At 40.0% G+C, this 144,179-nt stretch overlaps 4 protein-coding genes and 1 pseudogene across 5 annotated transcripts; 3 read left to right on the plus strand and 2 right to left on the minus strand.

Moving 5' to 3' along the window:
* Nucleotides 1–951: 951 nt before the first annotated feature.
* Nucleotides 952–18,154, plus strand: rcn3 (reticulocalbin 3, EF-hand calcium binding domain). Of its 2 annotated transcripts, none has more exons than XM_031730480.2 (8): nucleotides 952–1,038; nucleotides 1,862–2,085; nucleotides 3,215–3,408; nucleotides 4,121–4,293; nucleotides 5,472–5,532; nucleotides 5,620–5,711; nucleotides 6,060–6,167; nucleotides 17,909–18,154. In XM_031730480.2, exons 2-8 carry the CDS (start codon nucleotides 1,868–1,870, stop codon nucleotides 18,014–18,016), a joined length of 954 nt encoding a protein of 317 aa, XP_031586340.1. In that variant the 5' UTR covers nucleotides 952–1,038; nucleotides 1,862–1,867; the 3' UTR covers nucleotides 18,017–18,154. The 2 variants fall into 2 exon arrangements, with proteins under 2 accessions (XP_031586340.1, XP_031586338.1); XM_031730478.2 differs by lacking the exon at nucleotides 17,909–18,154 and adding an exon at nucleotides 8,648–8,943.
* A 127-nt stretch (nucleotides 18,155–18,281) lies between these two features.
* LOC116312952 (nitric oxide synthase interacting protein) lies at nucleotides 18,282–23,734 on the minus strand. Its single transcript, XM_031730481.2, has 10 exons — nucleotides 23,622–23,734; nucleotides 23,294–23,380; nucleotides 23,065–23,170; nucleotides 21,801–21,882; nucleotides 20,916–21,051; nucleotides 20,567–20,718; nucleotides 19,966–20,082; nucleotides 19,526–19,596; nucleotides 18,763–18,871; nucleotides 18,282–18,593 (listed from the first exon to the last, which is right to left on the minus strand). The coding sequence occupies exons 2-10, from the start codon at nucleotides 23,361–23,363 to the stop codon at nucleotides 18,522–18,524; spliced, it is 915 nt and encodes a 304-aa protein (XP_031586341.1). The 5' UTR covers nucleotides 23,364–23,380; nucleotides 23,622–23,734; the 3' UTR covers nucleotides 18,282–18,521.
* Nucleotides 23,735–37,879: 14,145 nt separating this feature from the next.
* On the plus strand, nucleotides 37,880–48,340 carry bcl2l12 (BCL2 like 12). The gene is made up of 8 exons (XM_031730484.2): nucleotides 37,880–38,016; nucleotides 40,861–41,032; nucleotides 41,370–41,568; nucleotides 41,865–42,087; nucleotides 43,218–43,322; nucleotides 45,894–45,970; nucleotides 46,165–46,428; nucleotides 46,550–48,340. The coding sequence occupies exons 2-8, from the start codon at nucleotides 40,863–40,865 to the stop codon at nucleotides 46,589–46,591; spliced, it is 1,080 nt and encodes a 359-aa protein (XP_031586344.1). The 5' UTR covers nucleotides 37,880–38,016; nucleotides 40,861–40,862; the 3' UTR covers nucleotides 46,592–48,340.
* Nucleotides 48,341–49,040: 700 nt separating this feature from the next.
* Nucleotides 49,041–105,764, minus strand: tspan4b (tetraspanin 4b). The gene is made up of 8 exons (XM_031730561.2): nucleotides 105,430–105,764; nucleotides 101,990–102,059; nucleotides 101,630–101,821; nucleotides 101,421–101,495; nucleotides 54,741–54,836; nucleotides 52,704–52,817; nucleotides 50,810–50,893; nucleotides 49,041–50,323 (listed from the first exon to the last, which is right to left on the minus strand). The coding sequence occupies exons 1-8, from the start codon at nucleotides 105,435–105,437 to the stop codon at nucleotides 50,255–50,257; spliced, it is 708 nt and encodes a 235-aa protein (XP_031586421.1). The 5' UTR covers nucleotides 105,438–105,764; the 3' UTR covers nucleotides 49,041–50,254.
* On the plus strand, nucleotides 49,537–49,645 carry LOC116313018 (annotated as a pseudogene).
* Nucleotides 105,765–144,179: the final 38,415 nt, after the last annotated feature.

Consider the following 144,179-nt stretch of genomic DNA (forward strand, 5'->3'; position numbering starts at 1 on the left):
TCAGTTCAATTCCATTTTATTTACATGGCACAAAATCAGGCTAACAGTCCCCTCAAGCACTTTATAATGTGAGGTAAACACCCTAAAGTAATATTGTGTATGTTACCACAAAAATCTTGTATTAAAGAATTAGTATGTATTGATTGCACACATTGGTAGCAACTGATAAAATGTATGAATTTATATAATTTGAGTGATAAAAACAACATGTCATCTCTTGAAAATCTGTCTGTCCAAGCCTGAACTCGTTTTGTCTTTTTTCTCTCTCCTATGCCAGCACAGGAACCAGGAGGAGCAAGGAGACTCCTTGGACTGAGACAGCACCCTCAGCACCCTTTCAAGCATCTTATTTTAATAAGCTTGCCCATGGCCTTTGTAAGAAATACAATATGTGGTCTTTCATGTATTTTTTATGTTTGGCTTTTTATAGGCACTCCGTACTGTGGTGTAAAAGCTATTAGAATCACTACATTTATTTAGGGTGACCATTTTTTCATTTCCAAAAAGAGGACACTTGGCTTAACATATTTAAACAATGCCTTTTCTGTGCCGTTAATGAATGGTGTAAAAAAAAATGTCATATAGGCTTTTACAATCAGTAAGTGCAAAAAAAGGGGATGGTTGGTCACCCTAAATTTATTGCCAAATAGTTACCGAAAAACGGAGCTCTGACAACTTCCATCCACATACTCCAATGCCTCCCTGACCACTTCCGGGAACTACGGCGTATGTGAACCACGTGACGATCACTCCCCTTGATTCCTCGACGGGAGCGAATGATGGTTTTTACGTGGACCGTTTGCATGACAACGTGGCGGTAAGAGGCCAATAAGAACTTACCTTGAAACGTTTCCCTCCCGCCCCGCCCCCATACTTTGACGAAATTTTTATTGGTTAGAATTTTCTTTAAGGCATTGATGACTGGATAACTGTGTAACTGAACCCGCCCAAATACCATTGTTTTTTAAAGTTAGCGTTTGCCAACGCGGACTGTTTCTGGAGTGACCCTGGAGTGTAAAAAGTGGCGCTACAAAGCTGGTGAGTTCATCTTTTTCTTGCATGTAAAAAGTGATGTGTCGTGCATGACAAAGCTTTTGTGTATTTATTCTATCAGAACTTTAAAAATGAATTTCAGTGTTGAGAGAGCGAGAAAGTGATTATGGATGCTTTTACCTCATGATGACATGAATCTTTTACAGTGATTTGACGCTGCGGATACCAGATTTTTCTTCTTTCATCAGTGGAAATGAAAAAATGGTCACCCTAAATAAATGTAGTGATCTCTAATAGCTTTTAGACCACACCAATTTTTGCATTGTTGCTATTTAGGTTGTAGACGACTTTTAAAGCAAATAAATAAACAAGAATGACTAGCTCAGAAAAAAATGCTGGGAAAAGACTGAAGAACTCAAAGACTGTACTTATTTTGTTGAATGAAGTACAGTCTTCAAATGTTGTTGGTTCTTGGTTGTCTCCTATTCATTCATATCCCTGTGCATTTATAAATATCAAATTGATTTAAAGGTATATATATATAAATGTAGACATTGTCATCTGCTTCAAATTAGTGGTAACTCATGCTAGTCCGGGCCCTCCTTAAGTGGAAAGATTCTTCAAAAACAATCTTCTGAATGCTTCAGGTTGAGAGCTCTGTAGTTGGCTTTTATCCTGGTTAATTCAATTAGCATTGAAGTTGGCAGTGAGCTGCCACAGTATTGTGACCTGTTGTGTTTTATTCTTTGAGTAGTGTACATGTGTTTTGCAATAGTATAATGTGCGTTATACTTTGTACTGTGTTCTCTCAAATGGTCTGTGCTCTCCATGTGTATTTGACTTTTTGTCTTCTCTTCACCCCCTGAAGTCAGTTATGATGCTGCTGAATTCATTAGCATCGCTCTACTTTCTGGCCGCTGTTGCCTTTGCTGTGCCTGCTCAGGAGAAGCGCATCCATCACCAGCCTGATCTGAGTGACCACGCCCATGATGATGCTCACAGTTTCCAGTATGACCATGAGGCCTTTTTGGGCAAAGAAGAGGCCAAGACCTTTGACCAGCTGACTCCTGAGGAGAGCAAAGATAGATTAGCGTAAGTTGGACATACTATCACAGATTTTCTAAACTATCCAGTTCTGCCTCAGGGGCGGCTGTAGAGAAATTTTCTTAGGGTGGCATGAGGATAGCATGGAAATCAGATGTTGTGGCAAAATAAAAGCCATTTCTTCACACATATGCATGTGTTAAATTCCCTAATATGTATTACATATATTACATGGTCAAATACATCAAAGGCAGTAAGTATACACACGTTTTGTATAAACATAGTCTGTAACTTTCTTAATGGCTTTAGCCCAAATAATGAAACATTTCAGTTACATAAAAAATGTGAATTTTGACTTCATGTACTGTATAAATAAACATGTAACCCAATAAGTATAAAATTCAGAAAGTGACACAATATGAGGTCTAACTTATATAAATATACACAAAATGTCAGAAATCTGCACAGTCATGAACAAATGGATAATTTTTCACCAGAAATTTAAACCTAATTTTTCATAATTTATTGACTTTAAATTTATATTAAATGTTAATTGTAGCTAGGCTCTAAGGCACAAAACTAGGCTGATATTAATGTGTTAATCTAACTGGAACTTTTGATTCTGTGTAATAATGAATGAATGACAAACTTATAGCTGTTCTGTCTAAGTATGCACCATTTCAGAATTTTTACCATTCAATGTAAAGTGCCTTGAGGCAATTAAAGTATGTGCCTCTAGTCAAAATGTAATTCCCATTTCAAAAAACAGTTACAGAATCTCTAATACTGTATTTAATATCTAATATGTTACAGTCCATGACAAAGTGGCTACAATAATTTGGTTGAATCTAATAAAGAAGCATGAAGCTTGCGTGTTTTCTGTATGCCTCCATGGATACTCCAGCTTCCTCTCACAGTCAAAAGACGTCAGTGTTTATAATCCAGTGTTATTTGAATTTTGTCATGGGTGTAACATACTGTATTGGTGAATGTGGCCTGTGGTCTAAAACATTTCAGCACTTAGCAAAACTCATTACCCAGTTCAGACTAGAATTTCACATACTCCACATTGACTAGAGTCCAAATAGGACAGTAGGATATAAAAATTAGCATTTGATACAACAGTCTGGACACTAGACATAATCACGACTTGAAACTTCTCCATCTCCCTTCACAGGAAGATAGTGGACCGTATTGACACCGACAAGGATGGCTACATCAGCCACGGAGAGCTGCATTATTGGATCAAACACCGACAGAGGAGGTACATCGAGGAAAATGTTAACAAACACTGGAAGGACTACGACAAGAACCAAGATGACAAGATAAGCTGGGAGGAGTATAAAAACACCACCTATGGCTACTATCTGGGTGTGTGTGAAACCCTAATAGCTCAATTTCTATTCTTTTCCTTTTTTCCCAATTTGATCAAATTTCCATAATCTCCTTTCCTGGCTGTTCCGCTTTTGATTTTAGTATCACCATAATAATGGAAAATAAATGTTTTAATTACAGTACAGACTAACATGCACAGTGGGTGAGGGGCACAGTATTATTTAACAAGTGGAAATGCAAATGGTTCAAATTTCCAGAGTAGGATTATTCTGTTGAAAGTTCCATCCAAAGCCCAATCACTCATTTACTGATTATTTCCTCTCAAAGTGAAGATTTACTTGTGTTTGCTAGAGTTTCTTAAAGTAGAGGCAGAGCCTTCGGCTATGAGACCTCTCTACTACAGAGCCAGCTCTAAGCTTTTCCTGGATACAGACACTCTCTGCTTAGAACAGGCTTCAGACTTTTGACAAAGCTTATAGTTGATGACCCTGTGCCATCCCATAGTTCCCTGTTCTAAACTCAATCTGGATCTCAATCTGTGATGCTGGGAAACATGTCACCCCTTTTCACTTCCTTTGTGTTTATACACCACTACTGTGTGTAATTAAATTTGGCCTTTTCTGTCCCATAGTTTGAGTTTTGTGTGTGTTTACTACTTTCCCATCTGTTTCTCGTCAACCAAGTGCCCGTGGATTGTCCACACCCAAAAGACAATGATGTGCTGAAAATGAGTCTTTTCTTTTCTTAGGTGAGGATTTTGATGATGTTGATGACAAGGAGACTTATAAGTCCATGCTCAAAAGAGATGAAAGGCGCTTTAAGACGGCTGACCGAGACAGTGATGGCATTGCCACACGTGAGGAGTTCACTGCCTTCCTTCACCCTGAGGAGTTTGATTACATGAAAGATGTGGTAATTCAGGTAAAGCCTACTACTAGGGATGGGTATTGATAAGATTTTCATGATTCCGATTTCATTTTTGATTCTGTTTAATGATTCGATTCTCTTATCGATTCTTTTTAAAAAAGGAGAACACTAAGGTCGATTAGCTTAGAACTTTGTTTTATATCTTCTCTTTGAACAAGATAGAAATTTAGGAGTAACATGGCCTTACAAACCCAACAGTGAGATCTTAAGAGATCCACAGCCTACGGCTCGTCAATGGGGTGTCACAGGGTCCCCAGGAAAAAAAATTGTAAATGTAAAATAATAAAATAAATATTCTTCTATAGCAATAACAAAGTATAACATAAATTATTCTGTAGCAATTACACAATAATATCCAGTAATGTCCCTGCCTACAATTAAACACATTCACATACCGAAAATCGGGGGCATCTGCTGTGGCAAATGGGTGCAAGCCTTTGACCACAAACTTAGTCACTGCTCGGTGACATTCGTCTATCCTGGCCTGAAAGGAGACGCTACCGGTAGACTGCAGCGAGAACTGCCAGCCAGACTCTGTCTGTCTCATCATGGTCACCTAAATGCACAGTAATGGCAGGTTTTGCAATAAGGCAGATCGCGCTAACATAATATGCACTGTTAGTTGATTATTTACCTGCCGCATTAACGGGAGAGGACGTGCAAACGTTACCGCTGCTGCTGGGCTGAGATTCACGAGTCCGGAGCGGAATTAAAAACACGACATTCATTTAAGGTCATCGTGTGTTTTGTGAGCAAATGCTTTTGCATATTCGTAGTGTTTCCTCCCTTAAATGAAATATCTACTTTGCAAGTATTGCAAGTTGCCCCGTTGTCATCCATTCTCATAAAGTATAACCAAACTTTTGAGCGTTTGAGCCGCCATATTTCCTGCCAGGTAAATGACGCTCCGCAGCGTGGTGACGTCATTCGGGGGCGACTGGAATCGATAAGGGAATCGTTTGCAAAAATGGCAAACAATTCCAAGGAATTGAAACAGTGGGAACCGGTTCTCAACAAGAACCGGGTTTCGATACCCATCCCTACCTACTACTGATTACCAGGATGTAAATGTAAATTAGGCAAATTTATAACTTGTACATTTATAAACAAAGGCATAAATGTGTCTATCACTGGATTTTTAATTGTGAGAACTGAATGATATTGTTATGCAGGAAACTGTGGAGGACATTGATAAGAATGGGGACGGGAAGATCAACTTAGAAGAATACATCGGTAGGTTACTTACTTGACTATTTGAGCATCTACTCTCTGCACTGGAGGCTGTCAGTCCTAAATGTGTGTATTACTCTTGAATCACAGGTGATATGTACACAGCCGAGGATGGGGAAAGTGAGCCTGACTGGGTCCAGACAGAGAGGAAACATTTCTCAGAGATCAGGGATACCAATAAGGTAAAAGATCCTTAGTTCTTCAAAATGAAACTGATTTTTTTCATTAAGAAAAATAATACCTATAAACACAGTTATGATACCAATTTGACATAAACCTATAAAAGTAAAAGGATTAGTTTCAGCCTCAAAAAGTGGTCACATTACTTACCTTGAGGCACTTGTTGATGTTAATTGGCACAAAATGGAACAGGCAAGGGACAAATTGTTATAACCACTGTTAAAGCATTTTCCAAGGTTTTTGGGTTGGTCCAACTTTAAGAAGCTGCTACTCCTGGTAGCAGATTCTCAGTGCCACGTAGGAGGTTTTAGACTGTTATGGTTACTTTTAAATGTTCTCTCTGTGTTTAGGATGGGTACCTGGATGCTAATGAAGTAGGACAGTGGGTTTTGCCTGGAGAGGTTGACCATGCTGACAATGAAGCCAAACATTTGATCCACGAGACAGACACTGACAAGGTAGATTAATCTCTGTTTAAATTTAAATTCTTTAAATTCTGGTAGCTTATTTTGACATTAAAAACCAGAGCAATTATGTTTATATCCCAGTTCATTTTTCCAACAATGTAGATGTAGCCGATGAAAATACAGCACTTTATTTGGTCCGTCGTGAAAAATAGTGGCAGCTATTCCATGTTAACTATAGCATTGTGCAAAATTCTTGAGCCCCTTCTTATTTCCGTGTATTTTGTTTCCAAGACTTTCTTGTAAATGTTAAAGGTGGTGTTGAACAATACTTCTTCAGGCTTCCTGAAGATCTTTCAAAGTTTGTCTTTGAAAATGATCAGGTACAAAGACTGGTCTGAAAGTGACTGAAAAAGCAGATAATGTCCAGAGTTTTCAGAGAATTTTGTGTTTGATTGTTAACACTGACCTATGACTCAGTAAAGCATAAAGAAAGCATCTAACTCAAGGGGTGAACCAGTGTTGTGTGTCTTCACATAACAGACAACCAAACTAATAACCAATTTAAATTGTGTCTTTAAGTACTTTCACATTTCTTTAGTTGAATCTATGAAAAATTTCAACATGATAAAACACATTAACAGAAAAAATATTTTTGCCCCAACAAGGTGATATGCCAAAAACTCGTGTGTCTTGAAAAAATTTAACAATTTTAGGAAATTGGACAAAAGGAAGATAAAAGAAGTGTCAGGCTTAAAAATCATCAACAGCAGACGAAAGTCAAGAAAAAAAACAAGCAAAGACCCGAAAAAACAGGACCTGAGAGCTGCATCTGGCCCTTTAGCTGATCCATTTACTGTTTGCTCTGAAGCCTCCTCAGAAACGGTATCAGTGGAAAGGTGATTGTCAAAAGCTGTCCTTAAGGAAGAGAAACAGGGGGAAAAGGCTGTGGTGCCAAATTACACCAAAGTAGTATAATTAAAAGCTAGTGGCAATTTATTTATACAGCACCAAATCACCACAACAATCGCCTCAAGGCACTTTGTAATCAACAATCAACCCCCTATGAGCAAGCACTTTGGCGACAATGGGAAGGAAAAACTCCCTTTTAACAGGAAGAAACCTCCAGCAGAACCAGGCTCAGGGAGGGGCGGGGCCATCTGCTGCGACCGGTTGGGGTGAGAGAAGGAAAACAGAATAAAAGACATGCTGTGGAAGAGAGACAACAACAGGTCTGATAGAATGATGAACCCAAATTTGAAATAATTGATTCAAGGTGTTTTCAGAATGGAGGAGATCAAGAGATCAAGAGAGAGGTAAAACAGTGAATAGCCATCTGTAAAACACAGCTGATAGTCTGTTATGGTTTTAGAATGAATATGAGCCAGTGGTGTTAAGAATCTTGTCAAACTTGGTGAAATAATGAACAGTCAAGTTTTGATCTGCCATGCATTCTGGAAAGTGTGATGGCAACAGCTACATTTTCCAGCATGACAGCGATCACAAACACACTGCATACCTGAATAGAAAAAACACAGACATTAACATTAAAGAAGCATTGTAGGATTGTCTTGATAGAGAATACAACATCAAAAAAAGAGGTTTGGAATCTCCTTCAGGAAGCCTGGAGAATCACTGCTTAAAGAAATGACAAGAAAACTTGCCTGAGAGTGTTAAGTTTCTTTTGAAGAATAAATGACTTGCAGACTAGAACTGTACAGTCTGTTTTTGCCTGTATATGCTGTACGGAGTGTTTTTGTATGCTCCCCTAACCCCTAACCCTTGTACAGGGTGTATCGAAAAGCTATAGATTTTTGAAAGTAATGGATTTAGAAGCTTGAACTAAATTTTAAAATTCATAGTTACACATAATGTTTTAGATACAATTCAGTTTTATTTATAAGGCACCAAATTACAACAACAATTGGAATTTATTTTAAACAGTAAAGACCCTACAATAATACAATACAAAAGTTACAATGTTCACAAGTACTCAGTGTGTCCCCATTAGTGTCCCCTTGGGAAGACCATATGATAGTCTTACTCGACTCATACTTTTGCAGGCATGTCTGGAGTCATTGTTACTCCTATGCTACCTACTGGCAACTATGTGTTACTCACAAACCCCCTCTTTCTAACAGTACATGTTTCGATCATTACTGGTGAACGTCTGTGCAATTCAAGCACTTTGAAGTTGGTTTAATTCTTTTTGATCATTTCCATGTATTTTGAATTTTTAAATAAATTGCTGCACCTGTTTCCCTTTACTTTTTCCTAGCAAAATATAAAGAATGAGCGGTGGCTCAAGACCTTTGTACAGTACTGTAATAAGTATAAGAGTATTTTGGAGAGTTTGGTCAACACAGCGCTAACTTACAATCACTTGTCTTTGAAATAATTGAGTTAATTTTGGATTAATTATTAACAAGCTTCTTTCTGTCTCTTGCTTTTTTCATTACTCCTTCTTTTCCTTCTCTCACTCAAACTACTAAATCAATGAAACCAATGGATGGAATCTGGTGACCAAACAACAGGATGAGAGAATAACCAAGAAGGAGATTCTAGCCAACTGGAACATGTTTGTGGGCAGTCAGGCTACCAATTATGGCGAAGACTTAACGAAGAAACACGATGAACTTTGATGAAACTGTAGTTATGGGGATATCAGAGTAGGGGTGGAACTTGGGTCTGGATTATGCTGTTTTAGTTGTATAATCAAGAATGTTCTTATAACAAGCAGCATGAAAACATGTCAAAATTTGCTATCAAATGTTTGTCTGAGGGTGTGGATGGGAGGGTGTGGGAGAGATTAAAGTCTTTTTTTCTACAATTGTACTTATTATTCTTTAGACACATTATGATTTAAATTATTACAAGTATAATTGTCAGTGTTTTTCTCGAATTGTGTAAATGCAGTTGCTGGTTTCTGCCTTTTCCGTGATTGAGTTTAAAATTACAGTGTGTAAAGGTAGAGCGTTCGCCCCATGATTGGGGGTTGGGGGTTCAAATCCACCGAATGGCAACCCTGAAGTACCCCTGAGGAAGGTACCGTCCCTACACACTGCTCCCCGGGCGCTGGATTGGTGGCTGCCTACTGCTTCACTGAGTGAATGGGTTAAATGCAGAGAGTAATTTCCCTACAGGGGATTAATAAAGTATACAAAAAACATATTACTGCTAGATAACAGTAAGTTGCAGATTGCAGTCAACTGAATTCTGTGTGCATAATCCTAGCTACAGTGGCTGCTGCAGGACAAATATGTTTTAGCCAATTAGCCAAAAATAACATTTAGACTGTACACCATAATGGCTGTGGCCGGCCACTTTCCATTTCCTCAATCGCATGCAGTCAGCACGTTTCTTCTAATATTTATGTTTAAAAACATTTCTGTACACACTACAAGGTCAAAACTTAGGAATGGATGAGAACTAAAACATGTTGGCTTCCACAAATCGCTCTAATTTATTTTTAATGGATTAATTATGAATTTCTAGGAAAGCATCAGTTTGCTGGAAGACACAATAATCAATGTATATTTGAGTACAACATTCTTTTTCTCTTACAGTTCTCAATCGCTATGGTGCAATGTTAATTTCGTTGGACAATTTTTATCATAGACCTTCAAAGACCTTTTTTTCCTGATGAAACAAGATGATAACTAAATAAAAACAAATGCACGGACTAAAACTATAAATAAATAAAATATTAGCGGCTTTTAGCAGATACATGACATCAATTTCGAAATAATACAGCACCTTGTTCTTGAGTTATTGCATTCAGAAGATACTTTGAGATCAAGATCACTGGGATTCAAACCCATCCAGTATTTGTATTAGATGCACCTCTGGTATCAATATGAAACTCCTGTGTTTCCTTGTTCTCGAGGTATTGCATTCACAAGCTTGGGTGTCCATGTCGCCTGCCCAACAGGGTGACTACTCAGACTACTTAGCTTAAAACTTGGGGAGGGGACACACATTTAGGCAGACTGATGATCAAATACTTATCCTCTCCAAAGTCACTGCCAAAATAAAAAAATAGCCACTTTATGGAAGGACAGACAGTGTGCATAAAGTATCGGGGACAAACCACCAATACATGTGTGTTTATCATTAGTATTAACATTTTTGTCTATCACCCAGCATTTCAGACAGAGATTCAGTTCAATCTTATTTACAGCAAAATTCACCTCAAGGTGCTTCATATTGTAAGGTATAGCCTACAATAATCAGAATTAGAAGATCTGAATTATTTGGGTAGCAGACCATTATTTGCATTAGTAAATTTTAATAAAAGATGATTTCCATCATTCACATCCATTACACACAGATGCATTCCTCTGGAGAGGGACATGCTGGAATTATGACTTATAATTTTACAGTATTATGGTATCAAACTGTTTCCAGCACATTATTGTAGAGTACAGTTTAAGCTAAGTAGTCTTCAACACGGCAGACAACTATGTGATGAACATTAAAGTGCACTGGCTTATTTCAATAAATGCCATTCAGTGACAAGAAGCTTAGAAAAAAATCAAAGTGTTTCAATTCAATTCAATTTTCAATATTATTTATAAAGCGCCAAATCACAACAAAAGTCGCCTCAAGGCGCTTCATAGATACAGAGAAAAACCCAACAATCATGTGACCCCTATGAGCAAGCACTTTGGCGACAGTGGGAAGGAAAACTCCCTTTAACAGGAAGAAACCTCCGGCAGAACCAGGCTCAGGGAGGGGCGGAGCCATCTGCTGTGATTGGTTGGGGTGAGAGAAGGAAGACAGGATAAAGACATGCTGTGGAAGAGAGACAGAGGTTAATAACAGATATGATTCAATGCAGAGAGGTCTATTAACACATAGTGAGTGAGAAAGGTGACTGGAAGGAAAAACTCAATGCATCATGGGAATCCCGGCAGCTCACGTCTATTGCAGCATAACTAAGGGAGGATTCAGGGTCACCTGGTCCAGCCCTAACTATATGCTTTAGCAAAAAGGAAAGTTTTAAGCCTAATCTTGAAAGTAGAGATAGTGTCTGTCTCCCGAATCCAAACTGGAAGCTGGTTCCACAGAAGAGGGGCCTGAAAACTGAAGGCTCTGCCTCCCATTCTACTTTTAAATACTCTAGGAACAACAAGTAGGCCTGCAGTGCGAGAGCGAAGGTCGTTAAGATAAGATGGGGCCTGATTATTTAAGGCCTTGTATGTGAGGAGCAGGATTTTGAATTCTGGATTTAACAGGAAGCCAATGAAGGGAAGCCAAAACAGGAGAAATCTGCTCTCTCTTTCTAGTCCCTGTCAGGACTCTTGCTACAGCATTTTGGATTAACTGAAGGCTTTTCAGGGAGTTTTTAGGACATCCTGATAATAATGAATTACAGTAGTCCAGCCTCGAAGTAATAAATGAACTAGTTTTTCAGCGTCACTCTGAGAAAGGATATTTCTAATTTTAGAGATGTTGCGCAAATGGAAGAAAGCAGTCTTACATATTTGTTTAATGTGTGCATTGAAGGACATGTCCTGGTCAAATATGACTCCAAGGTTCCTCACAGTGTTACTGGAGGCCAAGGTAATGCCATCCAGAGTAAGAATCTGGTTAGAAACCATATTTCTAAGATTTTCAGGGCCGAGTACAATAACCTCAGTTTGATCTGAATTAAGAAGCAGAAAATTAGCGGCCATCCAGGTCTTTATGTCTTTAAGACATTCCTGCAGTTTAACTAATTGGTGTGTGTTACCTGGCTTCATGGACAGATAGAGCTGCGTGTCATCTGCATAGCAGTGAAAATGTATGCTATGTCTTCTAATGATGCTGCCTAAGGGAAGCATGTATAATGTAAACAGCATTTGTCCTAGCATCAAACCCTGTGGAACACCATAATTGACCTTAGTGTGTGAAGAGGACAGTTACATGCACAAATTGGAGTCTATTAGATAGATATGATACAAACCACTGCAGCACAGTACCTGTAATACCTACAGCATGTTCTAATCGCTCTTATAGGATATTATGGTCAACAGTATCGAACGCTGCACTGAGGTCTAGCAGGACAAGCACAGAGATGAGTCCACTGTCAGAGGCCATAAGAAGATCATTTGTAACCTTCACTAAAGCTGTTTCTGTGCTGTGATGAGCTCTGAAACCTGACTGAAACTCTTCAAATAAGCCATTCCTCTGCAGATGATCTGTTAGCTGTTTGACAACTACTCTTTCAAGGATGTTTGATATGAAAGGAAGGTTGGAGATTGGCCTATAATTAGCTAAGACAGCTGGGTCTAGAGATGCTTTTTGAGTAAAGGTTTAACTACAGCCACCTTGAAGGCCTGTGGTACATAGCCGATTATTAGAGATAGGTTGATCATATTTAAGATCGAAGCATTAATTAATGGCAGGACTTCTTTGAGCAGTTTTGTAGGAATGGGGTCTAAAAGACACGTTGATGGTTTGGAGGAAGTAATTATTGAAGTTAACTCAGAAAGATCAATTGGAGAAAAGAGTCTAACTTAACATCAATGGTACTAAAAGTAGCTGTAGATAATATTACATCTGTGGGATGATTATTGGTAATTTTTCTCTAATGATAAGAATTTTATTTGTGAAGAAGTTCATGAAGTCATTACTAGTTAACGTTAAAGGGATGGTTGGCTCAGCAGAGCTCTGACTTTTGTCAGCCTGGCTACAGTGCTGAAGAGAAACCTGGGGTTGTTCTATTTTTCTTCAATCAGTGACGAATAGTAAGATGTTCTGGCTTTATGGAGGGCTTTCTTATAAAGCAGCAAACTATTTCTCCAGGCTAAATGATGATCCTCTAAATTTGTGACACGCCATTTCCTCTCCAGCTTACGAGTTATCTGCTTTAGGCTACGTTTGAGAATTATACCACGGAGTCAGGTACTTCGGATTTGAGACCTTAGTTTTCACAGGAGCTACAGTATCCAGAGTCGTACGTGGTGAGGAGGTAAAATTATTAACGAGATAATCGACCTCTGTTGGAGTAGCGTTCAGATAGCTGCTCTGCTCTATGTTGGTACAGGGCATTGAAGATGATAACAGTGGGTGGATTATATTCTTAAACTTAGTTACAGCACTTTCAGAAAGACATCTACTGTGATAAAGTCTACTCTCCACTGCTGTGTAATCAATTGTGTAATCAATTATTGTAAATGTTATCAGACAGGAGGTGGTTTTCAGGAAACACTGTTAAATGTTCAGTTTCTATGCCATATGTTAAAACAAGATCTAGAGTGTGATTAAAGTGGTGGGTGGGTTCTTTTACAGTTTGAGAGAAGCCAATTGAGTCTAATAACAGATTAAATGCCATGTTGAGGCTGTCATTTTTAGCATCTACATGAATGTTAAAATCACCCACAATAATTATTTTATCTGAGCTGAGCACTAAATCAGATAAAAAGTCTGAGAAATCAGAGAGAAACTCTGTGTAAGGCCCAGGTGGACGATAGATGATAACAAGTAAGACTGGTTTCTGAGTTTTACAGCTGGGGTGGGACGAGGCTAAGCATCAGGCTTTCAAATGAATTAAAAGTCTGTCTGGGTCTTTGGTTGATTAATAGGCTGGTGTGAAAAATTGCTGCCACACCGCCCCCTTGGCCTGTGCTTCGAGGTTTCTGGTAGTTAGAATGACTCGGGGTGTTGATTCATTTAAACTAACATACTCATCCTGCTGCAACCAGGTTTCTGTAAGGCAGAAAATCGATTTGTTGATCAATTATTAAGTCATGTACTAACAGAGACTTGGAGGAGAGAGACCTAATATTTAATAATCCACATTTCACTGTTTTACTCTTTGGTTCAGATGTGGATACTGTATTGTTCTTTCTTTGTGATTTTTTATGTTTAAGTTGTTTGTTGCTGGTTTTTAGTTTGTTTTTGTCTGTTTGGGAGCTGACACAGTCTCAATGGAGATGGGTTTTTGGGGTAGCAGGAGGAGAGAAGCTGCAGAGAGGCGTGTAAGACTGCAACTCTGCTTCCTGGTCCCAACTCTGGATAGTCATATTTTGGGGGGTTTAATAAATTTGTCCATATTTCTAGAAATGAGAGCTGCTCCATCCAAAGTGGGATGGATGCCGTCTCTCCTAACAAGACCAGGTTTCCTCCAGAAGGTTTGCCAATTATCTATGAAGCCCACATCGTTTCTGGGACACCACTCAGTCAGCCAGCAATTTAAGGAGAACATGCGGCTAAACATGTCACTCCTGGTCTGATTTCATGTATTTCTTTGCAAAACTCAATACAGTGAAGTGAGGAAGCACGGCAAGTGGCTCCACCAAGGGTTAAATACTTTGGCACAAAAACCAGTATTGCCCTTTCTTTTTGTTTCTTTGGAGTATTGCCCTTACTTCACTACTAAAGACTATTTGCTACTGTACTGATGTACAGTAACAACCCCCCCCTCCCCAACTATCTATGAAAGAGTAAGACTGATTCACTGTCAGTGGTAACAGTGAAATTGCCTGTCAGTTAAAAGCAAATATAAACATGTGTTGATGCATGCTCAATCATCCAGGTAAGTAAATCTCCAAAAGTTAATTCTGTTCATCTGGACGTAGCGTTTTGTGGGAGAAATGTTTCGTCACTCATCCAAGTGACTTCTTCAGTCTCAGCTGACTGCAGGTTTCCCCAATCTTATAAACAGTACATTTGCATAATGACTGAAACCAGCCACTGGCCTGTAGGTGTAAATAGACTGCAGAGTCCTGGCCTGACGAGGTAGCTCTTCTGTATTGTGCCATCCGCTTCGTCAAAGGTTGTTTGGTTTCCCCAATGTATAAATCCTGGCAATCCTCCTGGCACTTAACAGCGTACACTATGTTACTCTGTTTGTGTCGGGGGACCCGATCCTTGGGGTGGACCAATTTTTGGCGCAGCATGTTTTGGGGTTTAAAAGCCACAGAGACCCGGTGTTTAGAAAAAATGTGTCTCAACTGCTCCGATACTCCTGACACATATGGGATCACTACAGGTTTTCTCTTAGGCAGCGGTTGTCCTTCTCTCCTGGATCGGCTGGAGCTTTCTTTAGGTGCCTTTCCAGCTTTAACAAAAGTCCAGCTGGGATAACCACATTTACTCAGGGCCTTCTTGATGTGCTGTTCTTCTGCTTCCCTGGCCGCTGTGTCAGTGGGGATGGTGTTCGCTCTGTGTTGTAGCTTCCGTATGTGTAGGTTTCTGGTACACAGCTTTTAGATGTCCCCCATTACTGATGGAAATCTCACAGTCTAAGAAGGCTAACCTGCCACTTTTCATATCCTCCCTGGTGAATTTGATGTGTTTGTCCACCGCATCTGCCAAGGGAATGAGTCGCCACCAAAAAACCCCACAAAATTACTCTCGCAAAGATAAAAAAAAAAAAAATCTCTCCATAACAAAATGGAGCCTGAAAGAAAAAGAAATGTTTCTGCTGTGTGGGATCATTTTGATCTTTTAACTGCACATAAGGGAATAGTTTGCCTGTCTTTGTTTCAGTGTAATCTATCAGAATAGGAAAAACAGCAATGTGACTGTAAATTAAGTAAATTAATTATTTCATTTTATGCAGGTTAAATGTCGCATCTGTTCTGCATTTCTTACACAAACAAAAGCACCTCCTCAGTGTTTAGGCATTACAGAGCCAAACATGAAAATAAGACAAACACACCGAGAATGAACACAGGTTGGCCTATATAGACACTGAACAGCTTTATCGTCATTTTTTTTATTTATATGTGTTTTATTATTTTGAAATCAAGCATCTAGGAAGACTGTTCTGGACCAGGCAGTCCTGAATTTTATTATAAAGGGCTGCCAACCCCTTAGTATTGTGGAGAGAGTTGGAGAGAAACATTCCACAATCAGAGGATCCTTTAACGTACTGGGGGAATAGGAAGACATCTTATCAGAACCTTATCCACCTGGCTTTACAGTTTTTGTGTACCCCAGCTTCATCTGTGCCTGTGAGTTTTCCAAAGCTGTGGAAATGGTGTAAAAAAAACGCAATAGACTGAATGCAAAAATATTGGATAAACTTATTTTTCTGAATAGAAATTTATAATAAACTCTGAGCCAAATGGGTAATATTACATTCACAGTACTTTCATTTTAATTTTCACTTAATGTCATTCACAATATATTTTAAAGATGTCTACAATATCTGCAATATAAAAGATATAAAATGATTCCATGGAAAGTACAATACCTTACAGTGTACAAGTATGACTAGGTCATTGAATCAGTGTCTGTTGTGAGTCTCAAGTCAGTTGCCTGCAATGATATTTAAGTTCCAGCAGGTGTCAGTATGGAGCAAAACAGCAACACTGTGTCGACACAGTATCGATACAGTTTGGGGAATGTGCTGAAACGCTTCACGAGGTCTCATCTACCCATCACTAAGATTAAGGAACTGACCTCCCAGCCCATTGTTCCTTCACTGGGCTGGTTTCAGTCATTATGCAAATGTACTGTTTATAAGATTGGGGAAACCTGCAGTCAGAGAAACGTTTCTCCCACAAAACGCTACGTCCAGATGAACAGAATTAACTTTTGGAGACAAATATAAACATGTTCTCACAAGAGATTTCGTTGAAGGAAATAGAATACATACATACTCTAAATCTTGTGTCACAGTTGCACGTCATGAAGATTGAGATTTTGCTCCAGATCGACTTCACAGCATCACACAGCCGGCGCAGATTTGTCAGCTGTACATCCACATTTCCCCTTCTACCAAATACCAAAGGTGTTCTACTGCTCTAAGTGAGATCTGAGGACTCTGGAGTATAACTGGAGTATATTGGAGTACAGCATTTATCCAAGTCCATTTGTAGCCTCAGTTTCCTGTCCTTAGCTGTTTCATCTGCTTTAAGGTGCAGTTGAGTGAGCGGTGAGAACTGACGTTCGCTGGATATTTCTTCTTTTTTAGACCATTCTTCATAAACCTGAGAGTTGGGAGAGCACCCTGTCTGGCATCAACATCCGTCACATTCAAAATCACATAAATCATATTCTACCCCATTGTGATTCTTAGGCTGTCTTGGCCATGTCCACCTGCCTAAATGCTTTGAGTTGCTGACATGGGATTGGCCAACTGGTTATTTGCTTTAACAAACAGTTGAACAGGGATTACCAAATAAAGTGGCTGTTGAATGTATGTCATGTGACTGCAATATACATTCACACTGGACAATCCAGTAGTTGTGCTATATTCTCAGATTGTATAAATTTTTTTTCTCATGCATATAGTTTCAAACGTATCATTTTGCTTTTCTCAATTTCAGCAATTTTGTGAATTTTAAATAAATCTTTGACATTTCATTATGTCCCTACCAATTCTACACAGCAGTGAAAAGAAAAATCAAGTCCAAACAAAACCACTGAAAGGAAGCCTTTTGGAATAATGTGCAGGATATGCTTTGCTAAAACTAAAATGTATTATTTGGGAACAAATGAGGTGATGCTTGTTTTGCATTAGTATTTAATGTGTGTTGATTTACAACATGAATTCGCATCTTTTGCCTTAGTACTGAAAAACACAAAACACAGGAACAGAGCGCTGCACCGTGAAGTTTGAAACTGAGCCTCCATGGATATCTGAAAATGCTAATGTATCTCTCTGTACTGTAATGTAATTATAACAATGTTCAAACAATCATATCTAATGAAGCGCTTGGTCAGTACACATTGTAAAATTGTTAGCCTACAAACATAATTTGTTCTAAAGTAAAGATTTTACTGTTAGACTCCATAAGAATATAAAGTATTCAGTTCAATTCAAAGTTCGTCAAGCATCCCTCTACTTTGCTCATCAGGATGGCCGTCTGAGTCTACCTGAGGTACTTGACAAGATGGACTTCATCAAGACCAGTACAATCACTGACTATGGAGGGATGAGGGTGGATGGCCGTGATGAACTGTGACTTCAGTTTGGTCCCACATACAAATGTTTTACACAAAAATCTGTGACTGGTGAATATTTTCTTATCTGAATTGATTCATCCTATACAAATTTAAAACACTTAAGGCCACACTTACCATATCTTACAAAACTGACTCATCTTTAAACTGAAGTACATATGTAATACATTTTTATTCATAATTCAATTCTTTACATTTTGTATACATTTTCTAAGCTACAGTGAGTGTCACAGGAAACTAAATAAATCAAACCAAATAATAATAGTATGGATATAAGCCTTAAATGATGATTTTATTTAAAGGAAATTGTTGACATTAATCTGTAAGAAAAATTTGGATGGCAGTTTCAGCAAATCTGTGTTGTACAGTCAGTGGAAGCATTTTCCAGCAAAATAAAAATAAAAATACATTCAGGAGGAAATGCTGTCAAACAAAAAGTCATATAAGACATTATAAAGTAAGTTAGAAAGTTACACAATGAACACCACTGTGGAGTCTTCGGTCACCTCATGCTTGCATTACTGGACGAGCCTCTTTGGCCGTGAGGTCAATCCCAGAACCTGCAAAGCCGGTTCCACCCTTTCAAAACACAAAGGACCACAGTACAGTTAAAGAGAGAAAAAGTCTCTGCTCCTCAAAAATCAGCTTTCAAACAGTGAACCACGTTTTCTGTGTCTGCCAGGCTGCAGCATGACACCTTTTTAAAAAAAACCTGTTATAATTATTAACTGTGGTTGTTTTCACATACCCTCTGCAGTGGAATAATGTCTTTTTCAGAAAGTTTGTCTCCCGTCAAAGGATCAGTCATGTCCTTTTTGATCAACTTCTCCACACACTCCTGCGTCACCACAGCGCCCCTGAACACAGGACACATGTCACATATCCCCTCACACTCCAGAGAACATTGGACCCCATTTACTAATATTAGGGTGGAAATGTTTTTATCCTGTGCAAAACATACATTTATGTTCAAAATTTCTGTCAGATTTATGAAAGACGCGTAGCAGCTGATTCTGTTGTAACTCGGAATCGTTCGTAACCAGCAGCCATGTGAAAACCCCACACAATTTGCATACTATCTGCACACTGCCCTGCCCACATTTCTCGATATAAAGAAACACTGTGACGATGTTGTAGGAGAGAAGCCTGCACCTCTAAGGCACAAAATAAGGAGGAAGCCTGACTGTAGAAAATGGAATAACAGGAACCCGAGGTTTACGGAGAACGAAGCACAGACGCACGGTCTGTCATGGTCAAGAGAGAGCTGAGCGTTAAAACCAAAGTGTTCAATGATCCCCCAGACAAGCAGATTTATGAAAGACCCTTATAGACGAAAGACGGAGGTTGCTGGGGACAGGGAGGACTGGGCTTACTGGTATTAATTTGTAGTAGTAAAAGTCATTTTAAAGACTTGTGCTCTAATTCTCAAGACAGCCAGGCTGTCATTTGTTGGTATGCATGGTCAGAGGGACTTCTAAATTTGTTCATAAACAAATACAGGTGGCACTCACGATGGTCGAAGAACAGCACAAGGAACACTGTTGCCCAAGACGTCTTTGGTCACTGCACATATGTACCTGTCCTGGAAAGAAAAGACCGAATTATACAGCCTCAAGACAAAGTGAAGTTACCAGACTGATTACTCATAAAATTTTCATCTAAGATACAAAACAACTTGACTAAACCAATAACACACACAACTGTTAAAAGGAGCTGCCACAGAGAAAGCCAACATCTTCCTGTGTGATACTTCTAATTCAAATTCTGACTACACCTGCTTTGTTTATTCTTCAATTTAAATAACTTGTATTCACAGCTACAAAGAAGCGTGTAATGTAATGTTTTAGAAAAACATGCTAACAGCTACCAAGTCTGAGGGCTTGCACATATGAGATAGAATTTCTGATGCTCTAAGCCTGACAATCTATTTCTGTGTGCTGAGTAAACTGACCTGGCGGGTGAGCAGGGCAACTCGATCCAGACTTGGGTCCAAGGGGGTGAAACGCACTGTGATAAGCTCATTCATCTTAATGGGTTTTCCAGACATTGGACATAACACAGTCTTGCTCTGACAGATGTTACAGATGGACAGAAAAGTGCAGCCATTACAAAATTATGCCATTACATTTTTAATAACCACTTCCCATAAATACTCAAATTTAGCAGTAAATATATTTGAGTGAGTGTAGTCACTAAGCTGTAGGAACCCTGTGACACCCAAAGATGTTTCCACATGATCATGATGTCAGGTCAACCTGATATTGGCCTCTGAAAGAGGGTCAACATCAAAAAGAGGAACGCAGAGTAAACATTGATACAGTAAAACACTGACTAATAAAGTAAATAGGTAAACCTGGTAAACACACACAAATCTGGCCCACTTGTGCTCCAAGGTGTATTACATCAGCATTTTTAAGTAATTTCATGGCGAGTATTTAACAAAAAGGTGTTCCTGTTCCTCTTTCACCGGTCTGTTTAAAAACCCTCCAAAAAACAGCATACAGTGTAGCTCAACCCCTTCCTCGGCATGAGAAACATCATCCGTCACTCACTGGTTTCTTGAGAGCAGTGGGCTTGGCCTCTGGTGTCAGTGAGGGAATCCAAAAACTGGGCAGGCTCTGGCTGGAACTTGCAGCTGTGGCAGCACTGGATAATTCTCCAGGGCTGCTCTGTGTCCCGTCCTTCTCACTTCCAATGTTCTTACCTGAAAAAAAAGAAGCAATTTTCACAGAATTGTATTCATTATAAAAAAAAACGTCTTAAAAAAGAGTTTGGGTGCATTAAAACAACACAGGCGACAACAGCAGCAGCCATAGTCCAGAGTCTGTTGGGTAGAGTCTGAGCTTTGGCTCCCTCTTGTGGCCAACATTGTAAGGTATATTTTGACAGACATGCACGCACCAGATGTGAAGGGGTTGATGGGTTTAGATACAATGCTGTTCTCCTTTGTTTTAAACCGCTCCACTCTCTCTCGCTCTTCTGACTTGGACTCAAGTTGGTTGCTGCTCCTCTGCGCCTGCTTCTGTTTCTCGTATGCCTGAAGAAATCAAGGAAGAAAATAAAGCCAAGCACTCACAGTCCTAGACAAGTAAGAGGCCATTATTTCTTAGAGAAAGCTGGGCTGTCTGTCATATGTGTTGGCTGCAATGCTGATTTTATGTTGTTTGTTTCATTGTTTACAGGAGTGACTATGAAGCAAGTTCAACATATCCAAGCTCTCTTTGGATTAGCTGGCTTAGCAAAGCCTAAAAAACCCAGTCACAATGGCACTCATCAACCTCCTTTTTTAAGTGCGCTCTTTCAGGGTCTGTGTGTGCTTGTATAAAAAGTCATTTAACTTTTGTCCTGCACAAAATGCATCAACAGTTAATATTTTAAATTGAGTTTTTTTTATGCTATATGCTGTGTAACATGTACAGCTGAACATTAGAGTTTTGAAACTCTAAACTCTAAAAAGTTTACTCATTGTCTTCAGGTCTGATGTGGAAATCACCTTATTGCCAAAGTCAAATTCAACTTTCTACTCAGTATTTTTGGTATTAAATATCAAACAAGCTCTGTTAATTGTCTAATCAAAAATATCAAACATTTTCTACATCACCAAATGAATACATGTAGATTCCAGTGACAAATAGCATACAGCTCGGTCTGCATGGCTTTCTTCTTCAGTGTTAGTTACCCCGATGATTAAGCCTTGATTCACAAAACAAACCCATGGTGTTTAGCTGTGGATGTGACTGTCCAAGCACTTGTGAGGAGTTAAGAACAGTTAAGTGAGTTACTTACTTTCATTTTTTTGGCAATCTGTGTCTTTTGGTGAAGAATATATTCAAGAATGGCCTGTTTTTCATAGAGGTATCCATCTGGACTGGTCACACAAAGAGAAACATGACAGTGTTACACATATACTAACATTAGATGGTATGCTTTAATGTGTGTGTGTTTATTAGAGATTTTTATAATTAATCATAGTTCAATTAAATATGATTAATAACTAATTAAAAATATATAAAGCATGGGAGTTCAGGTCTATTTGTCAGAAACTGTAGAATACTGTGGCACAGAACTTGATCACTAGGTGAAGTCTCCTGACCTGTAATAAGATGGAGTTGGTGTGTGTTTGCTGATCACTTGCAAGACTGCACAACTGCCAAACAAGCATGATGCCATATCTGTTTGACCTGGCTAACTGTGGTAACTGGTTGATATCAAGGCTCCCTGGATTAGACAGACTAATTTCATTTAAATTACAAAGGAAAAATCTTACAGTCTGATGTCTACAGTGAAAGGATCTGGTTGTTTCTTCCTGATTTAAAAGGTCTGGCAGTAATCAGGCCTGGTGTCACTAGGAGGGGAAATTACTTTTCCACATAAGGCCAGGATGGCTTGGAGAGACCTTTTCCCCCCCATGATGAATGAAATCATTTAAAAGTTGAAGTGATTGATATATTAATATCAGCTCCGGAGCTCCACAGGATTGTAAACACAGTTGTATCAATGAATGACGACTCCCCCTACAGACCTGTCACAGCAGCTGCTCCTGTTCTATTGAAAGTAGTTCACAATTTGCTCTGTAGCTAATAAAAAAAAGCCGTGCAGAGTGTTGTTGTTAAATCAGTTCAGAACATTATACACGTCCTGTACTATGTCACTAACACAGCCTCTTGCCTGTAGCTATCCATAAATATAATTTAAAATTTGTCTCCACCAAGAAACCACCTGATCACTCTGCTCCTCTCTGTCAGATGCTAGAGGTCTATAAAAACCCAACACCTAAAGACTACAGAACCACGTGACGTAAAAGAACTGAATTCATTAAAGAAACTGTGCAGTATGATCTAAGGTTCATGATAAATAAATTCATGAATGTACTCATTTATTAAGGCTGTTAAGAGTTTATATAAAATGAAAATTTCATTCCACATTTTTATATGTGCAATAATTCCAATAAAGGAATACTACTCTATTCAAAATTCTACTGTAATTATTAAGTTAGTGATGAACTGCTCGCCTGTGTGCAGGTGCTTGTGTGTTGAAGTAAAAAACATACGTGACAACAGGATCCCGACAGGGCTGCAGGGACAGGCAGCAGCAGTCAAAGTCTTTGACTGCATCTCTGCCAAGTCGAACACTTTGTGTCCCGTAACCAGAGGCCGCTGAGCAGGATCAGAGTTAGATAATCACATGACTAGAGATTATACAGAAAACCATGTTCTCTTTCTGACCGGACTAATCTGAGAGAACAAAGACAAGAACTCACAGCACTGAGGATTTCTTACCTGTATCCTTCTTCTTCTCGTGGTATGTGTAGACAGCTCCAGCTGTGCAGTTCTTTCCATGGCGAGTCATTGTCCTTCGGGTTTTTTCTAATTTAAATGACAAAATTAATAATTTGTCTCATATTTGGGATTTTTTTTTTTTTTTTTTTTTTTTTACAGCTGATGATAAACAGATATATCTAACATTAACTGTTATGCTAACATTAGCTGTTATTTCAAACTTTGAAAACACACTGCCAAACCAAACGATTGAAAAGAGGGCAACAGATAAAAAGAAACAAAAAGGCCAGCTGGGACTAAAGAAGCTTTATAAGCAAATTATTATTACCAGATCCGCTTAAATTATATTCCGGAACAATCTTTTCTTAACGCAGACTACAGCCACACGCTCTTCTTCCTCGTTGTATTTCGTTTTGTTCTTCTTCTTCTCCACGTTACTCGAACACTGGTGAGTGACCAGAAAACCACCCAAAAAGTACACTAGCGCCATTATGTGGAATGGAGTGGAATAGAATTTCTCAAGAAACAAAAATAGCACTCACAGACAGACACGCAAAGGAAACCCCTCATATGCTCTCAATCAAATTTGTCTGAATTTTTTTAATGTTCTTTTGTACTACAGCAATTAAAAAAGAACAAATTTAACTTCAATTTAAGTAGGTTCTTGATCCTCTGCTATCTTTCTCATATATCTGTGTAAGCTCTCAGTCATCCAGGTCTAAGGAGTCTGAAAAGAATACGACTGGAGTTCTTTAAATTTATTGAAGGGTTTCACCTCTTATCCAAGATGCTTCTTCAGTTCTAAAAAGTCAGAGGTATTCAGCAAATTTGTGAAAAAAGGCACACCTAGCCACTGGTACAGATATGTGCATGACACCTGGGTCAGAATCAAAACACATGAAGTAGAAGCATCGACTCAATGGACAGAAACAAAGTTCACCAGGGGAGATAGAAAGGATGACAGTTCTAGACTGTGCTGTGGACACAGAGGAGGATTAAAGCCCCAACACTGAAGCTAACCGTAGCATAACCTCATTTTAGCAGGTTTATATTATAATAACATTCATGTCTTCATAATCACATCAATTCCTCTTTTCTCAATTTGTTTTCTAGTTCATTTTACAGTATTTTGTTGGAGTGCTTTATTACTCTACTTTTGCACTGTTTTTGTCACTGAACTGCATTTTCTTATATTTTATTTCTTGATGTGTCCAAATCTCCTCAGTGAACATGGAACATAAAAGCACATTAACCTCTATCGTCTTTGTTATGGAATGATCTGAATACACAGACATACAGACATACTGAACTTTAAATAGCATAACAAAATGTAAACAGGGAAATTACACAAAATACACTCAAGACAAGGGTTCATGTTTCACTTGTGAAAATGAACATTATTCTCATTAGACTGACCTTGTTAAAAGTCAGTGTTACAACAGTAATAAATCTCATACTCAACTCAACTTCTTCATGGTTCACAGGCTGCTCAGCACGGTGGTTAGCACTGTTGCCGCACAGCAAGAAGGTCCTGAATTCAATTCCACCATCAGGCCGGGGTCTTTCTGTGTGGAGTTTGCATGTTCTCCCCGTGTTTGTGTGGGTTCCCTCTGGGTACTCCGGCTTCCTTCCACCGTCCAAAGACATGCAGCTTGTGGGGATAGGTTAATTGGATAATCCAAATTGTCACTAGGTGTGAATGGTTGTCTGTCCCTGTGTGTTAGCCCTGCGACAGACTGGCGACCTGTCCAGGGGTGTACCCCGCCTCTCGCCCTATGACAGCTGGGATAGGCTCCAGCGCCCCCCGTGACCCTGAAAAGGATAAGCGGAAGCGAATGGATGGATGGATAACCTAATGCCATGCCATCTTGTAGTTTTGTTTGACAGTATGTAAAACAAACCCGATGACACCAACTCCCCAAAAGCCAAACATACCCAGACTTTGAGGGATTCTTACAAGGTTGTTGTGCGTTGCGTTGATTTACTAAGCAACTGAAACAGTCTCACATATGATAACAGAGGAAAAAAATAGCATTTGTTGAAGCACACTGTCGTGTGCTTACAGTCGTAGCTTGGTGTCTTTGAACAATCTCTGTGTTTTTCTTTACTTGTTTTTATAGAGATTTCCCCCAAAACAATGATTAATCACTAATCACTTAATAACTATTGATAGACTGGTCTAATAAGCAGTGTTGGTCAAGTTACTTGAAAAAAGTAATCAGTTACTAATTACTGATTACTTCCCCCAAAAAGTAATCCCGTTACTTTACTGATTACTTATTTTCAAAAGTAATTAGTTACTTAGTTACTTAGTTACTTAGTTACTTTTTAAAAACACGATTTACAACCTGAATAGGTGATAAAGCGATAGATCTTTCAGCCCAATTCTACTTTTTCTGCATAATTCATCATACAAAATGTAATCAAATGGAAAAGTCTCTTTTTAAAACTTGTTTTATTAGTTTTAATCTTTTAACTTTATGCATCAAGCAAAAATTAAATTATATGCAACATTCTCTGACTGGAAGAAATTTGTTTAACATTTAAACCTATTTTCTGCACATTCCAGCACATAAAATAAAATATTTTTGTGTTTTACACTCACTCTTTCAAATAGATGAAAGTAAAACACAGCAGAAAATAAATAAAATCAAAGACTAGCGGTCCTGTTGCTCTATTTTCACCTGTAAAGCAGGACTGGGGTAGGCGGAGGTTTACCCTGGTGCAGGTGTGCTGCAGCGGTCAGTGGAAGAATCCATGAGTTTCTCTATGAATTTCACATTACGTCGTAGTACACTCGGTGCTTGCTTGGAAGTTTAGGGTTTTTTCGCTGTAAAAAGTAGTTTTCTTCCCACGCACAACGGACACTAATGTTTTTGTCACTTTTATGGAATCAAACTCAAAATAAGGTCAGTACTTCCACGCTTTAAACGCTGCATGCTACACTCTGTCCCGCACTCCATATATTATGATCTGCAGACAGCTGTTGTCACGAACGTCGCACTCGCCACGTCACTGTCATGAGACGTTCTCGCAAAAAAAATCACGGTTTTAGTAACGCAGTAACGCAGCGTTCCTACGTGAAAGTAACGGTAATCTAATTACCGTTTTTGCAATAGTAATCCCTTACATTACTCGTTACTTGAAAAAAGTAATCAGATTACAGTAACGCGTTACAAGTAACGCGTTACTGCCCATCTCTGCTAATAAGTAGCCTTGTTCAGAACTATGCAAAACTTGTCCTTATTTCACAGAACAGGGTTACCAAGATGTGGCGATAGACAAAAAACAGCCACTAGGTGTCGCTATGGATGTGGGTGTCAGACTGTTTCACAACCTCAATCCAAGTCCTTGCACAGCTGGTTAGAAAAACCTCGCTTTGCCCAGCCCTACTCGTGTGTTACGTCCATCATTAAGGATTTTTTCAAAAATTTCCATTAATTAGTATCCATTACTCAGTTTTTGCCATTATAAACTTCAAGCATTCAACTGATCAGATCATTTTCTCCTCCTTACTTGGTCTCCTCCAGTGTGACCATCCTGGTTTCTTTATATTAGAGGTCGTCACTCTCCTCTTCACTCTGTCTAGTCAAATGCTATGCAAGGTGAACAAAACAACACTACTATGAAAATAAAAGCAATCAGGTTTGATTGAGACCATTTGGAATTTTTTGGTGTCGTTATTGGTGATACCAGTAACGACTCCAAAAATTTAAAACCTATAAAAATCACACTTCAAAATTTGCTATCGCACTTCACTAAGCCCAGCCACAGTCTTTCCCATAAATTTCTCCTTTAGTCATATATTTGAAATTAAACCCATGCAGCTATGATTAAAATAATACCACTTGATGATGGGATGAATCCCCACCTGACTCTATGGCCTCCAGATCTTATGACAACCTGTGACCACAGGGAGGGGGGAGCAAGAATGTATGTTTGATTTGATTTTGTATGAGGTGCTTCTTCATATATAAAATCACTTAAAAGAGAACACACACGCGCAAGCATGCTCGCACACACACACACACACACACACACACACACACTCTTATATATACAACCATGAGGTCCATTTTGCAGGTGAGGATTATCTGTTCTAACTTTTATTGCTATTACAGTTTTTTCTGATTGCTTAAGCACATTTTTTGTAACTATTGGCTATTTTTACAAAACTCTACACACAAATAAGAAAACCTGTCACCCAATTATCAAAACATTGTAGTTCTCTTGCAAAAGCGAACACAGCTAGATTAACTCTTCACACCTTCGTAAAAATGGTGTTTTCGTATCAAACAGTACACACAAGCCATCATCTACTAAGCACACAATGCGCCAACTGCACACTGATGGTATGAATACAAAACACATCTGGCTTTTGCATTCTCTGTGTACAGATGTCAATTTGAGGTCACACTTTTGTCATAGTGTCATGTAAACATACAAGGATCCAAACTTCAAGTATTGGTGTTTATTCACACTCATCAAAACCAAGACAAAGTCAGAACACAAAATAGGAATTTCACAAAAAAAAAAAAAGGGGGAAAAAAAGACAATCAGTCTACATCGTGTCGTCTTTCTGGGTCCGGCCACAAAATTTCGTCCACATCGCATGCGATATCCTCCAGTCCAAGGCGCCGGGGAAAATATCTCCTTGAATGCCGTATCCAGGTCTGACATGATGCCTGGTCAATATCTCCACATGCCTCCTCCATTGCCTGTAAAAGGGCTACCTGTTGATGAGGATGACGGTCGACACTTTCCAGCGCCAGGCAGAGAAGAACTCCTCGATGGGATTTAAGAATGGAGAGTATGGAGGGAGGTTGAGTGCCATGAAGGATGGGTGGTCTGTAAACCAGTTGCAGACCAAAGCAGCCCTATGGAAACTAACATTGTCCCATATGATGACATATCGGGTCTGCTCTGGTCTCTGAACAGTGAGCATGTCATGCAAGGTGTCCAGGAATGCAATAATGTGTGCAGTGTTGTATGGGCCTATGGTTGCATGATGGTGAACAACACCATTTTGGCTTATAGCTGCACACATGGTTATGTTACCACCACGTTGTCCTGGGACATTGATGATGGCACGGTGTCCAATAATGTTCCTGCCACGTCTCCTGGTTTTACTGAGGTTAAAACCGGCCTCATCCACAAAAAAAGTAGCTCATGTCCCATTGCATCTGCTTCTAGTTCCATCACTCTCTGGACAAGACAAAACAAATGCAACACATCAGGCCCATGCACAGCACTACAGTATGCACTTCCAAATTCAGAACCAATGACACTAGCTTACCTGCACATAGTTATATCGCAGTTGCTTTACACGTTCTGTGTTTCTCTCGAAAGGAACTCTGTAAATTTGCTTCATTCTTATTCTGTGGCGCGCAAATGCTTGCACTGTGTATATTTTGAAAGATGGTGTCATTATCAATTATGCGCTGCTGTATTTCGTGCAGTCTCATTGCATTATTGGCAATCACCATGTTCACTATATGGGTCTCTTGCTCTGGAGTGAACATTCTGCCTCTGCCTCCAACATCTGGACGTCTAGCAATTCTGTAAAGTAACAATTTCAGTATTTTTGCATGTATGGTACTGTTGTGTTTTTCATTAGAGTATGGCAGTGCTACAAAGTACTCACCGATTCTCATTTCGAAATGTCCTAATGATGCCTGCCACAGTGTAGCGGCTCAGTTTAGGCTGAACCCGTTGGCCAGCTTCCCTCAGGGTCATCCCATGGTTGATGACATGGTCCACTATTGTAGCTCTGATGTCATCAGTTATTCTGTTCCTTACTCTTCTTACCCTTCCTCTTTCCCCTCCTCGTCCTCTTCTTGCTCCTCCACGTCCTCTTCCTCCAACTTCTTCACCTCCACATCCTCTCCCTCGGCCTCCTCTGATTCTCACTCTTCTCACTCTTGCTGCTCCTTCCATTGTACTCCACATAGACAGCTTACCTGTGGCCTGTTTATAGTGCTTAGGCTGATTGCAAAGTGGACTAACTATCTAAAACAGTTTTCACATGTGAAAGTGTGCCAGACATTTGGCAAAATAGTGTTAATGATAGCCATACATGTGTATAATTTTGCTAGGAGTTTGTTGGAAATTTGGTAATTGAGTGTAAGCAGTGAGTTGTGTTTACAGTTCTGCAAAAAGAGTGTTGTGCAGTGAATTGTGCCTACAGTTTTGCAAAGTGTGTGTTACAAAATGGCAAACTGAGTGCAAAGCAGTGTTTGTGCTTTTAGTTTTGCAAATTCAGTGAGTGGTTTTGCTATAAGTATTAATAGTTTTAGAAATTGTGCTATAAGAATCACAGTTAGGGTTTAAGCATTCAGAAAAAACTGTAAACACTCCTTTTAGTTAGACTCTAATAGACTGTAATTGTTAAATTGAGGTTACTGATGCATCACACAGATGAAATTAGAACTTGATTTTTAGCCCATAGTTTCTGTGTTTTGTTGCCTAGAAATCACCAACGGTGTATAATATAATAACTTAAATGAAAAGCTACACATGTGTTTTCATGCATGTGTTTCTATATTAACCTCCTAAGACCTTACTCTTTCATGGCATGCATTTTTAATTTCCCTTTGCTATTTGGGCTGATTGGGACCTGAATGTAAAAACAAAGAATGACCTTTTTACCTAATTTTGCTCTACAAGGGCCGGATATCCACATATGAGGACATTATTTTTTAAATTTCGATAGAGCCGTGGCAGTATAATGTCCTCGTGAGAGATATCAGGCCCTTATAGAGCAAAATTTAGTATTGTTGTCTAGACAACCCAAAATGTGATGTCCACATATGAGGACCCCAGGTCCTAGGAGGTTAAAGCAATGGCGACAGGGAATAGGTAGCTCGAGGACGTTCAATAAAAATCAGGTATAATTATAGAATTATGAAAACAGTGTGAAATATGTAACGATTTACTTCTCCTCCACTATATGAGAATATTTTTCTTGGCAATATGAACAGCTGTACCTTATAATTTTTTAGTATGCAATCCAGCCACACATAAACCAGTGTAGTAAAAGTCCAAAGACTGCTGGTATTATGAAGGAGTATTTCTCAGTTTTGCGGCTACTGCAGTAAAGAGTTTGTAAAGGCTGCAACAGAGTATTCTGGGGAAAAAAGTGTGTGATTTAAAATACAGGCACAATTTTTGTTTATTGAGGATATCAGTAAGAGACATATATACTGCGTTAGTGATGGTGTTCCTCTCTCCTGGTGAGAAAATGATGTGCAGCAGCTGTAATGTCAGCAGCGCCTCTGTTTCCCTTATATGTCTTGTTTATTTCTGTCTGAACAGCATTTCCTGCCCATGTGACGGTGGATTTCCTGTTAACAGATCCCTACACCCATTTCAAATAAAGCTCCAACTATAGTTGAAATGTTGCTGGTCTGAGAAAAATAATCACTGGCTGCTATTTTAAGAAGAGAAAAACATGTTTAAATGAAATTTATCACTATGCTGCAATCAGGCACTTTCCGGAAAGCACAGACTTTCTTTTGCATTGACTGCCTCTGTTGTTCAGTTTCTGTGTGGAAACTAATCTATAAACAAAAATGAAAGTATACTTTTGAGATAATGTAACATTAACACACGAAAAAGAATAAACAAACAGAAAATGAATCATGATAAGCATAATCGAGGAAGAGGCCCATCTTCTTGCAAAGATAACTCTGAGGCCCACTCCACACTGAAGTTCATATCAGAAAAGCCACCAGACCATATAAGGTCAGACATATCCAGGTTGTTTGGTTAATGCAGTGATGCAGTTTGAAGTTAATGATGTGATGAAGAATGCTACAGCAGATCACGAGTGGGATTAGATCCCCTTCATAAACAACCGTCTCCCTCCCAGACACCCCACCCAGAAGTTATCAAAGCCACTTTTCTGTATCTACTGTCTTTGAACATGAGCCCATCATCATCATCATCATCATCATCATCCTTTCAGCACCCTGCCCTCTAGTTCACCAACAATTCCCATATTAACTCCAGCTACACATACAAGAAAACCGACTTTAACCATTGCTGATTACCATAATGTTAAAATTGTATTTGAACAATGAGGTTTGAGTAAATTCATTTATGTTAATGAAATTCAAACCATTAGCCACATAATGGTGTTTTACACTGCACCTTACAAACCTTACAGTACTGACTGTATCCTTGATGTTTGCTTCCAGCAGTTCTTGTAATCAGGTGTTGCACTTCATTTTGGGCAGTACTTAATGATAATGATACTTGTAGTGATAATAATTTCTTTTGGGATCAATAAAGTATTCTAATAGTAATGGTTACCTTGAATAATTTCTATAAATGACCGATGACAGCCGTTCATTGACCTCAGTGAATCGTTAATCCAGTTAGACACAGCTTTTCCTTGTGACCTGGTGCATGTTACAGATAGTAATCTTTCTGTTTTGGCGAGCCCGTGCCCTTTGCTCTTGGCTGACAGGAATCAGAGCCCGATGGTGTATTCTTTGATGTTTTTTGCTCATCACAAATGATTCCATCTGCTAACAACAACGAAGCCACCATCAAAATTGCTGTGCTCCAGCTTTCCTGTATCTAAAGGATTTTCTACATGTTGGTCCTCGCGATAGGCTGATTAGATAATTGAATGAATAAACAGGCGGGTGCCTTTTCCTAAGAAATTGTATGTTTGCACAACAATGCATATACATCACAGTTAGGACCCAACAGAAACTTACAGTGACATATCAGTGAAATTTTAAATGCATATGCTATACACTAGAGTAAGCTAGATATAGTATATGTATTTATTCAGATTTATTTTAGAAGCCAACACAAGAAATATTTGCCATGACCTGTTCATCCCCTTTAGAACTCTACTTACAGCCATTAAAACATCAGCGTCTTTTGATCTCCCTTTCTCATTATCCCCCTCCCACTGGTCAGTTGTTTGTGGTTAATTTCCTGTCACAGAGGAAGTGCCTCACCCAGCTGCCTGGCTCTTTATTGGCTCAAGCTCTGATGAACAGTGATTTTTGGGGGTGAGACAAAGTGACATGAGCACTCAGCCAGCACAGAAGATAGGCAGAGGGACTGGAATTTGGAGATTGAGACGTGGGCACAAGAATTGGCTGAGGGGGTAGTGGTGCTTACAAAGTACTCATTCATACAGAGACAGATGAGTGCTGGACAGATTCACTACAAGGGAGGAAATGGCTGTGTGTTGCAAGAGGTAAGTAAGCACAAAATGCAGACAAAGCAACTAAATGAGATTCAATAGAGCATGTTGGAAGGGCATATTCTCTGTTTTCTATTTTACCTTGTGTTTAAAGTGACTAATTACTGTAATTCTGAGCTCCATGTTTCCAATAGAACTTTATGACAACATTTACTGTAATTACTGTTTTGACTGTAGTGTGCAGACTTGGCTTATTCTTTTATATTTCAAAGCACTGAAGCACTTTTCTTATATGTTTTGGGGGATTTTGGCAGTTGTGACATTATTATTTGTTAAGTTTTGCAGTTTAATCTCACCATTACAATCTCCTGAAGTCCTGCATGTGTTCTTGGTCTGGTCACTCCCAATCCTTGTACCAGTGTCTTGACACCAGTGACGCTGGACAGGTTTTGGGGGGGCTGTGCTAAAGACTGTTCAGCATTCCCATTGCCTGTGTTTACATAACTAGTATAATTCTCATTTTGTTGTTGTTTTTTCATTAGAATTCCGTCATCGTGATAATTAAGTACCTTCCTAAATAAAATAGACGCCAATCTTGGCACAAACATTTTTCTGTCATGATCTTTGTATTGTTGTATGCTTACTTGGTCAAGTGGGAGCAACACACACTATAAAAAAGGAATCAGCAAATACTAACATTAAAGTAGTATACAGACAATGTTCAATCCAAGGCGTTGTGTGGTACTCTGAGAAAACTGCTCAGAAATAGTGGTTGTGTCTCTTGCTCTCAGAAGATAATATATGTGGGAGATATAAATATACTGTATTATAATGACTTGTTTCATGGGGTATGAAAGATTTGCTGTAAGGTCAACCCTAACCCTGTTAGAGAAAGTACTCCACTGCCTGTCCAGTGGCACAGAGAGATTATCCATGATGAATAAAAGTATGTTTGTTGACCTTTCTACCACAGCTTCAACTGTGTATATTCATTTGATATCAAAAAACATTTAAAAAAAGTTTTACAATTTAAAAAAAGGACAAATCTGTCTAAGGATGTGGAAAGACTGAAGTGTTTCCTAAGAAATTATTTAAATGATATTTATATGACATTAAGAATCACGACAACAACAAATAAAAGACTCATCAAATCAAACAATTTTTATTCTGTGGGGATGATCACATTTGATCAAAGGTATCTCCATAAACAAACATGTCACCACATTCTGATGCAAATGCTCTTCAGATTAACTCGTGTATGATAGTGCAAGACATCACATTTTTCCAGCAATATCATCTCATATCTGGAGAGGATCTTTACTGTTTTGTGTCCTAAACTGTATTATGTTTATAAGATTAGATGATTAATATCATGAATCTAGAATTAGAGTCAGGTCAGACTACAATCCCACACCTTTTCCCAAATTTAGTGTGCATCCTAAATGTTTTAAGCACTTGTATTTACTTTTGTCACAGAAGAGTTATGAGAAAGCCAAACTCTTATTTTTCTGGTGCCAATTTTGGTACTGCAGTGTAGCAGTGTGTGGATACATAAAACCTCAAGGCAAAATCTTTGCAGCTCTGCTGCAGTTCACACCAGAAAAGTCAAATATGGACATCTAGTGAAGTCATGTACAAATATCATGTAAAGAATCGCACTAGTGCAAGCTAAATTCACAAAACTGTGTATTGTGGAGATCAAAATGTACGCTGAGATTAAAAATGAGTGCAGTCCATACTGTGAGTAACCTATTGAAGCAGAGTGATATTGAAAGATGTGAGCCCATGGCATATTACCCCCCTTCTGCATTCTGAATAAACAGATGCTTACAATCCCCATAGTAATCTCTTTAGCTTATATAGAACATCGCCATGGTAGGTATGGCAAATAGATTTAACTAACACTTTTGTAATATTACTCACCATAAACTGCTGAAAAAAGCATTCTGTTCACCTGGATGTAGCGTTTTCAGTGGGAGAAACGTTTCTTCGCTCATCCAAGAGACTTCTTCAGTCTCAGCTGACTGCAGGTTCATAAAGTACTTACTTCAAAACCATGTTCTTATACACACAGACGCTCACACTTGCTTCATTGAGCATATACTCATACACTCCTATGAGGCCACCTCAACATACAGACTGGAGCAGGAAGCAAATCAGAAACCTTCCAATAAGTGGAAGACATCTAATTCCTCATTCTGCAACAAGAAAACAGAAGCACACAGGTTGAACTGAAAAAATAGCTTTTACAAGCAGTCACAGATACATAGACTGATTTAGAAAAGTTTGGGTAATAAAAAGAGGGAGGAAAATGTCATGTCAGGAGACAGTTACTGGTGTGTCTGGTGGAGAGGAGAATGAAATTGGCGGTGAGTGTGGGAAAATCAAACACTAATATCAGCATCTTCTCTTGTGGACTCATAAGCAGGACTAGTTGTCCCGGAGCAGCTGGTGACAGTCTAGACAGGCTCTGTACAACAACAGTGCTCAAGCGGTGTTGTCTGCAACAAGTGATAGAGTGAGACAGAGGAAAACTGACAGTGACAGCAATAGTATGGATAGAGGAAGGAAGAGGAGGAAGAATGGGTAGACGTGTTGAGTGTTGAATCAGAAAACAAAGGAAGAGAAGTGGTATACAGCTAACCGCCAGAACTATTTACTGCGGTGGTGAGATTTGAGAAAGATGGGTGTGTGAAAAGATGGACCCAACAAAATTAACTGGAATTATCAGAGGACAATTGGGAGAAGTAAAAATGCACATTCTGAGTTATGGAAATTTACTAATAGGCAGTAAATCTGAAATGGAGGTAAAGAAGGTTAAAAAATGTAAAAAGGGAGGAACTGGTGGAAAATCTGCAAGTGAGAAACAAGTGAAGTAAATGATGAAAATGCTGGGGAGAACATATAAAAAAAGGGACTGCAGCTATGCTTCGAGGAGCAAGAGCTATAATTTTGATATGACAAAACTGCTTATATGTACAGAGAATTTGCACCAAAGCCCATTAGATGTTTTAGCTGTTAAGAATTCAGACAGCTGTATATAAAAGGAATCACAGGTGAGCTCATTGTGGAGGGGACAATAGAAATGGCAAGTGTGCAGCAGGAGTTACTACAGAATCCTGCAGCCACAGAGGAAGCCACAATGTAGCATTTTGGGGTTGCAAAGCAGTGAAAAGAGAGGCAGAAGTACAGAAAATTAGAATTAAATTTACAAAGAAATTAAATAAAACTAGTGATAAATGCAACATACGGAATGTTGCATTTATCACTAGGCATCCTGGGTTAAATCTAATTTGGAATTCGTTCTATATAACTATGCGACAGTTTACAGGGAGAGAGAAGAAGGAGGAGGAGGAGGATGTGCCACGTTTCTTAAGCAAGGCATCCCATATAGAATACTCATATAGAATAGGGGAGTGAAAATGAGCAAGAATATGTTGTTAAAATTTGGGCTGAAAGAATATGTGATAATAAATTATTATAAGCCAGGTGGGTGGCTGTAGCTCAGGTGGTGGTGAGTATCCTTGGGCAAGATACTAACCCTAACATGTTGGTCATCTCCGAATGTGTGGATGTTAGTTAGGAAGCACTTAGAAACAGAAAAAAGTGCTGTTGTGAATGGGTGAATTGTGTAAAGCCCTTTGCGTGCTTAACATAGAGTAGAAAAGCGCTTTATAAGTACCAGTTCATTTACCAAAACACTTGCACTCAAAACGTTGAAAAAAAATCCAGAGAAACAACAAAAACACGTTATGGTGGGGTTTACATTCATATTTTACATTAAAAATGGTTGACCTGCCTTGTTTATGGTCACTTTTCAGCACAGCCGTGTGACTTTACAGTTTTCATTTTGGAACACAGCATTAACACTCAATCATCCGCCACAATGAATATGAGGAAGAGAGGAGAAGATTAGTGACTTTATTTACAGTTTTTCTCCGTTGCTTTGGTGCATTTCTCACAACAGAATTAAACTTTGCACAACAGTTAGTTCAACCTCCACAACATGTAGTCGTTTTGGCACAACCTTGTGGCGGTTTCATGTTCATTTCGTCCAAAGGCAAATGCCTTTGGACATGAAGCAGTTGAGTAAGTACAAATATCTAAAGAATGGTCACTTTTGACTTGCTATTCATCACTATCTCCTTGCTTTTATCATGAATGTCACAATTATTTATACTTGTACCGGCTGAATAGTCATTGTCCATACAACTAATAGTCTTCATTTCATTGCTTGTGTCAGTGCACTCAAAATTGTTGAACATCTTGTCAAACAATTTGTACACCCATTTTGAAAACCCTATTTTTAAGGAGTTTCCATGAAAATCTCCATAAATTACTTTTCTCAGGTGAACCCTATCTCACACTAATGAAAATTGGTGTGTGTTACTCTTACTTGCAACCAATGAAAAGCCTCTTCTACCCAGTCATAGGTGAATCACGTTACAGTATCCCCTACTCTACAAGTATATATATAATGTAAACCAACAGACAGGATTGGCATGAGGTGCATACTGAATCTACAAAAGCTTGTGATGACATCACAGCAGAGTCCTGCAGAGGGTGGATTCGCCACTCCAGGAGATACTTTCCTCGCTGCATTGTGAGGGATAACATCTGTTGTGATGTAGATGAAAATATGTGGCCAGACAGACAGGAACGTCTGGATATGCCAGAATGATTTACTGTACTGTTACATGTGCTGTTTATTGTTCACATTAGTGCACAGCTCTACCAAATGGGTGATTTTATGTTTACATGTATTCTACAGTGAACAAGTGACTGTAGCATATTTTTCTTTTGCACAATTCTGTAGGATTACAAACACTTCTACACAATGGAAATGTGAAACGTACGTATTCAGTGTCTCAGTTACTCCCAAGACTCCCATAACATCTACAGTGACTTCACTGCACATTTCAGATGGCTGTACAGGTAGGCCATAGTGCTGTCGACAGCATTTTCAGGTGTCACCAATTGTTTTTGCAATGGGAAACACTGAAATTATAAACTGTCATAGTGGAAACATGACAATGCCATTTGACTATCTTGTTCATACAGATGGTGTCAAGACTTTTCATTTTGATGGCACTGGCAGTTTCATTGACATGGATACTTGCTTTTGCGGTATGGATAATCAATTCTGTGCATGTGACGTGCTTTTGCAGGCTATCCACTAGGTTTTGCAGTTTGCACTAATTGTTTTGGGAAATGCACTAACTGCTGTGCAAATGTTGATGGTGTTCTGAGAAACGCACCAAAGCGACTGAGAAAAACTGTAAGAACACCAAACAAAGCATTAAACTGTGGAATCTGTTAGTACAGTAGGCAATCTTTAATTTGATTATGTTTGAACTAGGGGATTAATGGTGGTGGCGGTAATGCACCTGTAAGTTGGGTGTGCCTACCGCATTTAAACTAGTAGTAGTTGAAGAAGAAGTGGAAGCGGCAGAAGAAGAGGATTACCACGGAGTTCAATGTAGCTGCGCAAGCAAACGGCAAAAACACTCTAAACCTCAATTCGGGTCTACTTCGACACGTCGAGACACACCTCGAGGTACAAAGTTTTTATTCTATATATGTTTGTCTCAGTCTAGCATGTATTTACCTTCTGTAAAAGTTAGTGAAATATTCAGGCAGCCAGCTTTTAACTCGAGTCATGACCGTGGAAAAGTTTTGTCCCTGGTCGGTCGGGCGATTACTGTTCTTAACTCACGTATTCTTTGATTTAAATGAATTGAGCTAACGTTTTTAAATGATATTAAAGAGTACCTTGGCAGAGGTATCTCATAGTCACAGGTCGTCGTAAATTTTGTTTTTTTGGAGGGGGGTTATAAAAAGTGAGTAAGGCGGTGTTTTGTTAGCATTTCCTGGTGGTGTAAGGTATGAATGGAATGGAACGATTAGAATCACTTGCTTGTTTCTGTTTCTTTTTCAAGCTGTTTCGAACCCGTGTTGCGACCTGTTAACAACAACAGAGAGTTCACAAAATAATCGATTGGGCGGAACCTAGAAGAACGTATACACAATTGAACGTCACTTGAATATTGTCTTGAAAAGAAAAGAAATTTTTAATTGAAACATGTAAACAAACAGTCAATTCTATAGCTCTGCGGGGTTTTTCCATGTCATTTTTTGTCTCTTATGTTAAGCAAATTTGTTCCTTAGGGAAAAAAACAAAAAACCGAGTTACTAGCATAAAAAAGTACAAGAGTATACATATTACAAGGAACAGCTCTTAATACTACCATCAAATAGGGAAAAGCACTGGGGGATGACTTCTCAATACATCAGAATCAGAGAAACTTTACTAATTCCAGAGAGTATTTGAGCAGCACACATACATACATTGCAGTGAAGTATGTTTAGTCTGGTTCAGTCTGACCCAAGTTGATGAACTAAAGACTCTCATGGCACCAGAAATTTAAATAAAGCAAAAAAAAGAAAAATTTTTCATAGTTTATTCCTAAGCTTACAACTATTACACATGCATAATGACAGTTGATTGTAAGTGCTAGTTTCAATCATTGGACCATGAAGTCAGGTTCATGATAACTAGATGAAAATCAACCACAGTATACCACAATTTGCTGATGAACTCTCTAACTCTGTGGATACATCAAGTTCACCAGGAAGGATATGAAAAATGGCAGGCTGGCTTTGTTGTTCTGCAAAATTTTCCGGAGGACATTTGAAAGTCACTGTGTATCGTAAACATACAGATTAGTATTTAAGGTTTGTATTAGTTTTAGTTGTATTATTAGTTGTATTATTATTATTACCTTTTTGCATCTTGGAGCAAAGGAAAGGGGATTTAAAGATTAAAATATCAGAATTTCCTAATGCAGGACATTATCCAGTCATTTGATTTAAACTGCAGGAATGTCTTAAAGACATAAAGACCTGGATGGCCGCTAACTTTCTGCTTCTTAATTCAGATCAAACTGAGGTTATTGTACTCGGCCCTGAAAATCTGAAAATATGGTATCTAACCAGTTTCTTACTCTGGATGGCATTACCTTGGCCTCCAGTAACACTGTGAGGAACCTTGGAGTGGTTTTTGACCAGGACATGTCCTTCAACGCACATATTAAACAAATATGTAAGACTGCTTTCTTCCATTTGCACAACATCTCTAAAATTTGAAATATCCTGTCTCAGAGTGATGCTGAAAAACTAGTCCATGCATTTATTACTTCCAGGCTGGACTACTGTAATTCATTATTATCAGGATGTCCTAAAAACTCCCTGAAAAGCCTTCAGTTAATCCAAAATGCTGCAGCAAGAGTCCTGACAGGGACTAGAAAGAGAGAGCATATTTCTCCTGTTTTGGCTTCCCTTCATTGTCTTCCTGTTAAATCCAGAATTCAAAATCCTGCTCCTCACATACAAGGTCTTAAATAATCAGGCCCCATCTTCGAAACCCAAATCAGAAAAAGTTGGGACAGTATGGAAAATGCAAATAAAAAAAGAAAGGAGTGATTTCTAAATTTACTTTGACTTATGTTATTGCAGACAATATGAACACAAAATATTTCATGTTTTGTCTGGTCAACTTTATTTCATTTGTAAATAGACATCCTTTGCTGTCATTCAGACCTGCAACATATTCCAAAAAAGGTTGGGACAGGAGCAATGTAGGGCTAGTAATCAGGTGAATTTGTTAAATAATGATGTGATTTGAAACACATGATGTCAACAGATGATTGTAATTATGATTTGGTACAAAAAATTTAAAATAGTTTTTACAGATTTCAATAATTTTCAAAAAAATTAATGTTCCTCAAATAAAGATGGGAAGAGATTTGGATATTTGACCTTCAACAGTGCATAACATAATTAAAAGATTGAAGGAATCTGGAGGAATTTCAATGCGTAAAAGACAAGGGTGCAAGTCTAAACCAAGATAGCGGCCGACGGCCCCGCCCCTCCCTGAGCCTGGTTCTGCTGGAGGTTTCTTCCTGTTAAAAGGGAGTTTTTCCTTCCCACTGTCGCCAAAGTGCTTGCTCATAGGGGGTCATATGATTGTTGGGTTCTTCTCTGTATGCATTATTGTAGGGTCTACCTTACAATATAAAGTGCCTTGAGGCGACTGTTGTTGTGATTTGGTGCTATATAATTGCAGTTGAATTGAACTATTTCACACAGGGCCATGTAGGTTTGGATTTTTTCCCCTTAATAATAAACACCTTCATTTAGAAACTGCATTTTATGTTTACTTGTATCATCTTTTTCTAATATTTAAATTTGTTTGATGAAACATTTAAGTGTGACAAACATACATAAAAAGAGGAAATTACGGGGTCAAACACTTTTTCACTCCATTGTAGCTTATTTTTTGAGGATTTTATAACATGACTTAAGAATTTTTATTTATTTATTTATTTTTTGTAAACTGTAGTGATGTCAGACTCTGAAGGACGCCGCTCATCTGTGTCCTCCATCTCTTTGATTGAGATTAAGAGTGAGACTCATTTAGTGCTCCAAGCTTTTCTACATCGCTCCCTTTTGATCCCTCTGAAAGAGAGGCCTGGGAGGGTAGGAGGGGCCTACAATGATCACCACAAGTACAGGTAATATAACTCACTACTATTCTATTTTGTGCTTTTTTGTTGTGTCTTTTTTTTTTTTTTTTTTTTTAAATTGTAGCTCAAGACACAACATTCTGGATAATAGCTCACTGACTCGTGCCATTTGTGACCTTTACCAGTTAGTAGCAATGATTAAAGGGTAGATGGTGCACACCGTGCTTTTTCATAATTTTAGGACTTACATTTTAATCAATCTAAAGGTTTAAGTAAGTAATTATTTTAAATATAGTAATTAAATATTTGCAATATTATTTATGTGACCATTTATTTTTAATGAATTGTCTTCTTTATGTTGAATTGTCTTTTTTTCCCATGCTAGTTCCAACCCAAAATCAAAAACAAAGGATGAGCGGAATTCTCAGGTTGTCACTTCAGGAGATGAAAAAAGGACTGGATTCAAAGACCTCATAAAGCAACTGCCTCATCGTAATAGCACACAACGTCCTGCCAAAGACCCTGAAGGCTCACTGGGCAGGAAGAGCAAGACAAAACCAGCACACCTCAAAGACCAAAGCGAAGTAAGTGTGTTGTATTGTTTTGAGCTGGAACACTTGAAAGACCGTGAGTGATGTTGGACCCAAACCTGCTAGTGTCTACATGTATTGTTCCTGGCTATATACAGGATGTCAGAGGTGTACATGCTATTTGTTGCAACTATAACATTAATAAGATTGGTAACACTTTGTAATATGGCCCTTAACTAAGGGCACAAGTCCACTGTAATAAAATGGAATTTCAATGTATTTTATTTGAAATTACAATGTAATTATTTAACTAAAATTTAATAGTTTAAATACTTCAACTGTTTCCACAGGATGACACTATATCCCCCTCCTCTACATCAGAAGAGGATGAAAGTGAAAAGAAACCAAAGAAAAAGCTCAGCCAAAAAAAGATCAAACAGAAGCTCTCCAAGATCTTCAGTTTAAGGTTACAGAAGGATAAGGACAAACAGGAGCGTCCGTCTCATCCTCAGCGACCTGACACATTACCAATTAACAAAAAACTGGAGCCTAGACCAAATGTCATCTCTCCCAGTAAGCTCTCTGACTATGTTACATTTTCCAAAAGAAGAAATATCAGTTGTATTTAATCACACGGACACACAAAATTCGCTCGTCTTGTGTACATTTATAATATTAAAGATGAATACATTTATGGAATTTTTATACATCTAAATGTAAATGTAATTTTCACGTGTTGCATTGTGAACTATCGCATGCCCATTGATGTCAGCAATACTTCCTGATCATTTAATTTAGTAGGGCAAGGATTTTTTTTCCGTTACAGCACCTTTTCATGTGACTTTTACTCAGGAACCTCTTCTTGCTTTTTGCTAAAGAATTTTATTTGATGATCTTGTTGATAAAGATAATCTACGAAAGGTTCTTGCACTCAAAGGAGGTAACTTCTCTGGTACAACTTTTATTTTGATCTTAATATTTAAGATCACTAAGAACAGATAATTCATGTGACAAGTGGAAGTCAATTAGAAAAATTAAGCCAGTTCTAAGAGATACATTTTGAAACAGGATTTAAAAATGGAGAGATGGTCGATGTTAGGAGCAGAGCAGATCAAGATTCTATCATATTTTAACCTTCTTTACCTCCATTTATTATCATATTCATATACTCTATAGCAGTCAAACGAGGAGAACGTAGGTTTTACCACTGTTTAATTTGAGAAGGTTGCAGCAGAACTAGGGCTGTCATCTCGGTTACTTTCACGGGGATAACAATAAAACTGATATTACGTTTACAGAAGATATGACCAAGACGAATTAGATAATGAATAAAAGACGGCCCAGTACCCGTCACTGGGGGACTTCAATGGTAACTGAAAATGGATGAGATTGAAATTTTTTCGTTGAATGAACTGAGTGAGGTGGGAGAGATAAGATTTAAATTAGTTTGAAGGGTTTCTCAGTGACTCGAATAGAAGCTAGTCTGAGAAGAAGAATGCTGCAATGAGCTATAGTGTCAAAGGCAGCACTCACACTGAGGAGGAAGACAGTGGTTAATAAACCAGAGTCAGCCATTGCTTTCTTGGAAGATAATAGTGAACGTATTTCTCCTGCAACATACTCAAATTAAACACATGACTGCATTTGAGTGGCAAAAGTCCTTTTATTGTTCATGGATATTTCATATACATTTGTCCATACAGATCATCCTCCTGAGTTCTACAGTGATGTGGCAGAGAAGCTGGAAAAGATTGCTCAGAAGTCTACCAGTATAAAGAGAAATAGTCCCAAAACACAGCCACCAACAGGTAATTGCACGCACAGCCACGCACATATATTAATTCAGTTTAAAATGGTAGATTGACCCAAACTATAATTCACAGAACATAGTAAAGTAACGAATAAAGTAAAATAAGTAAGTAAAATGTATTTATAAAGCAGATTTACGGTGTTTTCACACTTGCAAGGGCCTATAGATGTGCTTTATATGGTAGCAACTAGCCACAAAATGAACATAAATTTTTCATGTTCTTCAATAGTGCAGAACACAGCACCTTCTTTCTGTTGTACTTTATTCACTTTTGCTACCACCCCAGATACATCAAGCCAATAAGTGGGCTGAATATTTCCACAAGGTTTGCAGTGATATATTTTAGTTCACTTGGATTTTTCTCTGTGTGTAAAGAAACCAAATCACAGGGAAAAGCTACAAGTTTACAAACTCCTCAACTGATTCGGAGCAGAGTAAACAAACTGCAGTGGTGGGAAAAACTGTTTGATTGATTTCCTGCTTTTTTTTTTTTTTTTTGTATGTGTGCCACACTTAAATGTTTCAGATCACCACCCCACTCCTTTATAACACCAAGAAGGGAAAGCTGAGTTCAGTTTCTCTAGCCAATCAATCAAGAAATCATTTAAATACATAAAATACAGAATAACAGGCCTTCACCAATAATCAAGCACGTCAAAAATGACAACAACTACCAGAGGGCAGGAGGGGATGCATGAGTTAGACATACAGCAAATGAGACATTAGTTTGCTAACAAGGGAATGTTAACTGGGACAAAGGCGGGTTTTGAGTCTAGACTCAGAAGCAAAGATGTGGGTCCTTTTTGTTCCATTTCAATACACATGGAGCAGTCACCACAAAGGCCCCATCACGTTTTTGTTTGAGGCATCAACTTGTATGTAATGAGCTTTGATCCGACAACAGATCCGAGACATGTAGGAGCTAAATCAGTGATATAAGCTGGCCCCTGCCCATTAAGAGTCTTAAAAATAATGAGTGAGCTCTTAAAATGAATTCTAATGTGGCAAGGACAAGACTGGAATGATGTGCCCATATTTGTTTGTGCCAGTCAGCAGTCTTGCTGAAAGGACAAAAGATTTCAAAGAGGTGATAGTGCTTAGCTGGTTTTTGACAACAGAGCAAATTTGTTTGTCAGAGTAAAGCTCTGAGTCACAAAATTATATTTCGCAAGAGATGTAAAATATATGATAAAATAATCTAACATGCTAGCAAAGGAGCTCGTAGATTTCCATGGACAAAAGATGATGAAAATCAGTTTTGTTCTTGTTCAAGTGGACGAAATTGTTAGTCATCCAGCCTGTTAATATATATTTTAGTGGAAGATATAACCCAGTCATCGGTGTACAAATGAAAGGAGATGTTATCCTCTAATAATATTACCAAGTGGAAACGGATCCAAACAGAAGAAGATTAATCCTGAGATGAAACACAGAGGGAGCTGACAAGTAAAGGGAGCAGAGGACGAGAAAAACTGACCAACCGATACTGAAAAACTCTTCTTAAGTACCCTTAATTACAAGCCAGTCGGCAAGGGGTGCCAAAAAATGTTTTTATCCACAGAATAAAATGCATCACTGAGGTACTGCAGACTCGGGGCTGCAATATCACTTTAATCTAATGTGACTGGTAAACTGGTAAACTACTGGTCACTGTCAGCAAAACTGTTTCAGTACTATGAAAGGCTTTGATGCCCATCTAAAATGCTTCCAGAAAGGCAGCATTTGTGACATGGTAGTTTAGAGCAAGGATCGTTTTTGGTCACTTTGCATCCAAGTTTTGTTTAAGTATTTTTATTTTATTTTATTTATTTATTTGACCTGGACTACAGCATGCTTAAAATATGCATCAATATTTTCCAAGGTTAGGCGTATTGTTAGGTATTAATTATAACTTGGAGACTAGGACTGAGTGTATCAAATTAATTACCCATGCTGTAACACTGGAAACATCATAGAAGGGGCTCATGTGAAATGCTACATGAAAAAGTATTTACCCCTTGCCTGATTTTGGTTGTTTGCATATGATTGTGTCCAAAAAATAAATATAAAATATAGTCATTAATTTATTATTTCATTTATGGGGAAAAAAGCTGTCCAAATCTCCTTGGCACTATTAGAAACCTCCCCCCGTGTCAACTCATGAATTAACTGTGATTAACCATGTTTTTGGAAATGGTGAGTTTAATTTCACTAGCCACACCCAGAACTTATTAATTACTGCCAGACCTGGTAAATCAAGAAATTACTTGATAACCTGATAAGATAAAACCAGCACATCATTCCATATTAAAAAGAAACTGAAGAACAAATGAGAACCAATGTCACTGACATCAGAATAGGTTACAAAGCCATTTCTAAGGCTTTGGGACTCTCAGCTCAGCTAAAGAAACCCTACTGAATTGGTTGAAGGTGATTTATAACACCGGAAAAACACTTGAGCAAATAGTGATTGATGACAAAGCTGATACATCAGAAATACATGCAGCTTTAGTACATTATGTGAAGTTGGAAAAACCGATCAAGAACTATAATATCTTCATCTTCAGTAAAGCTGATGTTTCTTTCTCACCAGTATGTGATAAAGAAACAATAGTGCAGGAACTTGTCAAGGTGCTCTCTTCGGAAGGAGATTCTATCAATACTGTGGTAAGTAGTGGTTCATTATACTGTCTGTAAAGGTCCTTTATTCATTTGTCAAATGTTGACTGCTCTTTGTTTTGGGAATAACAATAATAATAATAACGAATTAATCAGTTCAGATAAATATAGAGCTGAAGATGGTGTAAATTTTCCTCATGTGTTTGCGTGTGCACTCAAAGCAAATGTACATCATTTAACAGATCCAATCAGACCCTTTTCTTCGCTCCAGTTTGACCCGTCTTTCATATGCATCATTTTCCAAACTCCTGGATGCTGTGAGCAGCAGTCAGGTAGCTGAAACTCTTTCTCAGCAACCAACAGCCAGTCCTACACTGCAACGGATGGCTGTCAGCATGGAGGTATCACGGCGAATAGTGACAGCCACGGGAGCTCAGCGGATGCAAGGCTATGCAGAGTGCTACATGGAGAACTTCGTCCCATGGCTAAAGAGCCATGGAGGATGGGTAAGCGATTCCATTTTTGCATTGACTGCGATTATGTTTTTTACAGACGGGCCTTCAGTGGCTGTTATGAACTCTATTTTTTCCTCTGTATAATTAATCATACAGACTTTTTCATCTGCAGGAGAATGCAGTAGCTTTGGATGAGCATCTAGAATATGACTGAGCAGTGTTGTTGTTTTTTTTTTTTTTTTTTTTTTTTTTTTCTCCTCAACTAAACACAAACTACTGGACCTGACAGGAAAGTGACGAGGAATAGAGAAACCTTCTCTGCTTTAATATGTGGCTTACTTTTTCTTCCATGGCCTTATGTAAACGCTCAGTAATTCTTGAAGCCTTTTGAATTCTGCTGACATTAGAAAGTCTTTCCAGGTTTTTGATTTGCACAAGTCATTTGTTGTTACTATTATAGATTGTTTTATAAAAAAGACCCGTCAGTTAAATTGAGAATACCTCTAACATCAGTTTCTGTTCTGTAGTGACTAGTCAATTTTTGCCTTCTTCCTTTCTGTTCAGTAAATTGGTAAAAACTCCTACTTGTTTACTTGTTTCTGTGTCCTTAAGACTGAGTCTTAGTATTTTTAAAAGGATACAGAAAAACAAGCAAAATTTCCCTAACACTTTATTTGTATTAAAAAACAGTAAATACCACCACCCACCCTGTACCCATTTAAGATTGAATCTCACTGAAAAATCTAATTAACAATCAAGAACTTTAGTTTCATGATTATCCAGTGAGCTAAAGAAGACCGAGAGCAAGATTTTATGTCGTCTTTTCTCAATTTCCAAATATTTACATTTGCATTTTAGTCAAAATTTTGATTTGTTAGTTCCTACACTGCATGTCTCACTGCTGGTATCATTCTTTCTGTGGATCTAATTTACATGGAATCACAAGATGTGGATTTGTGTATGTTAGCAAAAGCTATACAGAGAGGGTATAATGTTCAGAGACTGATATTTCTATTGCTATCGTTTGATTGACAGGTCTTTAATCCACAAAAAGATAAACGCTAAAGTTTTTGATGTTTTTTTTTTTTTTTTTTGCTATTTTTTTCCAGTTTGTTTAATTTTTAATTGAGTAGGCACAGCCTGTGTTTTTGCATGATCCAAAGTCTTTTTGTATGTCTATTTTCTATTTGAGTAGGAACATTTAAACGCCTCCTGTCTGTAAGTTATGAGGAAAGATTCTACATGTTTGAATTGCACTAGGTGTAATAGGGACTGTCCCTTTTTGTTGTTGTTTTTTGTTTTGTTTGTTTGTTTTGTTTGGTTTCACACCAAGATGATCCTGGGTTCAAACCCACCAGGAGGAGCCTTTCTGTGTGGAGCATATTCTCACTGTGCTCATCTGTTCTCTCCGGGTAATCTGGGCTTCCTCAGCCACAGTTGTGAATCTGTCTCTCGATATAACTAAAATGTGTGTGTGTGTGTGTGTGTGTGTGTGTGTGTGTGTGTGTGTATATAATATTTTATTATTTTTATTGCAAATAATAACCATTTCTTGTTGAAAGTGGACAAATTCCTTAGGGATGTAAGTATTAACATGAATGAACAGGACATAATGTATTATTCAACCTAAAACCTCAGTAAAGCCACAGTCATACAGGCCTAAGTGAATGATCAGCAATCCCAAATTATTTTATTGTTCTGCTAAATAACTAAAATTAAAAATGAAAAAAAAAAAAATCATTCACTACCTAACTAGCATTTACTGATTCCAAGTACAATTCTCCCAGACCTGTGTGACAAAAAACTGAAACCTCATGTAAATTTCTCTGTTCTGTTACAGTGTAAATTAAATACAGCTTAGTATGTATGTAATTGTGAGTTTACCTTTTATGTTTTTATTGATTTTTTTTTTTTTTTTTTTTTTTTTTTTTTTTTTTTTGGCAAAGGCACTTTACATTATTTTGACATGAAACATCCACCTCTGTACTCTTAAGGTTTTAATAGTTCACTGTTTTTTGTTAATTAATTGCAACAATTTACGAGCAAAACACTTATATAAAGGGCGATCGTGGCTCAAGAGTTGTCAGTTCGCCTTGTAATCGGAAGGTTGCTGGTTCGAGCCCCGGCTTGGACAGTTTCGATTGTTGTGTCCTTGGGCAAGACACTTCACCCGTTGCCTACTGGTGGTGGTCAGAGGGCCCGGTGGCGCCAGTGTCTGGCAGCCTCGCCTCTGTCAGTGCGCCCCAGGGTGGCTGTGGCTACAATGTAGCTTACCATCACCAGTGTCTGAATGTGTGTGTGAATGGGTGAATGACTGGATGTGTAAAGCGCTTTGGGGTCCTTAGGGACTAGTAAAGCGCTATATAAATACAGGATGTAATGTCTAAGGGGTAAATTACTGGTTTTATGTGAAGTCCTTTCTGTGTGGAGTTTGCATCTTCTCCTCATGTTTGCATGGGTTGTTCTTTCCGGGTACTTCGGCTTCCTCCCACAGCCCAAAGACATGGAGCGATCAAGTGAGAGGGAACAGATGGATGGAGTTGAAACTGAGCTGCACGTCTTACAAGGAATCACATGAATCAAGTCTTCATGTACTTTATCTCACTTTCTGCTAGTCTCACAAAGCTTACTCAGTTTGTTGCTCAAACTTTTGTCAAATAGGACATTTTTTATTTATTTATTTATTTTTTACTGTTTTTCATTTTTAGGTGAACTTACCGTCTTAACATTAGAGTAATGTTGAGTATGTTGACACTAATGTCTCAACATACTCAAATTCTTGTGCATGTTGTGACCTTTAAGCAGGGTGGATATCAGTGATCCTCACATCTAATAAACTTTACCAGTACTACCTATGCCTGTGTCTGTACTTTAAATTTTGCCCTGTATCAGTTAGAATATATAGGCTATAAAGGAATCCCAAGAGTTACATTCTGAGTGACTATGAGGATATTTGAAAATTTTTGCGGTAAAATAAGTGAAGCAGATGTATATCCAGTATGCCTACATTTTACAGGATAGAAATTTAGAATTAAACGTCAAATAAAAATCTCTTTTCCAGGGTCCATGTGTCAAATATATTTTCTGTTACTACCGTGCTGGACTAAATACACAAACTGAACCAGCAGTTTGTGTATTTAGCCCCTAGCAGCAGTTTGTGTTTACGGCCATACCACCCTGAGCACGCCTGATCTCGGAAGCTAAGCAGTGTTGGGCTTGGTTAGTACTTGGATGGGAGACTGCCTGGGAATACCAGGTGCTGTAAGCTTATGGGGTGGCTGTAGCTCAGGAGGTAGAGCAGGTCATCTGCTGATCGGAAGGTCGGTAGTTTGATTCCTGGCTTCGCCAGTCTGCATACCACATTTCCTTGGGCAAGATACTAACCGCCACTTGCTCTCCAATGCATCCATCGGAGTATGAGTTAAAGCACTGACAAAACATAGAGGGTGCTGGTGAATGTGGCGTGTTATATACAGCGCTTTGAGTACTGCAGGACAGTAGAAAAGCGCTATATAAGAAGCAGTCCATTAAGAGTGCTCCTCTGTGCTTTTTTACATCGTAGATAAATGACATCCAAAGACTAAAAATATAGTATATACTAAAAAAATATCTGTCAAATTGTATCTACAATCAAGGAAATGATAGTCATTAGTAGGTTAATTAATACATACCAGTTAACAGATGTCTTTGTACAGCATGGTGTGGAAGAACTAAGTAAATCGGTGTTAACAGTAATAAAAAGGGACATAATGTAATGACTGAAAATCTGAACCGAAATGAATCAGTGAAATGTTCCAGGCTGGATTATGGATTTTAGAAATTCAGTTCAGGAGTTTGATAGGCGTCACATGACATCTGTTGAACAGCTTTTCTGCAGTTAGTCCAAGTGTTTCTCGGCCGAAAGAATTTGACAATACATGAGCATGGAGAACACCAGGGCCAAAATCTGACAAAACAAGAGGAGACGTACAGGTCATTAATTAACAAGTCATTAACGCCACATATGACAGGAACTACACAGAAATGCACCAACTATGCACTCAGACTCCAGGTGGACTAGGATGTTGTATAATAAGAACTACTTGTCTGCACTGTCCTCAGCTGCCTATGTTCACATCCAGAGTATAAGTGAATGCAAGTGATTTCTACCAGTTAAAAGCAATCAGCATGAATAACTGAATCCAGAAATTCAGGCTAAACACAAGTATTCCTAATAGCTGATATATGAGCTAAGATTTTGGAATCTATACCACCTTTCATTGTAAATGTGCAAATAAGTGAGCTACAGCTTACAACACATAATTACCAAAAGATACGTTATTTCAAGTTTTATGAGCCTAAAAGGTAGGTAAACAGTTACTAAATTTAAATTTACATTTTGTTTATGGACAGTATGTATGTATAGTATGTAGAAAACATTAATATCGCCTACCTGCACAACACCAATACACACTCCAAACACCAGGACAGAGGTGATGTTTTTTATCAGCCACTTTCTTGCTTTCTGGTAGCATGGCTGCAAAGGACATGGGGAAACAGTTGAGGCAGAGTAGCTATAGATAGAAAGAAAAGCGAAGAAGAATGCCAGGGCTGTATTCCAGGATGCAGGTTTAGCTAGCAGCTCTGAGTTTCTAAACCCTGAGATGTGTGAAACTCCTGTTTTCTGCTCCAGAATGTTAACGTCAACTCTGAGTCAGTTATCAGGGTAAAAGACGCTATGTAAGATGCAAATTTGTTCACAGATTAGGATTCGGTCATTAAATATCAAACAACATGTTGGAAAGAATAGTGGCTGAATTCAGAAACTGAGTCTCAACATATTTTCCACTTAAAAATCGCCTAAATAGTCTCAGTTATTTGACAAGATCAACCAGAAGGTATCACAGGCTCTGTTATGGATCAGAACCTATGCTGCCATTTGAACAGCAGGTCAAATCCAAACCGTGATCCGTTGTTAATTGAGGCAAGATCAGGCACAAATTCCGTTCAGCTCCAGGTAGACCCTGGTTATTGTAAGGTAGACCCTACAATAATACATACAGAGAAAAACCCAGCAATCAATTTTGCGACAGTGGGAAGGGAAAAACTCCATTTTAACTGGAAGAAACCTCCAACAGAACCAGGCTCATGGAGGGGAGGCCATCTGCTGCAACCGGCTGGGTGAGAGAAGGAAGACAGGATAAAGACATGCTGTGCAAGAGAGCCAGAGATTGATAACAGGTATGATTCAATGCAGAGAGGTCTATTAACACATAGTAAGTGAGAAAGGTGACTGAAGAAGAAATACAAATAGATTTTGAATTCAATTCTGGATTTAACAGGAAACCAATGAAGTAAAGCCAATATAGGGGAAATATCAAGAGAAACCTAACGTTGTTCTTATTTTCTCCAATCAGTGATGAGTAATAAGATGTTCTAGCTTTGCGGAGGGCTTTCTTATGAAGCAGCAAACTAATTCTCCAGGCTAAATGATGATCTTCTAAATTTGTGACACGCCATTTCCTCTTCCTTCCTTCCTTCCTTCCTCTCCAATTCCTATTTGAGGCTCTATTTTTCACAGGAGCTACAGTATCCAGAGTCATACGTAGTGAGGAGGTAAAATTATTAAGAAGATAATCGACCTCTGTTGGAGCTGCTCTGCTCTGTGTTGGTACAGGCCATTGAAGATGATAACTGTGGGTGGATTATATTCTTAAACTTAAACAGTTTCTATGCCATATGTTAAAACAAGATCTAGAGTGTGATTAAAGTGGTGGGTGGGTTCTTTTATATTTTTAGAGAAGCCAGTTGAGTTTTCAATTACTTGAAAACTTTGAAGAACCTGCTATTCTTCCCACAGAGGTCCAAGGGATCTTCCAGCAATTGTGACGCTTTTTTCTGGAGAATGGCTTAGGGTGATTTCATATCTTTTGATCTTGAATCTGGAACCTAAGCTGGAGCGGCGCTGGTTAGATCTACCACATTATAGTGATATAAGTGAACCAACTTTGTAGTTGACCACAGAAAACCACGGGCCAACCCTAAAGTTACCCGGATAAGCCAAAATCTTTCTTCATAGCCTCAGGTTTAGTTCACAGAGTCTGTTACCCTGGTAGCTGACTCAGAGTTGAAGTCTACACAATTCCTGAAACATAAATCTGGAGTTTCCCTGAACTTGGAGTTACCAAACTAAGAGTTGTTAGCAAAACCTGCTCTGAAAAATGCAAAGACTTTAGTATGCAGTTGCTCAAGCAGTATGTGTGACACATGCATTTATTGATCTGTAGGAAAATTCTGTTTTATTTGAGAGGTTTATCCCCCCCCCAAAAAATAAAAAAGCAACAAACCTCAGTCCATCCTTCAACACAGGTCTGTGTCCCAACTGAGCAACATGATAAGGGTAGCTTTCCCTGCAGCACATTATACCAGTCTGTTTTGTTGGTTACGCCACAGCACTTGAACTGGAAGAGCAGATGACAGGATGCAAAGAGGACAGTAATAACAAATATTTAATCTACATTTAACATTTACATGTGTAAACTCATGTAGATCCTTTTGACTTGACAGTTTTCTCTTGGGTTATTAGGGTGCCTATACTCTCGTCATGTACTCTCATCACTTATTTTAAATCTGAGTTTTTTTAATGTTCATAATTTGTGGCTGTAAAGTTCATTTAACTGACAAACGTCCACCACAAGGTGGCACTTTAAGGTTTAATTTGAAATGTGTTTTAGGATCATTTTATGACTTCTGAGGCAGAAATTGTTATTTTCATGTTTAAGTTAAAGGATTAAAATGAACTGAATCCTGTTTAGAAGATAGAATGCCGGTGTTCATAAGAAGCTGTACACCAAACTTAAAGGGAATTGTGGGACACTTTGAATAAAAGATATGCTTTGGGGAAAACAAGCGAAGATTTTAGGAGTAGAAAATGTTGGATTTCTTTTTGATTTCTAGAATAAGTGGTTATAATGTAGGCTTACACAAACAGATATTACATAGATTTATTTCTAGGGTAGAGGAGAGAGCTTCTTAAGAGGATGTTAAAAGTGTCGCTGACCCAAATGAATAACATTGAAGATTATATACGTAGAAATGATTTTTTTTTAATACACGTTGCGATTGTGCTCATTCAGAGTTGTTGCTTGGTCTACAGAGGGTCTTAAGCTTTGTTTGGCGCAATGTCCAGACAATCTATTGTGTAAGAGACTTCGAGCATAGAAGGCCGCACACACTTACAGACATATAGAATTGATAAACCTGTCAGGCCAAGGGCCTGAAGGTTCATTTAGCTTCTAACTGAATTTGAGCTTGCCTAGGAACAAGTGACAGAAAAGAGGAACTGAATAGGAGGTTCGCTTGTAATGAAACTGTGTGACGTGTAAAGTACCGAAATAACACCTTTAACACATGAAGCTCCACATGTGTCTTATATGGGGTTAATCCTAAAGGGGAGAAACTTGTTGATATAATTCGTGCCATTAACAAAAGAGGCCACTGTAGAAGTCAAATAAAGTTTATAGAGGAGCAAAATGAAATAAAAATGTTATATCAAGAACAGGTTATAACACAGGAAATGTGAGTTTTAAACTGAAGTGAGTGTTAACACACAGGAGTTGTTTCTAGGCAGCTTTTAGCTATGATAAAATTTTTGCATGAGTAATTGCTTATATGCTTAAACTTAATTGATTAAAATGGTTGTTTTCTCTTTGATTTTTTAGTAGAACATCACCAAGAACAGTAGTTACTACTTCTAGATTTTGCCAAGTGCATCTTGGTCTATGGTTTTGTCAGGTTGGGTTTGCGTTTGGACTGCACCAAGCTGGAGTCTGTATGGCAGACTGTGGTGCGAAATTGCATCATACAGTCCTTGGCAAATATGACTGTAATGTGTTGAGACTTTATTGTGTCAATACTTTAAAAATTGTAAGGCAATATTTAACAAGACTATGCATGTGTTTGTAGCTGTTGTTGGTGATCAGTACCTTCCACGCGGGCTAGAAACCTCCATGAACTAACATGTGTAGCAAGACGCAGAGTCTGCAATCTCCAGTGTGTCCAAACATGAAGCTAGTGAAACTGTAGTGTAAGTGCCTGCAGTCATTTTACAATCATTTGGTGGTTTTGGCTTAGTATTAATTTGTTCCTTTGTTTGTTTTTGTCTGTACCCAGAGCCACTGTTGTATTTTCAGTGCATATTTTTTTATTGGATGTTTTGTGATTTTTCCTTTTTGTATCTTATCTGTATGCCATCGAAATGCTGCAAGAACCCCAGTTATTGTGTCCTATGTGGCAACTAATTTCCCAGGCTACACAGTATATCCATTATTCTGTTGAAAAGAGGATTATTCCATTTTCATGTGCTGTTCAGTAGGAATGCTCACCATTTTCTGGACATTGTCCCAGGAATTCTTAAGGCCAGAATTTGATTCATACATCTTCATATCTTCCTTTAATTCTTTTTGTGCTTTTGAATCCAGCTGACAAAAAGACAGTGAAAGAAACAAAGATATACAATGAATCATAAAAAAATCAATTGTATATATAATATATAATACATAATATAGACAGACTGGCGCCTCCATATATATATATGGAGCCTATCCCAGCTGTCTTAGGGCGACAGGCTGCCAGTCTGTCGCAGGGCTAAGTATCTCACAAAAGTGAGTACACCCCTTACTTTGATATAATGTAAAGTAGTCAGTTTACAGATTGTATAACAGTGTAAGTTTGCTGTCCCCTCTAAATAACTCAACACACAGCCATTATGGCCTACTTGCCGATGGCAACAAAAGTGAGCACACCCCGAGGTGAAAATGTCCAAATTGTGCCCAATTAGCCATTTTCTCTTCCTGGTGTCATGTAACTCATTAGTGTTACGAGGTCTCAGGCGCAAGCATGTCTCCAGACTTAAACCGTATTGCGCATCTGTGGGGCATCCTCAAATGGAAGGTGGAGGAGTGCAAAGTCTCTAACATCCACCAGCTCCATGATTTCATCATGGAGGAGTGGAAGAAGTTTCCAGTGGCACCCTGTGAAGCTCTAGTGAACTCCATGGCCAACAGAGTTAAGGCAGTGTTGGAAAATAATGGTGGCCACACAAAATATTGACACTTTGGGCACAGTTTGGACATTTTCACTTAGGGGTGTAGTCACTTTTGTTGCTAGTGATTTAGACATAAATGGCTGCATGTTGAGTTTTTTTGAGGTGACAACAAATTTACACTGAGCGAGGAGGTTCTAAAAGACTGTTTTGACTCTACTGTGTGGGAGGTGCTTTGTAATGACCACGGGGAGGACAGTGACAGCCTTGTGACCTTCGTTACAGTCTACATTAACTTATCTAGGACCTTGTGTTGCTTCTCCAACAACAAACCATGGATTACCCGAGAAATAAAAGCCGTCCTCAAGCAGAAGAGGAGGGCCTTCAAATTTGGAGACAGGGAGGAGCTGAAGGGACTGATCAGTTCAGCTTCAGCAGAATAATGTTAGCGAAGTCTGGAGATGCCTTGGAACCATCTTGGGGCACAAAGATTAACACCATCTGCCCATGGGGGATGCGAGGTGGGCAAATGAACTGAATCATTTCTTTAACAGGTTTGATTACCAACTGTACCCTCATACACACAATAATAACATGGACTGAACCACCACTTGCAACCACTAGCACTTTATATAACTACTGTAGAAATTATCCCCATATCTCACTGATCTAAACTGCACTACTGAAAATGCTGTATAGACAATCATTCTTTACAATACAATAATTATAGTTCTACAACTGTTTATTAATACTCACAATTGTATATCTACAATCTGTATAGTTTCATATTTCATATTTCTGTATAGTTGTCATATTTTTAACCATATTTATATCCTGTTCATAGCTTGTACACTCACTACAGCCTGTGCATACTTATAGTTATAGCATATTCATAACATACCTTCATACCATGTACATTGTAACATACCTATAATACAGTGGTTCCCAAACTTTTTTTGCTGGGCCCCCCTTGTTTAACAAGAAAAATGTTCGCGCCCCCACCCCCCGCAGTGCACGCCACGCACGCACACGCACAAACACATCCTTCAACCACGCAAACCCATATTTTGCTCCATTGCGGTTTATTTCAGACCTCAAACATTTATTAAACAATTAAGCAAATACAAATAATCTGCAATAAATTACAGGTAGTAAGAAAATAAACTACCAACTCTTTTACGCTCCGTCCGCACCTACACGGGTATTTTTGAACGCGCGCAGCTGTTTGGGCACATGTAAACGGCGTGATCGAATCACCGAGAACGGAGATTTTTAAAACTCCTTTTTTTGCGTTTACGTGTGGACGAGGAATACAGAGTTAAATCACGCAATGTCAAAGGTGTGTGCCTTTTTCACGTCACACTGTGCGCCACGTTATTGTTTACATGAGATGAATTGCAGAATGGCAGATAGAGACAAAATACTGTTAATCTGACTCTGCAGGTTTTACACGCTTACATATACAGGCCATTACTGTCCCTGCATTTAGAAAGGCAGAGGCATCACGGTGTAATTATTAGTGTGAATGCTTGTAAAAGCATTCACAGTATTGTTGTTGTAATCTTTATTAGTGTGAATGCTTGTAAAAGCATTCACAGTATTGTTCTTCTAATCTTTATTATTAGTGTGAATGCTTGTAAAAGCATTCACAGTATTGTTCTTCTAATCTTTATTAGTGTGAATGCTTGTAAAAGCATTCACAGTATTGTTGTTGTATTCTTTATTATTCTATTTTATTATTATAGATTCCGTACGTTTTTTGTACTCTATCTCCTTCAAAACCGTTCAACTTAGAAAAACCATTCAAACACCGTTAGATTCCTCTTCTTTTGGACATGACTGCTTCTATTTTTCTCATTCATAACATTTATATTTTTAAAATTATTCAACTTTTTTCAACAAAAATTTCCCATGTATTTCAATGGGGCAACCCTTCAAATTCTCCTTCAACTTACTGCTCTTTAAACTGTATCTACTTCCACATACATTGACATGGAGCCACCATTCAAACTTTAAAACGAAGACAAGACATTCAACTATTCAACTTGTATTTATCTTTTCAATATCTGTTATACTTTTTCTTCAGTTCCAGTTTAAGTTTCATGATGTTTTTTCAGCCGTTTCAGAGTTTATAATGGGTGTGTATGGGACGGAATGTTGGGTCTAGAGTGAGACAGCTGAACTGCTACAGTGAGAGGAGCGAAAAAATTAATCTTAAAATATTTTTTAAAACTGCTGCTGTGTCCGCAGCGTTTGCTCTACAGGTATGATTTTACCCTCAAAACGTAGCCATCGCTGTCCTCTTTCATCCAATGTGTTTACTATTGTACTAGGTGTTATGGTTCTTTCATAAATGTCACCCATGCACAGCCTCCTCCCTCCAACTCCTCCATAGACTCTAATGTTAAAATGGCTCAGAAGGTTCGTTTGAAAATCAGAAGAGCATGGTGTTTTTACACTGTCACCACGTCCATATAATAAACTCCACAGGCATGAAAACTGAGAATTAGGTAGACTGGACATTGCTGCCGCTCACGGTGAAAGAATTTCGTCAATAGGACCTGTACTTTTCATTTGGGAACGATTTGTTTCGCCTAACTTTTCTGTTCATTTTAAGCAGCAAAAGTGAGGTGCATGTCTGTGCGTGTGTATGGAGCCAATGGGTGCAGTCACTATAGCAACCAGGCTCACACCTGCCTGCCTAACGAGCTCTTTCTCTCTCACTGTACCAAGAATCATCTTAAACACTTCTCTTTCAACTGCTGCTGTGTCCACAGTGTTTGCTCTACAGCCATCATTTTACCCTCAAAACGAAGCCATCGTTGTTCTCTTTACAGCACAGTGTCTTTCAAAGCTCAGAGATTTAAACTTTTTAAACTGTGTGGATCCAAGTGGAGGGATCACATTCTAGTCATTCAGTGATTCAAAGAATATGAACTTTTAATATTCATTCAGATATTTTCTGACTCTAAATTTTCTTTTCTCATTACTTAGGTTTTTCTAATTTACATTTAAAACATTTTCAGCTATTTTCCAGCTTCTTCTGTAAACATAAGCTTTCAAAATTTCTGCACTTTTGTTTTCAGGTTAAAAACTCTGTATTTTCCAGCTCATTCAACATTTTTGGCTTAATATTCAGCAATTAATTCATTTCAGTGCATACATTCAGATTCAAGCATTCACACTGCAGTTTCTTCAGAAAATGCACTTTCTAGTTATTATTATTATATATTCCGACGCTTTTTTTGTACTCTATCTCCTTCAAAACCGTTCAACTTAGAAAACCATTCAAACACCGTTAGATTCCTCTTCTTTTGGACATGACTGCTTCTACTTTTCTCATTTTTAACATTTATATTTTTAATTTTATTCAACTTTTTCAACAAAAATTTCCCATGTATTTCAATGGGGAGACCCTTCAAATCCTCATTCAACTTACTCATTTTCAAACTGTATCTACTTCAACATATGTTGACATAGAGCCACCATTCAAACTTTAAAACGAAGACGAGACATTCAACTATTCAACTTGTATTTATCTTTTCAATATCTGTTATACTTTTCTTCAGTTCCAGTTTAAGTTTCATGATGTTTTTTCAGCCGTTTCAGCGTTTATAATGGGTGTGTATGGGACGGAATGTTGGGGCTAGAGTGAGACAGCTCAACTGCTAGAGTGAGAGGAGCGAAAAAATTAATCTTAAAATATTTTTAAAACTGCTGCTGTGTCCGCAGCGTTTGCTCTACAGGTATGATTTTACCCTCAAAACGTAGCCATCGCTGTCCTCTTTCATCCAATGTGTTTACTATTGTGCTAGGTGTTATGGTTCTTTCATAAATGTCACCAAAGCACAGCCTCCTCCCTCCAACTCCTCCATAGACTCCAATGTTAAAATGGCTCAGAAAGTTCCTTTGAAAATCAGAAGAGCAGGCTTTCTTTACACTGTCACCACGTCCATATAATAAACTCCACAGGCATGAAAACTGAGAATTAGGTAGACTAGACATTGCTGCCGCTCACGGTGAAAGAATTTTGTCAATACGACTTATACTTTTCATTTGGGAGCGATTTGTTTGGGGCTGACTTTTCTGTTCATTTTAAGCAGCAAAAGTGAGGTGCATGTCTGTGCGCGTGTGTATGGAGCCAGTGGGTGCAGTCACTATAGTAACCAGGCTCACACCTGCCTGCCTGCCTAACGAGCTCTCTCTCACTGTGCCAAGATTCATCTTAAACACTTCTCTTTCAACTGCTGCTGTGTCCACAGTGTTTGCTCTACAGCCATCATTTTACCCTCAAAACGAAGCCATCGTTCTTCTCTTTCCAACAGCATGTCTTTCAAAGCTCAGAGATGTAAACCTTTAAAAGTGTGTGGATCCAAGTGGAGGGATTACACTTTAGTCATTCAGTGATTCAAAGAATATGAACTTTTAATATTCATTCAGATGTTTTCTGACTCTAAATTTTCATTTCTCATTACTCAGGTTTTTCTAATTTACATTTAAAACATTTTCAGCTATTTTCCAACTTCTTCTCTGTGCTTATCAGCTTTTAGCAGTTCAGCACTTTTGTTTTCAGGTGAAAATTTCTGTATTTTTCATCTCATTCAACATTTTTAACTTAAAATTCAGCAATTAATTCATTTCAGTGCATACATTCAGATTCAAGCATTCACACTGCAGTTTCTTCAGAAAATGCACTTTCTAGTTCTATTTAGTGTGAATGCTTGTAAAAGCATTCACAGTATTGTTCTTCTAATCTTTATTATTATTAGTGTGAATGCTTGTAAAAGCATTCACAGTATTGTTGTTGTAATCTTTATTAGTGTGAATGCTTGTAAAAGCATTCACAGTATTGTTCTTCTAATCTTTATTATTATTATTATATCATATTCCGTACGTTTTTTGGCATCTATCTCCTTCAAAACCGTTCAACTTAGAAAAACCATTCAAACACCATTAGATTCCTCTTCTTTTGGACATGACTGCTTCTACTTTTCTCATTTATAACATTTATATTTTTAAAATTATTCAACTTTTTTCAACAAAAATTTCCCATGTATTTCAATGGGAGACCCTTCAAATCCTCATTCAACTTACTCATTTTCAAACTGTATCTACTTCAACATATGTTGACATAGAGCTACCATTCAAACTTTAAAACGAAGACAAGACATTCAACTATTCAACATGTATTTATCTTTTCAATATCTGTTATACTTTTTCTTCAGTTCCAGTTTAAGTTTCATGATGTTTTTTCAGCCGTTTCAGAGTTTATAATGGGTGTGTATGGGACGGAATGTTGGGGCTAGAGTGAGACAGCTGAACTGCTAGAGTGAGAGGAGCGAAAAAATTAATCTTAAAATCTTTTTTAAAACTGCTGCTGTGTCCGCAGCGTTTGCTCTACAGGTATGATTTTACCCTCAAAACGTAGCCATCGCTGTCCTCTTTCATCCAATGTGTTTACTATTGTACTAGGTGTTATGGTTCTTTCATAAATGTCACCAAAGCACAGCCTCCTCCTCCAACTCCTCCATAGACTCTAATGTTAAAATGGCTCAGAAGGTTCGTTTGAAAATCAGAAGAGCAGGCTGTTTTTACACTGTCACCACGTCCATATAATAAACTCCACAGGCATGAAAACTGAGAATTAGGTAGACTGGACATTGCTGCCGCTCACGGTGAAGAAATTTCGTCAATAGGACCTGTACTTTTCATTTGGGAACGATTTGTTTTCGCCTAACTTTTCTGTTCATTTTAAGCAGCAAAAGTGAGGTGCATGTCTGTGTGCAGTGTATGGAGCCCTGGCTCAGTCACTATAGCAACCAGGCTCACACCTGCCTGCCTAACGAGCTCTCTCTCACTCTGCCAAGATTCATCTTGAACACTTCTCTTTCAACTGCTGCTGTGTCCACAGTATTTGCCCTACAGCCATCATTTTACCCTCAAAATGAAGCCATCGTTCTTCTCTTTCCAACAGCGTGTCTTTCAAAGCTCAGAGATGTAAACCTTTAAAACTGTGTGGATCCAAGTGGAGTGATCATATTTTAGTCATTCAGTGATTCAAAGAATATGAACTTTTAATATTCATTCAGATGTTTTCTGACTCTAAATAGTCTTTTCTCATTTTTTAGGTTTTTCTAATTTACATTTAAAACATTTTTAGCTATTTTCCAACTTCTTCTCTGTGCTTGTCAGCTTTTAGCAGTTCAGCACTTTTGTTTTCAGGTGAAAATTTCTGTATTTTTCATCTCATTCAACATTTTTAACTTAAAATTCAGCAATTAATACATTTCAGTGCATATATTCAGATTCAAGCATTCACACTGCAGTTTCTTCAGAAAATGCACTTTCTAGTTATTATATCATATTCCGTACGTTTTTGTGCATCTATCTCCTTCAAAACCGTTCAACTTAGAAAAACCATTCAAACACCATTAGATTCCTCTTCTTTTGGACATGACTGCTTCTACTTTTCTCATTTATAACATTTATATTTTTAAAATTATTCAACTTTTTTCAACAAAAATTTCCCATGTATTTCAATGGGGACACCCTTCAAATCCTCATTCAACTTACTCATTTTCAAACTGTATCTACTTCAACATACGCTGACATAGAGCCACCATTCAAACTTTAAAACGAAGACAAGACATTCAACTATTCAACTTGTATTTATCTTTTCAATATCTGTTATACTTTTCTTCAGTTCCAGTTTAAGTTTCATGATGTTTTTCAGCCGTTTCAGAGTTTATAATGGGTGTGTATGGGGACGGAATGTTGGGGCTAGAGTGAGACAGCTCAACTGCTAGAGTGAGAGGAGCGAAAAAAATTAATCTTAAAATCTTTTTAAAACTGCTGCTGTGTCCGCAGCGTTTGCTCTACAGGTATGATTTTACCCTCAAAACGTAGCCATCGCTGTCCTCTTTCATCCAATGTGTTTACTATTGTCCTAGGTGTTATGGTTCTTTCATAAATGTCACCAAAGCACAGACTCCTCCCTCCAACTCCTCCATAGACTCCAATGTTAAAATGGCTCAGAAAGTTCCTTTGAAAATCAGAAGAGCAGGCTGTCTTTACACTGTCACCACGTCCATATAATAAACTCCACAGGCATGAAAACTGAGAATTAGGTAGACTAGACATTGCTGCCACTCACGGTGAAAGAATTTTGTCAATACGACATGTACTTTTCATTTGGGAAGGATTTGTTTGGGCCTGACTTTTCTGTTCATTTTAAGCAGCAAAAGTGAGGTGCATGTCTGTGTGCGTGTGTATGGAGCCCCTGGCTCAGTCACTATAGCAACCAGGCTCACACCTGCCTGCCTAATGAGCTCTCTCTCACTTTGCCAAGATTCATCTTAAACACTTCTCTTTCAACAGCTGCTGTGTCCACAGTGTTTGCTCTACAGCCATCATTTTACCCTCAAAACGAAGCCATCGTTCTTCTCTATCCAACAGCGTGTCTTTCAAAGCTCAGAGATGTAAACCTTTAAAACTGTGTGGATCCAAGTGGAGGGATCATATTTTAGTCATTCAGTGATTCAAAGATATATGAACTTTTAATATTCATTCAGATGTTTTCTGACTCTAAATAGTCTTTTCTCATTACTCAGGTTTTTCTAATTTACATTTAAAACATTTTCAGCTATTTTCCAACTTCTTCTCTGTGCTTGTCAGCTTTTAGCAGTTCAGCACTTTTGTTTTCAGGTGCAAATTTCTGTATTTTTCATCTCATTCAAAATTTTTAACTAAAAATTCAGCAATTAATACATTTCAGTGCATACATTGAGATTCAAGCATTCACACTGCAGTTTCTTCAGAAAATGCACTTTCTAGTTAGTGTGAATGCTTGTAAAAGCATTCACAGTATTGTTCTTCTAATCTTTATTATTATTATTATATATTCCGATTCATTTTTTTGTACTCTATCTCCTTCAAAACCGTTCAACTTAGAAAAACCATTCAAACACCGTTAGATTCCTCTTCTTTTGGACACGACTGCTTCTACTTTTCTCATTTTTAACATTTATAATTTTAATTTTATTCAACTTTTTTCACCCAAAATTTCCCATATATTTCAATGGGGAGACCCTTCAAATCCTCATTCAACTTACTCATTTTCAAACTGTATCTACTTCAACATACGTTGACATAGAGCCACCATTCAAACTTTAAAACGAAGACAAGACATTCAACTATTCAACTTGTATTTATCTTTTCAATATCTGTTATACTTTTTCTTCAGTTCCAGTTTAAGTTTCATGATGTTTTTCAGCCGTTTCAGCGTTTACAATGGGTGTGTATGGGACGGAATGTTTGGGCTAGAGTGAGCCAGCTCAACTGCTAGAGTGAGAGGAGCGACAAAATTAATCTTAAAATATTTTTAAAACTGCTGCTGTGTCCGCAGCGTTTGCTCTACAGGTCTGATTTTACCCTCAAAACGTAGCCATCGCTGTCCTCTTTCATCCAATGTGTTTACTATTGTACTAGGTGTTATGGTTCTTTCATAAATGTCACCAAAGCACAGCCTCCTCCCTCCAACTCCTCCATAGACTCTAATGTTAAAATGGCTCAGAAGGTTCCTTTGAAAATCAGAAGAGCATGGTGTTTTTACACTGTCACCACGTCCATATAATAAACTCCACAGGCATGAAAACTGAGAATTAGGTAGACTGGACATTGCTGCCGCTCACGGTGAAAGAATTTCGTCAATAGGACCTGTACTTTTCATTTGGGAGCGATTTGTTTCGGCCTGACTTTTCTGTTCATTTTAAGCAGCTAAAGTGAGGTGCATGTCTGTGTGCGTGTGTATGGAGCCATTGGGTGCAGTCACTATAGCAACCAGGCTCACACCTGCCTGCCTAACGAGCTCTCTCTCACTCTGCCAAGATTCATCTTGAACACTTCTCTTTCAACAGCTGCTGTGTCCACAGTGTTTGCTCTACAGCCATCATTTTACCCTCAAAAGGAATCCATCGTTCTTCTCTTTCCAACAGCGTGTCTTTCAAAGCTCAGAGATGTAAACCTTTAAAACTGTGTGGATCCAAGTGGAGGGACCATATTTTAGTCATTCAGTGATTCAAAGAATATGAACTTTTAATATTCATTCAGATGTTTTCTGACTCTAAATAGTCTTTTCTCATTTTTTAGGTTTTTCTAATTTACATTTAAAACATTTTCAGCTGTTTTCTAACTTCTTCTCTGTGGATGTCAGCTTTTAGCAGTTCAGCTTTTTGTTTTCAGGTGCAAATTTCTGTATTTTTCATCTCATTCAACATTTTTAACTTAAAATTCAGCAATTAATTCATTTCAGCGCATATATTCAGATTCAAGCATTCACACTGCAGTTTCTTCAGAAAATGCACTTTCTAGTTATTATTATATTTTATTATATATTCGACGTTTTTTTGTAGTCTATCTCCTTCAAAACCGTTCAACTTAGAAAAACCATTCAAACACCGTTAGATTCCTCTTCTTTTGGACATGACTGCTTCTATTTTTCTCATTTTTAACATTTATATTTTTAATTTTATTCAACTTTTTTCAACAAAAATTTCCCATGTATTTCAATGGGGAGACCCTTCAAATCCTCATTCAACTTACTCCTCTTTAAACTGTATTTACTTCCACATACATTGACGTAGAGCCACCATTCCAACTTTAAAACGAAGACAAGACATTCAACTATTCAACTTGTATTTATCTTTTCAATATCTGTTATACTTTTTCTTCAGTTCCAGTTTAAGTTTCATGATGTTTTTTCAGCCGTTTCAGCGTTTATAATGGGTGTGTATGGGACGGAATGTTGGGGCTAGAGTGAGACAGCTCAACTGCTAGAGTGAGAGGAGCGAAAAAATTAATCTTAAAATCTTTTTTAAAACTGCTGCTGTGTCCGCAGCGTTTGCTCTACAGGTATGATTTTACCCTCAAAACGTAGCCATCGCTGTCCTCTTTCATCCAATGTGTTTACTATTGTGCTAGGTGTTATGGTTCTTTCATAAATGTCACCAAAGCACAGCCTCCTCCCTCCAACTCCTCCATAGACTCCAATGTTAAAATGGCTCAGAAAGTTCCTTTGAAAATCAGAAGAGCAGGCTGTCTTTACACTGTCACCACGTCCATATAATAAACTCCACAGGCATGAAAACTGAGAATTAGGTAGACTAGACATTGCTGCCGCTCACGGTGAAAGAATTTTGTCAATACGACTTATACTTTTCATTTGGGAGCGATTTGTTTCGGCCTGACTTTTCTGTTCATTTTAAGCAGCAAAAGTGAGGTGCATGTCTGCGTGTGTATGGGGCCATTGGGTGCAGTCACTATAGCAACCAGGCTCACACCTGCCTGTTTAACGAGCTCTCTCTCTCACTGTGCCAAGATTCATTTTAAACACTTCTCTTTCAACTGCTGCTGTGTCCACAGTGTTTGCCCTACAGCCATCATTTTACCCTCAAAACGTCGCCATCGTTGTTCTCTTTCCAACAGCATGTCTTTCAAAGCTCAGAAATATAAACTTTTTAAACTGTGTGGATCCAAGTGGAGGGATCACATTTCAGTCATTCAGTGATTCAAAGAATATGAACTTTTAATATTCATTCAGATGTTTTCTGACTCTAAATTTTCTGTTCTCATTACGTAGGTTTTTCTAATTTACATTTAAAACATTTTCAGCTCTTTTCCAACTTCTTCTGTGTGGATTTCAGCTTTTAGCAGTTCAGCACTTTTGTTTTCAGGTGCAAATTTCTGTATTTTTCATCTCATTCAAAATTCCTAACTTAAATTCAGCAATTAATTCATTTCAGTGCATACATTCAGATTCAAGCATTCACACTGCAGTTTCTTCAGAAAATGCACTTTCTAGTTATTATTAGTGTGAATGCTTGTAAAAGCATTCACAGTATTGTTGTTGTAATCTTTATTAGTGTGAATGCTTGTAAAAGCATTCACAGTATTGTTGTTGTAATCTTTATTATTCTATTTTATTATAGATTCCGACGCGTTTTTGTACTCTATCTCCTTCAAAACCGTTCAACTTAGAAAAACCATTCAAACACCATTAGATTCCTCTTCTTTAGGACATGACTGCTTCTATTTTTCTCATTTATAACATTTATATTTTTAATTTTATTCAACTTTTTTCAACAAAAATTTCCCATGTATTTCAATGGAGAGACCCTTCAAATTCTCATTCAACTCACTCCTCTTTAAACTGTATCTACTTCAACATACGTTGACATAGAGCTACCATTCAAACTTTAAAACGAAGACAAGACATTCAACTATTCAACTTGTATTTATCTTTGCAATATCTGTTATACTTTTCTTCAGTTCCAGTTTAAGTTTCATGATGTTTTTTCAGCCGTTTCAGAGTTTATAATGGGTGTGTATGGGACGGAATGTTGGGGCTAGAGTGAGACAGCTGAACTGCTAGAGTGAGAGGAGCGAAAAAATTAATCTTAAAATCTTTTTTAAAACTGCTGCTGTGTCCACAGCGTTTGATCTACAGGTATGATTTTACCCTCAAAACGTAGCCATCGCTGTCCTCTTTCATCCAATGTTTACTATTGTACTAGGTGTTATGGTTCTTTCATAAATGTCACCAAAGCACAGCCTCCTCCTCCAACTCCTCCATAGACTCTAATGTTAAAATGGCTCAGAAGGTTCGTTTGAAAATCAGAAGAGCATGGTGTCTTTCCACTGTCACCACGTCCATATAATAAACTCCTCAGGCATGAAAACTGAGAATTAGGTAGACTGGACATTGCTGCCGCTCACGGTGAAAGAATTTCGTCAATAGGACCTGTACTTTTCATTTGGGAAGGATTTGTTTGGGCCTGACTTTTCTGTTCATTTTAAGCAGCAAAAGTGAGGTGTGCATGTCTGTGCTTGGCGTGTGTATGGAGCCATTGGGTGCAGTCACTATAGCAACCAGGCTCACACCTGCCTGCCTAATGAGCTCTCTCTCTCTCACTGTGCCAAGATTCATCTTAAACACTTCTCTTTCAACTGCTGCTGTGTCCACAGTGTTTGCTCTACAGCCATCATTTTACCCTCAAAACGTCACCATCGTTGTTCTCTTTCCAACACCGTGTCTTTCAAAGCTCAGAGATGTAAAGCTTTAAAACTGTGTGGATCCAAGTGGAGGGATCACATTTTAGTCATTCAGTCATTCAAAGAATATGAACTTTTAATATTCATTCAGATGTTTTCTGACTCTAAATTTTCTTTTCTCATTACTTAGGTTTTTCTAATTTACATTTAAAACATTTTCAGCTATTTTCCAACTTCTTCTCTGTGCTTGTCAGCTTTTAGCAGTTCAGCACTTTTGTTTTCAGGTGCAAATTTCTGTATTTTTCATCTCATTCAACATTTTTAACTTAAAATTCAGCAATTAATTCATTTCAGTGCATACATTCAGATTCAAGCATTCACACTGCAGTTTCTTCAAAAAATGCACTTTCTAGTTATTAGTGTGAATGCTTGTAAAAGCATTCACAGTATTGTTGTTGTAATCTTTATTATTATTATTATTATTATTTCCTATTCCGTACGTTTTTCGCCGACTATCTCCTTCAAAACCGTTCAACTTAGAAAAACCATTCAAACACTGTTAGATTCCTCTTCTTTTGGAATGGTGTGCTTCTATTTTTCTCATTTTTAACATTTATATTTTTAATTTTATTCAACTTTTTTCAACAAAAATTTCCCATGTATTTCAATGGGGAGACACTTCAAATCCTCATTCAACTTACTCATTTTCAAACTGTATCTACTTCAACATACGTTGACATAGAGCCACCATTCAAACTTTAAAACGAAGACAAGACATTCAACTATTCAACTTGTATTTATCTTTTCAATATCTGTTATACTTTTCTTCAGTTCCAGTTTAAGTTTCATGATGTTTTTCAGCCGTTTCAGCGTTTATAATGGGTGTGTATGGGACGGAATGTTGGGGCTAGAGTGAGACAGCTCAACTGCTAGAGTGAGAGGAGCGAAAAAATTAATCTTAAAATCTTTTTTAAAACTGCTGCTGTGTCCGCAGCGTTTGCTCTACAGGTATGATTTTACCCTCAAAACGTAGCCATCGCTGTCCTCTTTCACCCAATGTGTTTACTATTGTGCTAGGTGTTATGGTTCTTTCATAAATGTCACCAAATCACAGCCTCCTCCCTCCAACTCCTCCATAGACTCCAATGTTAAAATGGCTCAGAAAGTTCCTTTGAAAATCAGAAGAGCAGGCTGTCTTTCCACTGTCACCACGTCCATATAATAAACTCCACAGGCATGAAAACTGAGAATTCGGTAGACTAGACATTGCTGTCGCTCACGGTGAAAGAATTTTGTCAATAGGACCTATACTTTTCATTTGGGAACGATTTGTTTGGGCCTGACTTTTCTGTTCATTTTAAGCAGCAAACGTGAGGTGCATGTCTGTGTGCGTGTGTATGGAGCCATTGGGTGCAGTCACTATAGCAACCAGGCTCACACCTGCCTGCCTAACGAGCTCTGTCTCTCACTGTGCCAAGATTCATCTTAAACACTTCTCTTTCAACTGCTGCTGTGTCCACAGTGTTTGCTCTACAGCTATCATTTTACCCTCAAAACGAAGCCATCGTTGTTCTCTTTCCAACAGCATGTCTTTCAAAGCTCAGAGATGTAAAGTTTTTAAACTGTGTGGATCCAAGTGGAGGGATCAGATTTTAGTCATTCAGTGATTCAAAGAATATGAACTTTTAATATTCATTCAGATGTTTTCTGACTCTAAATGTTCTTTTCTCATTTCTTAGGTTTTTCTAATTTTAATTTAAAAACTTTTCAGCTATTTTCCAACTTCTTCTGTGTGAACATCAGCTTTCAAAAGTTCTGCACTTTTGTTTTCAGGTTAAAAACTCTGTATTTTCCAGCTCATTCAACATTTTTAACTTAAAATTCAGCAATTAATTCATTTCAGTGCATACATTCAGATTCAAGCATTCACACTGCAGTTTCTTCAGAAAATGCACTTTCTAGTTCTATTTTATTATCTATTCCGTACGTTTTTTGTACTCTATCTCCTTCAAAACCGTTCAACTTAGAAATACCATTCAAACACCGTTAGATTCCTCTTCTTTTGGACATGACTGCTTCTATTTTTCTCATTTATAACATTTATATTTTTAATTTTATTCAACTTTTTTCAACAAAAATTTCCCATGTATTTCAATGGGGAGACCCTTCAAATTCTCATTCAACTCACTCCTCTTTAAACTGTATCTACTTCCACATACGTTAACATAGAACCACCATTCAAACTTTAAAACGAAGACAAGACATTCAACTATTCAACTTGTATTTATCTTTTCAATATCTGTTATACTTTTTCTTCAGTTCCAGTTTAAGTTTCATGATGTTTTTTCAGCCATTTCAGAGTTTATAATGGGTGTGTATGGGACGGAATGTTGGGGCTAGAGTGAGACAGCTCAACTGCTAGAGTGAGAGGAGCAAAAAAATTAATCTTAAAATATTTTTTAAAACTGCTGCTGTGTCCATGGCGTTTGCTCTACAGGTATGATTTTACCCTCAAAACGTAGCCATCGCTGTCCTCTTTCACCCAATGTGTTTACTATTGTCCTCGGTGTTATGGTTCTTTCATAAATGTCAACAATGCACAGCCTCCTCCCTCCAACTCTTCCATAGACTCTAATGTTAAAATGGCTCAGAAGGTTCGTTTGAAAACCAGAAGTACAGGCTGTCTTTACACTGTCACCACGTCCATATAATAAACTCCACAAGCATGAAAACTGAGAATTAGGTAGACTGGACATTGCTGTCGCTCACGGTGAAAGAATTTTGTCAATAGGACCTGTACTTTTCATTTGGGAGCGATTTGTTTCGACCTGACTTTTCTGTTCATTTTAAGCAGCAAAAGTGAGGTGCATGTCTGTGCGCGTGTGTATGGAGCCAGTGGGTGCAGTCACTATAGCAACCAGGCTCACACCTGCCTGCCTGCCTAACGAGCTCTCTCTCACTCTGCCAATATTCATTTCAAACACTTCTCTTTCAACTGCTGCTGTGTCTACAGTGTTTGCTCTACAGCCATCATTTTACCCTCAAAACGAAGCCATCATTGTTCTCTTTCCAACAGCATGTCTTTCAAAGCTCAGAGATGTAAACCTTTAAAAGTGTGTGGATCCAAGTGGAGGGATTACACTTTAGTCATTCAGTGATTCAAAGAATATGAACTTTTAATACTCATTCAGATGTTTTCTGACTCTAAATTTTCTGTTCTCATTTCTTAGGTTTTCCAAATTTTAATTTAAAAACTTTTCAGCTATTTTCCAACTTCTTTTGTGTGAACATCAGCTTTCAAAAGTTCTGCACTTTTGTTTTCAGGTTAAAAACTCTGTATTTTCCAGCTCATTCAACATTTTTATTTTTAACTTAAAATTCAGCAATTAATTCATTTCAGTGCATACATTCAGATTCAAGCATTCACACTGCAGTTTCTTCAGAAAATGCACTTTCTAGTTATATTTTATTATATATTCCGTACGTTTTTTGTAGTCTATCTCCTTCAAAGCCGTTCAACTTAGAAAAACCATTCAAACACCGTTAGATTCCTCTTCTTTTGGACATGACTGCTTCTATTTTTCTCATTTTTAACATTTATATTTTTAATTTTATTCAACTTTTTTCAACAAAAATTTCCCATGTATTTCAATGGGGAGACCCTTCAAATCCTCATTCAACTTACTCCTCTTTAAACTGTATCTACTTCCACATACATTGACATAGAGCCACCATTCAAACTTTAAAACGAAGACAAGACATTCAACTATTCAACTTGTATATATCTTTTCAATATCTATTATACTTTTTCTTCAGTTCCAGTTTAAGTTTCATGATGTTTTTTCAGCCGTTTCAGAGTTTATAATGGGTGTGTATGGGACGGAATGTTGGGGCTAGAGTGAGACAGCTCAACTGCTAGAGTGAGAGGAGCAAAAAAATTAATCTTAAAATCTTTTTTAAAACTGCTGCTGTGTCCGCAGCGTTTGATCTACAGGTATGATTTTACCCTCAAAACGTAGCCATCGCTGTCCTCTTTCATCCAATGTGTTTACTATTGTCCTAGGTGTTATGGTTCTTTCATAAATGTCACCAAAGCACAGACTCCTCCCTCCAAGTCCTCCATAGACTCCAATGTTAAAATGGCTCAGAAAGTTCCTTTGAAAATCAGAAGAGCAGGCTGTCTTTACACTGTCACCACGTCCATATAATAAACTCCACAGGCATGAAAACTGAGAATTAGGTAGACTGGACATTGCTGTCGCTCACGGTGAAAGAATTTTGTCAATACGACATGTACTTTTCATTTGGGAAGGATTTGTTTGGGGCTGACTTTTCTGTTCATTTTAAGCAGCAAAAGTGAGGTGCATGTCTGTGTGCGTGTGTATGGAGCCCCTGGCTCAGTCACTATAGCAACCAGGCTCATACCTGCCTGCCTAACGAGCTCTCTCTCACTCTGCCAAGATTCATCTTGAACACTTCTCTTTCAACTGCTGCTGTGTCCACAGTGTTTGCTCTACAGCCATCATTTTACCCTCAAAACGAAGCCATCGTTCTTCTCTTTCCAACAGCGTGTCTTTCAAAGCTCAGAAATGTAAACCTTTTAAACTGTGTGGATCCAAGTGGAGGGATCATATTTTAGTCATTCAGTGATTCAAAGAATATGAACTTTTAATATTCATTCAGATGTTTTCTGACTCTAAATAGTCTTTTCTCATTACTCAGGTTTTTCTAATTTACATTTAAAACATTTTCAGCTATTTTCCAACTTCTTCTCTGTGCTTGTCAGCTTTTAGCAGTTCAGCACTTTTGTTTTCAGGTGCAAATTTCTGTATTTTTCATCTCATTCAAAATTTTTAACTAAAAATTCAGCAATTAATACATTTCAGTGCATACATTGAGATTCAAGCATTCACACTGCAGTTTCTTCAGAAAATGCACTTTCTAGTTATTAGTGTGAATGCTTGTAAAAGCATTCACAGTATTGTTGTTGTAATCTTTATTATTATTAGTGTGAATGCTTGTAAAAGCATTCACAGTATTGTTCTTCTAATCTTTATTATTAGTGTGAATGCTTGTAAAAGCATTCACAGTATTGTTCTTCTAATCTTTTGTTATTATTATATTTTATTATATATTCCGTACGTTTTTTGTACTGTATCTCCTTCAAAACCGTTCAACTTAGAAAAACCATTCAAACACCGTTAGATTCCTCTTCTTTTGGACATGACTGCTTCTATTTTTCTCATTTTTAACATTTATATTTTTAATTTTATTCAACTTTTTTCAACAAAAATTTCCCATGTATTTCAATGGAGAGACCCTTCAAATCCTCATTCAACTTACTCCTCTTTAAACTGTATCTACTTCCACATACGTTGACGTAGAGCCACCATTCAAACTTTAAAACGAAGACAAGACATTCAACTATTCAACTTGTATTCATCTTTTCAATATTTATTATACTTTTTCTTCAGTTCCAGTTTAAGTTTCATGATGATTTTTCAGCCGTTTCAGAGTTTATAGTGGGTGTGTATGGGACGGAATGTTGGGGCTAGAGTGAGACAGCTCAACTGCCAGAGTGAGAGGAGCGAAAAAATTAATCTTAAAATCTTTTTTAAAACTGCTGCTGTGTGCACAGCGTTTGCTCTACAAACATGATTTTACCCTCAAAACGTAGCCATCGCTGTCCTCTTTCATCCAATGTGTTTACTATTGTGCTAGGTGTTATGGTTCTTTCATAAATGTCACCAAAGCACAGCCTCCTCCCTCCAACTCCTCCATAGACTCTAATGTTAAAATGGCTCAGAAGGTTCGTTTGAAAATCAGAAGTACAGGCTGTCTTTCCACTGTCACCACGTCCATATAATAAACTCCACAGGCATGAAAACTGAGAATTCGGTAGACTAGACATTGCTGTCGCTCACGGTGAAAGAATTTTGTCAATAGGACCTATACTTTTCATTTGGGAACGATTTGTTTGGGCCTGACTTTTCTGTTCATTTTAAGCAGCAAACGTGAGGTGCATGTCTGTGCGCGTGTGTATGGAGCCATTGGGTGCAGTCACTATAGCAACCAGGCTCACACCTGCCTGCCTAACGAGCTCTGTCTCTCACTGTGCCAAGATTCATCTTAAACACTTCTCTTTCAACTGCTGCTGTGTCCACAGTGTTTGCTCTACAGCTATCATTTTACCCTCAAAACGAAGCCATCGTTGTTCTCTTTCCAACAGCATGTCTTTCAAAGCTCAGAGATGTAAAGTTTTTAAACTGTGTGGATCCAAGTGGAGGGATTACACTTTAGTCATTCAGTGATTCAAAGAATATGAACTTTTAATATTCATTCAGATGTTTTCTGACTCTAAATGTTCTTTTCTCATTTCTTAGGTTTTTCTAATTTTAATTTAAAAACTTTTCAGCTATTTTCCAACTTCTTCTGTGTGAACATCAGCTTTCAAAAGTTCTGCACTTTTGTTTTCAGGTTAAAACTCTGTATTTTCCAGCTCATTCAACATTTTTAACTTAAAATTCAGCAATTAATTCATTTCAGTGCATACATTCAGATTCAAGCATTCACACTGCAGTTTCTTCAGAAAATGCACTTTCTAGTTCTATTTTATTATCTATTCCAGACGCTTTTTTTGTACTCTATCTCCTTCAAAATCGTTCAACTTAGAAATACCATTCAAACACCGTTAGATTCCTCTTCTTTTGGACATGACTGCTTCTATTTTTCTCATTTATAACATTTATATATTTTTAATTTTATTCAACTTTTTCAACAAAAATTTCCCATGTATTTCAATGGGAGACCCTTCAAATTCTCATTCAACTCACTCCTCTTTAAACTGTATCTACTTCCACATACGTTAACATAGAACCACCATTCAAACTTTAAAACGAAGACAAGACATTCAACTATTCAACTTGTATTTATCTTTTCAATATCTGTTATACTTTTTCTTCAGTTCCAGTTTAAGTTTCATGATGTTTTTCAGCCATTTCAGAGTTTATAATGGGTGTGTATGGGACTTGAATGTTGGGGCTAGAGTGAGACAGCTCAACTGCTAGAGTGAGAGGAGCAAAAAAATTAATCTTAAAATATTTTTTAAAACTGCTGCTGTGTCCGCGGCGTTTGCTCTACAGGTATGATTTTACCCTCAAAACGTAGCCATCGCTGTCCTCTTTCACCCAATGTGTTTACTATTGTCCTCGGTGTTATGGTTCTTTCATAAATGTCAACAATGCACAGCCTCCTCCTCCAACTCTTCCATAGACTCTAATGTTAAAATGGCTCAGAAGGTTCGTTTGAAAACCAGAAGTACAGGCTGTCTTTACACTGTCACCACGTCCATATAATAAACTCCACAAGCATGAAAACTGAGAATTAGGTAGACTGGACATTGCTGTCGCTCACGGTGAAAGAATTTTGTCAATAGGACCTGTACTTTTCATTTGGGAGCGATTTGTTTCGACCTGACTTTTCTGTTCATTTTAAGCAGCAAAAGTGAGGTGCATGTCTGTGCGCGCGTGTGTATGGAGCCAGTGGGTGCAGTCACTATAGCAACCAGGCTCACACCTGCCTGCCTGCCTAACTAAGAGCTCTCTCTCACTCTGCCAATATTCATTTCAAACACTTCTCTTTCAACTGCTGCTGTGTCTACAGTGTTTGCTCTACAGCCATCATTTTACCCTCAAAACGAAGCCATCATTGTTCTCTTTCCAACAGCATGTCTTTCAAAGCTCAGAGATGTAAACCTTTAAAAGTGTGTGGATCCAAGTGGAGGGATTACACTTTAGTCATTCAGTGATTCAAAGAATATGAACTTTTAATACTCATTCAGATGTTTTCTGACTCTAAATTTTCTGTTCTCATTTCTTAGGTTTTCCAAATTTTAATTTAAAACTTTTCAGCTATTTTCCAACTTCTTTTGTGTGAACATCAGCTTTCAAAAGTTCTGCACTTTTGTTTTCAGGTTAAAAACTCTGTATTTTCCAGCTCATTCAACATTTTTATTTTTAACTTAAAATTCAGCAATTAATTCATTTCAGTGCATACATTCAGATTCAAGCATTCACACTGCAGTTTCTTCAGAAAATGCACTTTCTAGTTATATTTTATTATATATTCCGACGCGTTTTTGTAGTCTATCTCCTTCAAAGCCGTTCAACTTAGAAAAACCATTCAAACACCGTTAGATTCCTCTTCTTTTGGACATGACTGCTTCTATTTTTCTCATTTTTAACATTTATATTTTTAATTTTATTCAACTTTTTTCAACAAAAATTTCCCATGTATTTCAATGGGGAGACCCTTCAAATCCTCATTCAACTTACTCATTTTCAAACTGTATCTACTTCAACATACGTTGACATAGAGCCACCATTCAAACTTTAAAACGAAGACGAGACATTCAACTATTCAAATTGTATTTATCTTTTCAATATCTGTTATACTTTTCTTCAGTTCCAGTTTAAGTTTCATGATGTTTTTTTTTCAGCCGTTTCAGCGTTTATAATGGGTGTGTATGGGACGGAATGTTGGGGCTAGAGTGAGACAGCTCAACTGCTAGAGTGAGAGGAGCGAAAAAAATTAATCTTAAAATATTTTTTAAAACTGCTGCTGTGTCCGCAGCGTTTGCTCTACAGGTATGATTTTACCCTCAAAACGTAGCCATCGCTGTCCTCTTTCATCCAATGTGTTTACTATTGTGCTAGGTGTTATGGTTCTTTCATAAATGTCACCAAAGCACAGCCTCCTCCCTCCAACTCCTCCATAGACTCTAATGTTAAAATGGCTCAGAAGGTTCGTTTGAAAATCAGAAGAGCATGGTGTCTTTCCACTGTCACCACGTCCATATAATAAACTCCTCAGGCATGAAAACTGAGAATTAGGTAGACTGGACATTGCTGCCGCTCACGGTGAAAGAATTTCGTCAATAGGACCTGTACTTTTCATTTGGGAAGGATTTGTTTGGGCCTGACTTTTCTGTTCATTTTAAGCAGCAAAAGTGAGGTGCATGTCTGTGCGCGTGTGTATGGAGCCATTGGGTGCAGTCACTATAGCAACCAGGCTCACACCTGCCTGCCTAATGAGCTCTCTCTCTCTCACTGTGCCAAGATTCATCTTAAACACTTCTCTTTCAACTGCTGCTGTGTCCACAGTGTTTGCTCTACAGCCATCATTTTACCCTCAAAACGTCACCATCGTTGTTCTCTTTCCAACACCGTGTCTTTCAAAGCTCAGAGATGTAAAGCTTTAAAACTGTGTGGATCCAAGTGGAGGGATCACATTTTAGTCATTCAGTCATTCAAAGAATATGAACTTTTAATATTCATTCAGATGTTTTCTGACTCTAAATTTTCTTTTCTCATTACTTAGGTTTTTCTAATTTACATTTAAAACATTTTCAGCTATTTTCCAACTTCTTCTCTGTGCTTGTCAGCTTTTAGCAGTTCAGCACTTTTGTTTTCAGGTGCAAATTTCTGTATTTTTCATCTCATTCAACATTTTTAACTTAAAATTCAGCAATTAATTCATTTCAGTGCATACATTCAGATTCAAGCATTCACACTGCAGTTTCTTCAAAAATGCACTTTCTAGTTATTAGTGTGAATGCTTGTAAAAGCATTCACAGTATTGTTGTTGTAATCTTTATTATTATTATTATTATTATTTCCTATTCCGCACGTTCACGCCGACTATCTCCTTCAAAACCGTTCAACTTAGAAAACCATTCAAACACTGTTAGATTCCTCTTCTTTTGGAATGGTGTGCTTCTATTTTTCTCATTTTTAACATTTATATTTTTAATTTTATTCAACTCTTTTCAACAAAAATTTCCCATGTATTTCAATGGGGAGACACTTCAAATCCTCATTCAACTTACTCATTTTCAAACTGTATCTACTTCAACATACGTTGACATAGAGCCACCATTCAAACTTTTAAAACGAAGACAAGACATTCAACTATTCAACTTGTATTTATCTTTTCAATATCTGTTATACTTTTTCTTCAGTTCCAGTTTAAGTTTCATGATGTTTTTTCAGCCGTTTCAGCGTTTATAATGGGTGTGTATGGGACGGAATGTTGGGGCTAGAGTGAGACAGCTCAACTGCTAGAGTGAGAGGAGCAAAAAATTAATCTTAAAATCTTTTTAAAACTGCTGCTGTGTCCGCAGCGTTTGCTCTACAGGTATGATTTTACCCTCAAAACGTAGCCATCGCTGTCCTCTTTCACCCAATGTGTTTACTATTGTGCTAGGTGTTATGGTTCTTTCATAAATGTCACCAAATCACAGCCTCCTCCCTCCAACTCCTCCATAGACTCCAATGTTAAAATGGCTCAGAAAGTTCCTTTGAAAATCAGAAGAGCATGGTGTCTTTCCACTGTCACCACGTCCATATAATAAACTCCACAGGCATGAAAACTGAGAATTCGGTAGACTAGACATTGCTGTCGCTCACGGTGAAAGAATTTTGTCAATAGGACCTATACTTTTCATTTGGGAGCGATTTGTTTGGGCCTGACTTTTCTGTTCATTTTAAGCAGCAAACGTGAGGTGCATGTCTGTGTGCGTGTGTATGGAGCCATTGGGTGCAGTCACTATAGCAACCAGGCTCACACCTGCCTGCCTAACGAGCTCTGTCTCTCACTGTGCCAAGATTCATCTTAAACACTTCTCTTTCAACTGCTGCTGTGTCCACAGTGTTTGCTCTACAGCTATCATTTTACCCTCAAAACGAAGCCATCGTTGTTCTCTTTCCAACAGCATGTCTTTCAAAGCTCAGAGATGTAAAGTTTTTAAACTGTGTGGATCCAAGTGGAGGGATCAGATTTTAGTCATTCAGTGATTCAAAGAATATGAACTTTTAATATTCATTCAGATGTTTTCTGACTCTAAATGTTCTTTTCTCATTTCTTAGGTTTTTTCTAATTTTAATTTAAAAACTTTTCAGCTATTTTCCAACTTCTTCTGTGTGAACATCAGCTTTCAAAAGTTCTGCACTTTTGTTTTCAGGTTAAAAACTCTGTATTTTCCAGCTCATTCAACATTTTTAACTTAAAATTCAGCAATTAATTCATTTCAGTGCATACATTCAGATTCAAGCATTCACACTGCAGTTTCTTCAGAAAATGCACTTTCTAGTTCTATTTTATTATCTATTCCGACGTTTTTTGTACTCTATCTCCTTCAAAACCGTTCAACTTAGAAAAACCATTCAAACACCGTTAGATTCCTCTTCTTTTGGACATGACTGCTTCTATTTTTCTCATTTATAACATTTATATTTTTAATTTTATTCAACTTTTTCAACAAAATTTCCCATGTATTTCAATGGGGAGACCCTTCAAATTCTCATTCAACTCACTCCTCTTTAAACTGTATCTACTTCCACATACGTTAACATAGAACCACCATTCAAACTTTAAAACGAAGACAAGACATTCAACTATTCAACTTGTATTTATCTTTTCAATATCTATTATACTTTTCTTCAGTTCCAGTTTAAGTTTCATGATGTTTTTCAGCCATTTCAGAGTTTATAATGGGTGTGTATGGGACGGAATGTTGGGGCTAGAGTGAGACAGCTCAACTGCTAGAGTGAGAGGAGCAAAAAATTAATCTTAAAATATTTTTTTAAAACTGCTGCTGTGTCCATGGCGTTTGCTCTACAGGTATGATTTTACCCTCAAAACGTAGCCATCGCTGTCCTCTTTCACCCAATGTGTTTACTATTGTCCTCGGTGTTATGGTTCTTTCATAAATGTCAACAATGCACAGCCTCCTCCCTCCAACTCTTCCATAGACTCTAATGTTAAAATGGCTCAGAAGGTTCCTTTGAAAACCAGAAGTACAGGCTGTCTTTACACTGTCACCACGTCCATATAATAAACTCCACAAGCATGAAAACTGAGAATTAGGTAGACTGGACATTGCTGTCGCTCACGGTGAAAGAATTTTGTCAATAGGACCTGTACTTTTCATTTGGGAGCGATTTGTTTCGACCTGACTTTTCTGTTCATTTTAAGCAGCAAAAGTGAGGTGCATGTCTGTCTTGTGTGTGTGTATGGAGCCAGTGGGTGCAGTCACTATAGCAACCAGGCTCACACCTGCCTGCCTGCCTAACGAGCTCTCTCTCACTCTGCCAATATTCATTTCAAACACTTCTCTTTCAACTGCTGCTGTGTCCACAGTGTTTGCTCTACAGCCATCATTTTACCCTCAAAACGAAGCCATCATTGTTCTCTTTCCAACAGCATGTCTTTCAAAGCTCAGAGATGTAAACCTTTAAAAGTGTGTGGATCCAAGTGGAGGGATTACACTTTAGTCATTCAGTGATTCAAAGAATATGAACTTTTAATACTCATTCAGATGTTTTCTGACTCTAAATTTTCTGTTCTCATTTCTTAGGTTTTCCAAATTTTAATTTAAAACTTTTCAGCTATTTTCCAACTTCTTTTGTGTGAACATCAGCTTTCAAAAGTTCTGCACTTTTGTTTTCAGGTTAAAAACTCTGTATTTTCCAGCTCATTCAACATTTTTATTTTTAACTTAAAATTCAGCAATTAATTCATTTCAGTGCATACATTCAGATTCAAGCATTCACACTGCAGTTTCTTCAGAAAATGCACTTTCTAGTTATATATTTTATTATATAGCATTCGTGTTCTTCTAACTTTATTATTAGTTTTTGTAGTCTATCTCCTTCAAAGCCGTTCAACTTAGAAAAACCATTCAAACACCGTTAGATTCCTCTTCTTTTGGACATGACTGCTTCTATTTTTCTCATTTTTAACATTTATATTTTTAATTTTATTCAACTTTTTCAACAAAATTTCCCATGTATTTCAATGGGGAGACCCTTCAAATCCTCATTCAACTTACTCCTCTTTAAACTGTATCTACTTCCACATACATTGACATAGAGCCACCATTCAAACTTTAAAACGAAGACAAGACATTCAACTATTCAACTTGTATATATATTTTTTCAATATCTATTATACTTTTTCTTCAGTTCCAGTTTAAGTTTCATGATGTTTTTTCAGCCGTTTCAGAGTTTATAATGGGTGTGTATGGGACGGAATGTTGGGGCTAGAGTGAGACAGCTGAACTGCTAGAGTGAGAGGAGCAAAAAAATTCATCTTAAAATATTTTTTAAAACTGCTGCTGTGTCCACGGTGTTTGGTCTACAGGTCTGATTTTACCCTCAAAACGTAGCCATCGCTGTCCTCTTTCATCCAATGTGTTTACTATTGTACTAGGTGTTATGGTTCTTTCATAAATGTCACCCATGCACAGCCTCCTCCCTCCAACTCCTCCATAGACTCTAATGTTAAAATGGTTCAGAAGGTTCGTTTGAAAACCAGAAGTACAGGCGGTCTTTACACTGTCACCACGTCCATATAATAAACTCCACAAGCATGAAAACTGAGAATTAGGTAGACTGGACATTGCTGTCGCTCACGGTGAAAGAATTTTGTCAATAGGACCTGTACTTTTCATTTGGGAGCGATTTGTTTCGACCTGACTTTTCTGTTCATTTTAAGCAGCAAAAGTGAGGTGCATGTCTGTGCGCGTGTGTATGGAGCCAGTGGGTGCAGTCACTATAGCAACCAGGCTCACACCTGCCTGCCTGCCTAATGAGCTCTCTCTCACTCTGCCAATATTCATCTTAAACACTTCTCTTTCAACTGCTGCTGTGTCCACAGTGTTTGCTCTACAGCCATCATTTTACCCTCAAAACGAAGCCATCGTTGTTCTCTTTCCAACAGCATGTCTTTCAAAGCTCAGAGATGTAAACCTTTAAAAGTGTGTGGATCCAAGTGGAGGGATTACACTTTAGTCATTCAGTGATTCAAAGAATATGAACTTTTAATATTCATTCAGATGTTTTCTGACTCTAAATTTTCTGTTCTCATTTCTTAGGTTTTCCAAATTTTAATTTAAAAAACTTTTCAGCTATTTTCCAACTTCTTTTGTGTGAACATCAGCTTTCAAAAGTTCTGCACTTTTGTTTTCAGGTTAAAAACTCTGTATTTTCCAGCTCATTCAACATTTTATTTTTAACTTAAAATTCAGCAATTAATTCATTTCAGTGCATACATTCAGATTCAAGCATTCACACTGCAGTTTCTTCAGAAAATGCACTTTCTAGTTAGTTATTATTATATTTTATTCTTCCGTATTATTATTATTATTTTTGTACTGTATCTCCTTCAAAACCGTTCAACTTAGAAAAACCATTCAAACACCGTTAGATTCCTCTTCTTTTGGACATGACTGCTTCTATTTTTCTCATTTTTAACATTTATATTTTTAATTTTATTCAACTTTTTTCAACAAAAATTTCCCATGTATTTCAATGGGGAGACCCTTCAAATCCTCATTCAACTTACTCATTTTTAAACTCCTACTACTTCCACATACGTTGACATAGAGCCACCATTCCAACTTTAAAACGAAGACAAGACATTCAACTCTTCAACTTGTATTTATCTTTTCAATATCTATTATACTTTTTCTTCAGTCCCAGTTTAAGTTTCATGATGATTTTTCAGCCGTTTCAGAGTTTATAATGGGTGTGTATGGGACGGAATGTTGGGGCTAGAGTGAGACAGCTCAACTACCAGAGTGAGAGGAGCGAAAAAATTAATCTTAAAATCTTTTTTAAAACTGCTGCTGTGTCCGCAGCGTTTGCTCTACAGGTATGATTTTACCCTCAAAACGTAGCCATCGCTGTCCTCTTTCATCCAATGTGTTTACTATTGTACTAGGTGTTATGGTTCTTTCATAAATGTCACCAAAGCACAGCCTCCTCCCTCCAACACCTCCATAGACTCCAATGTTAAAATGGCTCAGAAGGTTCGTTTGAAAATCAGATGTACAGGCTGTCTTTACACTGTCACCACGTCCATATAATAAACTCCACAGGCATGAAAACTGAGAATTCAGTAGACTAGACATTGCTGTCGCTCACGGTGAAAGAATTTTGTCAATAGGACCTATACTTTTCATTTGGGAAGGATTTGTTTCGACCTGACTTTTCTGTTCATTTTAAGCAGCAAAAGTGAGGTGCATGTCTGTGCGCGTGTGTATGGAGCCATTGGGTGCAGTCACTATAGCAACCAGGCTCACACCTGCCTGCCTAATGAGCTCTGTCTCACTGTGCCAAGATTCATCTTAAACACTTCTCTTTCAACTGCTGCTGTGTCCACAGTGTTTGCTCTACAGCAATCATTTTACCCTCAAAACGAAGCCATCGTTGTTCTCTTTCCAAAACCGTGTCTTTCAAAGCTCAGAGATGTAAAGCTTTAAAACTGTGTGGATCCAAGTGGAGGGATTACACTTTAGTCATTCAGTGATTCAAAGAATATGAACTTTTAATATTCATTCAGATGTTTTCTGACTCTAAATTTTCTGTTCTCATTTCTTAGGTTTTTCTAATTTACATTTAAAACATTTTCAGCTATTTTCCAACTTCTTCTGTGTGAACATCAGCTTTCAAAAGTTCTGCACTTTTGTTTTCAGGTTAAAAACTCTGTATTTTCCAGCTCAATCAACATTTTTATTTTTAACTTAAAATTCAGCAATTAATTCATTTCAGTGCAAAAATTCAGATTCAAGCATTCACACTGCAGTTTCTTCAGAAAATGCACTGTTATTAGTGTGAATGCTTGTAAAAGCATTCACAGTATTGTTGTTGTAATCTTTATTATTATTAGTGTGAATGCTTGTAAAAGCATTCACAGTGTTGTTCTTCTAATCTTTATTATTAGTGTGAATGCTTGTAAAAGCATTCACAGTATTGTTCTTCTAATCACGCTTTTTTTGTAATCTCCTTCAAAACCGTTCAACTTAGAAAAACCATTCAAACACCGTTAGATTCCTCTTCTTTTGGACATGACTGCTTCTATTTTTCTCATTTTTAACATTTATATTTTTAATTTTATATTCAACTTTTTTCAACAAAAATTTCCCATGTATTTCAATGGAGAGACCCTTCAAATCCTCATTCAACTTACTCATTTTAAACTGTATCTACTTCCACATACGTTGACATAGAGCCACCATTCAAACTTTAAAACGAAGACAAGACATTCAACTATTCAACTTGTATTCATCTTTTCAATATTTATTATACTTTTTCTTCAGTTCCAGTTTAAGTTTCATGATGATTTTTCAGCCGTTTCAGAGTTTATAGTGGGTGTGTATGGGACGGAATGTTGGGGCTAGAGTGAGACAGCTCAACTGCCAGAGTGAGAGGAGCGAAAAAATTAATCTTAAAATCTTTTTTAAAACTGCTGCTGTGTGCACAGCGTTTGCTCTACAAACATGATTTTACCCTCAAAACGTAGCCATCGCTGTCCTCTTTCATCCAATGTGTTTACTATTGTGCTAGGTGTTATGGTTCTTTCATAAATGTCACCAAAGCACAGCCTCCTCCCTCCAACTCCTCCATAGACTCTAATGTTAAAATGGCTCAGAAGGTTCGTTTGAAAATCAGAAGAGCATGGTGTCTTTCCACTGTCACCACGTCCATATAATAAACTCCTCAGGCATGAAAACTGAGAATTAGGTAGACTGGACATTGCTGCCGCTCACGGTGAAAGAATTTCGTCAATAGGACCTGTACTTTTCATTTGGGAAGGATTTGTTTGGGCCTGACTTTTCTGTTCATTTTAAGCAGCAAAAGTGAGGTGCATGTCTGTCTGTGCGCGTGTGTATGGAGCCATTGGGTGCAGTCACTATAGCAACCAGGCTCACACCTGCCTGCCTAATGAGCTCTCTCTCTCACTGTGCCAAGATTCATCTTAAACACTTCTCTTTCAACTGCTGCTGTGTCCACAGTGTTTGCTCTACAGCCATCATTTTACCCTCAAAACGTCGCCATCGTTGTTCTCTTTCCAACACCGTGTCTTTCAAAGCTCAGAGATGTAAAGCTTTAAAACTGTGTGGATCCAAGTGGAGGGATCACATTTTAGTCATTCAGTCATTCAAAGAATATGAACTTTTAATATTCATTCAGATGTTTTCTGACTCTAAATTTTCTTTTCTCATTACTTAGGTTTTCTAATTTACATTTAAAACATTTTCAGCTATTTTCCAACTTCTTCTCTGTGCTTGTCAGCTTTTAGCAGTTCAGCACTTTTGTTTTCAGGTGCAAATTTCTGTATTTTTCATCTCATTCAACATTTTTAACTTAAAATTCAGCAATTAATTCATTTCAGTGCATACATTCAGATTCAAGCATTCACACTGCAGTTTCTTCAAAAATGCACTTTCTAGTTATTAGTGTGAATGCTTGTAAAAGCATTCACAGTATTGTTGTTGTAATCTTTATTATTATTATTATTATTATTTCCTATTCCGTGACGTTTTTCGCCGACTATCTCCTTCAAAACCGTTCAACTTAGAAAACCATTCAAACACTGTTAGATTCCTCTTCTTTTGGAATGGTGTGCTTCTATTTTTCTCATTTTTAACATTTATATTTTTAATTTTATTCAACTTTTTTCAAAAAATTTCCCATGTATTTCAATGGGGAGACACTTCAAATCCTCATTCAACTTACTCATTTTCAAACTGTATCTACTTCAACATACGTTGACATAGAGCCACCATTCAAACTTTAAAACGAAGACAAGACATTCAACTATTCAACTTGTATTTATCTTTTCAATATCTGTTATACTTTTCTTCAGTTCCAGTTTAAGTTTCATGATGTTTTTCAGCCGTTTCAGCGTTTATAATGGGTGTGTATGGGACGGAATGTTGGGGCTAGAGTGAGACAGCTCAACTGCTAGAGTGAGAGGAGCAAAAAATTAATCTTAAAATCTTTTTAAAACTGCTGCTGTGTCCGCAGCGTTTGCTCTACAGGTATGATTTTACCCTCAAAACGTAGCCATCGCTGTCCTCTTTCACCCAATGTGTTTACTATTGTGCTAGGTGTTATGGTTCTTTCATAAATGTCACCAAATCACAGCCTCCTCCCTCCAACTCCTCCATAGACTCCAATGTTAAAATGGCTCAGAAAGTTCCTTTGAAAATCAGAAGAGCAGGCTGTCTTTACACTGTCACCACGTCCATATAATAAACTCCACAGGCATGAAAACTGAGAATTAGGTAGACTGGACATTGCTGTCGCTCACGGTGAAAGAATTTTCGTCAATAGGACCTGTACTTTTCATTTGGGAGCGATTTGTTTGGACCTGACTTTTCTGTTCATTTTAAGCAGCAAAAGTGAGGTGCATGTCTGTGAGCGTGTGTATTAGCCATTGGTGCAGTCACTATAGCAACCAGGCTCACACCTGCCTGCCTAACGAGCTCTGTCTCTCACTCTGCCAAGATTCATCTTAAACACTTCTCTTTCAACTGCTGCTGTGTCCACAGTGTTTGCTCTACAGCCATCATTTTACCCTCAAAACGTAGCCATCGTTCTTCTCTTTCCAGCACCTTGTCTTTCAAAGCTCAGAGATGTAAACCTTTAAAACTGTGTGGATCCAAGTGGAGGGATCACATTTTAGTCATTCAGCGATTCAAAGAATATGAACTTTTAATATTCATTCAGATGTTTTCTGACTAAATTTTCTGTTCTCATTTCTTAGGTTTTCCAAATTTTAATTTAAAAACTTTTCAGCTCTTTTCCAACTTCTTCTGTGTGAACTTCAGCTTTCAAAAGTTCTGCACTTTTGTTTTCAGGTTAAAAACTCTGTATTTTTCAGGCTCCTTCAACATTTTTATTTTTAACTTAAAATTCAGCAATTAATTCATTTCAGTGCATACATTCAGATTCAAGCATTCACACTGCAGTTTCTTCAGAAAATGCACTTTCTAGTTCTATTTTATTATATATATTCCTTACGTTTTTGTACTCTATCTCCTTCAAAACCGTTCAACTTAGAAAAACCATTCAAACACCGTTAGATTCCTCTTCTTTTGGACATGACTGCTTCTACTTTTCTCATTTTTAACATTTATATTTTTAATTTTATTCAACTTTTTTCAACAAAATTTCCCATGTATTTCAATGGGGAGACCCTTCAAATCCTCATTCAACTCACTCATTTTCAAACTGTATCTACTTCAACATACGTTGACATAGAGCCACCATTCAAACTTTAAAACGAAGACAAGACATTCAACTATTCAAATTGTATTTATCTTTTCAATATCTGTTATACTTTTCTTCAGTTCCAGTTTAAGTTTCATGATGTTTTTTCAGCCATTTCAGCGTTTATAATGGGTGTGTATGGGACGGAATGTTGGGGCTAGAGTGAGACAGCTCAACTGCTAGAGTGAGAGGAGCGAAAAAAATTAATCTTAAAATATTTTTAAAACTGCTGCTGTGTCCGCAGCGTTTGCTCTACAGGTATGATTTTACCCTCAAAACGTAGCCATCGCTGTCCTCTTTCATCCAATGTGTTTACTATTGTGCTAGGTGTTATGGTTCTTTCATAAATGTCACCAAAGCACAGCCTCCTCCTCCAACTCCTCCATAGACTCTAATGTTAAAATGGCTCAGAAGGTTCCTTTGAAAATCAGAAGAGCATGGTGTCTTTCCACTGTCACCACGTCCATATAATAAACTCCTCAGGCATGAAAACTGAGAATTAGGTAGACTGGACATTGCTGTCGCTCACGGTGAAAGAATTTCGTCAATAGGACCTGTACTTTTCATTTGGGAAGGATTTGTTTGGGCCTGACTTTTCTGTTCATTTTAAGCAGCAAAAGTGAGGTGCATGTCTCTGCTGCGTGTGTATGGAGCCATTGGGTGCAGTCACTATAGCAACCAGGCTCACACCTGCCTGCCTAATGAGCTCTCTCTCACTGTGCCAAGATTCATCTTAAACACTTCTCTTTCAACTGCTGCTGTGTCCACAGTGTTTGCTCTACAGCCATCATTTTACCCTCAAAACGTCACCATCGTTGTTCTCTTTCCAACACCGTGTCTTTCAAAGCTCAGAGATGTAAAGCTTTAAAACTGTGTGGATCCAAGTGGAGGGATCACATTTTAGTCATTCAGTCATTCAAAGAATATGAACTTTTAATATTCATTCAGATGTTTTCTGACTCTAAATTTTCTTTTCTCATTACTTAGGTTTTTCTAATTTACATTTAAAACATTTTCAGCTATTTTCCAACTTCTTCTCTGTGCTTGTCAGCTTTTAGCAGTTCAGCACTTTTGTTTTCAGGTGCAAATTTCTGTATTTTTCATCTCATTCAACATTTTTTTTTAACTTAAAATTCAGCAATTAATTCATTTCAGTGCATACATTCAGATTCAAGCATTCACACTGCAGTTTCTTCAGAAAATGCACTTTCTAGTTATTAGTGTGAATATTTTGTTGTAATCTTTATTATTATTATTATTATTTCCTATTCCGTCTATTTTCGACTATCTCCTTCAAAACCGTTCAACTTAGAAAACCATTCAAACACTGTTAGATTCTCTTCTTTTGGAATGTGTGCTTCTATTTTTCTCATTTTTAACATTTATATTTTTAATTTTATTCAACTTTTTCAACAAAAATTTCCCATGTATTTCAATGGGGAGACACTTCAAATCCTCATTCAACTTACTCATTTTCAAACTGTATCTACTTCAACATACGTTGACATAGAGCCACCATTCAAACTTTAAAACGAAGACAAGACATTCAACTATTCAACTTGTATTTATCTTTTCAATATCTGTTATACTTTTTCTTCAGTTCCAGTTTAAGTTTCATGATGTTTTTTCAGCCGTTTCAGAGTTTATAATGGGTGTGTATGGGACGGAATGTTGGGGCTAGAGTGAGACAGCTCAACTGCTAGAGTGAGAGGAGCAAAAAAATTAATCTTAAAATCTTTTTTAAAACTGCTGCTGTGTCCGCAGCGTTTGCTCTACAGGTATGATTTTACCCTCAAAACGTAGCCATCGCTGTCCTCTTTCACCCAATGTGTTTACTATTGTGCTAGGTGTTATGGTTCTTTCATAAATGTCACCAAATCACAGCCTCCTCCCTCCAACTCCTCCATAGACTCCAATGTTAAAATGGCTCAGAAAGTTCCTTTGAAAATCAGAAGAGCATGGTGTCTTTCCACTGTCACCACGTCCATATAATAAACTCCACAGGCATGAAAACTGAGAATTCAGTAGACTAGACATTGCTGTCGCTCACGGTGAAAGAATTTTGTCAATAGGACCTATACTTTTCATTTGGGAACGATTTGTTTGGGCCTGACTTTTCTGTTCATTTTAAGCAGCAAACGTGAGGTGCATGTCTGTGTGCGTGTGTATGGAGCCATTGGGTGCAGTCACTATAGCAACCAGGCTCACACCTGCCTGCCTAATGAGCTCTGTCTCTCACTGTGCCAAGATTCATCTTAAACACTTCTCTTTCAACTGCTGCTGTGTCCACAGTGTTTGCTCTACAGCTATCATTTTACCCTCAAAACGAAGCCATCGTTGTTCTCTTTCCAACAGCATGTCTTTCAAAGCTCAGAGATGTAAAGTTTTTAAACTGTGTGGATCCAAGTGGAGGGATCAGATTTTAGTCATTCAGTGATTCAAAGAATATGAACTTTTAATATTCATTCAGATGTTTTCTGACTCTAAATTTTCTGTTCTCATTTCTTAGGTTTTTCTAATTTTAATTTAAAAACTTTTCAGCTATTTTCCAACTTCTTCTGTGTGAACATCAGCTTTCAAAAGTTCTGCACTTTTGTTTTCAGGTTAAAAACTCTGTATTTTCCAGCTCATTCAACATTTTTAACTTAAAATTCAGCAATTAATTCATTTCAGTGCATACATTCAGATTCAACTGCATTCACACTGCAGTTTCTTTATTAGAAAATGCATTGTTCTAGTTCTATTTTATTATCTATAAAAGCATTCACAGTATTGTTCTTCTAATCTTTATTATTAGTGTGAATGCTTGTAAAAGCATTCACAGTATTGTTCTTCTAATCTTTTGTTATTATTATATTTTATTTTTTTGTACTCTCCTTCAAAACCGTTCAACTTAGAAATACCATTCAAACACCGTTAGATTCCTCTTCTTTTGGACATGACTGCTTCTATTTTTCTCATTTATAACATTTATATTTTTAATTTTATTCAACTTTTTTCAAACAAAATTTCCCATGTATTTCAATGGAGACCCTTCAAATTCTCATTCAACTTACTCCTCTTTAAACTGTATCTACTTCCACATACGTTAACATAGAACCACCATTCAAACTTTAAAACGAAGACAAGACATTCAACTATTCAACTTGTATTTATCTTTTCAATATCTATTATACTTTTCTTCAGTTCCAGTTTAAGTTTCATGATGTTTTTTCAGCCATTTCAGAGTTTATAATGGGTGTGTATGGGACGGAATGTTGGGGCTAGAGTGAGACAGCTCAACTGCTAGAGTGAGAGGAGCAAAAAAATTAATCTTAAAATATTTTTTAAAACTGCTGCTGTGTCCACTGGCGTTTGCTCTACAGGTATGATTTTACCCTCAAAACGTAGCCATCGCTGTCCTCTTTCACCCAATGTGTTTACTATTGTCCTCGGTGTTATGGTTCTTTCATAAATGTCAACAATGCACAGCCTCCTCCCTCCAACTCTTCCATAGACTCTAATGTTAAAATGGCTCAGAAGGTTCCTTTGAAAACCAGAAGTACAGGCTGTCTTTACACTGTCACCACGTCCATATAATAAACTCCACAAGCATGAAAACTGAGAATTAGGTTGACTGGACATTGCTGTCGCTCACGGTGAAAGAATTTTGTCAATAGGACCTGTACTTTTCATTTGGGAAGCGATTTGTTTCGACCTGACTTTTCTGTTCATTTTAAGCAGCAAAAGTGAGGTGCATGTCTGTCTTGGCGTGTGTATGGAGCCAGTGGGTGCAGTCACTATAGCAACCAGGCTCACACCTGCCTGCCTGCCTAATGAGCTCTCTCTCTCACTCTGCCAATATTCATTTCAAACACTTCTCTTTCAACTGCTGCTGTGTCCACAGTGTTTGCTCTACAGCCATCATTTTACCCTCAAAACGAAGCCATCATTGTTCTCTTTCCAACAGCATGTCTTTCAAAGCTCAGAGATGTAAACCTTTAAAAGTGTGTGGATCCAAGTGGAGGGATTACATTTTAGTCATTCAGTGATTCAAAGAATATGAACTTTTAATATTCATTCAGATGTTTTCTGACTCTAAATTTTCTGTTCTCATTACTTAGGTTTTCAAATTTTAATTTAAAACATTTTCAGCTATTTTCCAACTTCTTTTGTGTGAACATCAGCTTTTAAAAGTTCTGCACTTTTGTTTTCAGGTGCAAATTTCTGTATTTTCAGCTCATTCAACATTTTTATTTTTAACTTAAAATTCAGCAATTAATTCATTTCAGTGCATACATTCAGATTCAAGCATTCACACTGCAGTTTCTTCAGAAAATGCACTTTCTAGTTATTAGTGTATTTTATTACTTTATTATATATTTCTTTATTGTGAATGCTTGTAAAAGCATTTATTGTTCTTTAATCTTTAGTCTATCGCCGACTATCTCCTTCAAAACCGTTCAACTTAGAAAACCATTCAAACACCGTTAGATTCCTCTTCTTTTTGGACATGACTGCTTCTATTTTTCTCATTTTTAACATTTATATTTTTAATTTTATTCAACTTTTTCAACAAAAATTTCCCATGTATTTCAATGGGGAGACCCTTCAAATCCTCATTCAACTTACTCATTTTTAAACTCCTATCTACTTCAACATACGTTGACATAGAGCCACCATTCAAACTTTAAAACGAAGACAAGACATTCAACTCTTCAACTTGTATTTATCTTTTCAATATCTATTATACTTTTTCTTCAGTCCCAGTTTAAGTTTCATGATGTTTTTTCAGCCGTTTCAGAGTTTATAATGGGTGTGTATGGGACGGAATGTTGGGGCTAGAGTGAGACAGCTCAACTACCAGAGTGAGAGGAGCAAAAAAATTAATCTGAAAATCTTTTTAAAACTGCTGCTGTGTCCACGGTGTTTGCTCTACAGGTATGATTTTACCCTCAAAACGTAGCCATCGCTGTCCTCTTTCATCCAATGTGTTTACTATTGTACTAGGTGTTATGGTTCTTTCATAAATGTCACAAAAGCACAGCCTCCTCCCTCCAACACCTCCATAGACTCTAATGTTAAAATGGCTCAGAAGGTTCGTTTGAAAATCAGATGTACAGGCTGTCTTTACACTGTCACCACGTCCATATAATAAACTCCACAGGCATGAAAACTGAGAATTCAGTAGACTGGACATTGCTGTCGCTCACGGTGAAAGAATTTTGTCAATAGGACCTGTACTTTTCATTTGGGAAGGATTTGTTTGGGGCTGACTTTTCTGTTCATTTTAAGCAGCAAAAGTGAGGTGCATGTCTGTGTGCGTGTGTGTATGGAGCCATTGGGTGCAGTCACTATAGCAACCAGGCTCACACCTGCCTGCCTGCCTAATGAGCTCTCTCTCACTCTGCCAAGATTCATCTTAAACACTTCTCTTTCAACTGCTGCTGTGTCCACAGTGTTTGCTCTACAGCAATCATTTTACCCTCAAAACGAAGCCATCGTTGTTCTCTTTCCAACACCATGTCTTTCAAAGCTCAGAGATGTAAACCTTTAAAAGTGTGTGGATCCAAGTGGAGGGATTACACTTTAGTCATTCAGTGATTCAAAGAATATGAACTTTTAATATTCATTCAGATGTTTTCTGACTCTAAATTTTCTTTTCTCATTTCTTAGGTTTTCTAATTTAATTTAAAACATTTTCAGCTCTTTTCCAACTTCTTCTCTGTGAACATCAGCTTTCAAAAGTTCACCTTTTTTGTTTTCAGGTTAAAAAATTTCTGTATTTTTCAGCTCATTCAACATTTTTAACTTAAAATTCAGCAATTAATTCATTTCAGTGAATACATTCAGATTCAAGCATTCACACTGCAGTTTCTTCAGAAAATGCACTTTCTATTGTTGTTGTAATCTTTATTATTAGTGTGAATGCTTGTAAAAGATTCCAGTATTGTTCTTCTAATCGTTATTAGTGTAATCCTAAGCCTTCAGTATTGTTCTTCAACTTGTTATTAAAACCATTTATATAAACGCTTTTTGTACTAGATCTCCTTCAAAACCTTCAACTTAGGATTCAAACACTGATTCCTCTTCTTTTGGATTTTGCTTCATTTTTTTTTTAACATTTATATTTTTAATTTTATTTAACTTTTTTCAACAAAATTTCCCATGTATTTCAATGGGAGACCCTTCAAATCCTCATTCAACTTACTCCTTTTTAAACTCCTACTACTTCCACATACATTGACATAGAGCCACCATTCAAACTTTAAATCGAAGACAAGACATTCAACTATTCAACTTGTATTTATCTTTTCAATATCTCTTATACTTTTCTTCAGTTCCAGTTTAAGTTTCATGATGATTTTTCAGCCGTTTCAAAGTTTATAATGGGTGTGTATGGGACGGAATGTTGGGGCTAGAGTGAGACAGCTCAACTGCCAGAGTGAGAGGAGCGAAAAAATTAATCTTAAAATCTTTTTAAAACTGCTGCTGTGTCCACAGTGTTTGCTCTACAAACATGATTTTACCCTCAAAACGTAGCCATCGCTGTCCTCTTTCATCCAATGTGTTTACTATTGTACTAGGTGTTATGGTTCTTTCATAAATGTCACCAAAGCACAGCCTCCTCCTCCAACTCCTCCATAGACTCTAATGTTAAAATGGCTCAGAAGGTTCGTTTGAAAATCAGAAGAGCATGGTGTCTTTACACTGTCACCACGTCCATATAATAAACTCCACAGGCATGAAAACTGAGAATTAGGTAGACTGGACATTGCTGCCGCTCACGGTGAAAGAATTTCGTCAATAGGACCTGTACTTTTCATTTGGGAAGGATTTGTTTGGGCCTGACTTTTTCTGTTCATTTTAAGCAGCAAAAGTGAGGTGCATGTCTGTGTGCGTGTGTATGGAGCCATTGGGTGCAGTCACTATAGCAACCAGGCTCACACCTGCCTGCCTAATGAGCTCTCTCTCTCACTGTGCCAAGATTCATCTTAAACACTTCTCTTTCAACTGCTGCTGTGTCCACAGTGTTTGCTCTACAGCCATCATTTTACCCTCAAAACGAAGCCATCGTTGTTCTCTTTCCAACACCATGTCTTTCAAAGCTCAGAGATGTAAACCTTTAAAACTGTGTGGATCCAAGTGGAGGGATTACATTTTAGTCATTCAGTGATTCAAAGAATATGAACTTTTAATATTCATTCAGATGTTTTCTGACTCTAAATTTTCTGTTCTCATTTCTTAGGTTTTACAAATTTAATTTAAAACATTTTCAGCTATTTTCCAACTTCTTCTCTGTGAACATCAGCTTTTAAAGTTCTGCACTTTTGTTTTCAGGTTAAAAATTTCTGTATTTTCCAGCTCATTCAACATTTTTATTTTTAACTTAAAATTCAGCAATTAATTCATTTCAGTGCATACATTCAGATTCAAGCATTCACACTGCAGTTTCTTCAAAAATCAGAAAATGCACTTCTTTATTATTATTATTATTATTATTTCCTATTCCGTGACGTTTTTACCGACTATCTCCTTCAAAACCGTTCAACTTAGAAAAACCATTCAAACACTGTTAGATTCCTCTTCTTTTGGAATGGTGTGCTTCTATTTTTCTCATTTTTAACATTTATATTTTTAATTTTATTCAACTTTTTTCAACAAAAATTTCCCATGTATTTCAATGGGGAGACACTTCAAATCCTCATTCAACTTACTCATTTTCAAACTGTATCTACTTCAACATACGTTGACATAGAGCCACCATTCAAACTTTAAAACGAAGACAAGACATTCAACTATTCAACTTGTATTTATCTTTTCAATATCTGTTATACTTTTTCTTCAGTTCCAGTTTAAGTTTCATGATGTTTTTTCAGCCGTTTCAGCGTTTATAATGGGTGTGTATGGGACGGAATGTTGGGGCTAGAGTGAGACAGCTCAACTGCTAGAGTGAGAGGAGCAAAAAATTAATCTTAAAATCTTTTTAAAACTGCTGCTGTGTCCGCAGCGTTTGCTCTACAGGTATGATTTTACCCTCAAAACGTAGCCATCGCTGTCCTCTTTCACCCAATGTGTTTACTATTGTGCTAGGTGTTATGGTTCTTTCATAAATGTCACCAAATCACAGCCTCCTCCCTCCAACTCCTCCATAGACTCCAATGTTAAAATGGCTCAGAAAGTTCCTTTGAAAATCAGAAGAGCAGGCTGTCTTTACACTGTCACCACGTCCATATAATAAACTCCACAGGCATGAAAACTGAGAATTAGGTAGACTGGACATTGCTGCCGCTCACGGTGAAAGAATTTCGTCAATAGGACCTGTACTTTTCATTTGGGAGCGATTTGTTTCGACCTGACTTTTCTGTTCATTTTAAGCAGCAAAAGTGAGGTGCATGTCTGTGAGCGTGTGTACTTAGCCATTGGGTGCAGTCACTATAGCAACCAGGCTCACACCTGCCTGCCTAACGAGCTCTGTCTCTCACTCTGCCAAGATTCATCTTAAACACTTCTCTTTCAACTGCTGCTGTGTCCACAGTGTTTGCTCTACAGCCATCATTTTACCCTCAAAACGTAGCCATCGTTCTTCTCTTTCCAGCACCTTGTCTTTCAAAGCTCAGAGATGTAAACCTTTAAAACTGTGTGGATCCAAGTGGAGGGATCACACTTTAGTCATTCAGCGATTCAAAGAATATGAACTTTTAATATTCATTCAGATGTTTTCTGACTAAATTTTCTGTTCTCATTTCTTAGGTTTTCCAAATTTTAATTTAAAAACTTTTCAGCTCTTTTCCAACTTCTTCTGTGTGAACTTCAGCTTTCAAAAGTTCTGCACTTTTGTTTTCAGGTTAAAAACTCTGTATTTTCAGGCTCCTTCAACATTTTTATTTTTAACTTAAAATTCAGCAATTAATTCATTTCAGTGCATACATTCAGATTCAAGCATTCACACTGCAGTTTCTTCAGAAAATGCACTTTCTAGTTATTATTATTTCCTATTCCGTACGTTTTTCGCCGACTATCTCCTTCAAAACCGTTCAACTTAGAAAAACCATTCAAACACCGTTAGATTCCTCTTCTTTTGGAATGGTGTGCTTCTATTTTTCTCATTTTTAACATTTACATTTTTAATTTTATTCAACTTTTTTCAACAAAAATTTCCCATGTATTTCAATGGGGAGACCCTTCAAATTCTCCTTCAACTTACTCATTTTTAAACTGTATCTACTTCCACATACGTTGACATAGAGCCACCATTCAAACTTTAAAACGAAGACAAGACATTCAACTATTCAACTTGTATTTATCTTTTCAATATCTATTATACTTTTCTTCAGTTCCAGTTTAAGTTTCATGATGTTTTTCAGCCGTTTCAGAGTTTATAATGGGTGTGTATGGGACGGAATGTTGGGGCTAGAGTGAGACAGCTGAACTGCTAGAGTGAGAGGAGCAAAAAATTAATCTGAAAATCTTTTTAAAACTGCTGCTGTGTCCACGGTGTTTGGTCTACAGGTATGATTTTACCCTCAAAACGTAGCCATCGCTGTCCTCTTTCATCCAATGTGTTTACTATTGTACTAGGTGTTATGGTTCTTTAATAAATGTCACAAATGCACAGCCTCCTCCTCCAACTCCTCCATAGACTCTAATGTTAAAATGGCTCAGAAGGTTCGTTTGAAAACCAGAAATACAGGCTGTCTTTACACTGTCACCACGTCCATATAATAAACTCCACAAGCATGAAAACTGAGAATTAGGTAGACTGGACATTGCTGTCGCTCACGGTGAAAGAATTTTGTCAATAGGACCTGTACTTTTCATTTGGGAGCAATATGTTTCGACCTGACTTTTCTGTTCATTTTAAGCAGCAAAAGTGAGGCGCATGTCTGTGCGCGTGTGTATGGAGCCAGTGGGTGCAGTCACTATAGCAACCAGGCTCACACCTGCCTGCCTAACGAGCTCTGTCTCTCACTGTGCCAAGATTCATCTTAAACACTTCTCTTTCAACTGCTGCTGTGTCCACAGTGTTTGGTCTACAGCCATCATTTTACCCTCAAAACGTCGCCATCGTTGTTCTCTTTCCAACACTGTGTCTTTCAAAGCTCAGAGATGTAAAGTTTTTAAACTGTGTGGATCCAAGTGGAGGGATCACATTCTAGTCATTCAGTGATTCAAAGAATATCAACTTTTAATATTTATTCAGATGTTTTCTGACTCTAAATTTTCTGTTCTCATTTCTTAGGTTTTCCAAATTTTAATTTAAAAACTTTTCAGCTATTTTCCAACTTCTTCTGTGTGAACATCAGCTTTCAAAAGTTCTGCACTTTTGTTTTCAGGTTAAAAACTCTGTATTTTCCAGCTCATTCAACATTTTTATTTTTAACTTAAAATTCAGCAATTAATTCATTTCAGTGCATACATTCAGATTCAAGCATTCACACTGCAGTTTCTTCAGAAAATGCACTTTCTAGTTTATTATTATTATAGATTCCGTACGTTTTTTGTAGTCTATCTCCTTCAAAACCGTTCAACTTAGAAAAACCATTCAAACACCGTTAGATTCCTCTTCTTTTGGACATGACTGCTTGTATTTTTCTCATTTTTAACATTTATATTTTTAAAATTATTCAACTTTTTTCAACAAAAATTTCCCATGTATTTCAATGGGGAGACCCTTCAAATCCTCCTTCAACTTACTCCTCTTTAAACTGTATCTACTTCAACATACGTTGACGTAGAGCCACCATTCAAACTTTAAAACGAAGACAAGACATTCAACTATTCAATTTGTATTTATCTTTTCAATATCTATTATACTTTTTCTTCAGTTCCAGTTTAAGTTTCATGATGTTTTTTCAGCCGTTTCAGAGTTTATAATGGTTGTGTATGGGACGGAATGTTGGGGCTAGAGTGAGACAGCTCAACTGCTAGAGTGAGAGGAACAAAAAAATTAATCTTAAAATCTTTTTTAAAACTGCTGCTGTGTCCACGGCGTTTGCTCTACAGGTATGATTTTACCCTCAAAACGTAGCCATCGCTGTCCTCTTTCACCCAATGTGTTTACTATTGTCCTAAGTGTTATGGTTCTTTCATAAATGTCACCAATGCACAGCCTCCCCCCTCCAACTCTTCCATAGACTCTAATGTTAAAATGGCTCAGAAGGTTCGTTTGAAAATGAGAAGAGCATGGTGTCTTTTCACTGTCACCACGTCCATATAATAAACTCCACAGGCATGAAAACTGAGAATTAGGTAGACTAGACATTGCTGTCGCTCACGGTGAAAGAATTTTGTCAATACGACTTGTACTTTTCATTTGGGAACGATTTGTTTCGGCCTGACTTTTCTGTTCATTTTAAGCAGCTAAAGTGAGGTGCATGTCTGTGCGTGTGTATGGAGCCATTGGGTGCAGTCACTATAGCAACCAGGCTCACACCTGCCTGCCTAACGAGCTCTCTCTCTCTCACTGTGCCAAGATTCATCTTAAACACTTCTCTTTCAACTGCTGCTGTGTCCACAGTGTTTGCTCTACAGCCATCATTTTACCCTCAAAACGTCACCATCGTTGTTCTCTTTCCAACAGCATGTCTTTCAAAGCTCAGAGATGTAAAGTTTTTAAACTGTGTGGATCCAAGTGGAGGGATCACATTTTAGTCATTCAGTGATTCAAAGAATATGAACTTTTAATATTCATTCAGATGTTTTCTGACTCTAAATTTTCTTTTCTCATTACTTAGGTTTTTCTAATTTACATTTAAAACATTTTTAGCTATTTTCCAACTTCTTCTCTGTGCTTGTCAGCTTTTAGCAGTTCAGCACTTTTGTTTTCAGGTGAAAATTTCTGTATTTTTCATCTCATTCAACATTTTTAACTTAAAATTCAGCAATTAATTCTTTTCAGTGCATATATTCAGATTCAAGCATTCACACTGCAGTTTCTTCAAAAATGCACTTTCTAGTTTTACATGTAGTTGTTTTTTTTCCTTGTGTAATAATGTTCAACATTGCTGTCAATACATTTTTCAAAAAAACCCTCTACAAAATGGGTTCAAAAACATAAACAACTGTGGGATACTGTTTGTCCGTGATTTGAACAGCCCAGCGCTGCTCCCGATGCAAGGAAAACTAATTCTGCAGGGAGACCTACCTCAGCACTTGTGCAGGTGAAACCAAAGGGAAGATATGCCTCACCATATTTTCTAGTCTTTGGCTTAGAATGAAGTTGGTTTGGAAACATATTCAGCAATGCTTCATCTCCTGCTATGCGTTTGTGTGGGAGCCCCGTGCTAGCATTGTCCAAGCGTTGTTTTTGTTTTTTTTCCCCTTTTCATGCCGCGCCCCCCCTGCAATAGCTCTGCGCCCCCCCTAGGGGGCGGGCCCCACACTTTGGGAACCACTGCTATAATAGATCGATATTTTGTAATATATCTATATTATTGCCAATTATTGGATGGATGCAAACTGCATTTCGTTGCCTTGCACTTGTGACATGAGTTGAATTCTATTCTATTCTATTCTATTCTATTCTATTCTATTCTATTCTATTCTATTCTGTTCTATTCATCCAGGATGCAGTCTTCAACATCGGCTGCAGACTCACCCACCCCCACTGCTGCTGTTCCACCTTTGACACCTCAGACACTTCACACCTCCCCCACACACCCTGGTCACTACTCCCCACCCCCAACCACACATCCAACACACGTCTCCAGCATGTCTCTCACTTAACCATCTGGGTTAGAAGGCAACTGAGGAGGATTAAAGCCAGGAACGAAGTGGGTCCAGATGGCATCAGGTTGTCAGGTCCTGCGCAGATCAACTGTCTGAGGTGATGGAGCACATCTTCAACCTGAGTCTGAGGCTGGGGAGAGTTCCACAGCTCTGGAAAACCAATTGTGTGGTACCAGTGCCAAAGACTCCATGTCCCAAGGACCTCAACAGCTACAGGCCGGTGCCTCTGACATCCCACCTGATGAAGACCCTGGAGCGGCTGGTCCTGGCTCAGCTTCAGCCCCTGGTGAGCTCATCACTGGACTCACTTAAGTTTGCCTACCAGCAGGAGCTGGAGTGGATGATCTTGTCATTCACTTCCTACATGGTTCCCTCTCTCACCTGGAGACTGCTGGGAGCACTGTGAGAATCATGTTCTTTGATTTCTCCAGTGCCTTTAACACCATTCTTCCCACAGTCCTGAAGGACAAGCTGGAGAACTCTGGAGTGGACCATCACCTCACAACATGGATACTGGACTACCTCACCAACGGACCACAGTATGTGAGAACTCAGGACTATGTGTCGGACAGGGTCGTCTGCAGTACGGGGGCCCCACAGGGAACGGTTCTGGCTCCATTCCTCTTCACCATCTACACTGCAGGCTTCAACACTAGAAAAACGAAGGAGCTGTTGGTAGACTTCTGCAGGCACAAACATCCTCCACTGTAACCACTGAACATCCAGGGTATGGACACTGAGGCTTTGGACAGCTACAGGTACCTTAGTTTTCATCTGAAAAATAAACTGGACTGGACTCACAATTCAGACGCTCTCTACAGGAAAGGGCAGAGCAGGCTGTACCTGCTGAGGAGACTCAGGTCTTTTGGAGTGGAGGGCCCACTCCTGAAGACCTTCTGTGACTCTGTGGTGGCCTCAGACATTTTTTTACGATGTGGTTTGCTGGGGCAGCAGCATCTCTGCTGGGGACAGGAAGCAACTGAACAGGCTGATCCGGAGGGCCAGCTCTGTTCTAGGATGATCTCTGGACCTAGTGGAGGTGGTGAGTGACAGGAGAATGGCGGCTAAGCTGTCATCCCTGTTGGACAACATCTTCCACCCCATGCAGGAGACTCTAACAGCACTGAACAGCTCCTTCAGTGGCAGAGATTCCTTTCAGCGACTGTCAGACTGTGAAGTATTTTATTGTATTTTGTATAGTATGTTATTCTATTTTATCTTATTCTATATCCACTTTCTGCAGTGACCAAAACATTTCTCATGTGTGGGAGTAATAAAGGTTTATCTTATCTTATCGTGTGTTATCTATCTTATAAAAGCTGTACACTGACTACTTTACATTCTATCAAAGTGTCATATCACCAATATTGTCCCATGAAAGGATATATATATATATATATATATATATGTATATATGTATGAAGACACAAAAAAATGCAGTTTATGTCACAGAACAGGTCGTTTACCAACAAAAAGGTTGGTGGATGAATCCCTGACACTTTCAGCCAGCATGCCCAATTAGCTTTGGGACAGCTACTGAACCATGAAATGCTCCCATTGCAACTGGGAGTGTGAGCGTGTTTGAATGTGTGTAAATGGGTAAATGACGCTTGTAGTATTAAGCGCTTTGAGTGGTTAACTAAGTAAAAAGATGATGTATAGGCACTTGCCCCTTTCATAGATTTATTTTTATGCTTTATGAAGTTTTGAATATATCATTTTTAAGATATTTAACTTTTAAAGAAAATATCCCCTTTTTTAGATTTTTTTTTACTAAAATATGCTGGTTTGATTCTTAGAAGTGCTAATTCCCAATTGTCTTCTTTTTTTCTTCCTAATTTAGCCTTTTCTAATGAGTCTTCTCAAATTTAACTATGGGATCGTTACATATTTTCACATTCCTTGCTGTGTACATTGCACTGAAACAACTCTGCTTCTTTTTCTTCTTTCAACTGCTCCTTTTAGTGGTCTCCACAACAGAACATTTGCCCCCATCTCACCCTCTATGATCCTCATCTGTCAAACTAAACCTCTTCACCTCCTTGCACAACTGACACTTTTGTTTTTTAATTGTTCTGGAGCACCTTAAAATGAAAATAAAGAAAAATAAATGAAAAATTGAACCTTGTAGACAGTGAGCTTACCTGGTCATGAAAAATGTGGATAACTAAAACGAGAGTCACTTCTGTCAGGACCAGGAGTAACAGGATCAAAAAGAACTGCAGAGAAGATAAGAGCAGTTGGAGGGTGAAGCAATTTATTCAAGGGTGGCTTACCCCACTAATATGTTTTCACACTAAGATTAGAATTTCTCAACATAAGGTACCTTTATTACATGTGGATAAAGTCTTACCGTAAACAATAGACAACGCTGCTCCTTAAGCGCTCCAAGACAACCCAGAAAGCCTGTTATCATAGTAATACCACCAGCAACTAGCAGCAGATTGGCAGCTGAGAGAGACGGAAATGAAAGTGGAAGAGAGGAAAACTCTGACTGCGTGAAGGACAGCCAGACTCCAACTCCAAACAGGCCACATCCTCCTAGCTTCTCAGGAAATGTAATGTTAACACAGCCAAAAATTAGTACAGAGTGGAACACAGTGTGAGTGAATGAATGCAGCATGCAACACTAAATTGGTGGAGACCACAAAGAAATCTTAAATTAAACACAAAGCCAACTTAGGAATCAATTAAAAATTCTGCAAATACTAACCCAGAAGATGAGATTAAAGACAAACATCAAATACTTGACAACACATAAACACCCCTGTGACACTGGCATCCTGGAAAAGAGAGAGGGAAATAGGACAAAGAGAGATCTTTTAACAATTCTTGTCCAATCAATTTCAGTTATTTGGTTTTTAGCCTGTGTGAAATATCCAGTACATTGTTTTGCTCTGAAAACATAGTTAAATATAAATTAATAATCTTTCATGGTTTGTTGTGCTGTGTTTTGGGTGTCTTATAAAATGACTGGTTGAGGGATCTGTGTCAAAAGAGTAAGTTAAGTTTGGCACACTTTTTATGTCTAACCAACAGTGCTGAGGCCATTCAGAATACTATCCTTAAAAAGCAAAATATTTTGTGAAAGCCTGTTCCACCTCTGCTAACTTTCTATCATAGAGTTCTGCTCTGTTCCACTTGCACTCATCTGTCTCCCAAAAAGAAACAAAAATCAAATGCATTATTGGGGAAAAAGCTGAAGTAAAAAGAGTTGAAGAGTGAAAGATTGTGAATGTGTATTTAAAAATCTGTTTCTTTTTCACTACACTGTCAATATACCCAGGTAGAAAAATTTGCTTAGGAAATTATGAGCCCTACTCCAGCCCACCAAAAATTACTCGAGGATCCCATCACAACATCGAAAGAACCTGCCTCATAAGGTCAGTGTTTAGGACTCGGTTAAAAGCTGGGCAAAAAGTGGCCTCCATGAAAGAGTTCCTAAGGCAAAAACTACTGCTGATGGCAAAGGACCAAAAGGGCTTGTCTCACATTTGCCAAAAATCTCTCTCTCTATATATATAAAATATCTTTAAATATCTGTCTTTTTAATGACTCACTTCAATTGAATTTTATTTTTCCAAATCACAACAGTTGCTTGACATGCAAGGCTCTTTGTATTTTAAGCCAAGACCTCTACAGTATTACAGAGAACAGAGAGTATAAGATGGCCCTCTATGAGCAAGCACTTTGACAACAGTGGGAACGGGCGAGGGGAGGAAGACAGGACAAAAGACTCTGTAGAAGAGACCCGGAGATTAATAACTTTCCATCCATCCTCTTATCTAAGGATTATAATTTTGCTATATGGTTTTGATCATTTTGTCTACTTATCCATTCAGAGGAGCCATGGGGGTGGTAGTGGGATCCTGTAACAACTGTCCGTCGATGTAACGCTTATCCACGACAAGAGAGGTGTGTTTGCCCTTCTGTCTGTGTCGTTTTAGAATGGGCAAAATTACTTTACGTCCGTTGTTGATTTCCCTAGGAAACTGGTCGTTCATACCAAAAGATATTTCTTTTAATTCACACTGTTTGCTTTTAACAAGTTCTTTAAACTGGAAATGTTCAAACTTAGCAATGATGAGATCGGGCTCAGAGAGGAGACTGCATGAAGTTTCTAATCCACGTTTCGGGGTTATCTGGCCGTGATTCGTGAGAAAGCCAATGTCTCACATACGTCTTGTTTACATGTCGTGAACGTGTTTTAGGGATTTCTTGTCCGCGTTTAGAGTTAATAGCTTTTTGTTTGTGGACTCACGTATCTGAATGTCGGTTGTGAGTAGGTCCTCAGTATCAGTTATATTTATGTTGGTCTGGCGGATTTCTCCGTGACGTTCTGCTCAAAATATCCGTGGAGGAACCTTCGAGTTCCTCCACTCTGCGTGGTGATAGATGTTTGTTTAAATTCAAGTCATAATTTCACTAGTTTAGAGTATAATCTGGCAGCCGGCACAGTAATTTTGTAAATCTCAAACCTTGCGATTTCACAGCATCACGCACTCTTTATTTTATCTTATTTGCCCCTCTCCCCTAACTTCTACTACTCCGATGCCATAATGGCTCACCATAGCAGGTAGTTTTGATTTGGCAGGGTTTACCACTGGATGCTTTTTCTGACGGAACCTCAGAGGGGACTTGCGTTTCTGGCTGGTATCGAGCCAGCAACCTTTTGCTTGCCTAGCAAAATTGTTAACTAGCACATCATAGAGCACTGGAACACGTTTTGACAATACTTGACAGGTTCTTGAATTTGACTTGCTTTAAACCCAACTTTAGTGGGAAAATCTTCTTTTATAAACACTTAGATTGTGCCATGGACTACTGACTCCACACAGGAAGTTTCCGAGAGGAAGGAAGTTCCCTCCCCTACTCACTAGACCCAGTTACAATACTCAAGGTATTTTACATGCCTTTGTGAGTCACAGAGGCCAGGGCCCAGATTTTGGTTTTATTTCTATAACAACACAAAATTCCGAGGAAACCATGTTTCAGTGATTAGTTTCAGGAATGAGCTGGAAAACAGACTAACCCAAAGTTATCTGAAAAAAATATCCAGGATGCCTCAAATGTAGCAAACTGTCAAAGACATTTATATGAAGTAATATAAGATTTATTGTTAATGAGTAGCTAATATGACATTAGCAATGACTCAAGACTATTTCTTTGTCCCTTAAGTGTTGCATGTTTAATTGTGTGTGCAAATTGAAAATTAGTAGGTCTTCTTTTATTGCTGATTTATTGTGATTTCTGATTTCAATTAATTTGTCACCACTGATCCACATCCACTGCATTATCATTATTAATAATGATATATTAAATCTTGCAACACAAATTTCCAAAATATGGGGCAAATATTTTTAACAGTATCTTATATTCCTGACTGCATTTCTTACCTTTGTTTTAGCACCTGATTTTCCCAGGTCACAACAGTCTGATCAAAGGATCATTAATTTGTGTGTAGGAGATTTGGGGAAATTTGCACATAATTGTGCAAGTTCACAGAACAGACATAAAAATGGGCGACGGAAGATGAAGCCCTCAAACTTAATCATAAAATTTAATTAAAAAATACAGACAAATTATTATCTCAGATAATGAGATTTTCATTCAGTACAGTTTGTTTAGTCTGCCAAAACGAATGTATATTAATAAAAGTAATACCTTCATATAAGGCACTTGACTCATTATGTAATTTTTCTTGTCAGGCTAGTCCCACCCTGGCCTATTTTCAGTAAAAATGTTGCAAAGAAGTATATCCATCTGATAGAAACAATGGTTTCTACCAATTTTCTATTGGTAGAACACAGAAACATATCCCGTCTCTTTTTTTTTTTAGAGTTTAAGAGTTACCAGCTGTGTCCAAAAGCAGAATAGCTTCATGAAAGCAAAAATGTTTGGCACATTTATTTTAAACATATTTTAAACATTATCAAGATCCAAAAATACAGTTCAATTTTCTCATTTATCCTCGAGCTCTTCACTCCTATCCTCAACACAGCCATCTTTATTCCTTTATGTCTTTAAATAAGTGAAAATCTTGAAGGTAGGAAAGGGGAAGCAAACACCAAAATACAGTTCTAAAATATAGTGAGGGACATACTGTATCTAACTAATGCTTCTGATAGTGTAGCATTTCTGTACATACTTTACCTTAGCATGTGCTTCAAATCTTTAAAATCTCTGGTTTTTGTGACGCTCCTGTTCCAGGCTCCTTCAGCTCCTGACTTGGATCTTTACTTGGTTTTCCTTTTCAGATGTCTTTCCTAGAGCAAACAGCCTTTTCAGTTTGTTTTCTGGATCTTCTCTTCTCTTCTCTTCTCTTCTCTAGACCATGTTAATGTTCATTTTTCATGCTCCTCAGTCGAACTTTAAAATTTTCATATTAAAGTTCTTTATACCACTCTTTTGTTCCTTTTTTTCTAACAGACCTTCGTCTATGTCTGTCCCACTCTTTCTCTTCCTCTCTGTTTCTCCCTCCCTCTCTCCCTGTTTCCAGATGGTTGTGGACTGCGCTCTATGTCCCTCCCCCTTTAGAGTTTTTCACATTACTTATCCCTCCTCCAGGCCACAGCCTCTAAAGACTAATGTGGCCTGCTTATTCTGTCTTTTTTCGCGGTTTAAGAAATTTTTGGTCACTGCACATTTAAGAACACCTAGGAACAAACACAAGCATACAAAAAATCCTGAGCAAGTTGCTTTACTTGAGATAACTCCAGACATGTCTAAACATAAAGGATTTCTGACAAAAGAACCATTTTCTTTGTTTTTCACATGTCACTCCTGAGTATTTCGGTTCCTCTGTTGCTCTTCAGGTGATATTACATATTTCTAGTTATTGTCACGCTATGAACACTAAATAATGTACTTACATTTATATAGTGCTTTTCTCATCTTACTGTCTCAAAACATACAAGTCACGTGTTTACCATACATTTATACAACAATTTATTTTATAGTCTAGCACAGAATAATAAATAAATAAATATATATATATATATATGTTTTGGAATGTGGGAAAAAGCTGGAGTACCCAGAGGAAATGGACACTAGAATCCATCTGGTCCCCAGTCAAGTTACGAATCAGGACCTTCTTGCTCTGAGGCCAGGGCAATGCTAAGATCTTGAAATATTAGCGGCTTAGTCCAGCCCTGAAATCTTCTGGATTTTCATTTGTTAACAGCATCTTTTTAAAGTTATTTACTATGTTTTATAAGAAAATGCTTATTAAATTATGTGCTACCTAAAGGTTGATGCCACAGAATGATACTGAAATAAACAATCAGTGCAATTTGAGTTTTTCCTTATTTTATAACATTTTTTAAACATTCTTTTAAATCAGTAGCAATAAAAGCTTAAGGGAAGAAAAAGGGTAAATGTTGATTAAGTATTCATTTCACAGATGCTGATAGTATTCAGTTGGGCTTTTAAACTGTACCAGCCCATGTCTTTTAGCTTCTGCTTGCAATCTCTCTGCTCTCTTTGATGCTCACCTCTTCTTCACCTTTCTTCTTTTTTGCTTTCTCACCAATCTGCTGCACTCTTTATCTCCTCATGTCCTGGTTTGAAGAAGAAGAGTCATGGTCCTGAGTCTGCAGACTCAGCAAAATGAATGACATATTTACTGCAGAGATAGACATGGACACAAGACCAACTAATCATATCATGATTCAGTAAAAGGACTAGCTGTTACAATCCCTGACAATGCATTGCTTTAAATGGAGAAAATTTCGAGGGATGGCTGTTATGAGGAAAAGCAGCCCAGAAACTTTACCAGCAGCATACATCGTTGTGTGCCTCAACTTTCGTTCTTTTACTCAAGCTAATCTGCCATTTTTCCTTGGTTAGGTTTAGGGATTAAAGATCTGATCTAAATTATCATATTAACATTTGGGACACATCGTCAGTAGTGGACCTTGGATTCATCGGGTGTTTCGGCCATTATCACTAGACACCCTCATCCAAGGAGGCCCTGCCAGGGTTGATCAGGCCCTGGAGTGTTTCACTGGTTTATGTTAAAATTGTTATTTCTCTTTTTCTTTCTGCTGTTTAGTTTTCTACAGTTTATTCTATCTATTCACTGCAACTGAGAAATACTTACCTCTTTAACATTTATGGAGCCTCATTTTTTCAAAGGGACAGAAAAGGTGATAGAAAGAAGTAAGACAAGTAAGTAAGATAAGATAGGAGAGAGCAGAGAGGGGAACCCGGAAGGGGGGCACCTGATCTGGTTTCCCACACCTCCCCGCCGGATTGGGCTGTACGCTCTACCTCCCCACTGCCTCCCAGAAAAGGGAAGAAGAGCAGAGGGGAGAAGAGCGGAATATTTTTCTTTCCTATTCTTTCATTCCTCCATTTAGTTTCACTACCATGAGATTAACTGCACAGTCCCCAGGAGGCCCTGAGACAGCTGTATCAGTCAACCAGCAAAACTTGTAATGTTATGTTTTACCCTTTTGGTGGCCCCTGTTGAGGCAGGCCCACCATGACTCGATCAATCCTGGGCGTGTGTCTCACAGTTTACTGACTGCCTTAGCTGCCCAGGTGATGTCAGCCCTTTTTAGCCATAGCCAGTGACTGGTCCTCTCAGCAGTGTTAGCTAATTCTCTTATAGCCTGCCGTTGTGCCTGTCCTCTGATCCCAATCTCTCTAAGCAGTTTTGCTGTTGTACGGGCAACAAAGCCCCTGCACCCCACTTCCACCGGGCGCACCTTGATCTTCCTCTGTCCTCTGCCTCAGCTGCTTTTGCATTCAAAAATTGATCTTTAACATAAAAACATTCACTTATGGTTTAACCCGAAATCGAGGGATCCAGTTTTACTTATGATTAGGTCATTTTAATTTTCCAAAGTTTTGAGTACCAAACTTTGTCTTGCTTAATATAAATGTAAGTACAATGAACACTGTGCAGCTACCATACACTAGCTGTTTAAAATTGAAAGTGATCTTATTAGCCATAATATTTTGCTACCAACAGAATAACGCACCTGTGTGGCTGGGGCCAAAGTTTGTCTAATTTTCTTCCCTGCAGCGCCTCCTTTTTTCTTGAAGACTTTTATGAGCTGGTCAGTGTATTGGTGAACTTGTGCAAAAAGCCTTGGAACAAGTGGAGCAGTAGTAATTAGAGATGGCACGATACCACTTTTTTATGTCCGATACCGATATCATAAATTTGGATATCTGCCGATACCGATATGAATCCGATATAGTGTTTTTTTAATCAATAAAACTGTTTTTTTAATATCTTACTGCAAGTTCATACTCAAGTTTAAATAAACAACAACACTAAAGCTATTCTGTTATACCTGTATGCAAAAAATACACTGCACCCAAAATATTTCATAGTTCATAGTTCATAGTAGGGGCGATCGTGGCTCAACAGTTGGGAACTCGCCTTGTAATCGGAAGATTGCCGGTTCGAGCCCCGGCTTGGACAGTCTCAGTCGTTGTGTCCTTGGGCAAGACACTTCACCCGTTGCCTACTGGTGGTGGTCAGAGGGCCCGGTGGCGCCAGTGTCCGGCAGCCTCGCCTCTGTCAGTGCGCCCCAGGGTGGCTGTGGCTACAACGTAGCTTGCCATCACCAGTGTCTGAATGTGTGTGTGAATGGGTGGATGACTGGATGTGTAAAGCGCTTTGGGGTCCTTAGGGACTAGTAAAGCGCTATACAAATACAGGCCATTTACCATTTACCATAGTTCAGCAACACTGATCAATCTAATAAACTTAAACCTTCTCTATCCTTCCTATTCTGGTATTTTAAAGAGTACTTAGCAGAAATATTAAGCAACCTAACTAATAGGGTTGCAAACTCCCAGCAAAAAAAATATAGGGAACCACCCCCCACCCTCCACCTCATGATGCTTAATTGACGTAATCAACTTTAATTTGATGCAGTGTGAAAAAAAAATGCACAGAAATAAATTATTTTTCAAGAATAATTAAATAGATTCAACATCTTTCTTCAACAGAATTGCAGAATGCACAGATGGTACTTTCCCAAAGGAAAAAGTACTATAGCTTAATGGGTATATTAGACTTAACAGTTACTATATACAGTGATGGACTTCTATACATTTTACATCAGATTAAAACTTTGGGTGTAAGATTCAGATAATTATTTATTAAAAGCTAGATATTTTAAATGAGATTAAGAAAGAAAATATGTCTTTGTGCCCCCTTTTCCCTGTTAATGCCCTATCGGCCCCCCTGGCTAAACTTTGCTAGATCCGCCCCTGCACAGTTACCAGCCGTCAGCTACGTAGAAAAGGATCCTGGTGTAGAAAGTAATATTAAATAAATTCTAACAACAGCTTATCAAGCTTAAACGTGCTGCTGTTGTTCAGCCGCTGGTTTCCTCTTTCTGGTGCAAAGTGGGCCAAAAACAAAGAAGAGAGACGGACTGGCGACAGAAAAGCCGATCAGCTGATCATTGATCAGTTTCATGATTGAAGTAGCAGCAAGAAGAGGCAGTCGCTCCATATGTTGGTTGTTAAGCTTAACATGGGAACGCTTTACAAACATTCAGAGATGAACTTACACACTTGCTTTACTTCTCTCTGGGATAACTTCCTCAGAGATGAAATGCTGGTTTGGTAGCGAGGCTACAAATACACACAGCCGCTCTATCATGTGAGCACACTGCTCGCCGAGTTACGCCATGCCGCAAGTTTTGTGAAGTGTTTTTTTGATATTTAATGGATCGGATTACATTTTTTATTTCTCTCCGATATGCGATCCAGTAATTTACGTCAGTATTGGACCGATACCGATACGTAATATCGGATTGGTCCATCTCTAGTAGTAATCCTCACAAATTCTGCTTCCACCTGAAAACATGTCAACAAACACAACATACTGTCCTGTAAATATGCATACTATATGTACACATATACATACTTTACAACTAAAAATAATGTAGAACGACCTCATTAAAGCTATAATTTCACAAAAACATTTACACAAAATGCTAATGGAGCCATTACAGCTTTTATTGTTATTTATCAAGATCCAAATAATATTGATCACAGCTGATCTGAAAAGAATTTCATACCTCAGGCCCTTGAACTGCAACCTTTACACTGGTTCAGATCTGGAGAAGAAATAACAGGGGCATGGGATGGGTCACTAAAGAAAACTTAACTTATAAAACAGTTTTGTTTTGAAAAGTATAGCAGTTCACATACCACATACAAGCTCAGCAGTACCACATACACCACATCAGTATAGAAGGGAGCAGGTAAAGGCCAGGATCTGAAATTTAGAAAGTAAAACAAGAAATTAATTACTTAATTTCAAGAAGCAAATTATTGATTGAATTACAAGTAAATAAAATACTACTCAGAAGAAAAGCAAGAGATTGACACTGCCATGTGCTAACTTTCTATAGAAACAATTATCACCAGGTCTGTCAACCTCCATTGTCTGTCCACTCATATGCCATGAATAATTTCATTAAAAAAATTAAGTGTGTGATTTAACAAAATGTAATTTATAACTATGTTGATTTGTATAACTCCACTAGGAAATATGACCATTTTTACATGTTGTTTTGGCATTGGCTACCACCCACAGTAGCCTGTGTTACTATTCTCAATAAACACCAGTAACCAGAACACCGATCGTCTCTGTCTTCTGTCGGAGGGTTGCTACAATAATACAGATTACTGATAGAGCATAACAATGGTGTCACAGTGGCTTTCGCCCTTGACTTTTTGGATTTTAAATGTCACAACTTCATGCTATCCTTGCTATCCTATTCGATATTTGTGACTCTCGGATTACAGTAAAGGAATCCCAAGAAAGCAAATGAAAAAATAACCCCAGGAGAGAAAACTCTCCTGAGTTTCTCTGAAAGGTCATCCCCTATGTAGCCGGTGTACCAGAGAAACTCAGGAGAGTTTTCTCCAAGCATGACATCCCAGTATATTTCAGACCCAGCAACACACTCAGACAGAGTGGTTCATCCGAAAGACAAAACTCCAAAACACAAACTTAACAATGTAGTGTATGCTGTACAGTGTAGCGAGGAATGCCCAGACCTCTACATTGGAGAGACCAAACAGCACTTCACAAGCGCATGGCACAACATAGAAGAGCCACCTCCACAGGACAAGACTCAGCAGTCCATCTGCATCTAAAGGACAAAGGTCACTCTTTCGAGGATGCCAATGTTCACATTTTGGACAGAGAGGACAGATGGTTTGAAAGAGGAGTGAAAGAAGCCATTTATGTCCACTGTGAGCGACCATCTTTGAACAGAGGCGGGGCTTATGACACCAACTGTCTGCCATCTATAATCCAGTTTTGAGATCCTTCCCAGATGTCTTAACGCCCACTCACACCCTGGGCCATCTGACCTCAGGAAATCACACGATAGGGTGGGGCGAAGTTTCACAATGAGCTCACCCGAAACCTTGGCTGATTGTGACCTACACCCTTTTTCATGCCTCAGCTCATGTGATCCCTCTTTGGGGGGACACTCCCACAGGGTTTAAATCTGGGACTCTCCACCATTTGACCCTAGAACTAAAGCTTCTCTGATGAGAGGTAAAACGTCTTCAAGCAACTTAAAGAAGTCCAGACGCTTTTCTTTCCAAGCTCCTTGGACAAACACATTAAAACTACTCTGGTTCCTCAGAAGCTGGCCTGTTTAGAGACTGTTTCTCGCTCCAGGGCCTCCCCAGAGGCAATGGACCCCTGGAGGCTAAGAAGCCAGCTGAGGACTGCTCCCTACGCTGCCTGAGCAGGGTCAGTGCTCCGCGCAGCTCCAGCCTGCCTCATGTGTGCCAGAGGCCCTGTGCCTGCTGGTTTTGCCTCGTGTGTGCCAGAGGACTCTGTGCCTGCTGGTTTTATTTTGTGTTGGCCAGAGGACTCTGCGCCTGCTGGTTCTGTCACTGCTTCTGCTGAGAGGGTCCGTGGAACCTCTTCAGCCTCTAGCTTTCACTGGAGGGTCCAAGGAGCCCCTTCAGCCTTCCATCTTCGCTGGAGGGTCCGAGGAGGTCCAGCCATCACCGTCACCTGCAGCGCCACCACCTGCGGCTTCCACGCCGTTGCCTGCAGCGCCAGGACCTTTGGCTTCCATGCCGTCGCCTGCAGCATCATCCTCCTCTGCAGCATCCTCCTCCTCTGCAGCTCCACCCTCGGCTGTGGCTCAGGTGGTAGAGCAGATCAGCTACTGATCGGAAGGTCGGTGGTTCGATTCTTCAATTCAATTCAATTCAATTTTATTTATATAGCGCCAAATCACAACAAAAGTCGCCTCAAGGCGCTTTATATTGTACAGTAGATAGCACAATAATAAATACAGAGAAAAGCCCAACAATCATATGACCCCCTATGAGCAAGCACTTTGGCGACAGTGGGAAGGAAAAACTCCCTTTAACAGGAAGAAACCTCCGCAGAACCAGGCTCAGGGAGGGGCGGCCATCTGCTGCGACCGGTTGGGGTGAAGAAGGAAAACAGGATAAAGACATGCTGTGGAAGAGAGACAGAGATTAATAACAGATATGATTCGATGCAGAGAGGTCTATTAACACATAGTGAGTGAGAAAGGTGAGTGGAAGGAAAAACTCAATGCATCATGGGAATCCCCGGCAGCTCACGTCTATTGCAGCATAACTAAGGGAGGATTCAGGGTCACCTGGTCCAGCCCTAACTATATGCTTTAGCAAAAGGAAAGTTTTAAGCCTAATCTTGAAAGTAGAGATAGTGTCTGTCTCCGAATCCAAACTGGAAGCTGGTTCCACAGAAGAGGGGCCTGAAAACTGAAGGCTCTGCCTCCCATTCTACTTTTAAATACTCTAGGAACAACAAGTAAGCCTGCAGAGCGAGAGCGAAGTGCTCTAATGGGGTGATATGGTACTACAAGGTCATTAAGATAAGATGGGGCCTGATTATTTAAGACTTTGTATGTGAGGAGCAGGATTTTGAATTCAATTCTGGATTTAACAGGAAGCCAATGAAGGGAAGCCAAAACAGGAGAAATATGCTCTCTTTCTAGTCCCTGTCAGTACCCTTGCTGCAGCATTTTGGATCAGCTGAAGGCTTTTCAGTGAGTTTTAGGACATCCTGATAATAAAGAATTACAGTAGTCCAGCCTGGAAGTAATAAATGCATGAACTAGTTTTTCAGCATCACTCTGAGACAGGATATTTCTAATTTTAGAGATGTTGCGCAAATGGAAGAAAGCAGTCTTACATATTTGTTTAATATGTGCGTTGAAGGACATGTCCTGGTCAAAAATGACTCCAAGGTTCCTCACAGTGTTACTGGAGGCCGAGGTAATGCCATCCAGAGTAAGAATCTGCTTAGATACCATAGTTCTAAGATTTTCAGGGCCGAGTACAATAACCTCAGTTTTATCTGAATTAAGAAGCAGAAAGTTAGCGGCCATCCAGGTCTTTATGTCTTTAAGACATTCCTGCAGTTTCACTAATTGGTGTGTGTTACCTGGCTTCATGGATAGATAGAGCTGCGTGTCATCTGCATAGCAGTGAAAATTTATGCTATGTCTTCTAATGATGCTGCTTCTTGGCTTCCCCGATCTGCATGTCAAGTATCCTTGGGCAAGATGCTAACCCCAAATTGCCCTCCGATGCGTTCATCGGAGTACGAATGTGTGTGAATGCAGGTTAGTGTGCACTGTGTTTAGAAGTGCTTGTACAAGTGGGTGTGAATGGGTGAATGAGGCATGTTGTATTGAGCGCTTTGAGTACTCCGGGAGAGTAGAAAAGCGCTATATAAGAATCAGTCCATTTACCATTTACCTCGGCTGCAGCTCCACCCTCGGCTGCCCTCATCTGGTTCTGCGGCCTGCACCCAGTGCTTCAACATCGCCAGCCACTTTCCAGGCCGCTGGCTAGACATCATCGCTGTCATGGACAGCCTCTTGAACAATGTCGCCGCCGCTGCCTTCCACGCGGCCAGCCTCCGGATTTGTTTCACCTACGTCAGTGTGTGAGTTATGGACGTTTTGTATTGGGATTTTGGGGGCTTTGCTTTGGGTCTGCTCCTGGTCCCTCCGTCCTGGACCAAGGCCTGGCCTGTCAAAACACTCGCCTACACTCGCCTACAAAACACTCGTCTTTTTGTCATTGGGGGGGTACTGTCATGGTCCTGCGTCTGCAGACTCAGTGGATTTGTTTTGATTAATTTCTCATGTTCTAGTTTAATTCTGATTTTGTATTCTTTTTGTGAACTTCCCATTTTACTTTGTAGATCTGTGTGTGACTTAACTGTTCAGCTCGTGTTTCCCCGTCATCTTGTGATTAGGATCAGCTGTGCTTCCCTCCTGCGTGTAGTTTCCTAATTACCTTGTGTGTGCATATTTAGTGGGTGTCGGTGTGTGGTCATCGTCGGTTCGTCTGTGTAACTCTGTGTATATCTGTGTCTCTCTGCCCTACAGTCTCCATGCCGTTTTACCGTGTTTGTGTGAATCCAGGTTTGTTCTCTAGTTTTCCCCAGTTTAGGTTATCACTTAGTTTTGTCCTCACTTCTGTTCATTGTCACTCACTGTAAATAAACTCACTCGCATCACCGCCATTGTCTGCAACTTGGGTCCTCCTTCACAACACCACACGACTACTGCCCTTTGTGATTTTTTTATGTTTAAGTCATTTTTTGCTGGTTTTTACTTTGTTTCTTGTCAGTTTGGGAGCTGACACAGTCTCTATGGAGATGGGGTTTTGGGGGGATAAATATTTTGGGGGGGATCATCAGCCACACTAGAGAAGAGTGGCTTGCTGACATCACCAGTCAGGCCAGAGCTGAAATCACCAGTCAAGGCAGAGGACAGCAGCTTCCTTTTCTAGCCAAGGCTGAGAAAAGTGGCTTGCTGACATCACCGGTGAGGCTAGAGGAAAGTGGCTTGCTGGCATCACCAGCCAGGGCAGAGGACAGTAGGTTGCTTACATCACCAGCCAGGGCAGAGGAGAGCAACTTGCTGCCATTACTAGTAAGGCCAGAGCTGACATCACCAGCCAGGGCAGAGGAGAGTGGCTTGCTGACATCACCAGTAAGGACAGAGCTGATATGACCAGAAGGGGCAGATGAGAGTGGTTTGCTGACATCACCAGAAAGGCCAGAGCTGAAATCACCAGCCAGGGCCGATGAGAGTGGCTTGCTGACATCACCAGCCAGAGAGGAGGAGAGCAACTTGCTTTCATCACCAGTAAGGCCAGAGCTGATATCACCAGAAAGTGCAGATGAGAGCGGTTTGGTGACATCACTAGAAATGACAGAGGACAGTGGCTTGCTGACATCATGACTCAGGCCACAGCTGAAATCATGGAGAAAGGGCAAAAGAGAGGAACTCCCTTGCATAACCAGTAAGGCCAGAGCTGATGTAACTGTTGTGCTGTAGAAGGCCTCAGCCAGAAGCACAGGCCCTGGTTATTTGTAGATGCAATTTATGGAATCAAGCGGTGAAGCGGTAAGTACATGAAGTTACGAATACAACCCTCCGATTTAACTACAACGTTTATGCTAGCTGCAAACTTGCCTAGTACCCTAACCCAAGGAATCAATTTAGCATTTAACCAGCAACAAAGGCCCTGATGTAATGTAGATGACCTATGCCAGGAGCAGAGGGCCTCTTGTAGTGTAGATGGCCTCAGCATGCAGCACAAGCCCAGGTGTGTTGTAGCTGGCCTCAGACAGCAGCACAGGCCCTGGTCTGGTGTAGATGGCCTGAGACAACGGCACACGCCCTGGTGTGGTGTACATGGCCTCAGCCAGCAGCACAGGCCCTGGTATGTTGTAGATGACCTTAGCCAGCAGCACAGGCCCTGGTGTGGTTTACATGGCCTCAGCCGGTAGCACAAGCCCTGGTGTGTTGTAGAGGGCCTTGATCATCAGCAAAGGCCCTGGTATGTTGTAGATGGCCTCAGCCTGCAGCACAGGCCCTTTTGTGGCGTAGATGGCCTCAGAAAGCAGCACAGGCCCTGGTCTGGTGTAGATGGCCTGGGAGAGTAATACAAGCCCTGGTATGTCGTGGATGGACTAAGCCAACAGCAAAGGCCCTGGTATGTCGTAGATGGCCTCAGCCTGCAGCACAGGCCCTTTCGTGGCATAGATGGCCTCGGAAAGCAGCACAGGCCCTGGTGTGGTGTAGATGGCCTACGCCAGCAGCACAGGCCCTTTTGTGGCATAGATGGCCTCAGAAAGCAGCACAGCCCCTGGTGTGGTGTAGATGGCCTACGCCAGCAGCACAGGCCCTGGTGTGTTGTAGATAGCCTGAGACAGTAGCACAGGCCCTGGTGTGCTGTAGATGGCCTCAGCCAGCAGCACAGGCCCTGGTATGTTGTAGATGACCTTAGCCAGCAGCACAGGCCCTGGTGTGGTTTACATGGCCTCAGCCGGTAGAACAAGCCCTGGTGTGTTGTGGAGGGCCTTGATCAGCAGCACAGGCCCTGGTATGTTGTAGATGGCCTCAGCCTGCAGCACAGGCCCTCGTGTGTTGGACATGACCTAACCCATCAGCACAGGCCCTGACATGTGGGCCTTTTGTCACGTAGATGGCCTCAGAAAGCAGCACAGGCCCTGGTGTGGTGAAGATGGCCTGAAAGAGCAACACATGCCCTGGTGTAGTGTAGATGTCCTGAGACAACGGCACAGGCCCTGGTGTTGTGAAGATGACCTGAGCCAGCAGCACAGGACCTGGTGTGCTCTAGATGGCCTCAGCCAGCAGCACAGGATCTGGTGTGCTGTAGATGGCGTCAGCCAGCAGAACATGCCCTTGTGTTGTGTAGATGGCCTAAGCCAGCAGCACAGGCCCTGGTATGTCATAGATGGCCTCTGCCTGAAAAACAGCTGCACAGGCCCTGCTGTGGTGTAGATGGCCTCAACCAGCATCACAGGCCCTGGTGTGTTGTAGAAGCCTGAGACAGTAGCACAGGCCTTTGTGTGTTGTAGATGGCCTCAGCCAGCAGCACAGGATCTGGTGTGCTGTAGATGGCCTCAGCCAGCAGAACATGCCAATGTGTTGTGTAGATGGCCTCAGCCTGCAGCACAGACCCTTTTGTGGCGTAGATGGCCTCAGACAGCAGCACAGGCCCCGGTCTGGTGTAGATGGCCTGAGAGAGTAATACAAGCCCTGGTATGTCGTAGATGGACTAAGCCAACAGCAAAGGCCCTGGTATGTCGTAGATGGCCTCAGCCTGCAAAACAGCCCCTGGTGTGTTGTTGATAGCCTCACCCAGCAGCACAGGTCCGTTTGTCACTCAGATGGCCTCAGCCAGCAGCACAGGCCCTGGTGTGGTGTAGATGGCCTCAGCCAGTAGCACAGGCCCTTGTGTGGTGTAGATAGCCTCAGCCAGCAGCACAGGACCTGGTGTGCTCTAGATGGCCTTAGCCAGCAGAACATGCCCTTGTGTCGTGTAGACTGCCTACGGTAGCAGCACAGGCCCTGGTATGTCGTAGATGGCCTCAGCCTGCAAAACAGGCCCTGGTGTGTTGTCGATAGCCTCAGCCAGCAGCACAGGCCCTTTTGTGGCATAGATGGCCTCAGAAAGCAGCACAGCCCCTGGTGTGGTGTAGATGGCCTACGCCAGCAGCACAGGCCCTGGTGTGTTGTAGATGGACTGAGACAGTAGAACAGGCCCTGGTGTGCTGTAGATGGCCTCAGCTAGCAGCACAGGCCCTGGAGTGTTGTAGATAGCCTGAGACAGTAGCACAGGCCCTGGTGTGCTGTAGATGGCCTCAGCCAGCAGCACAGGCCCTGGTATGTTGTAGATGACCTTAGCCAGCAGCACAGGCCCTGGTGTGGTTTACATGGCCTCAGCCCGTAGAACAAGCCCTGGTGTGTTGTGGAGGGCCTTGATCAGCAGCACAGGCCCTGGTATGTTGTAGATGGCCTCAGCCTGCCGCACAGGCCCTCGTGTGTTGGACATGACCTAACCCATCAGCACAGGCCCTGACATGTGGGCCTTTTGTCACGTAGATGGCCTCAGAAAGCAGCACAGGCCCTGGTGTGGTGAAGATGGCCTGAAAGAGCAACACATGCCCTGGTGTAGTGTAGATGTCCTGAGACAACGGCACAGGCCCTGGTGTTGTGAAGATGATCTGAGCCAGCAGCAGAGGACCTGGTGTGCTCTAGATGGCCTCAGCCAGCAGAACACACCCTTGTGTCGTGTAGATGGCCTCAGCCTGCAAAAGAGGCCCTGGTGTGTTGTAGATAGCCTCACCCAGCAGGACAGGCCCGATTGACACTTAGATGGCCACAGCCAGCAGCAAAGGCCCTGGTGTGGTGTAGATCGCCTCAGGCAGTAGCACATGTCCTGGTGTGGTGTAGATAGCCTCAGCCAGCAGCACAGTCCCCATTGTGGTGTAGGTGGCCTCAGAAAGCAGCACAGGACCTGGTCTGGTGAAGATGGCCTGAAAGAGCAACACAAGCCCTGGTGTGGCGTAGACAGCCTGAGAAAACGGCACACGCACTGGTTTGGTGTAGATGGCCTCAGCCAGCAGCACAGGCCCTGGTGTGGTGCAGATGGCCTCAGCCAGCAGCACAGGATCTGGTGTGCAGTAGATGGCGTCAGCCAGCAGAACATGCCCTTGTGTTGTGTAGATGGCCTAAGCCAGCAGCACAGGCCCTGGTATGTCATAGATGGCCTCTGCCTGAAAAACAGCAGCACAAGCCCTGCTGTGGTGTAGATGGCCTCAACCAGCATCACAGGCCCTGGTGTGTTGTAGAAGCCTGAGACAGTAGCACAGGCCTTTGTGTGTTGTAGATGGCCTCAGCCAGCAGCACAGGATCTGGTGTGCTGTAGATGGCCTCAGCCAGCAGAACATGCCAATGTGTTGTGTAGATGGCCTCAGCCTGCAGCACAGGCCCTTTTGTGGCGTAGATGGCCTCAGACAGCAGCACAGGCCCCGGTCTGGTGTAGATGGCCTGAGAGAGTAATACAAGCCCTGGTATGTCGTAGATGGACTAAGCCAACAGCAAAGGCCCTGGTATGTCGTAGATGGCCTCAGCCTGCAAAACAGCCCCTGGTGTGTTGTTGATAGCCTCACCCAGCAGCACAGGTTCGTTTGTCACTCAGATGGCCTCAGCCAGCAGCACAGGCCCTGGTGTGGTGTAGATGGCCTCAGCCAGTAGCACAGGCCCTTGTGTGGTGTAGATAGCCTCAGCCAGTAGCACAGGACCTGGTGTGTTGTAGATGGCCTTAGCCAGCAACACAGGCCCTTTTGTCGCGTAGATGGCCTCAGAAAGTAGCACAGGCCCTGGTCTGGTGAAGATGGCCTGAAAGAGCAACACATGCCCTGGTGTAGTGTAGATGGCCTGAGACAACGGCACAGGACCTGGTGTGCTGTAGATGGCCTCAGCCAGCAGAACATGCCCTGGTGTGTCGTGTAGATGGCGTCAGCCAGCAAAACAGGCCCTGGTATGTCGTAGATGGCCCCAGCAGCACAGGGCCGTTTGTCACTCAGATGGCCACAGCCAGCAGCACAGGCCCTGGTGTGGTGTAGATGGCCTCAGCCAGTAGCACAGGTCCTGGTGTGGTGTAGATAGCCTCAACCAGCAGCACAGTCCCCATTGTAGTGTAGGTGGCCTCAGACAGCAGAACACGCACTTGTTTTTTTGTAGATGGCCTTAGACAGCAGCACAGGCCCTCGTATGTTGTAGATGGCCTCAGCCTGCAGCACAGGCCGTTTTGTGGCGTAGATGGCCTCAGACAGCAGCACAGGCCCTGGTATGTCATAGATGGCCTCAGCCTGCAAAACAGGCCCTGCTGTGTTGTCGATTGCCTCACCCAGAAGCACAGGCCCGTTTGTCACTCAGATGGCTTCGGCCACCAGAACAGGCTCGTTTGTGGTGTAGATGGCCTCAGCTAGCAACACAGGCCCTGGTGTGCTGTAGATGGCCTGAGACAGTAGCACAGGCCCTGGTGTGTTGTAGATGGCCTTAGCCAGCAGCACAGTCCCTTTTGTGGAATGGCAACAGACAGCAGCACAGGCCCTGGTCTGATGTAGATGGCCTGAAAGAGCAACACAAGCCCTGGTGTGGTGTAGATGGGCTGAGACAACGGCACACGCCCTGGTGTGGTGTACATGGCCTCAGCCAGCAGCACAGACCCTGGTGTGTTGTAGATGGCCTGAGACAGTAGCACAGGCCCTGGTGTGCTGTAGATGGTCTCGGCTAGCAGCACAGTCCCTGGTGTGTTGTAGATAGCCTGAGACAGTAGCACAGGTCCTGGTGTGGTTTACATGGCCTCAGCCGGTAGCACAGGCCCTGGTGTGTTGTAGAGGGCCTTGATCAGCAGCACAGGCCCTCGCGTGTTGGAGATGAGCTTACCCATCAGCACAGTCCCTGACATGTCGTAGATGGCCTCAGTGAGCAGCAAGGGCCCTGGTGTAATTAAATGATGTCAGTCAGCAGCACAGGCCCTGGTGTGGTGTAGGTTGCCTCAGTCAGCAGCACAGCACCTGGTGTGGTGTAGATGGCCCCATAAGGCAGCACAAGCCCTGGTATGTTGTAGATGGCCTCAGCCTGCAGCACAGGCCCTTTTGTGGCGTAGATGGCCTCAGAAAGCAGCACAGGCCATGATCTGGTGTAGATGGCCTGAGAGAGCAATACAAGCCCTGGTATGTAGTAGATGGACTAAGCCAACAGCAAAGGCCCTGGTATGTCATAGATGGCCTCAGCCAGCAGAACATGCCCTTGTGTCGTGTAGATGGCCTACACCAGCAGCACAGGCCCTGATATGGTGTAGATGGCCTCAGCCTGCAAAACAGGCCCTGGTGTGTTGTAGATGGCCTCAGAAAGCAGCACAGGCCCTGGTGTGGTGAAGATGGCCTCAGCCTGCAAAACAGGCCCTGGTGTGTTGTAGATAGCCTGAGACAGCAGCACAGGCCCTCGTATGTTGTAGATGGCCTCAGCCTGCAGCACAGGCCGTTTTGTGGCGTAGATGGCCTCAGACAGCAGCACAGGCCCTGGTATGTCATAGATGGCCTCAGCCTGCAAAACAGGCCCTGCTGTGTTGTCGATTGCCTCACCCAGAAGCACAGGCCCGTTTGTCACTCAGATGGCTTTCGCCAGCAGAACAGGCTCGTTTGTGGTGTAGATGGCCTCAGCTAGCAACACAGGCCCTGGTGTGCTGTAGATGGCCTGAGACAGTAGCACAGGCCCTGGTGTGTTGTAGATGGCCTCAGCCAGCAGCACAGTCCCTTTTGTGGCGTAAATGGCAACAGACAGCAGCACAGGCCCTGGTCTGATGTAGATGGCCTGAAAGAGCAACACAAGCCCTGGTGTGGTGTAGATTGGCTGAGACAACGGCACACGCCCTGGTGTGGTGTACATGGCCTCAGCCAGCAGCACAGACCCTGGTGTGTTGTAGATGGCCTGAGACAGTAGCACAGGCCCTGGTGTGCTGTAGATGGTCTCGGCTAGCAGCACAGTCCCTGGTGTGTTGTAGATAGCCTGAGACAGTAGCACAGGTCCTGGTGTGGTTTACATGGCCTCAGCCGGTAGCACAGGCCCTGGTGTGTTGTAGAGGGCCTTGATCAGCAGCACAGGCCCTCGCGTGTTGGAGATGAGCTTACCCATCAGCACAGTCCCTGACATGTCGTAGATGGCCTCAGTGAGCAGCAAGGGCCCTGGTGTAATTAAATGATGTCAGTCAGCAGCACAGGCCCTGGTGTGGTGTAGGTTGCCTCAGTCAGCAGCACAGCACCTGGTGTGGTGTAGATGGCCCCATAAGGCAGCACAAGCCCTGGTATGTTGTAGATGGCCTCAGCCTGCAGCACAGGCCCTTTTGTGGCGTAGATGGCCTCAGAAAGCAGCACAGGCCATGATCTGGTGTAGATGGCCTGAGAGAGCAATACAAGCCCTGGTATGTAGTAGATGGACTAAGCTAACAGCAAAGGCCCTGGTATGTCATAGATGGCCTCAGCCAGCAGAACATGCCCTTGTGTCGTGTAGATGGCCTACACCAGCAGCACAGGCCCTGATATGGTGTAGATGGCCTCAGCCTGCAAAACAGGCCCTGGTGTGTTGTAGATGGCCTCAGAAAGCAGCACAGGCCCTGGTGTGGTGAAGATGGCCTCAGCCTGCAAAACAGGCCCTGGTGTGTTGTAGATAGCCTGAGACAGCAGCACAGGCCCTCGTATGTTGTAGATGGCCTCAGCCTGCAGCACAGGCCGTTTTGTGGCGTAGATGGCCTCAGACAGCAGCACAGGCCCTGGTATGTCATAGATGGCCTCAGCCTGCAAAACAGGCCCTGCTGTGTTGTCGATTGCCTCACCCAGAAGCACAGGCCCGTTTGTCACTCAGATGGCTTCGGCCAGCAGAACAGGCTCGTTTGTGGTGTAGATGGCCTCAGCTAGCAACACAGGCCCTGGTGTGCTGTAGATGGCCTGAGACAGTAGCACAGGCCCTGGTGTGTTGTAGATGGCCTCAGCCAGCAGCACAGTCCCTTTTGTGGTGTAAATGGCAACAGACAGCAGCACAGGCCCTGGTCTGATGTAGATGGCCTGAAAGAGCAACACAAGCCCTGGTGTGGTGTAGATGGGCTGAGACAACGGCACACGCCCTGGTGTGGTGTACATGGCCTCAGCCAGCAGCACAGACCCTGGTGTGTTGTAGATGGCCTGAGACAGTAGCACAGGCCCTGGTGTGCTGTAGATGGTCTCGGCTAGCAGCACAGTCCCTGGTGTGTTGTAGATAGCCTGAGACAGTAGCACAGGTCCTGGTGTGGTTTACATGGCCTCAGCCGGTAGCACAGGCCCTGGTGTGTTGTAGAGGGCCTTGATCAGCAGCACAGGCCCTCGCGTGTTGGAGATGAGCTTACCCATCAGCACAGTCCCTGACATGTCGTAGATGGCCTCAGTGAGCAGCAAGGGCCCTGGTGTAATTAAATGATGTCAGTCAGCAGCACAGGCCCTGGTGTGGTGTAGGTTGCCTCAGTCAGCAGCACAGCACCTGGTGTGGTGTAGATGGCCCCATAAGGCAGCACAAGCCCTGGTATGTTGTAGATGGCCTCAGCCTGCAGCACAGGCCCTTTTGTGGCGTAGATGGCCTCAGAAAGCAGCACAGGCCATGATCTGGTGTAGATGGCCTGAGAGAGCAATACAAGCCCTGGTATGTAGTAGATGGACTAAGCCAACAGCAAAGGCCCTGGTATGTCATAGATGGCCTCAGCCAGCAGAACATGCCCTTGTGTCGTGTAGATGGCCTACACCAGCAGCACAGGCCCTGATATGGTGTAGATGGCCTCAGCCTGCAAAACAGGCCCTGGTGTGTTGTAGATGGCCTCAGAAAGCAGCACAGGCCCTGGTGTGGTGAAGATGGCCTCAGCCTGCAAAACAGGCCCTGGTGTGTTGTAGATAGCCTGAGACAGCAGCACAGGCCCTCGTATGTTGTAGATGGCCTCAGCCTGCAGCACAGGCCGTTTTGTGGCGTAGATGGCCTCAGACAGCAGCACAGGCCCTGGTATGTCATAGATGGCCTCAGCCTGCAAAACAGGCCCTGCTGTGTTGTCGATTGCCTCACCCAGAAGCACAGGCCCGTTTGTCACTCAGATGGCTTCGGCCAGCAGAACAGGCTCGTTTGTGGTGTAGATGGCCTCAGCCAGCAACACAGGCCCTGGTGTGCTGTAGATGGCCTCAGACAGCAGAACACGCACTTGTTTTTTTGTAGATGGCCTCAGACAGCAGCACAGGCCGTCGTATGTTGTAGATGGCCTCAGCCTGCAGCACAGGCCATTTTGTGGCGTAGATGGCCTCAGACAGCAGCACAGGCCCTGGTATGTCATAGATGGCCTCAGCCTGCAAAACAGGCCCTGCTGTGTTGTCGATTGCCTCACCCAGAAGCACAGGCCCGTTTGTCACTCAGATGGCTTCGGCCAGCAGAACAGGCTCCTTTGTGGTGTAGATGGCCTCAGCCAGCAACACAGGCCCTGGTGTGCTGTAGATGGCCTTAGCCAGCAGCACAGGCCCTGGTGTGTTGTAGATGGCCTGAGACAGCAGCACAGGCCCTGGTGTGTTGTAGATAGCCTGAGACAGTAGCACAGGCCCTGGTGTGGTTTACATGGCCTCAGCCGGTAGCACAAGCCCTGGTGTGTTGTAGAGGGCCTTGATCAGCAGCACAGGCCCTCGCGTGTTGGAGATGAGCTTTACCCATCAGCACAGTCCCTCACATGTCGTAGATGGCCTCAGTGAGCAGCAAGGGCCCTGGTGTAATTAAATGATGTCAGTCAGCAGCACAGCACCTGGTGTGGTGTAGATGGCCCCATAAGGCAGCACAAGCCCTGGTATGTTGTAGATGGCCTCAGCCTGCAGCACAGGCCCTTTTGTGGCGTAGATGGCCTCAGAAAGCAGCACAGGCCATGATCTGGTGTAGATGGCCTGAGAGAGCAATACAAGCCCTGGTATGTAGTAGATGGACTAAGCCAACAGCAAAGGCCCTGGTATGTCATAGATGGCCTCAGCCTGCAAAACAGGCCCTGGTGTGTTGTCGATTGCCTCACCCAGCACACAGGCCCATTTGTCACTCAGATGGCCTCAGCCAGCAGAACATGCCCTTGTGTCGTGTAGATGGCCTACACCAGCAGCACAGGCCCTGATATGGTGTAGATGGCCTCAGCCTGCAAAAGAGGCCCTGGTGTGTTGTAGATGGCCTCAGAAAGCAGCACAGGCCCTGGTGTGGTGAAGATGGCCTCAGCCTGCAAAACAGGCCCTGGTGTGTTGTAGATAGCCTCACCCAGCAGCACAGGCCCATTTGTCACTCAGATGGCCTCAGCCAGCAGAACATGCCCTTGTGTCGTGTAGATGGCCTACACCAGCAGCACAGGCCCTGATATGGTGTAGATGGCCTCAGCCTGCAAAACAGGCCCTGGTGTGTTGTAGATGGCCTCAGAAAGCAGCACAGGCCCTGGTGTGGTGAAGATGGCCTCAGCCTGCAAAACAGGCCCTGGTGTGTTGTAGATAGCCTCACCCAGCAGCACAGGCCCTGGTGTGGTTTACATGGCCTCAGCCGGTAGCACAAGAGCTGGTGTGCTGTGGAGCGTCTTGAATAGCAGCACAGGCCCTCGTATGTTGTAGATGGCCTCAGACAGCAGCACAGGCCCTGGTATGTCATAGATGGCCTCAGCCTGCAAAACAGGCCCTGCTGTGTTGTCGATTGCCTCACCCAGCAGCACAGGCCCGTTTGTCACTCAGATGGCCTCAGCCAGAAGAACAGGCTCCTGCAACCCCTTCCGGTCTGAGGCAGAGCAGTTCCCATACCAGACTGTTATACAGTTGGTCAGGATGCTCTCGATGGTGCAGCGATAGAAGTTCACCAGGATGTCTGAGGACAGTTGGTTCTTCCTCAGAGTCCTCAAGAAGAAGAGGCGCTGGTGAGCCTTCTTGACCAGCTTGGAGCAGTTGGTCGTCCAGATGAGATCCTCGGAGATGTGGACTCCCAGGAACTTGAAGCTGCTCACACGCTCCACAGCCGTCCCCTTAATGTGGATGGGTGGATGTGGGTCAGCATTCCTCCTGTAGTCCACGATGAGCTCCTTGGTCTTCTCGGTGTTAAGCAGCAGGTTGTTTGTATCGCACCACTCAGCCAGACAATCCACCTCCTCCCTGTAGGCGGTCTCATCATTGTCACTGATGAGGCCAATCACCGTGGTGTCATCTGCAAACTTAATGATGGTGTTGGAACCATCAGCAGGTCTGCAGTAATGGGTGAAGAGGGAGTAGAGGAAAGGGCTCATCACACAGCCTTGTGGTACACCAGTGTTCATTGTGATTGTAGATGAGCAGCGGTTGTCCAGCCGGACATGTTTGGGGCGGTTGGTCAGGAAGTCCAGTAACCATTTGCAGATGAGGGAACTGATGTCCAGGTCTGTCAGTTTCCTGATGAGTTGTGAGGGGTGGATTGTATTGAACGCTGAACTGAAGTCTATAAACAGCATTCTGGCGTAGGTGTTGTTGTTGTCCAGGTGTGAGAGGACAGAGTGCAGTGCGATGGAGACTGCATCCTCTGTGCTCCTGTTCTGGCGGTATGCGAATTGGTGGGGGTCCAGGTTGGGGGGGAGACAGGATTTGAAGTGTGCTAGGACCAGCTGCTCTAAGCACTTAGTGATGATGGGGGTGAGTGCTACTGGGCGGTAGTCATTGAGGCTAGATGGGTTGGAGTTTTTGGGTATCGGGATGATGCTTAGCCAGCAGCACAAGCCCTGGTATGTCATAGATGGCGTCAGCCAGCATCACACGCCCTTTTGTGGTGTAGATTTCCTCAGTCGGCAGCACAGGCCCTCGTGTGGTGTGGGTGGCCTCAGCCAGCAGCACAGGCCCTTGTGTGATGTAGATAGCCTAAGCCAGCAGCAAAAGGCGCCGTTGTGGTGTAGATGGCCTCAGACAACAGCACAGGCCCTTATCTGTTTTAGATGGCCTCGGCCACTAGCACAGGCCCTGTTAAAATTTAGATGACCTGTGTCAGCTGCACAAACCCTGGAGTGGTGGAGATTCCCTCAGCTACCAGCACAGGCTCTGGTGTGATGTAGACGGCCTCAACCAGTAGCAAAGGGCCTGGTGTGTTGTAGATGGCCTCAGCCAGCAGCACAGGCCATGGTGTGGTGTAGATGGCCTTATCCAGCAGCACAAGCCCCCGGTATGTTGTACATGGCCTCAGCCAGCAGCACACGCCATGGTGTGGTTTACATGTCATCAGCAGGTAGCACAGGCCCTGGAGTGCTGCAGATGGCCTTTGCCAGCAGCACAGGCCCTGGTATGTTGTAGATGGCCTCACCTAGCAGCACAGGCCCTGGTGTGCTGTAGATATTCTCAGCCAGCAGCACAAGCCCTGGTATGTCATAGATAGCGTCGGCCAGCATCACACGCCCTTTTGTGGTGTAGATTTCCTCAGTCGGCAGCACAGGCCCTCGTGTGGTGTGGGTGGCCTCAGCCAGCAGCACAGGCCCTTGTGTGATGTAGATAGCCCAAGCCAGCAGCAAAAGGCGCCGTTGTGGTGTAGATGGCCTCAGACAACAGCACAGGCCCTTATCTGTTTTAGATGGCCTCGGCCACCAGCACAGGCCCTGTTAAAATTTAGATGACCTGTGTCAGCTGCACAAACCCTGGAGTGGTGGAGATTCCCTCAGCTACCAGCACAGGCTCTGGTGTGATGTAGACGGCCTCAACCAGTAGCAAAGGGCCTGGTGTGTTGTAGATGGCCTCACCGAGCAGCACAGGCCACGGTGTGTTGAAGATAGCCTCAGCCAGCAGCACAGGCCCTGGTATGGTGTAGATGGCCTCAGCCAGCAGCACAGGCCCTGGTGTGGTGTACATGGCATCAGCTAGTAGCACAGGTCCTGGTGTTGTGTAGATGGGCTCAGACAACAGCAGAGGCCCTGGTGTGGTGTAGATGGCCTCAGCCAGCAGCTCAGGCCATGGTGTGGTGTAGATAGCCTCAGCCAGCATCACAGGCCGTGCTGTGGTGTAGATGGCCTTAGCCAGCAGCACAAGTCCTTTTGTGGTGCAGATTTCCTCAATCGGCAGCACAGGCCCTCGTGTGGTGTGGGTGGCCTCAGCCAGCACCACAGGCCCTGGTGTGTTGTTGATAGCCTCAGCCAGCAGCACAGGCCCTGTTGTGGTGGATGTGGCCTCAGCTGGCAGCACAGGACCTGATGTGTTGTAGATAGCCTCAGCCAGCAATACAGGCCCTTGTGTGGTGTAGATGGCCTCAGCCGGGAGCACAGGCCCTGGTGTGTTGTAGATAACATCAGCCAGCAGCACAGGCCTTGGTGTTGTGTAGATGGCCTCAGCCAGCAGCACACGCCCTGGTGTGGTTTACATGTCATCAGCAGGTAGCACAGGCCCTGGAGTGGTGCAGATGGCCTTTCCCAGCAGCACAGGCCCTGGTATGTTGTAGATGGCCTCACCTAGCAGCACAGGCCCTGGTGTGCTGTAGATATTCTCAGCCAGCACCACAGGCCCTGGTGTGGTGTACATGGCCTCAGTCGGTAGCACAAGCCCTGGTGTGCTTTAGAGGGCTTTGGTCAGCAGCACAGACCCCCTATGTTGTAGATGGCCTCAGCCAGCAATACAGGCCCTTGTGTGGTGTAGATGGCCTCAGCCGGGAGCACAGGCCCTGGTGTGTTGTAGATAGCCTCAGCCAGCAGCACAGGCCTTGGTGTGGTGGAGATGGCCTCAGGCAGCAGCACAGGCCATGGTGTGGTGTAGATAGCCTCAGCCTGCAGCACAGGCCCTGGTGTGGTGTAGATTGCCTCAGCCAGCAATACAGGCCCTCGTGTGGTGTAGATAGCCTCAGCCAGCAGCACAGGCCCCGTTGTGGTGTAGATGGCCTCAGACAACAGCACAGGCCCTTATCTGTTTTAGATGTTCTCGGCCAGCAGCACAGGCCCTGTTAAAATTTAGATGACCTGTGTCAGCCGCACAAGCCCTGGTGTGGTGTAGATGGCCTTACCTAGCAGCACAGACCCTGGTGTGGTGTCACTGGCCTCAGTTGGCAGCACAGGACCTGGAGTGGTGTCGATGGCCTCAGACAGCAGAACACGCACTTGTTTTTTTGTAGATGGCCTCAGACAACAGCACAGGCCCTGGAGTGGTGCAGATGGCCTTTGCCAGCAGCACAGGCCCTGGTATGTTGTAGATGGCCTCACCTAGCAGCACAGGCCCTGGTGTGCTGTAGATATTCTCAGCCAGCAGCACAAGCCCTGGTATGTCATAGATAGCGTCGGCCAGCATCACACGCCCTTTTGTGGTGTAGATTTCCTCAATCGGCAGCACAGGTCCTCGTGTGGTGTGGGTGGCCTCAGCCAGCACCACAGGCCCTGGTGTGTTGTTGATAGCCTCAGCCAGCAGCACAGGCCCTGGTGTGGTGGATGTGGCCTCAGCTGGCAGCACAGGACCTGGTCTGGTGTAGATGGCCTCAGTTAGCAGCACTGGCCCTGATGTGTTGTAGATAGCCTCAGCCAGCAATACAGGCCCTTGTGTGGTGTAGATAGCCTCAGCCAGCAGCACAGGCCCTGGTGTGGTGTAGATAGCCTCAGCCAGCAGCACAGGCCTTGGTATGGTGTTGATGGCCTCAGGCACCAGCACAGGCCATGGTGTGGTGTAGATAGCCTCAGGGTGCAGCACAGGCCCTGGTGTGGTGTAGATTGCCTCAGCCAGCAATACAGGCCCTGGTGTGGTGTAGAAGGATCAGACAGCAGCACAGGCCCTGGTATGTCGTAGATGGCCTCAGCCTGCAAAACAGGCCATGGTGTGTTGTAGTTAGCCTCAGCCAACAGCACAGGCCCGTTTTTCACTCAGATGGCCTCAGCCAGCAGCACATGCCCCGTTGTGGTGTAGATGGCCTCAGCCAGAAACACAGGCCCTCATGTAGTGTAGATGGCATCAGCTAGCAAAACAGGCCACTTTTTGGTGTACATGGCCTCAGTGGGTAGCACAAGTCCTGTCGTGCTGTAGAGGGCCTTGGTCAGCAGTACAATCCCTCATATGTTTTAGATGGCCTCATCCAGCAGCACAGGCCCTTTTGTGGTGTAGATGGCCTTAGCCAGCAGCACAGGCCCTGGTATGTTGTAGATGGCCTCAGCCAGCAGCACAGGCTCTGGTGTGTTGTAGATAGCCTCACCTAGCAGCACAGGCCCTGGTGTTCTGTAGATAGCCTCAGCCAGCAGCACAGGCCCTGGTGTGGTGTCGATGGCCTCAGCAGGTAGCACAAACCCTAGTGTGGTGTAGAGGGCCTTTGCCAGCAGCACAGGCCCTGTTCTGGTGTAGATGGCCTCAGCCAGCAGCACAGACCATGGTGGGGTGTAGATAGCCTCAGCCAGCAGCACAGGACCTGGTGTGCTGGAGATGACCTCAGCCAGCAGAACATGCCCTGGTGTGGTGTAGATGGCCTCAGCCAGCAGCACAGGCATTGGTGTGGTGTAGATGACCTTAGCCAGCAGCACAGGCCCTGGTGTGGTGTAGATGGCTTCTGAATCTGAATTTTGACTCGAAATTTAAGATTGGTATTAAGGTCCATCTTTTAATATCCTCAGTTATTTTCTATCACAAAGGTTTAAAATTTACATCACATATTTTGGAGAGATCTTTAAGGATATTAAGTCCGAGATACTTCATTTGCTCCAACTCCCAATTCAAGTTTGCTTTGGACTTAATTTCCTGATTTGGCTTATAATTAAAAGTTAAAATCTGAGTCTTCGATATATTAAGTTTATAACCTGACATTGAGTTAAAGGTCTCCAGAAATCATAACAGCTTGTGGAAGGTGATATTTGGATTTGTCAAGTAAATCAAAATGTCATCGGCAAACAAAGAGATTTTATGTTCTCTACCCCTGATCTTGACTCGAGTAATATTAATCCTTTGTGTAACACTTTGACTCAGGGCCTCTATAAAAAGAGCAAAGAGTAGAGGACTTAATGGACAGCCCTGGCGTGTCCCTCTCTGTAGATCGAAAGAATTTGAAAGCGCCCCATTGACTTTAATTCTTGCCATTGGTGATTTATATAGTGCTGGATGGTCATGATAAACTAAGACTGATGAAATCCAAACTTGCCCATAACTTTGTATAGAAATTCCCAATTAACCCGATCAAAAACCTTTTCAGCATCTAAGCTCATAAGTTCATATATCTGAATTTTATTTTTAACTACATTATCAATTATACGTAGTGTTCGGCGAACATTATCTTGCATCTGTCTCTGCTTAATAAAACCAGTTTGATCCAAGCTAATTATCTGAACAAGAATATTTTCAATTCTTTTGGCAAAAATGTATGTGAATATCATATAGTCCTGGTTTAGAACACTAATAGGGCGGTAATTTCCACATTCAAGCCTATCCTTTCCATCTTTAGCTATTAAGGAAATAGATGCCTTGTTCCAAGATGGGGGAATTACTCCTGTCTTTAAGATATAATTAAATGTTGTTTTCATCAAGGGCATCAATAGATCTTTCATTTCCTTATACCAATCTGATGGAAATCCATCCAGACCAGGGGATTTATTTGGTTTTAAGTTTGAGATAGCTTTTTTAATTTCAATTTCGGATATGTCCTTGATTAAGGTTATATTTTGATTTTCACTCACCTTTGGTAAGTTAAGTGAGTCTAGGAAGGATATCATACATTTATCATCCACTCTAGGTTGTGTGTGTAGTTCTTTGTAGAATTTTTAAAAAGCTAGCTGAATGTCTTCCAATTTGTACAGTATTCTGTTCGTTTGAGGGTCTTTTATTTTATGAATTGTATTTTCTAATTGTTGTTTTTTTAACTTGTAGGCTAATAGTTTTGCTGATTTGCCTCCTACCTCATAGTATCTTTGTTGTAAGAAAACCATATTTTTTTGTATCTCGCATGAGAAATTTTCATTAATGTCATTTTTCTTCTTTTGTATTTCAAATTTCAAATTTATATCTGCACTTGTTTCATGGGCATCTTCAAGATCTTGTAATTGCGCCTGGAGTTTCCTTAGATGCTCATTTCTCTTCTTTTTTAAGTTGGTACTGTAGCCTACAAGTTTTTCTCTTATAACAGCTTTTAAGGCATCCCATAAAATACTTGGAGAGACTTCTTCATAATCGTTTTCAGCTACATAATTTATTATATCTTGGCTAATGTGCTCTTTCGAAGGGACATAGAATACTTGTATTTAATCTCCAAGATGTGTCGCTTCTTTCGTTTCCTAATACTACTTCCAGATACAGTGGGGAATGGTCCGATAAATCCATCACTTCTGTCCTACAGGGTGGGCCATTTATATGGATACACCGTAATAAAATGGGAATGGTTGGTGATATTAAAGTCCTGTTTGTGGCACATTAGTATATGTGAGGGGGCAAACTCCTCAAGATGGGTGGTGACCATGGTGGCCATTTAGAAGTCGGCCATCTTGGATACAACTTTTTGAAGCGAGATCATTCAACTGCAGACCAGACAACAAACGACGGAGGCTCCAGAAAAGTGCAATCGAACGATGAGTTTATTGACAACGGAGAACAACCATCAGCATATGGCTTATTTGCTCTGACAAAAATACACTGAGTTCTGGTTTTATAGCATAGAGGATCACACCCCCACATACACGTCAATACAGGTCAAAAATACATTATGTCCAGTCATTGTTTACAGACAAGGGTACATCTTGTACATCTCTAATAACTATGAACAGACATATAACTTCTCTTTTTGATAACACCTTCCTTTTAAGGTAATAACTTCAAGCTTCAGGGCCTCTAAGGGCTAATAATGGACCCTCGTCCTCAATCACTAAGTAGACTGAATTGGCGCAGGTCTCAAATAAGAAGCAGAAGACACTTGGGCCTTCGCTCAGGCCTGCTACTAGATTTATGTGTATTGTAAGCATGCATGCAATTAACCTGCTATGTTCTCATCTTCCCTCAACATGTATCACCTGGACACTCTCACCAGTGAAGCTTAAAACCCTCTTGGATAGAACATCAACTCTAAACAAGCACAGTTATGCATTGTGTATAGAATGAACTCAACCTGTGAATAGAATGAATGTGATGACAAACATATTCAATGCAATATGAACCCTGTAAACAATATTACTGATAAAATAATACTGTAGAACATGTTATTAATGCATTTATCATAAGGCAGAGTATATGGCAGCAATAAAAGAATCTCTAAATCCCAACATTTTGTTTTTTCAATAGGAAGAGGGCCATGTGACACATCAAACTTATTGGTAATGTCACAAGAAAAACAATGGTGTGCTTGGTTTCTAAGCTAATCGATTTTAGTGTTCTCCTTTTTAAAAAATAAGAATCGCTAAGAGAATCGATAAGAGAATCGATAAAGAATCGAATCATTAAACAGAATCGAAAATGGAATCGAAATTGTGAAAATCTTATCAATACCCATCCTTAGTGACCACCCATCTTGAGGAGTGGGCAACCCTCACATATACTAATGTGCCACAAACAGGACTTTAATATCACCAACCATTCCCATTTTATTACGGTGTATCCATATAAATGGCCCACCCTGTACAATTAACCACACTGTTAAAGTCTTTTTGAAACATAAAAAAATAGTCCAGTATAGATTAAAATTAATGTGGGTGAGAGAAAAAAGTATAGTCCATTTTTATGGGTTTTAGCTCTCTCCAGTCATCTATGAGCCCTAAATCCTTTCAAATTAATTTAACATTTTTGGTTATTTTGTTTAATCACGGGGCGTGTGGGTTTGATGAGTCTAAAGATGGATTGAGTCGAACATTCAAATCTCCTCCCAAAGTTAAAATGCCTTGTGCCTCTACAACAATCAGTTCAGAGACCTGTTTAAAAATTTTTTAACTCTGATGCTGGGGGAGCATATACATTAATAACAGTAGTAAGTATACCCCCCAAGTACCCCTTTACTTGTACAAACCTCCCCTCCTTATCCCTTATTTCTTGAATGCATTCAAAATTAAGCCCACTTGAAATTAAAAATACCACACCCCTTTTGGAACTCTGAGGACAAGAAGAAGAATACTGGTTAAATTTCCACTTCCTAAGTTTTTCATGCTCAAACTGTGGTAGGTGAGATTCCTGTAGAAAGGCAACTTCTATTCCTTCTCTTTTTAACATTTTTGATTTTTGACATAATTTTACTTCTTTTAATATGATTGCCCAAGCTGTTTACATTATATGACACTACTTTAGTTAGCTTACGAGACAGTATTGTACAACATTATATGATTTTAGGCTTTGTACATAACAAAAAATCAAAAAGTACACCCCTAGAGAAAAAAAAAACAAAAAAGAAAAAAGAAAAAAGAAAAAACAACATTGTAGAAAAGAACATTATATAACAAAAACATACAATCATGTTGACTTCCAAAAGCATAAACACTATATTAGCTCTAGTTAGTGAGGGAAAAGCTCTTCTGTCAACTTGTGGAAGAGTGCCCTCATCGGCCCGCAGGCCGAGAGCCCAGTGGTCTGTAGGGTCCAGCTTACTATGCATTGTTGAGGAATATATATATATTTTCTTAGTGCTTATTTTCTGATTATATTGTTTTATGTATTTTAATAATAAAGGCCTGTATAAAGGAAGGCCAGCTTTGACTCACAAACAAACTGCTCAGCCAGACTAGAACTGTGCAGAACAGGAAGTCTTGCGTAGAGCTGCAGAGGCAGTATATTAAGAACAGGAAACAGATGCAGACAGAAAAAGCGGAACTAGGCACACACACACACATGGAGTAAGGACAGAGGTAAAAGAAGTTGTTGTGATCAAAACTGTGTGACGTGTAAGTTGTGCCAAAATAACATGAGGAGCTAGGGTGCAGACGTTTTTGCAGCTATAGGGCAGACATGTAGTATTGAAAAAGATCAAGTGATGGTTTAGTAGGGGAGGAGCTAGCGGATTATAACATAGGGGATATGCTTGTAATGCTTTATATCTGCAAATGCTTACCACCGTGCGGATCTCTCTTCCGGAAGACATTTGAATAAAATGATTATAAATACTTTGACCACTCTGAGTCTGCATTTTCTCTGTCCAGTAAAAGAATAAAAAGAACTGGGTCCAATAGCATATAAATGACCTGACTTTAGTCTACTTTTATATGCCCTCTTTATGAGATTAACAAAATCTATAACTAAAACATCTTTATCAAAATAAAGTCCATAATCTCAGTTACTCTTAAATCCCTATACTCTTGAGTTTACCTTCGATATGATGCTCTGTCACAAGCAACCTAATTACCCACAGTCATCTTGGTGCCTAAATGCCTGGAGACGCTCCTTGAAGGCCTGCTTTGGATCATGTTTCCTCGTTTTTTCTTCGTGCTTATTTGCCAAGTCTGCTGTTTTATTTGATCCAAGAGTGTAGCTCTGTCTCTCACAACGTCTACCGATAATCCTCTATTCACCATGTCCATAGTCGCTTCATACACCGTGTTGTACGTCACTGTTCCATCCCTGTAGTACACTCTCAGCCTGACTGGGAAAGCTGACTGGAATCGAATGTTATTCTCCTTAAGCACCTTCTTTGCTGCCGCATATTCTTTTCTTCTTCGTTGGATCTCAGGGACATAATCATTGTCCACATGTATCCTAGTGCCTTGAAAATCAAACCCCTCAGGGGGTTTCTCAGCACCGGCCCGGTGTGCTCTTTCAATCCCCAATGCGGTGGGAGAAGAGAGACGCATTGTCTTTTCAAATAGAGTCTCTACGAAATTTACAACAGATGGAAATGTGTCCTCTTCCCCTTCCTTCACGCCATATATTGTGAGATTCTTGTGACGTGAATGTCCCTCTAAATCCAATAGCTTAGTTTCGTATCGCATCTGAAGTTTTGCTAGTTTCATTAGTAGCTCCTCCGAAACCTGGATTCGAGTCTCAACAACCATCTATGCGTCCCTCTGCTTCATCGAGTCTTTTACCGATGCCGTTAACATTCTCCCTTATGGCATTAAACTGCTCATTTGTGTCTTTTCTGAAAGCATGCAATTCTTTTAATAACATATCCGTGGTAGCTGGGCAGTCTTTCACACTAGCGTTAGCATTAGGTTGCTGGTCTTCTTGTGATGAAGCATCTTCTTCCACTTCCCTACATTCGCTTACGTCCTTTTTAAGTTTTCTGGGCATTTTTATTCCAGAAACAAATACCCAACACTATCAATCCAAGTTTTTTGGGTTTCGAGTATCAAATCCGGTTCTTTTATATTCTTTTACTGACAGAGAAAAAACCCAACTCAGTGTGGTCAAAACTTTAAAATCATCTTTATTTTACATTTCCGGAAAAGGAGATGTGCACAGGCTAAATTCCGAACAGACCTGAAGCATTAGCAGCCAAATGTGCACAACATAATCAGTCATACGTCACACATAGTCACACACAGTTTCGATCAAAACAACTCCTGTGTTGCACTCTGCCTAGTTTCACTTCCTGTACTCTGCAGGCCTGCACAAATGCCTCTTCTGCAGTTTCCTGTCTTACACAGTACTCTGTGACCTTTAGCACACATTATAACTCAAAGTGGCGTTTTTTCTACACTGGCCTCTATAAAACAATATAAACAGAAAATAAGCACTAAGAATATATATTTATTCCATAACATTACCCCTTTTTCATCTCTCTCCTGAGAGATGAACTAATTCCTGAGTTATCCCATTAACTTTGCTTGCATGTCAGAATAATAACTAAGAATTTAACAAAAGAAATCATACTAAACAAAATGAAACTTTTCCATTGCTCAACCATATATGTCATCCGTCCCCTCAACGGTTTGTGTATTTTCAATATTCCCTTATTATTGTGGCATGATTACTTCTATCCACAACAAATAAATCAAACAAATAAGTCAAGCTCTAAGACAGCACCTCGCGTCTACGCCGGGCTGTGAGCTGTCCTACCTTTACTTCCTAACACCCCCTTTTCACCCAGCATGATAGTTTAGACCCACTTCTGACTTCCCTCACTGCTCACGGTAAAATCCAAACAGATATAATTAGCTTTTTCCTAGTAAAAGGTCCTAAATTACTTTTGTCAATCTATGGAAACAGTCTCTATAGAGTTAACCCGTTTCCTCTTTAAAAAGCACTTCTGGTTTCTAAGCACACAACTTATGTGCAATAATAACAGTGTGCAATACACATAACACTTATTCTTCTTTTTTATTTCTAAGTTAATATACTGTGTTGTGTTGTTTGTGTTGCGTTGTGATGTGTCATATCGTGTCGTGTTGTGTTATATGTAGTACCGACGTAGGACAGTTTTTCCAATTTCATTGTACTACTGTACTATGTATGACTGTGCAATGACAATAAAGAATTATCTTATCTTATCTTATCTTATCTTACAGTTCACTTAATTGTCCTTTTGTCCCCCTTTAACGGGTAGACCATATCCGGCATGACCACTGTGGGCAATTGACATAACATAAAAATCTTACAAACTATCACTAAAGCTAATCCTCCCATTACTTGTCATTACTTTGTGCTCACACCATACCCTCTGTCTAACGAGCTTTTGACCTTCTCTACAATTTAAACAACTAATCTTCTGGGACGGGCGATTCTCTGGGATGCTTCTTTTGGGTCCCCCTTTCTTAGCGAGATCCGTTCGGTCTGGTGCTTCCTGGATTCTCGCCAACCCCTTCGTGGTTTTGCTGTGGTTCTGGAATCTGCTCCTTCTTCTGTAAAGGATAGAAAAGGAAAACACCTCTCTGCGACGCCTCAATATTCTAATATGTTAATGGATTGTTCTTCCACTTATTCAAAGTTGGTTCAGAATATCATGTTCGGGGCTCTATGATCTACAGGATTAGTCTAATTATTATTTATGTGTATAAGTGTGTTTGCATTTACCCCTCTGCACTCTAAGTCATTTTCCTATATTTTCCTCCTATATATGAACGAAGCTTATGACCTTCACAAGACTGAGTGGCAATTCCTATGAGCACAATTGCAATGTGTGTATGAAAAATGATTATAACCGCTTATAAAGAAATCAAAAAGAAATCAAACATTTTCAATCTTAACATCTTCCCTTCTTTCACAAAAGCATATGTTTCATTCAACCAGCTGTCACACAGTTTCCCCTTCAGTGTGATACTCAGCTTCTCATGAACACAGGCATTTTATTTTCTAAACGGGATTCAGTTTACTTTAATCAGTTAAGCTTAAACATGAAAACAATGATTTCTGCATAAGTTAAATTATCAAACACACAAAAAGTCAAAATACACTGATCATATAATCCATTGTTTCAAATTAAACCTAAAATTTCCCCCTTTGACACATTTTATGTGTCACACAGAATGAAAAGGCTTCACCACATCTATGGAATTAAAAGAAAAAGGTTAGTCATATTATTTCTCAGAACACCTCAGCGATTCTCCTCTCGAGTATATTTGCTCCGGGCCTGCAAACCTGTGTTAAGAAATTAAATCAGTTTAATTATCATGTTAAATCTGTTGAACTCCTGGCTCCACCCAGAGCCTGCATCCGCAGAACTACCTAGAAACAAAACCTGTGTGTTAACATGAATTTCACATTTGAAAACCCCATTTTTCTTTTTTACTTTTTTCTTTTTTTTACTTTGCTCTTGTTTTCCTGCAATACCATGTCCTATCGCATGCCCCTACCGGTTGTGCTTTCTTTTAATAATTTACTATTTTAAAGGGAAAAAACCTCGGTCACTTGGACCAGTGTTTGTTATTTCATAACTGTATTTTGAATGTGACAAATCTACCATTCCCCTATGTAATTCATAAATATTGTTTTGGTTCTGACTCTTTTCCTCTATAAAATTTAATTGACTTCTATAGTGGCCTGTTATGGTTAATGGTAACATGAGTGATATCAAAAATTTTCTTAAAGCAAACATCAGCCACCCAAAATTAGCAGCCAAAGAGTTAAGTCCCCTCCGGTCTCTCTTGTCCTCCTGCTCCTGCCAAAAGCAAAACAAAGCAAATAAAAGCATCCACCCTTTCCTTACCGGCATTGTGAATTGTTTGTCAACATTTACTCATCCTAATGTTGGTCCAGTCTTTGTCTCAGTGTCAAGTCATTCAACACTTTAGTCCACATCGTCAGTCCAGTCACACATTCATGCACACGCATTCACACTAGATATTGCTGATAATAGAGTCCTGCGCGCAACCTATTCCAGTCTCCATCACCAGCAAGATCACGTCATTATTTTTAAAAGAAAAAACAATTGTTTATGATTTTGGACTGGATTGACTCGGTGCAATCCTTTTAGATAGGGACTCACACTCTGATCGGGTCCCCACAGTAGCCTTCTCCTCAGCCCATTGTAATCTGGAAAAGCTCACCTTATATTTGAAATGTTTTACAGCGCTGTTAATTCAATCTTACAGGCCTGCTTAGAACAAAAATGAGAAAAAAGAGAGCTGATTATTAAATCATCAAAACACAAAACATCATCACCATAAGGGTGACACCTGACAGGTTTTCTCTAAGTGCACTGTTACCAAAATAATGGGCCCAGTTCTGGACATGTCCATGTATAGAAAAACTCCCTCTGTTGAAAACAGGAAAACAACCCAAACCTAACTGGCAGAATCAACCTATCAGTAAAACAAAACCCCCAAAAATCTGCCAGATTAATCACAGAAAAGTTTTGCTTACTAGTGTAACAATATGTTGTGGGAATTAGAACTTCGGGGGCCATAAAGGTTTTGCCCTACTCCCGGCTTAACTAATACTTACATGGTCTGAAATCAGACTTAAAATCACTCCCTCTGTTCATTTTCCCCACATCATATTTAGTGGTTGCCCTCAAGTGCTCCAGCGTCCTGGACACGCCTGGGATCCACTGACATAGTTTCACCTGTGTGTCAAACGGGAGGTCTGAATACAGCTAGTGAGCTGGTGACAGACGTTGTAACATGAAAACAGAGGAATTAGAGACTAGAATGTCCTAGAAAGCAATAAAATGCAAATTAGCAAGCTGTGAACTGGTTAAACCACGGTTGGTTTCACAAATAATGCTGTGAACATTGTTGAATGCGTGTGTTTAAGACGCCATTTGTGTTTATTAGAGGGCATAAATAAATAAATAAAGTTTTGAGTTGTTACAGGATGTATAGTAATTGACTGAGTTTTGATGTGTATATATAGATAGATAGATAGATAGATAGATAGATAGATAGATAGATATTGAGTGCATTGTATATACCTAAGACTAACATATTACTTTCAGTAGTAACCTCTCTTCAGCAATAAATGCTGGCGTGTTTTATTTTTCCATTTTATGTGTGCTGTGAGACATATTAGAGGTTTCAATTGTTTTTCTTTGACTTGCTCTTTCTGATTATGAAAGGCATCTCTGATAAAATACTCTTAGGAAAGCGTATTTTGAGTGATTTTAACTGTCTGAATGCTGTGAGCACTGGATCTGAGTGATTCTGTGTGATTTGTACAAAATAATATACAAAATAATAACACTACAAAGGTTAATAGTAGAGTGAGTGAAAAAGTGGAAGGTTGAGAGAAGAGGCAGTGTGTGTGAGACGATTATGAAAGTATTGTGTGAATGATGTCACAAAAACTGACAAATGCAAAAAACTTGGTATATTTAAAAGTGTGTGTGTGAGAAGAGGGTGTATTGTTTTTAGACCAAGACTTAGTAAAACTAAAGAGGGTTTGTAGACTGTAAATATGAAAAAACAAGTGTTTGATTAATCTGTAGAAACAGGAAAGAGAAACAGAAAAAACTGTGCTGGAGTGTGTGTGACAGGAAGGTGTGTGTGTGACTGACTGTGTCAGGGGAGCACTCAGAGAAATAGACAGACGAGTTAAATTCTAAGAAGATGAAGCGAATGCATGTTTTAAGAAAAAGTAATAAAATTATATTAATTACAGGTTTTAGAAAAGAGAAAGACCGAGAGAAATAAATACATGAACTAACAATTACATTAATGAATTGAAAATGCACGTACACAAATTGTTACATGTGAAATTATTGTTGGAAAGTTTAATACACATGACATAAAGAAAGCAGTTTACACTCCTTTAATTTCCAGAACTAGTGTGCCCCCTAACCTGATAACACCATTGCCCAGTTGGCCCCTGTATCAGGCGAGTATGGAAGGCTGGATAGCCCATGACGGGTAAGATCCCATCTCAAAACCCTGGGACAACCTAAGGCAGGCACAGTCACGACTACTTGGCCTAAGTCCGTGTGAGCTTGGACTCACTGGTGGAGACGGGACTTGAAGGGTAAAGCCGCTGGGCGGAGGCGGAGGGGAAATGTCATTAACAATGACCAGTGATGAGCCATAGAGAGAAAACACTTCCTGTCAAAATCAGCTTGAGAATTGTAAAGGAGTCTGAAACACTGCAAAAGAAACATTTACAAAACCACACATACAAACAGAAAATGCACTAACCTTACAGAGATAAGCTCATGAAGATTAATGCATAGACATTTATTTAACTTGGCTAAGAAAACAAACATATGCAATGAAGATCAGGTTGCTAGTTGTATGAGTGTTACAATGGTGTGAATGTTGAATAAAATACACTTGAGTTTGAAGTTGAGGAATAACTCAAAAGAAGCTGTATGACAAGGGAGTGAGTTATGGAAAAGAGAAGTGATTAAAGTAGTTTTAAAAGAGTGACTTAGGAGTGCTTTCGTATTGAGTGATCAAAACCAGTAATTATTATAGAAAGAAAAAGAAAATAATTCAATAATGTGTTAAGGTTTAAACAGGCATTTCTTTTGTCACGGCGACTTGTTGAGATATGACTCAGTATGCAAATTAGCTGAAAGGAGTGTGTGTCTGAGTGGTTGAGGCCTTAAGGAAGGGAAGCAAAGTAGACTGTTCAGAGGTGCAGATTTGGACAAGAAATTTATAATTTAGTGTTGACATATTGTTATAACGTGTTTATATGTTATACTGAATCTAAGTATAGTAAAGTGATTAAAGGGGGACATTGCTGTGTGCAAAACGGTGCAGCTTTTGACAAGGTTTTCAGTGTGTTGAACGGGTGACATTTAAGATTGTTGAAGATTTGTGAGGTTGTTGTTTTTATTTTTTAATAGAGGGAGTTTTAATAAACATGGACATGTCTAAAAGGGGCCCATTATTTTGTAACAGTGCACTTAGAAAAAACCTGACAGGTGATTTTGTTTTGTGTTTGATGAGCTAATAATCAGCTCTCTTTTTCTCATTTTTGTTCTGAAGCAGGCCTGGAAGAGAGTGAACTAACAGCGCTGACAAAATTCTTGGGAGAACAATCATAAGGTGGGCTTTTCAGATTATAATTGGCTGAGGAGTCTACCGGTGGGGACCTGATTGGTTGTGAGTCTCTGTTTAAAAGGATTGTAGCGATTCAATCCAGTCAAAAGCATAAAGAACTATTTTCCTAAAAAGAAAAAACAAAATAAAACAAATGAATGAGCGCATGTTGCTGATGTGGAGAATCTGATTATTCGTGCGGGAGTCTCCACTATTGGCAATACCTGGTGTGAATGCATGTGAGTGAATGTGTGTGACTGGACCAAGGTGGGGATGAATAAATGTGGACAAACAATTTACCATGCCAGCAAGAGAAAGGAGATGCTTTGTTTTGCTTTTGTCATAAGCAGGACGAGTGGAAGACTTAATTCTGGGGATGCTGATGTTTGCTTTGAGGGAATTTCTGTTTTATTGATTGGGGTTAGACTATGTTATTACATTATAAAATGCTAAATGCTAAAGGGAAACATTTTTGATATAACTTATGTTACCATTAACTGAAGAAACACATGATTGATAACTGTTCTGTTTTAAGTTTTATTTGTTATAACACAGATTGGATCATAAAGGGGGAGAGTTGGTTATGAAATGTAGAGTACAGGTTTTGTTTCCAGGAAATTCCAAGGATCCAGACTTTGAATGGAGCAAGGAGTTCGAGGAGATGTGGAATGATGATTAAATTGATTTTATTCCTTACACACAGGTTTTCAGAGCCGGAGCAAAATACCTGAAAGGAGGATGGCTGAGGTGTTTGGAGAGATGACATGACTAACCTTTTTTCCCTTTAATTTCTTAAGCCCGGGTGATGCATTTTGAGTTTTATTTGGACACACATGTGAAGTCCAAATAAAAAGGGGGGATTGAAATGGGTTTTAGGATCATTTTATGACATTTTGTGGTTTTTTGATAATTTAGATATGGCAGTATTGAGGCAGAAATTGTTATTTTTAAATAAAGTTATTTTTAAAGTAAAATGAACTGAATCCTGTTTAGAAGATAAAATGCCGGTGTTCATGAGAAGCTGTACACCAAATTTAAAGGGAAATTGTGGGACATTCTTGAATAAAAAGATATGCTTTGGGGAAAACTAGCGAAGATGTTAGGAGTAGAAAAGGTTTTATTTCTTTTTGATTTCTAGAATAAGTGGTTATAATGCAGGCTTACACATACACATATTACATAGATTTATTTCTAGGGTAAAGGAGAGAGCTTCTTAAGAGAGTGTTAAAAGTGTCGCTGACTCAAATGAATAATATTGGAGATTATATATGTAGAAATGATTTTTCTTACACATTGCGATCGTGCTCATTAACAGAGTTGATGTTTGGTCCATTTAAGGTCATAAGCTTCGATGAGCGCGATGTCTCAGTCGATATATTGCGGGGGACTTGGAGCAACAGAAGGATAACAGCATTCACGCTTACAAACACATGTGATTTAAACATAGGCGAGGCCAAAGGCCTGGAATTCATTTAGCTTTTAATTGTATAGCTCCTAACTTGCAGGGATGGCGTGGAGTGTAATGAATGAATGCATAACATGCTTACAGACACAAACATGACATAGATTTATTTTATAGGGCAAAGGTGGAACACATGTTGCTTTGTTTCTGCTTAGCAACTACTGAGGCAGAAGGTGTTAAAGATAAGTATGCAGTAAGTGAACAGGAAACGTGTGGGGGTGAGACGGTGAAACAAAATGTTGTAGATAATGGAAACTTGTCTAACTGGCATTAACAGTAACTTTTGCATGTTATGTATATGCTTGAAGCAAAAAGAGGCGTAAATCCTGATAAAAATTTTGAAGTGTGCTTTCTAGCGGAGATTTAGGCTGACATGGGGATGGTGTATATTTTACCCTGGGTGTGTTTAATAGAACTAAAAGCGTTGCTCACACACATAAAGAGCATTGAGATTAAGTAAAGTTAATATAAAGGATAGAGCCCAGAACATGATATTGTGAACCAACTTTGAATAATTAAAGGAGCATTAGATGAACACAGTAGATTAGTGAGGTGTAGCAGAGAGAGGCTGTTTGTTTTCTATCCCTTACAGGAGAAGATTTCTACTAGAGAGGGACCCAGAAAAGGAGCAGAGACCACTTAAGCATGAAGTGTTTTCAAGTGGGAGCTGGCGTTTTATTACTGGACCACCCAGATGACCTGAGGTTATTGTCTGATTTGCTGAGTCAGAGGACGGCTAGAGAGGGTCAGAGCGAAG

Source organism: Oreochromis aureus, linkage group 4 (assembly GCF_013358895.1).
Source record: "Oreochromis aureus strain Israel breed Guangdong linkage group 4, ZZ_aureus, whole genome shotgun sequence".
NCBI lineage: Eukaryota > Metazoa > Chordata > Actinopteri > Cichliformes > Cichlidae > Oreochromis > Oreochromis aureus.

What these genes read in the sequence shown, in the direction of transcription:
- tspan4b (XM_031730561.2), bottom strand. An exon ending in TCTTTAATCTCATCTTCTGG is followed by an intron (nt 101,822 to 101,989) that starts GTTAGTATTTGC and finishes TTTCCTGAGAAG; the next exon opens with CTAGGAGGATGTGGCCTGTT. An exon ending in AGCGTTGTCTATTGTTTACG is followed by an intron (nt 101,496 to 101,629) that starts GTAAGACTTTAT and finishes TCTTCTCTGCAG; the next exon opens with TTCTTTTTGATCCTGTTACT.
- rcn3 (XM_031730480.2), top strand. Translation starts at nt 1,868, where the DNA reads ATGATGCTGCTGAATTCATTAGCATCGCTCTACTTTCTGGCCGCTGTT. An exon ending in GAGAGCAAAGATAGATTAGC is followed by an intron (nt 2,086 to 3,214) that starts GTAAGTTGGACA and finishes CTCCCTTCACAG; the next exon opens with GAAGATAGTGGACCGTATTG. An exon ending in AGATCAGGGATACCAATAAG is followed by an intron (nt 5,712 to 6,059) that starts GTAAAAGATCCT and finishes CTCTGTGTTTAG; the next exon opens with GATGGGTACCTGGATGCTAA.
- LOC116312952 (XM_031730481.2), bottom strand. Translation starts at nt 23,363, where the DNA reads ATGACTCGCCATGGAAAGAACTGCACAGCTGGAGCTGTCTACACATAC. An exon ending in CATCAACCCCTTCACATCTG is followed by an intron (nt 20,719 to 20,915) that starts GTGCGTGCATGT and finishes CTTTTTTTTCAG; the next exon opens with GTAAGAACATTGGAAGTGAG. An exon ending in CCACTGCTCTCAAGAAACCA is followed by an intron (nt 20,083 to 20,566) that starts GTGAGTGACGGA and finishes AACATCTGTCAG; the next exon opens with AGCAAGACTGTGTTATGTCC.
- bcl2l12 (XM_031730484.2), top strand. Translation starts at nt 40,863, where the DNA reads ATGTCAGACTCTGAAGGACGCCGCTCATCTGTGTCCTCCATCTCTTTG. An exon ending in ACCAAATGTCATCTCTCCCA is followed by an intron (nt 42,088 to 43,217) that starts GTAAGCTCTCTG and finishes TTGTCCATACAG; the next exon opens with ATCATCCTCCTGAGTTCTAC. An exon ending in TAAAGAGCCATGGAGGATGG is followed by an intron (nt 46,429 to 46,549) that starts GTAAGCGATTCC and finishes TTTCATCTGCAG; the next exon opens with GAGAATGCAGTAGCTTTGGA.